A 112,009-nucleotide genomic window follows, 5' to 3' on the forward strand; every position below is an offset into this window, starting at 1 on the left:
GGGGTGGGGGGGTGGGGGCGAGATCTCTTGGCTGAAAGGGCCATCAAGTGGCCAGAAGCTGAACTGCACTTTCGGCCAGTTGCTGAGACACAGAGGCTGTGCTGAAATGAAGCAAGCAGACCGGTGAAACACTTGCTTTCCCTTGAATTGAAATGGTCATGCTTGAGCAGGCCCTTTGAAGCAGGCTCAAGGTGTCATTTTCTGCTAAATGATGCTGGAGGGGGCACGATTCCCAGTCTTTAATAAAAGAAAACATGACTGTAAGAAGAAATCTTGTATTAAATTTCTCCAGGATAGACATTCTGATGAATGTCATACTCCAAATAATGTTGAATTATACCTAACAGATTTCAAAAGCTAGTATAGTGGCTGTAAGCGACACCGCAGTCCTCTTGTTTCCCTGGGATATCCTTTACAGGCTCCTCGGTGGCTCTGCTATCCAGCTCCCTGTAATGCCACACTGCATTCCTGAGAAACTGAAGAACTCTCGGGTTGTGCAGGTGCCAGTGAACAGCGTTTGTGCTCAGGTCTGCAGGTAGAGGTCACGCAGACGTCAGGGTCATTCAGAAGGAAGGTCAGCATCATATTAGGGTAGGGTTTCTCATTGACTCCCTTTCATTACTTGACCCAAAGAATGAGCAAGACAGTGAGGTGGGTTTGAATGAATAGAGCATGAAAGTTTCAACTTGCTGACTGCTTAAGATGATTGCTTTACATAATGGTAAAATACCATTCAAAATAAAAACTTTTTTTTTTTTAATTCACTATAATGATCTGTTGTAGTGAATGTAGTTATTCTACCAGGCAGCAGAGAGACAAATGATTAGCAATTTGTTGTGGCTACACATTCAGTTATGGTTGAACATGATATAAACTGTACCACTGGGCTCCAGGCTATAAATATGTAATGTTTGTCCTACAATCCTGTAGTTGATTTTCTTTATTTTCTAGATGCTTACTTAATTCACAAACTCTGCTTTTCACTTTCAACATGCTGCTCAGCTTTGTCTGTGATGATTTAGCTGAGATTGTGCAGCATAAGTCCCCAGTGTTGTGACACAGTTAATAGAGACTGAATTTGCTTTGCTTATACAGTCTTCCCTTAAAAAGCTGCGCTTCGGGTTCTGCAATTACAGTGTAATCAGTTGCATCAAATGTGACAAAAGACTTGAGGCGGTAGCCTGAGTTGTGTAAATGTAAGTAAATGCTGCACTAACTTATTCTCTTTGTTGAGATCATGCTAATGACTAAACGTTTGTTGCGCTGAGATGAAAATCTGGATTATTCTTGTCTTTTTATGCCACATCACAAGTTGAAAATATCTTCATCAGTCAAGAGATGTTTTTGAAATTATTTTGAAATATTTTGTGATGTTAACATATTTCAAAAGCCTATTAGATTTTCATCATTTGATTTGGTAGAATTATTATGAATATATATTATTTGGTATTGTACTTCCATAAAGAGCATGTGAGAGACAGATTGAAACAACAGTGGCCACGATATTTATTTTTTGTTAAACTTGCAGAAACCAAACTGAGCTTCATCTGTAATATATCTGTGGAAGACCCCTTTAATATTTTAGGAAATCTCATTAAATCAATGTATGGATAATTAATGCTTACAACTTCAAATGGAGGTAGAATAAACAAATTACCTGAAATGTATTTGTGCTCATATTGCTGATGCATTTTAATATGTTGATTTTATGAGCATCCTGTCAGATTTCCATTTAAATCAAACGGACAAATGAATAGAATTTTTGAGGATGAACTCACATCACAGTCTTTGCAATACAACAGGAGAGTGGTTGTCCAGATGTGCAATTCTCTGTGGCTATCATAATTATGGCAAAACGTTTTGATGAGGCGTCATTTATAAAGATTTCATAAGATGTAGTTGATTATTTTATGAATGATAAATAAATCATTTAGTAATGCTTTATAGATGAGTTATGAGCCATTAAAAAGGACAACTTCTAGGTTGCCAGGTTGCGGAAAATCCTCCTCCAGCATGACTTTGCTTGTCTTTTAATCACTTTAATTCATTAGGGAGACCCCTCTTGACCAACTAGCTTCTGGAAAAGTACTGCAAACGTCACCAGTTATAAATGTTAAGAAACGATTTTTACAGAAGAAGGATGATTTCATTTTTAAACAAACTGCTTATATTTGGATTTTACTCCAGATGTCCTGCAACCTTTTTTCCCGGAAAGTGCGTGGTTAAAAATTCCAAAGGAGCTGGCTCCCTAAGAAATTAAGAACTAAATTGAACATTTTTATGGTGGAGTCGGTTTTTTTTGGCAACCCAAAAGTTGTTCTTATTTATGGCTTACAGCTGATCTAGAAATGTTTAGAAAATGATGTAACAATTAAGAAAGCTACTGATTACATCTTACAAATCCTTTATAAAATCAGACAATTATTTATATATATATTATATTTACTAATTATTGAGCAGTTGTTTCATTACCAGCCACGCGGTGGTAGTAAAGGTGCAGCCTACTCATCATGACATAGCCCACCTAGCGCGTGCTGCGTGTGCGCGCCTAAACGTGCTTTCTTGTAATCAATTTTAAGGGTTTCACCAAAAAGAAACAAAACAAAAAAAAAAAAAAAGAAAAGTTAATGTGTCGGTAAACACCTCCTTCGAAACATTTTAACGATTCAAAAGTAAAAAAATATTCCGGCTGTTAAGTTTTCTTTAACCTGTTAAAGTGGAGAAAGTTCAGCTCGCCTCTCCCACAGACTAACAGCACTTCATTCAGCAGCTGCTGCGGAGCAGTGGGAGAGTGGGAGGGTCTGTCGGTGAGCCTGCACCACTTTACGCTGTGAAGTTGTAGCAGCGGGGAGGTTATCACCATCAGTGTGGATTACTGACAGCACCCAGGTGACTGGACCGATGAGATGATACTGACACACAACAGGAGCCCTCTTCTGCTCACCGTCACCTGCATGTGCTTCTCAGGAGGTCTGCTGTGGTCCTACCAAGAGGAGGATGCCAGTGACGGGTAAATCTAAGGACATGACAGCATCTAATAACACGAGGAGCACTTGTATTAGATAAAGGGAAATGCTTACTTTGCTTCAAAATGTTTTCTTCCACAGTGGAGAGTGCTCTGAAAATAACATCTCTACAACAAAGTACCCCTGCGTGAAGTCGACTGGAGAAGTTACGACGTGTTACAGGTAGTGTGAATGTGATTCATAGAGTTGGACGCTGTTGTCAGACTGGAAGGATGAAAATAGGGTGAAATGATCAAGATGCAGTCCAGTTGGCGGTGTGTCCCTGTGAAAATGATTTCAAAATGTAGCTCTGGATTTTGTAAAACTTGACTTGTCATTTATCACTCAGCAAAAATGCTGCTCAGATGCTGCTTGTTGAAATGTTAGTGAAGTGGAAAATAGCTGAGACACTGGGCACAGCTCTGCGTTATTAAGCACTGAATGATAAATGTAAGTGAAAGTCACATAAAATCTTATTGCCTGAGGCCGCCAATGGCATTAAAATAAAAATCAATAGGCTGTTAAACATCCTTATTTTTATTTTGTTCTGTTAAACTTTTTTTTTTTTTTTTTATCATGCATGTGACTTCATATTTTCAATGAATCAGCTGTTGGTCAGATGTTTAAATGAGTTGTAAAATGTCAAGCTGTTTTAAGTTAGTTGTATCTAATATATTGAAATTAAGGGATCTATATCTAAATATCCACAAGTGCCAAGATTGGCCCGTTCTGCTCTGACACTGGCTTTAATTATGACAGTTCCCAGACACTGTGGTCACAGCGTTGCCTCTCAGCAAAAACTCCTGTCAGAGGCTACGGATTAAGTTGTTACAACCTAATCTGTCTTCATTGCAAGGGGCCGCCTCATAGGCTTAATAGAAAAAGATATGTAACTACACTTTTAAGAGCTAGTTTTGTCAAAAATTTTTTAATAAAATCACTCAAATATAAACTAATTTTGATTGATTTACACATCAGAAAGTTGTGACAACGGATGCAAGTAAGTCTAACAGAAATTTGTATCATTTCATTAAAAAAGAGCTGCTTTTACTATACACTATTGGGAATCAGTTGAACAGCTGTTAAATGTTCAAACACCACTATTGGGGAATGCAGTTCTCTTTTTTCCAGGCTCACTGTGACTGATGAGATGTGCAGTAGATTTGGAAATAAAAATCATGCAACTTATTCAGGGAACTCATTTCAAACATTTTGTCAATGATCTTGATTTACAGCAAATCTATTTCTGTGTGCGCTTTGCTGGGAAAAAAGCATTGAGAACGAAAGAAATGCCAGACTTGAATATCTCTTGTGAGAAATCTTCCAAATGTCGACTTTGTGAGGTTTCATCTCTGCATCACTTGACAAACTGCTGGTTATGGTTCAAGCACACAGTGACATCCCGTTTGATCTTCAAATCTCAACACGCTCTTAACATAATTATGTTGTTTTATGGTTATTGGCTGCGGCCACAGTTGTTTCCCACAATGTTTATTTAAAGAAGAAAAACGGTTTCAGCCAAGACCCATATAATGTGCCCTGGGTGCATTTCAGTTCACCTGCACAGTGTGAGCTGGTGACTGCACATCAGCCCTGTAATTGTTTGTAGAGAAGTTTTATTGTGGTGCCAGAAATTCAGATTAATGATCTGAATTTGATAAGATGAATATGGCATTTGCATTCTACAATTTTTTCTCCCCAAAACGCAGGCACATACCAGCGCAATTACACCTTGGCATGACTGAGATGGAGTTCAAAGGGAACCAAGTGCGATTTAAGTTGGCAAGATTCAGTTGCCAAGGGAAAGTATAGGCTTATGGCATTCATTAGGCACTCTGTGGAGTATCATTGTGCCTGCACATCTCAGAACATTTCATTGCTGTAATAAATTTTTCTTTTTTAAAACACTGTCAGAAAAACTGTTTGCGTAAAACTTGCTGCCTGTACAGACAGGTGTGCTCTACTTTGATGCTTTGACATGGGCCCCAAATGGTCCAAGGGCCCCACATTTTTCTTTTTTTCCTTTTTTGCAATACATCGGTCTTAAATTTGGTGCTAATTAGTGAGCGTCAGAGGTGCTGGCAGTTGGATTTTGTTACCCTTTGGACAGAGCCAGGGTAGCTGACTAAACTAAGCCAACGGGCTTGTGTTTGTAGCTGTATATATTAGACACAGTGGTGTCAAGAAAGCTGGTAAGCATATTTCCCGAAATGTCAAACTAGACTTTCAAATAAGGCTTAATGGTTACTTTTAAATTTTCTTTTAACATGTTTGAGGCGTTGAAATTCAAGCCTTCCCTATCGGCCCAGTGGGACAAGAGAGGCCCTGATGATGGGATTTTGAAACAGACCCCCTCCTTTGGTCAAGGCATGCCACTGGGTGCACAGCGTAACACTCATCCTTGAAGCATTCATCATATTGTGAAACAGCACCAGTGGAGACGCCAGAGACCCGGAGAGCATATGTCACAGTACAAGAGAGGTACCAGGGCCTCAGCTGACTCTGACCATATCTGTCTCACTGTCAGTGCAGGCACATTCTTCTCTCACTGCCTCTCTGGGTTGTTTCAAGCAGAGATTGTCATATTTGGGTGAAAGGCCTAGTGTGTTGGGATGCAGCGTGTTCAGGCTTCACAACAATACGTGCTCATATTTGTGTTTCTACAGGCTGTGGAGTGAAGGATGCTTGGCTCACAATGAGGCTGTGCAGAGTTGTTTTTTCGAGGAGTCGCAGTTCAATCATGAAGGCCTGTGATTGTAGCAGAAATGCTTCACTAAAATCCAAAGTAGGGTTTGATTAAAATGATAAGGTTTGAGCTGTTTGTTTGAATTTTCTGGTTACTGCTGTTGCTTTTCTGCAATGTACCTCACAGAGATCAGTTTATAATCAGTATAACCAGCAGTATTTCTGGTCTTTGTAAGGTTGTTGTTTCTGTTGATGGCTATCCTTCTTTAGCTGCTTTGGCCATGGCGGTTATTGCTGGCCATGCTAACTCTGCTCTTTTTTCCTATAGTGTTTTTTTTTTCTAAACCACTGCTGAGAACATTAATCCATCACTTTCTTTGTCCAGAAAACCTTCTTTAATGTGGCTTCTATCACAAAGCAGGATTACTGAATAAAGCTGGACGAGTATAACCCAGGAGAGGTTTTTATTTGAGTCCATGTTGCAGATTTGAAATGCCTCCAGGTTTTTACTCAGCAGTTATCCAGCTAACTTCATAATCCTGCTTTGTGAGACAGACCCTCCCAGAAAAAAAAAATACCTGACAGCAGCTGTTAGCAAACAGCAAATCTTTGAGCTTTCATGATTTCTTTTAGGCTAAGTCGCTTTTATCAGCTGGCAATAGCAATCTCACACAGTTGTAGATGGGTTTTTTTTTCTGCCTCTGAGATGAAGTATCATATGACATCTCTGAAAATCCAAGATGAGAGCCAGATCCGATGTGTTCACCATCATAACATCGAGACACATTAATAGTCTCTGTTTATAACTTTTCTTAGGTGACGAAGGGGACATGAAGCAGTGATTACACTGGTTTGATTTATTGCATACGTGCGATGTCGGCCTTACCTTACCCTGTAAAGGGAATGCTTCTTTGGAAAAGAAGCAGAGCACAAGTGGAGCGAGAGTCTTTTCCACTCTACAGCTGTAACAGTTACGCATAATTGATGTGTGGCATGTGTAATTGTTGCTTTGTTATTTTACCAAATAATTCTGGTGGTAAGACGCAGTTTGTTGTGTTCTTCGGCCCCTTTCTCTGCCGCTCCCTCCTCCTCGGCTCTGGAGTTTACACAGTAAGGAAACTGAGGATAACATTTCTTCTCCCCTCCTTGTGAGACATGATACTGAAGCCACAATACTTCACATGCACTTGGCTGCTATAAGCAGCATTGTTTGGGTCTCGTAAACATCTCCATCACCTCATTCCAATGAAATGCATTGGAATCATTTTATAGGGTTTTCCCTTTATCTCTCATTTTCACTTACTTAGAATTACATAGATTTTCCATTGACAGCAAAACAATAATTGATTTACACTGCAATTCCCAGTTACATTTAAACTCGGGGGGGCTGAAGACTCTCTTGTTTCCTCAGTTTTGTAATCTGTTTTTCACATCATATTTGAATGTATTCTGCGCCTTGGAATAATCCTCTCAGCTGAACTTGTGCTCCTTCTCCCAATTCAAACAGCTTTCAACACGAGAAATACACTTGAGGGATCTTCGTTGCCATATTGTCGGCCCTCCAGTGATCGGCGCTCCATGAAGGATATATTGTGGCACAGCTTAAGGAGTTCAGCAGGCCTTTCTTTTGGGCTACTATGTTTCTGATACAACTGAAAATACTCTGGAACCAAAAAATAGAACAAACCTAGATTTATGGAGAACATATGAGTAGCATCTTTCAGGAGGTGGAAGATTTGTCATCCAGGAAAGCCCCCATGTCATGATATTGTGACATTAATATCAACTGACCCATGGGCACACATCCACTATTTAGAAATAGACGTTTAATTGGTTAGAGTCCTTTAATAAGATGCCAAACTTAGATTTTCCATCCGTTTTAAATACCTGTTCATACTCTGGTTCCAGGTGAAATTACACATACACTGATTCAGTATAATTAGGTGATTATTCCAGGATAAAAGAATGAAAACCGTCTGCTGGGGAACTGATGACTGCACATGAGTGAGATGGAAAACATTAGGCAAATTAAAATGATTGAAGTCTCCGGCATTCTCTATAGGTGTGTTTTTTAGTACTTACAAACCCAATGATCAGCCACCTGATGTATGCTACACGTCAGAGAACCAGCAGGCTTTAGTCTTGTCTACTTGTTTATAGACCAAAGAAAAAAAACAGCAGTATAAGTTGTTGAAAGATTCCTAGTGTTGAAGCACTATAGCAAACCATTACACCTCTGTAGCTTGTTGTGAACAATGTTGTTATAGTTTCCATTTAAGTTGGAAGCAGGCGTGGTTTTTTACTCATTAAAACCAAATTTGTATTTACTAAAAAAACATCTTTAGATTAAGTTCAAGCCACAAATTATTTTTAGGAAATAACAACATTATAAGCTGTTGCAGCTTAGTATCTGAGGAGACAAAAATGCATCATGATAAAGTAAATAAGTTGTCTGAGGAAGGATCATGGAATAAGTCCAAGCTGTTTCTCAACATCCCTTTGAGTGAAACAGGGTTTACTGGAATTAACCTCAGTAGATGCAGAATGAGATAATGCTCCTGAAAATCATGCCAATCAAAAATGCCTGAAATGATTTACTATACCTGGCATGGTTTCAAAGCGCTGTGATACTGTACACTGTAGAGTAGAAGAGAAAAAAAGCTGCTGTCCTAATGAACGCCATTACATTCCACAAGCAGCTCTATTACTAAAATGCCATAAACTTGCTTTTACAAACTGCTCAAAACATGTGCTAAATATCCGACACAACCGTGACACTTTATTTAAGATTTATCCCATAATTCATCACATCCCAAATGTCCTGTCAAGAAAAAGACATCAACATCTGTTTCCTATCGCTATTCAGAGAGAGGATATGAAGCCTGTTATCTGAAGTGGACTGCTGTATCGCAGACACTGTGCCGTGGGTTCAAGGAGTTAACATGAACATTTGGTGTTACCCTGACAGCTCCCACACAGCTGAAAGTTAAAAGGACCTAAAGGCACAGAGGGGAGGTCAGCTGCCATGTTAAGCTAATGATCCTAGTTTGTCAGATTTGAAGCCTGACAGGGATCAAGTGAGGATGTCCAGCGAAACACTTATCATAACGTGTTTATTCGATTTTTTTCTTTTTTCTTTGGTGAATTCATAAACATGTCAGGAACTTTACCCTTAGACTCGACCTGGTGCAAAGCCTTCCTGCGCACAGTGCTAACTGTCAGCGATGAAATGATTCACCCAAATGGGCAGAAAAAAATGAACTTAGAGTCAGTGGAGTTAAAGTGTTTACTGTTTCCTCTCATCTCTTAAAATAAATGCAAAAATTAAAGGACAAAATATGTTTGTAACTGCACCCCAGAAACAACTTATATAAGCGTTTTCTGATTTGGCGCCTTTATCGGCAGGACACCAGACACCAATTGTCAGTGTCTTACCTTCCAAAAAAGAATTAGACAACATGGCTAAGATTTGGAGCTTTTTCAAGCATATTATCTTCTCAGTAGGTCGGAAAACAATTTAAATCAATAAACGAAATTCAAATCTGCCGGTCCTCTAGACTTTGAGATCAGCTCTGTGTATCAGGCTGTATGAAGGCCCTATAATTGGAGGCCCATATGAGCACCAAGTTTAGTTTCATCAAATGCATCTGGAGCTTTTCAACTTGAAAATAAACAGGTTGTATTTAGTGTAATTTCTCGTAAGCAGCTTCTCAGCTGTTCAGCATCTGTGCAGCAGTAACCGTCCTCCATGTGTTTGACTGAAGAAGAGGGCAATATGCTTTTACTTCCTGTTGCACATAGACATTGACTTGTGCTTTATCTCCTCTACCACCTCGACTGTATAAATCAGAGGTTTTTCTTGTTTTCATGTGCTTATTAGAGACATTGCCACAAGACAGAACTGCACCTACTTTCCCCTACAAAGTGAATTATAACAATCAGGTTATTGTGTGCATTACGCAATTGTTTTGTTAGTTTTTCTCATTCACAATTTTGATAAATGATCTGCTTGTTTGCTCATATGCATATCCCACTTCAGTAAACAGCCTGCACAAGAGGAATTACTTACACCTGCCTGTGCAGTTCTGAGCTTACAAACCTCAATGTAAATACATAATTACTTGTTCATCATTTATTTCCTGTTTAAAACTGAGGTAACTGTTTCTGTAGTGATGGGATGCGTCAAATACAATGAAGAGATGATGAAGTTCAAGTTTGATCTGAAGATGCAAAATAAAAATATACCTTTTACCTTTGAAAATATACCAAGAAACGTATGTTTCTGTCGTGCAAAGAGAAGAGTTCAAACTGGGGAAGGCAAATATCTATAAAAAGATTTTTAAAAAAAATTAAAATTTAATAGTAAAATATAATAGTAAATCTACCTACACAACCAACTAAATCTACCTACACAACCAACTACTACGACACATTTAGATATTACAGGAAAATGAAGTCAGCAACTGGTTTCCTGCATGTCCAGGAGAAGTACAACAAGTTCTCTTTGTCTCTGAAACGCTTCATTGGTATTGACACGTCCATCTGAATTGACGTGCACACATCTGCATTTGTAGAACAAATAATAAAGTTCTCCCTGGCTCTCTGAAAAGACCTGTGATTGGCCAAAGTCTCCCATTACAGGCTAGATTTTCAGAGACAAGAGAAGGTGCAGACGTCTAGTTTGCTCTCACACAGCTTGAATTACAATATGCTGAAAGGTGTTTATGGAATTTTTGCACATTGATGCCAAAAAATGATTGCCTACCTCAGCTATTATTTTCATACATCAACTTTATTTATGATTATCACTTGCTTTTTGTCACTTTTGTCTGTTTTCATGTCCTATAGAAATATTATGTTTGTTGACGTTAATAATTCATAGCACATATGCCCCAGAGCGTGTGTCACATTAATGGTGTCGCCCTTTGCACCATATTTTGAGTAATATTGTTATAGAAGTCGAGCCAATTGGCTGTGTGCAATTTCTGCAGGTCTTGTCATTAATGCATTAGTGTGCTTTTGGAAATTCTCAGTCTGTGGCGTGAGCAGGGGGTGGGGGTCGGGGTGGGCAGGTTTTTTCAAGTTTGATTTACAGTCGTCGTTCACCTTTGCTCCCATAGAGGGTGATATTTTACAAAGCATTTTAATAGCATACGCTATCTTTATTATTTTATTTGAGATGAAATGTGAAGTAGCTGTTTATCCAGTCTCGTCAACAATTCATCTGATATGCCCTATTAGGTAATGGATGAATGCCCATCCTGTTCCATAGAAGCACCGGGGAAGACGCAGCGGAGTGTAAGTGATCATGGTGATAGCAGGGGAGGACATGTTAGTGTTAAGGAGCATTCCTTAGTGACGAATGTAGAGCACAAGCAGCAGCAAACATCCTCTCCCTCCTCTGTTATTTCTTCGGTGCATTGCACATAATTCTTTTTTTTTTTCTTTTTTATCTTTTTTTTTTTTTTTACAAATCAACAAACATGGACCTTTCTCACTCACAAATAAGAAATGAAAGACTTCCTTTTTTTCTCTTTATCTGCCATTTTTCTTTAACTTATCAATTTTTCTTTCTTTGAATAATCAGAAATTGGATTCAGACTTATAATTTGAACATTTTCAGCATTATTGGATATTGGAGTCAGATTAGACTATTGGAGTCTAACTTGATTTGGTTAAATGCATTTTACCATCTGTTTTCACTTGAAAGATGACTAATGCAAAACATGCCTTTACCGGAAAGACCATGACTTTGAGAGTTCAAATACTTTGTAATGTGTCCTAAAGCCTGGAGTTGTTGTATCTGAATGATATGACATCTGCTGTTTGGATGATTCTGACCTGTTGCCCATCGTAACACTACACAGTCGTTACCAAACAGTAAGTTTAAAGTACAGAACTGGCTGAATATCGAAATTAGAAACAGGGACTGAACGTGAAAAGAAATGGCTGTGAATCAAATATATGACTAAAGGACATCCTTAAAATCAGAGTGAAGTCAATTGTGTTAACATAGGAACAGGTATAGGAAATTGGCATCTGTGTTAACTGATAAGTGCTGCAACATTGACAAACACACTAAAAGGTGGTACATCCTACATGAAATGAATTGTAAGATTGATTTGGTGCCTGGTGATCTTTGAGACCTTGTGGGGTCTGCTTCTCATTCAACAATATTTTCAGATCGCAGGCATTTTTCCTTCTGTAAACCATGTTTCGCTGAGTTTTTTGTGACATTTTGATTTCTTAAAATCCCACTCTTGTTTCTTTTGGCTGATGCTCGTTCACCCATCTGTTTCTTTCTGTGGAGAACTGTAGTGTGGTCACGCTTTGGTCATGCTGTGGTTTTGCAATGGTTAAGAGATGTGGTGATATGTAAAGCACAGGTTGTGGTTTTTCTGCCTCCACGCCTCTGCTCTGTACATTCAAGACAGTGTTCTAGTTGTATTTAACATATAATTACATTCTACCCAGAAAAAAAGATATATTTAAATCATAATTATATAGCAGCACTTTGCAGAAAAAAATGTATTTATGCATCCGTTACTGTCAAACAGGAACTTCCTGACAAGTTAATCAGCTAATTTATAGCAACTGGGCGTTTTTTAACTCTGTGTGTATTCTTTTCTATAGCTGATTGTTATTCATCACTTGAAGCACTTGAAGCCTTCATTTATTCTCCTATTAGTGAAAAGAATAAGCTGCTAATTTATCAGTCTTGAAGGACAGCAGCTAGCCAAAGGAAATGTTCGACTGCACCAGTGAGCACACAGCCGTATACCAGTCATATTAAATTGTAAACAGCTGCAGCATTTAAAGTTAATAATACACATTGGAAAAGGGGCTTCATGTTTGGTAGCACAGATGTAGCCCCCTCCATTGAGAATTTTGCTTGTATGCTGATGAATGTCAGTATTTGTTGTCAGTTGTAATTCAGTTTAACGATATTCACCACCACCACCATCATCAGTGTGTTTGTCCAAATGTCAAGACCATTATTATACTGCAGTTGTAGAGCTACATCATGCCAGTCTGCTTAAGTTACTCATTTGTCTTCCTGCTTGCCCTCAACAAGGCCAAGTATGTTTTATATGTAAGGAAATGTGCACATTTATAAGACTGCAATCTCAGTTAGCCAATGCTGGCTAATTTTTATGTGCAGTCCCCGGACAGAATATTAAGTTTCACTACATGTAAGTATTAAAATAACATGAAAACCACAAAGCCTCAAATGGGCTAACATATGTCACATACCACACATCTCAGTTACCTTACACACGGCGTGTCAGGAGAACATGTGAAACAGGTAAAAGGAGAAATATAATACAGTAACCATATCACATCGAGTGATTATCATCTCCAGCTGTGACACAACCTCAGGACAGATATCCTGCATTTAATGCATATCTGGTCTCCTGACAGTGAACGACTAGCAAAAGATAGGCCACACTGCTTAAACCAGAACAGAACAACAGGAGGCTGTGAGGGTGTACGGTCAAGTGTGTAAGCATGCTAACAGTTACTTATTAGCACTAAACACAAGTACAGCTGAGGCTGATGGGAATGTTACATTAATTTGCAGGTATTTGATCAGAAACCAAAGTTAAATTGTCTAAAAATTAGACAAATTAAAATTTTGACCTGATGATAGCACTAGAGGAAAAGTCAGAGGATCAATAAAGTTATTAGGGTTCATCCTGAGGGGAACATGAATGTCTGTACAATATTTCATGGCAGCTGTTTAGACCAAAGTCTGGAGTCTGGACCAAAGCGGTGGACCGACTGACATTTCCATTCCTAGAGCCATATCGCAATCATGAGTAAAAACAGTGGATGTAGAAACTGGAAACCAGCACATATTTATGAGTCAAACTCACAAAAAAGTTCTACTCATCCAGTCCTCTAAACACAAAGTGCCGCCTGTCACTTCTCATAGCTTTATAACACTTCATTTAATTCTCCCAATTGTGATTGCTGAGAAGCCATTAGGAGCTCTGAAGTAAACGAAGTGTTTGGATTTCTCACTCACGTACTGGTGTTCGGTTTCATTGTCATGAAGCTTGAATTGATCGAAGACTGATTGAGGGCTCTTTTTCAATTTAAGCCACTTTTCCATTGTAGTTTTGATATTTCTTTTTAAATCATCCGGAGGCGGTAGTGACACGGCAGAACAACTCTGACTACTGGAAGGTCTTTGCTGAGAAACAAAGAACATCTGCTTTTTACATTCAAGTATTTATGGATATTGTTGGAGTCAATCTTACATTTCTGCTCTGGGATGAAAGATATTCCATTTTAAAGGCAAATAATCTGTTATAAACTACTGTTGATTTTAGTTCACCTGTCAGGAGGCCAGGTCTTTAGGGACCAGTTTTCTTTAAATCCATTTTTACATCTGATTTTTTTTTTGCATCATTTGCTTCGCAGGGCTAACCGTGTTGCAGTTTGTCTTTTTTTAGCAGATTTTTCCACACTGTTTACGTAATGAGCTGTTGAATCTGTGAATAAAAACAAAGGAATTAAATTACAAATAATCCCTTTGAGATTTTCTTTTTAGTATTTCCCGCAAGTGGAAGTTGCACGCTTTCACAGTAACTTCAGTGTTTGAAGGGGATTGGTAATATCTGGCTTATGTCCAGCAGAATGGTTTGAGTTAGAAACACATGGAAGGGCTGATGATGGCTTACTGTAACAGGCCACAGACACAGTGCTCTATATAATTTCCTGAGGTGTCAGGATCAGAAACATCACCCATACTCCTGCACTTGCCCTCTGCTTTTTAAATGAAAGTTTATATACATGAAAAATTGAGTTTCTTTACTCTCAATGTGACACAAAAGCAGATAGATTTCATTATGGATTACTTCACATCGTACAGCATGTGGTCAGAGTCAAATCCGATTTGTATGAGGCGGGTACACCACTGAGGAAAAGCAACATAGAGAGGCAGAAGCTCGGATTGCCTCTGTTACAGCCGACTAGTAGTGTTTTGGCTCCAGCTGTCCGCCAAAGCTGAGCAGAGCTCAAGTGCCTTTGCTGCAGTGGGTTTCACTGAAAAACTGACAGTTTTGTTGGATTATGTTGGAAATGGCAGCACAACAGGCTGTACATGGAGAGAGGTCCTTATTTCAAGTGACCCTTTTCAGCCATGCTATTGTTCAGTTGCCATGTATTATAACAATTATTCATTTCCTAAATGGCAGCGTATTGGTCAGACAGACAGGAATACTTCTTTTCTGTTTTTGATTTGGCCTGGTTCTGTGGGCTCACTGTTGCGAACCTCACACCCAACTCATTCTGGTCCATGAAGTCACTTTTTGAGTCTTTTTGAGCAGGAAACACAGATTCACAGATGAATATTCAGGAGAAGGTATTTGTTGTTTTAAAGGAATAGTTCTACATTTTATGAAACACATTAATTTGCTTTATTGCTGAGCATTAGATGAAAAGATCCCTCATGGATGTATGACAAATATGGTACAAAGCTGGTTAGCTTAGCTTGGCATAAGGACTGGCAACAGGGGGAAACACCTAACCAAGTGCTGTCCAAAAGTTAAAGAAGGTGCAAAAACTGAAATTTAATTTTTTTTATACTTTTGTTTTTGCACAGATTAAACAAACAATATATAAGATTAATTATTAATGAGCTTTAGAGGTATTGTTAGACAGATTTTGTTACCTTTGGACAGAGCCAGGGTACTTGTGCCCCCGTTTCCAGTATTGATGCTAAGCTAAGCTAAGTGAACATACAGACGTGACAGTGGTATCAATCTTCTAAATATATTCTCAGCAAGAAAGTAAAGAAGTGTATCCCTCAAAATTTGAAGTATCATTTAATAGACTGCAGTAACCATAATGACAGACATTTGTGTAACCAGCAAAAACAGTTCCCTTTAACTTGTGTCTGTATTGTGCTGCTACACACTGTGACAGCATATTTTCCTACCTTTTTCACATTTACCAGGCCACCCTGTTGACGTTGTGTCACTAGAGAGAAAATGAAAACAAAAGGGCAAGAATTAAAAGCTGAGTTTTGAATTAGGGACGTTAAATTGAGCGATGCATTTGCAGAGTCTTCAAACCAGACTGCTTGTTTATTTTAAATGTGGGGCCTGACCAGAGGGGGGTTTTGTATCAAAGCTGTGCGACTGTTGCGGGCGGTGAGCTCTGAGTTCAAACAGTCATTAACCAATAGGTTATGTTAATGTACCATGGTAGTGATCAAATGAGGCGCCATTATTTCTCTGGGCAGACGTATACGCACTCACCCTGGATACAGATAGAAACAGCATTGCAGATACCCGTTCATTTTAAATGGAAGAAAGACCTGCTGGGTTGTTTTATACTATACCATATTTCTGTCCATTCAGCAGCGTTTCGTTTTTAAAGTGACCTCCTTGGATGTTCAGGACGTCAGCAGAGTTGAGCCATGCGTTAAGAACAATTTGATTTGCAACAGGGCCATGGTGTGCTCAATGTGCCCTTTAAGCTCCATTAAGGTATTAATATTCAGTCAGATGACTACATGTAATGTGAAAAGGAGTTGCTTGCAGTGAAGAAACCACAGGAGGTTATCTCTTGTGCAGCTCTACTGAGCCTTTTAGCCCCATTAAGCTCACAGTTTTGGTTTTATGGATTCCAGTGGGTTGATAATATTTCTACGTGTCTGGTGGATGTGGAAGTTTACTATTGTTTTCTAACATTAGCGTTAACTGTGTGATAAGGTGATAATATGTCAGGGCTGTGTGTCTGGCAGCTTGTCTTGGAGCTCTTCTGTTCCTTATTTGCCAGTTCCTTATTAATGCAGCTGGAAAATGTCTGTTTTTTTTTCAAGTAAATCTTCTAACAGCAACAGGTGGAGACACTCAAAGTTGCTTACAAGCCATGTTGTAAGGTATATTGGTTTAAGTAGGGAACACTATGCTCTGCAATAACTGCTTTTGCACATTCTTCCTAATTCAGATATTCTATCTGATGCCATCTTAGTTCAACACCAGACACCATTAAACATTTAACATTTTATTTGTGTAGTAGAGGGATCGTGCCAGGAACAACTAGCCTGATCCATCCTTTCTTATAAAGTTCAGTGTGTACATGAAGCACTTGAACAGCTGAGTTGTTGTTGGAACATGTGATCTGTGTAATGTCCCTTTAGTCTTCACACTGCATTATACTGCTAAGTGCTTTGCGGTTATAATGCTGTAAGTGTCATTGTCTGAAATGGCCTGCCTCCAACAGACAGATATCAGCTTATGGAAAAACATATTCCTCCAACAGCATTTACCTTTTATGGCATCTCCAAACAATCAACGTTTATTACATTGTAATTAGTCACAATTACAGGACATAATATAGCATAGCTGTATTATGTCAGCAACGCATTTAAAAGAGGAATGTCAGTGAATTATGAACCATCACGACTTCCTTTTCTGAGTCTAGTATTTTTCCCATGATAAATGACCTTTACAAGAGTGTTTTGTTTTTTCAGTCTGGAGAGTTGGAAAACACAAAGGTATCCAGGCACTCTGAAAACACACTCTCTGTATTTTGTATTTTTATGTGTTCCTATAAACCCATTCTCCTGAGGGGGTTATTTCTTTTGGATACAGCACTGGCAGAAGTAACTGTCCTTCCTAATGGGCCACACTGTAGTTTTGTCTAGCTCTGGAATCCCTGATGTGTTGCTAAACTTGATCTCCTTTTCGTCATTTCGTCAGTGTGTGCTTATAGAAGTATAGGACACATTTTGACATGTTGTGCATTTTATTTCTAAATGACATAATGTGAATCTCCAGAACAAACGTCAAAACCGCGAGGAATTACAAACTGCAGTGCACCTTTGTTCAGCTGTTTATATTACACTGTGGTGACCCTGAAGCTGCAGAGGGAGGCTGTGTGCGTGTGTGTGTGTGTGTGTGTGTGTGTGTGTGTGTGTGTGTGTATGTGTGTGTGTGTTTCTAAGCATGACTGAGAGAGTTTATATGAAAATGACAGCATTTAAATAGTCTTTAATATCCTATGAATCCATGTTATTTATGGTGTGTATGTAGTACAGTAATAGAATCAGGAATCCATGAGGATTATAAAATGAGGAGACAAATCATTTTGGTTAATCTAGTTTCTGGTTTAAGTTTGACCTCCTGTTTGACTTTTTTGTTCCCTACTGATTATTTTTGCTTTGACAATATTCATCAGTCAGAAGAACATATTTAGATAGGGGTGTTTTAACTTGTCTACATTAGTTACACTGTGTTGGATACACATTGGAATACAAAACTGCAGACATACAAAGGCACAGCTAAGTACATGAAGATATTCCCAGCATTATATTATGTTATTCTAGAGCAGCCACCGACAATTATTTACATTATTTCTTATTCTGGCAACTATTGTCGGGATTATTAAAATACTCATTCAGTCCAATGACTATATTTGTAGATGGATCAAGTGTCTCCGCTTCCGTCCACTCTACAAAAATGATGCCAAACTATCGTGGATACAGGGGCTGCCATCTTGAAGCAGTGACATTATATATGGAGCGATAGTCAGTGCAGCAGTGAATGGGTGGTGGAGCCGCAGTATCCAGGTCCCACCCGTACAACCGCCCAACCCAATCACAAGTCAATCACAGCTGTCAATCAATCCTTTTTAAAGCATTAAATAACTAATTAAAAACAAAAATGAAAACTTGAACACACATCAGAACTACCTAAAACATCCGCTAACATGGAGCAGGCAGGGTTTTTGACCTATAATGCAGCCTGTCATCAGGGGGCGATCAAGATGTTTTGACTGTAACTTTGCCATGCAAATGGAGATCAGGTGTAAAAGTCATTAAAAAGCTTTTTATTTTCGCGGAAAGAGTTGAGTGAATTAAATTTTTCCTCAAAGGACCAATATTTATCCATATTCATTGAACGACCAATAACCCTTAGTCATTATTTCCCTGATTGCTAATTTACCAGTATTATTATTCTTTTCAGATGCTGCCAGCGCTCATTCTCCAAAAGAAGTACTAAACATGAGGATGTCGGATCATTACAAGTTGGACAAGAACATCAATTTAATGTAGGCCTATCTGTGACACGCTTAATAACTGAAAGTGCTAGAAAATCAGACTTTGAGTCTACAGCAGAGGACAATGAGTGATCCTGCTATGCAGCGTTGAGAGTGAGTGAAGCATTGACCCTGCTAGTCAAGAGTACAGGACGCCAAGTAGTCTGTATACATGCAGAATACAGGGAAAGATGATCAGTTGTGTTGCTGATTAAGTCAAAGGTTTTGGATTTAGCAGCTAAAAAGAGGGAGAACTGAAGGAACTGGAGGCTGGCGAGGAGGGAAGTGCTTCAGTCCAGACCATAGACTGAACCTGAGTTACTGTTGATGAGGAAACGTCTGATTTAACAGATGGTTTTGTGCAAACAGACTAAATGGTTTATGCCTTCGATGCACATTTTGGACAACATGCAGCTGAAGATCAGACTGAATTCCTGGCAGTTAAAGCAGGAGCAACCATGGTCCTGTCAACAATCACATCTTGTAGAGGGTATCATTTTTAATGGAAAAACAAACTGCAGCCTCTTCATGCTAAGTATGAGGCAGCTGGTAGATATTAATGACAATGACGCGGGATGCAACAGTGACGCAAGTGGGGAGAGAGAACGAAGAGTGAAATGTCACTGAAAAGAAGTCGTGGAATTTGATTTTAAAAAAAAAAGGCAAACAGTGGCGTTAAAGGAGAGAAGAAGAAGCGGCCAAGTCTGAGCTGTAGAGGACTCCAGAGGATGGACTAAAGAGTGTAGTTCAATAAGCAGGGAAATAATTTAGAGGCCTTTGACACTGATTAATGAATATGGAGTCAGATCTGTGGGGAGGTTGATTGTAGTCACAATAATCAGAAGCTCATTTTTCAGCTACTTTTCAGTTATATACTTTATGTCTTTCTGTTTCCCAAACACGAGGTAGAAGTGAAGAAAAAATATCACAAATCATATTATTTTATGTCTTTCCGGGGACAAAGAGTAGACATTTTTCCCCTGATGTTTTCAAACTGCAAACAGTCAACATGCTTTTCAGCTAAAAAGCCAATGATGAATGTTTATTACAAATATTTATCTACTAATATTTACTTCCCTCTCATTTCTCTTGGATGCATTTACTTGCCGATTGCCTCTTGGCAGCATTGTGACACTTCTGCAGCAAAGGTCTACAGTATGTGAACAGTCAACATTAATCAAGTCAAGTCAATGTATTTATCCTTTATCCTTTATCCAACTAACACTTTTTTCATCATTAATGAATGCATTTTTTATATTAATTGATGAGTCATTTAGTCTATAAAATATTGTAAAATGCCAATTACAACTTTCTGACACCTACAGATCGTCTGGTTTGTCCAATATTGAATTTACGATGAACAAAAATTTAGAAATTTGGTAAACTGGAACTAGATATAGTCTGACATTTAGTTTAAAGAATGGCGATCTTTATATTATGAATTATGAACTGATCAGTGTTTTTATATCACACTTAATCCGCTCCATTCAGCATGCGTGAGTGTCCTCTCCACTTTGAAAAGCATCTCTCGTGTGGAATGCAGACATGTTATTGTATATCACTGGCAGCAATGCTAGACAAATAAGCCTCCTGTGAGCAGACTGCATGTGTTGTCTCACAGCTGTGTGTTTGTGTGTGTGTATGTGTGTGCGATACCCTCAGTTTTGTAATTGTTATCCCTGTTAGAGAGGAGAGCATGCTGCGATGTGATGAAGAGGCCCCCTCATGTGCACATCTATTAATTCATCATTCTTGTGCACTTTTTATGCTGACTGAATGATTCTGTAGTTGTATATAAGTGTCTGTGTGAATTAGTGTGTTTCTTTACAAGACAAATCCAGGCCAGGCTGGTCCACCATGTTGGTTCAAGAGAGGTCCTCTGTTTATAAGGTAATGAGAGTGCTTATGGTTCACCCCGGGTAACTGAGGTCAGACTAATCTATGTCTACATTTTGGGGGGGCCGTGTAAAATGATAGGGATCACTGGCAAAATTAAATAACCTTTAGGGTGAAAAAAGGCACAGGTGGCAAAACACTAATCGCCTGTGATGTCCTGCTCTTTCTGAACAAGTGCAGGACTCACAGTGTAGTGTGTCTGTAGTCAGATGTCATTCAACAAGCTTGTATTTTGTGTGTGTGTGTGTGTGTGTGTGTGTGTGTGTGTGTGTGTGTGTGTGTGTGGACATGTGACTGTGCAAACTCTGCTCATTGATATTCTTGTAGAAGAGTGTCATGAAGGCTTCTGGGATATCTTTCCGCCTTGTTCTCTCGCTCATGAATATGAATGAAATCCACATGTGTTTTGAATTTTTTTTGCTGATTTGCATGAAGTTCATGAGCAGCTAACAAGCTTGCGCAGGAATTTATTCTTAGCTGTTGTTATGAAAGGTGCTACAACTCTGTGTGTCATCGCTCAGCATGCTCTTGTTTTGTGTTCTGAATATTATAAAGAGCTTCATCTCTAATTACCCATGCTTAATCTTTTGGATAGTAGTTAAATGCTAAAACATCAAAGAAAAATTCATGTCACGCTCTTAGACTGTCCCCTTGTGTGACGGTGTGGAGAGTGATCTAGATCTGAGCTGTTTCTGCTGTTCAAACAGTGTGAGAGGAGCTGAGGTAGACTGTTAAATAGCTTTCAGGGAATCAATGCCAGATATTGACTGAGACGGTTGTTAAAATCTAGACAAAGCTGTTTGGAAAGAATTATATCCTTTTCGATTTAAGCATTAGCAGAGGCTAGAGTTTATTACCACGCTTCATAGACACTGCATCTATTAAAAGTGTTACTTTTACCCCAAGCAACTTCAACAGTTACCTTTTTGGAAAGGTGTGTCAAAGTTTTGTTATTGCTACATAGCCAGTGTTAGCATTAACATCTGTTTACTAACCAGTCTAAAAGACACTTTGCGAGTTCATCAAACTTCATTCCTTTACTCGCCAAGAGCCGTCTCCAGTTGTGGAAAGCAAAGTCAGTGTTAACTCTTGTCTTTACACATCTTTTCTTCTACTGAAGTTAGCACGCTAACCTAACGCTAACCCTGGCTCGTCTCGTCACTTTCCAATAGCAGCTGTAGCCTCCAGCAAAGCGCTGCTCCAAGGGCGTAATATAACCCTCTGTATTGCAAACACAACGATAGCCAAAGAACTTGTCAAGCAAGAATGACCACCACCCGCTCACGGCAGGAAACCATGTTTGGCAGCAGGGAAAAGTAACAACTAGCCCAAAAACGCAGCACTATTCCAACTGGAACATAACACTTCAAAGCAGGCAGTGAAAAGCGAATGCTTCAGCACTAACCAATAGTTTTAATATGAGATTTCAACTATTAGCATCTAGGTTTATTGTAACTCCAGCTATATCACATACACATAAATCTATATCTGGTGTGTGATAAGAATGTAATGAGCCTATATGTTCACATATCTGAATTGTATCTCTGAGACCCTCCATACCAAATGCTTGACAGATTTTGTCCACCCAGAATATAAATCATGTCGTTGCTTTGAGGTTATTTCATTGCTTTAGCGCACTGACCTTCAGCCGAGTGTCTTTTCTTGACATGTTGTTTCAACTTGTAGACAGGTCATATCATTACCATCTCAGTTCTCACTGGGTCTGCCTGTTTTCATGTCCAAATGTGTCAAATATAAAAGGTTAACAAAGGGACAACATAAGAAATCAACCATTTTAAATTGAATCAATTTGTATAAATGGAAAATGCAAGATAATACTGTAATTGTGTTTTAAAGTGCTATAATCTGCAAAGTAACCAAAGATGACTTTTTAGATGTGTTTATTTAATGATATAATGAGAGAAAGAACAATAGGGTAGAATATTATGGGGCTAATAAGCATTTCCCTGAATGCTAATTTAATAAAGATGCAGTTTAGTGAAAACCTCAGAACTCAGATATGGATTCAGTTTCCATGGGACGATGTTGCCTCTTTCATGATCTTCTGGAGACGGACGTAGATGTTTGTTTTCTCACGATTGTTCAACCAACCCTGGTTATTTTGCTAAGCTGCTTATTTGCTATAAGTGCCTTCTGTCCTCATGGGGATGTTATTGTGACATGAAATATTGGGTCACACAGGAAACCGTCCTCAGACCAGCTCTCTCAGGGTGTCCAAGCTGTAGCCTCTCCCACCCACAAACACCACCACAACACACAGTGCGCTGAAATGTAATAAACTAGATCCATACTGTGGAAATAACTATCCACAGTTTGGTATGTTTTAAGGTACAGTTGGTTTTGCTTAAAATCAAAACAGTACAGTACGTCCGTGGTTAGCGGGTCCACAACTACACTACACACTACAGCTGAAGCTTGAAGTGTAGCTAATGTGTGCCTCCTAAAAATTATAATTACACCAGCTGCTATGGTTATAGATATCACGTGGAGACAGCAGGGACTATGAACTAAAATCAGAAACTTGTGACTGTTGATAGTAGAGAATGGAGATAATGTTAAATAAGGTGAAGAAAGATTCAGCAGCCTCTAGTGAGGCTAAACTGGGACACATTAAAGGGACACATTATAACTGATTAAGAAAACCATGTTTCTCCCCAATAGAAAAATGAAAAAGAAATGTGTTGGCATTTGTGATGAAAGTGTTTAATCTGTGCCAGCTCTGCTTATATTTCACTTTCTTCTTCGTTCTTGTTGATATTTTAAAGATGGATATATTGATTGTCATCCCCTCCCTTACACAATGAGCCTGTAGACACATGTACACAAACACACACTCTATGCTTGGTAGGCGTGGTATACACAGTGGTATGTACATGAATGTCTGTCAGTTATGCTAATCACACAATATCACAAATGCAGGCCTCTCTCTCTTTCTCTCTCCACACACACACACACACACACACACACAGTGTATTTAGATGCATATACACTAACACACAAACATAGCTTGCTCTCATTTCACTGAGAGCCTCCTGAGTGGTGACTGTTCCTCCTCTACAGTAACCACACCTGCAGGAGCCGCAGAGTTGAGTGTCATTAAAGATGCAAAATGAAATAGTTTCAGATTAATGTTCTGCAGTGGGAGCCTCGAGTACAGTGAAGGAGGTCCTTATTGCCCCTCTGTAGGTAGTAAATATTCAGTGAGTGAAAACACAGACGTCTGCTCTGTTTATCCTGTACCCATCAAAAATGACTTTTAAAAGAGTCGACAGCACACACGGTAGACGCATTGCATCGCAGTGGTGCTGAGTCAGTGATTTTTGTTGTTCTACCAAGATTATATCTGTGATGATGTTATTGAAAAAGCACAATCGTATTTATAGCTAGGTCACTGGATTCATAAATACAACTGGAAGTAGTAGCAAATGGAGAAACTGAAACTGAGAGATCCTTGGTTTTCAGAGAGTAACACTGCACTACACTCACTCTGATCCAAGTTACTGATGGAGCCTTTAAGAGAGGGAGAGCTCATAAATCAATCAGTCTGTCTTCAGAAAACAGGTTCTGCTTTTCTTACTTTTCCACAACATTCATTCACATTATTTCCTTGTGTTTCTTTTATCTATTTATTTTTTCCTCCTAATCTATGGTGTTTCAGAGCAGGGGTTTTTTTCCCTTCAGAATGAATCAGTAACATTAGCTATGCCTTAGCTTTTTAACCTTAATTTTGTCCAGTGTATGAGTAAATAGCTGCAAAACTAATGACATTCCCATCAGCCTCATTAACACGCTGAACCAAAATGGTGAGCATGCTAAACACTGAATTGATAAATTACATCATTTGTGTTTGAACGCTGGTGAGCAGATGAGGGAGAGCTTCCATGAGATGAAATTACCTGACAGGCCCACAGGAATCATCAGACCTGCTCCTGAATAAAAGCTGTAAAGCATTAGAGAGTCATCTTTTTTCAGTGACTCTATCAAAGCGAGTGAGACTGCGGTAACTTCATGGTGTAATTGGATTTCTTTTTTAATCACCTCCTGTTTGAAAGCGACACCTGGTAGCACTTTTCCTCAGAGCTGAGTGTAAATGAGGGATGAATAATGGTTCATGATGATGTGACTTGTGCTGATAAAATATTGCATCAATATGTTATCATGGCGATGGGATTGGAAAGACTTCACACAGATGTTGGAAGAAATGATGGAACAGATTTAAAAGGAAAGCTCATTATTTTGTTGCTTCACATTGTCTCATCAAGTTGTTTTCTCTCACCCTCAAAAACGCAAACACAAACCTTTTGGATAAAGATTAATTGTATGGCCTATTTGAAATGACAGAAAGTCTGAGCGTAGATGTGTTGATTATATTGGAAAATTTGAGTGTTGGATAGAAAAGAAACAAGTAAGCAGGAAAGAAAATGACAAGGCAGAAAAATAAAAGAGTGAAGCTAGTGCAGGTATTTCGTCGCCAATGAGGGATTCAAAAACTAAATTGGAAATTCTGGGCATTCAGCATAGTCAACCTGATGGGGGATTTTAAGTGTAATTCACAAGAGTATCGTTGGACATGAACGAACAAGTAACAACAGTGTGTGTGTGTGTGTGTGTGTGTGTGTGTGTGTGTGTGTGTGTGTGTGTGTGTGTGTGTGTGTGTGTAGTCCGGCCACATTAATCTTCATGGAGATGTTTTCCACATTAACATAATTGTAAAAACAGACCGAATCACTGGATCACAACAAATTCTGCATGAATCTTACATGTCAAACATTATAGCCTACACAGTATGCGAAAATCTGGGACCTGGTACGTGAATGTTAAAGTGTCTTGGATTTTTATTCTTACATGCGTGTCTGTTTGGTGTGTTACAGAAAGAAATGTTGCAAGGGCTTCAAGTTTGTGTTGGGCCAGTGTATTCCTGAAGGTAGGAAAAACTGTTTGGATATCTTGTGAGTAGTGTCTTGTGTGTTTCTGATTATTTTGGAATTCTCTCCCATCATGTCCCATAACATTTTTTGTCTTTTAATGTACTTGATTCAACTTTCTCTTGTTTTAACCTCACTGAATATTCAATGATCTGTGCCAGAAATGTTGCCTGAAGTTTCAAGATGGATGTGAGATTCCCTTCTCTGTGTTCTCTTGCTGCTGTTCTCATTTCTTGCTGTAGATTATGACGTATGCGCTGGTGCCCCCTGTGAGCAACAGTGTACTGATAATTTTGGTCGGGTGGTGTGCACCTGTTACCCTGGTTACCGCTATGACCGGGAGCGCCACAGAAAGCGAGAGAAGCCCTACTGTCTGGGTGAGACTTTGTACAACATCTCATCAATATAAGTCCCTTTTAAAAGAAACAAGACGATGCCTCGTGTTCTCAGATGTTTAACAGGGGAAAGTCAGTTGGAGTCAGTCAGGAGACCTGCACTCATTATGTATACTCTACTCATTTAGGAAAACAGTCATCAGTAGTGGAAGTCAAACTTCTTTAAACAGTCTCTAAACTGGCTTGGTCTGGTGATTCCCATTTCAAAACCTAACTTGGCAAAAAGCTTCACTCAACTGCAATAAACTGCAGCACAAAGTTAAATAGGATTGCCTGGTTTCTCCGTTCTAGTTCAATGCAATACATTGCTATAAATTAATCTGAGTAACTGTAGACAATTTTACATTTTTAATCCCACAATCATTCATTGTTGTTAATTTAATGTATTTTTTGACATTATCATGTTATATTTAATCAGAATAGCAACTTTGTTGTTTCTTGATGTTTTCATGTCAGGTTTCTTATGTAGTTTTTTAGCCTTTCAGAGTTATTTAGTTTCTCTGGATCAACCTACAATGCCTATATAGAGGTGGTTAAAATAATTCATATTCATTCAGTTATAGTCATATATGTGGAATATTGACTAGATGAGATGAATGCTGCAGCTGTGTAGTACACTGTTCTATCTATAATTTGTGCAAACATGGTGGTAACAGAGTGAAATTGCATGACTTTACTGTCCTTTAAAAACCACAAATTTTCAAAGCAACAACTTTTGATGATGTTTAGAATTAAGAATTTTTTCAACCCTTAAAGATACACTTAATCCTTGTGTTTATGCCACCAGATCTTGAGATGCATGGTTTCCTTTGGACAGCAGTGATAAAATACTTTGAGTTTAGTTTGCAGATGCTGTTGTGCATTTTAATGGGCTCTATGTTATCTTAACTGACATGTTGTCTTTCTTTCATTTGCTCGCCCTCTCTCCTTTGTCTCTCCCTGTCACTGCAACGTATAGACATCAACGAATGTGCGGACAAAAACACGACTGTGTGTTCTCAGATCTGCGTCAACTCTGTGGGGAGCTACAGGTGTGAGTGTGAGAAAGGCTACTTCCTGGAAGAAGATGGGAAAACATGCACCAAGGGGGAGAGAGGTGAGAGGACATTTTCTCTTTATTCAAGGGCACATCTGACTGTGATGTAGAGCTGACCACACATTGTTATTTGGTGTTTGTGTGTGCGTGGTGTGTGTGTGTAGAGAGAAAAGGGGGTACTGCAAACATAGACACCTGGTAGTCATTACACATCCCAGCTCCTTGTGCATGTCAGAACAGTTCTGTCTCCCAAACATACTGTGGCCCCCATGACTCCTGGTCTGTTCTGATTTGCTGGATGCATTTGAGGAAAACATCACAAATGGTCCAGACAATAATAAAGTCTCTTTTTTTTTTTTTGCCCCAGCTTTAGTTTCCAGTGAAGCGGTCAGAGGCTGTAGATTTGCTACTTCCTCCCATGAGTTTATCTTCCATTACCTACTAAAACATTTCAGGAGAAGCTGGAGAGTGAGAAATGATGGTTCATATAGCCATGCTCCTGCTTTATGTTCTGCCTTGTAACACAGTGGGGAAAATGGTGTCCAGACACTTTCACTCATCCATTAAATATATGCAAGCTCAGAGTAGGGTCCATTCTGCTACAGGCCACAGACAAGTCTAGCAGAGCTAGTCAGCTTTGTGCTTATCATCATGTTTTTGCTTTTTACAGGATTGTGGAAAGTATATTGCTTAAGCTTAATGTTTTAAAGTGGTGGGTGAATACAGGACGGTAGAGTGAATGCGGGTGGAGAGTCAGGGGCAGCAGGGATGTGAAGTCTCACAAATGAAAATGATACAGACATGTGACTTGCCTAAATTATGTTAAGTCTGTCAACTAATTAACAAAGTAAAGGGCCATTATGGTTTGACTTTTTCTGACCTTGGAAGATTTTTTGAAAGAAAATGTTTTCTGGTGACGTCTATGACAGAAACACTTTTTTCTCCAATTCCCAGCAGTGCATCTCTTTGAGGAATCTGACAATGTGATGAATACTGGAACTTGCTCAGCCACCTGTAACGATTTCCAACAGATCAAGATGTCTGTCATGCAGCTTAAACAGAAGGTAAAGGCCACAAAATGATAGCAAAAAGCATGTATACGCATTTCTATATTAAAATATAAGATGGAATCCATTAAATGTACCTGTAATACTGCACTATTTTTTATCTTAAATCATAATCTGCAATCCTGCAGCTTTTTCTAGTTGTTCCACGGTTGACTGCAGAAAGGCTCCAGTGAGGATAAAACACGCATTCTTGATTTAGGTGAATGTAAATATCTGCAGACCTGCCCTTGTTCTTTATTACCACCTAAAGGTCTCGCTTTATCTCCAAGGAGTTCATACCTGACGGTATTTCAGAAACAACAGCAGCCAGATTTTTTTTATTTCACAACTCTCTTGAGATGCATTATAACGCTTTATTAACTCATAAAGAAAAATGCTGAGGAAGTTTCCTTTACTGTAGGTAGTGGATTGTAAGTGTGGGCTGGTGGGCGGTTTGTGTGAAAGCAGTGGTGTAACATTTACCTCTGTGTAATCGCAGGCGTCGGAACCTATCTGAGCACGAGTCTGTCAACAGTGGCACTCAACACCTCTTGACTGTAACACATGATATATTGCTTCCAGCTGTGTGGTTTGGTGCTCCCACAGCTGTACTGTATACCCCCTTTTCTTTTTCTTAATGTCAACACATTAAGAAAACACATTGAAAATACGATATATGCTTACGAAACTTACTAACACATTATTTCAGAATAAGATTATATTCTCATTTATTCATATCACAGGAAGGTTAGAGTTTGAATTTAGGATCACACTGCAGTTCAGACACCTGTGCCCAAGGTCATGGGCCCCAGTCTTGCATAATACTTACTGAACAGCAGGTGAACCTGTGTGTGTGTGTTTGTGTGTGTGTGTGTGTGTGTGTGTGTGTGTGTGTGTGTGTGTGTGTTTGTGGGTGTGTGTGTGTCTAAGCATATGCCTGAACGTCTCTGTGCATGAATTCTGATTTGCTGGCCTTTGCAGCATAGCAAGGTCTTTTGCGTGTTTCCCTCTGGGATTGCTACATCCACATGATGTTACACAGAGATCAAAGATAACTTTTTTTCCCAAGGATGCCACTTAGCATACAGGGCAGGAGCTCTCCTGGTCATGCTGAATAATGTAGAGGGGTTTGCCTGGCCCTCCATCTGTCTGGGTTACAGCTTGTAGCATGGTGCAGATGGAAGATCAGCTTTCATCTTTGCCAGGCTACATAATTTTAACATAATTTTACTTGAAGTTGGTCCTTCAGTGTGTAATTTCCCTATCTTGTTTGACAGTGCACACCTTATGAAGCATTGTATGTAAAACCATTATAGAAATGACAATCAAAGGACTATGTTGTGCAGTTATGCATTTGGATGTTTGATATCTTTTCCAAATAAAGGGGAAAAAACCTTATCTATAGGTTTCTATGTTGGCTATTTGATATATTGTTAGTTCCATTATTTGTAGCTGCCTTCTTGTTGACATGTTCATTCAGTCGTTTTGATCTGCTTCCTTTTTTAAGATGGCCATGCTGTCAAGCAGTGCCGACGTCCCTGAGCAGATGACCAGTGAGAAAATCCTGACATCCTCCATATTTTTACCAGGGCCTCCAGGTCTCCCTGGCCCTCCAGGTAAAACACATAGAGCTAGAATTAATAAACTGGAGTCAGACTCTGAATAAAGACACTGGCCTGTGTCCAGCAGGGATAGTATAAGAGTCTATAGCCATGCTAGCAGCCCTTAGACTCTACTTAGGCACAGCTGTGCTTTAAGCTAAATGCTAAAGTCAGCTGACAATGACAATGCTAATATCTTGATGTTTAGCAGATATAATGTTCTGTGTGTTAGCATGCTAATATTTGCTAATTAGCATTAAGAATTATTACCAAGGGAAGAGTCAGGGGGTTATGACAAAATTTCATGGCAATCATAGATGTTAAGATATTTCAGTCAGGACTGACTGAAATATCACATCTGACTCACATCTCTGAGCCGTACCACTAGCATGGCTATAAAGCATTTAATCTATTCTGCAAACTCTGTGTTGTTTTGCTGTGATAACTTCAGTTATCTCATCAACTAATACCAGTCTGGATTATTTTAGGAGATCCAGGACCAGAGGGCCCTCCAGGATTTCAAGGACTATTGGGGCCCCCTGGCCCTCCTGGTCCCAGGGGCTTGATGGGGCCCATTGGACCCACACCAGATCTGTACCACATCAAACATGGCCCTCGAGGACCGGTGGTCAGTTGATATTTACAGTAATTATGTTTAAAGAGACTCCGCATTTTTTAATTTGTCATATTGCTCATATTTAACAGTGCAGGCTTCTGTATCAGTATGAATGTGTGTGTCTTCTGACTGCTCTGATTAATTTTAGGATACAGTAAACCACGCTCTTATGACCATATTTGCCTTTATTCTCTGTTGGTTCACTTCCACACTTCTGCTTTGTGTCACAAGGCAGAATTAAAAAAAGATTTTACGGAGTTCCGGGTTTAACTCACCAAAGTGATTTGGATAATTTAGTAATCCTGCATCGTGACACGAGGCCCAGGAGAGCGGTGAATGACTTATCTGTATGAAGCAACCAAGTGTCTCATGTTTCATTTGACACATTTCAAAAGCACACAAAGCACAACCTCTTATGGTTGCCCTCGTCTCTGCAAGGTGAAAAAGGATGACACATGGTAATGGTAATGGCAATATCAACAGAGAGGACTGAATCCTTCCACAGCTTTAGTTGTTTTCTTTGGCTTGCTGTGTTTTTGTGCAGCACTTAGTCTTGCCTGTGAGTGTGAACCCTGCGTGTTGCAGTGTGGGATCTTAATCAAGAATGTGCAGGATGTGGCAAATGAGCCTTTTTTCTTTTTTCTTATCTCTTGTATTATGCAATCTCGTTATTGATAAATCAAACCATCAAAACCTGCAATCAGTCATATCACAAGTTGCATGATGCCAAACCAAGACATGTGGAACAGTGTTTTTGCACTAGAAAACTATTGCTTCTATTGTGTGTTTTAATTCACAGCTCTCTGTATTCAGACTGGGTTAATACATTTAATCAGCGCACATGCTGGTGAGGTCTGACTAAGAGGGAGTTGTCCTCTCTCCACACAAAACTCTGATTAAATTCTGAGCACAGTTATGAGGTTTGGCAGCCAGGTCACATGTGTTTGACTGCATGTGAGGGTTTCAGAGACGATGAACGTATGTGACTCAGAGGCTTGATACTGATCTGAATATTGGCCCTACTCCTTATACCATGCCGTCACGCCTCTTTAATGATGATTATCCCAGGAAGGAGATCAAAGCACTCTCTACCATCGAGCTGAAGTCGCTCAGAAACGGCCTGGGGGCATGCGCACAGTTAATCTTGGATGATCTGTTCTGGTGGAGCGCGATGAAGATGTCAGTTTTGTGTTCAAAAAAAGATTTAAAGTGAATGTGTGTGTGTGGATTGAATATTAACACATTTCTGTTTGGGTGCAAGATACATCGCCATGTCGTGTATGTGTGTGTGAGCGTCACCCGGTTGACAGACAAATAGACAATCACATGCTTGTTTACATCTGTGGGCTGTTGCCAGATCCAGTCCACCTGACTTTGGAGTGTGAAATTTGATTGAAACATAAATAAAATGCTTTTTTTTTTATTTAACAGGGTCATCCAGGAGCACCAGGAAAAGATGGCCTTAAGGTGAGGTCAGGTGCTATTTTGTAATCTTATCTTGTCATAGCTGTGTATTTTTTTTTCTTTTCGATAAGAGGCAACAATTTTAGGCAAAGTCTCTTTATGAATTGCTCTCTGTAGAGCTGGGGTCCGGCGCACTACCCCTCAGGCAGAGGAGTCATAGATGTTGGCAGCAGAATTTGACTCTTGGCTGACTGAGTCCTGTCTCAGAGGAAAGAAACCAAACAAAAGTTGGTGCAGAAAGTTTGAAAGTACCAACTAGATAGATTCGGCTCAACTGCCAACACCATGTCTGTCAAAAGATATTTCTCAATAGCTGAATCACTTCTCAGCTCCTCCAGATTTGTGCAGAGTGAAAAGAACAAAGCAGGTGCCAGGACACTCACAAATCCTCAGCTGGATGCTGCTCAGGCAGAGTTAGTCCCTGCAGACGATAGGAGTATTTAACTACAAGTTGATACAAGTTGAGAGAGGAAGACTAATGTACCAGACAGTAGTTTTACTGTATGTACAATATGAACACAAGTAGAGCATAGTTAGTTGGTATATGTGTGGCCATGTACAAATAACTACCTGACTGTGGATACCTCTGGGTTATTGCGATTAATTGGAATATCATATGGATTATACAAAGAGAGGCTTTGGATTGGCTACTGGGGCGTAGTAACCGCTCTTCAACAGGGTAACTGGAATGTTTTTCTCTGCTTCTCTCCTGGGAGGCCTAAGGCAAAGTGTTAACAAAAAAGAGGCTCCATCAGATGGGAAAGCCTCAGATTAAGGAGGCACAATGCAGAGCCCATCCTGGTTACAGTGAGATTTGTGTTTGCATTTTTCACATTTTTGGCATTCAACCAGATTTTTCTCTTTCACTTTTGTGATATTCAGAGACATGGAAATCAAAGGGCAGCTGAAGTCAGGAGAATACAGTCGCATCGTCTCTGCAGATGACGCCTGTCTGTTTTGCCCTTTCAGACTTTCTGCAGTGTGCTTTGGAATCGCTGCAGCTGAGTTAGACATTGGCCGATTCCCATTTAAGATGGGAAGTAAACCAGTCCCAAATAAAGACTTTTAGCTGTTGTTTGACTAATATGAGCCTTATCTAAGTCTGAGGCAACAATGACAAAAAACAAAGGCCTATTGAAAGTGAGAATTTGAAGCTCTGTGATCCTGCAGGACGTCAGAATTTAGACTGACAGCAGACAGTTGAGGTAGCTTGGGTAGATAATATGTAGCAGACTCTGAGACATTATCAGAACTAAAAATTATCATTTATTAGACAGGAGTCTGGTTTAGATTCTGTAAAAAAAAAAAAAAATAGCTTGTAGAATAAGATTTGCAATCTGTGGCTAGTCATGGCCGACGTATTACAGCATTGCGTTCTGAAATTCAGTGGAGATTTTGTTACTTGTCATCAAGAATGGCCAGTCATCCATGCCACACTGACTAAAGAGAAGTATGAGGTCTAAAAGCTTGTCTGTTTGCTTAGCTTGCGGATCACGTATGGAACAACTTAGGTGCATCTGCCTTATTGACACAGTACCTCGCTATCCGTTCAGTACAGCTGGGATGTTTGTGTGGATAGATTGGAGGGTGATGGTAATCTGTCTCTCTGAGTTACAAATCCAAACCATCTGCCAAAACACTCACAGCCCCGGTGTGACCCTGAGCCTGGCTAACAACCACAGTAGTCAGGTCAATGTGTGCATGCTACCGTAGGTCAACAGGCTGCCATGAAACTTCATAATCACGCTACTCTTACATTACGTTAGTATTATATGATCTGCACCTTTTTTTTTTTTCTTGCACATACACACGACACAGCAAGGATTGGTTTGACATGTTGTGTTGACAACACAAGTTAGGACAGAAGACTCATACCACTTTCATGTCTCTATGTGTTAACTACTGTATAAAGCAGGAGCAGGGATTCAGTTAGCTTAGCTCAGCTTAGCATTAAGACTGGAAGCAGGGGGAAACAGTAAGTGTGGATACACCTACCACCATGACTCATTAACACATTGCATCATGTTTGTTTAATCCAAATACAAACCGAAATGGAAATGAAAAAACCACAAGTTGTGTTTTTACAGGTTGGTGTGTGGATTAAATACAGAAGATAAAACATGTTTATTAGTGAGATTCAGGTGTGAAGTTTATGTGCTTAAGGCACAGACATAACTGTCAGTAAGAAAGCAACACATTCCAAAGATGTCAAACTATTCCTTTAACTGGCAAAGTCACAATACATGTTTCTTTAAAAAAGTTCCCCAACCAGAACATTATGAATTCCTTTCATTCTTTTTTTCCACTGTAATTCATCTAAACTAAATATTTGTTTTGTCTCCCCAGGGGGACAGAGGAGCTCCTGGGCCTGTTGGACCACCAGTAAGACTGGCTATCTATACTGATGCCACACTATTGTAACTTGTTGCTACAATCCAGAACAAAAGTTAAAGTAAAGAATGACTGGAAAACAGACCACTGTGGACTCTGGACATTAAACGGCACAGTTAATGATACTGTCAAACTCAAAGTAAATAGTATCCCGTACAGAGTAAGCATTATCATGTTGGATAAACACTGATGGTGCTAATGTCAACAAATCATGAGGAAAAAGTTCATTACTCACTGGCCACTCTTTGTAATTTCATCTTTCCATAACCTTAATTTAATTCATCTAATTATATTTTTAAAAATAGATTCACTTCCTTATTTGTTTTTGTTCTACTTGACTCTCAGGGCCCTCCAGGCTCCTTTGATTTCCTGCTCCTTCTGATGGCTGACATCCGCAACGACATCGCTGACCTGCAGAGCAAGGTGTACGGTCGACCGATGCACTCCCCGGGGGAGGAGTTTGCTGCGGTCCCCGACACCTGGAGAGAAAACCAGGACAGTCTGGATACAGGCTCGGGCGAGGACTACAAGGAACCTCCACCTCGAACAGGAGGAGGGGCCAAGAGGAGTAGGAAGAGGAAACCAGCGAGAGACAGAACAGACTTTGACTGGAATATGTAAAGAGGGTGGATTTAAATACTTTATGTCAGGTGTAAATATTGAAGTGGTTTGCTTTTTTTTTATTTAACTGTTTATAAACAGAATGTACTGTATGTCTTTGGATCACAGATGTTTATTTTTGTATGATATACAAGATGATGTGTGACTATTTTTTAACAAAATGAGTAGACTGTGCAAATGCATGATTTTTTTAATTTTATATTTTCAGAAACATATGGTTCCTTCACAGCACATTAAACAAGTCTCTCATGAAAGACATTTGTTCCTCCCACTGTATTATTCTGCTTCACAGAAACTATAAGAAAGTGAGCCACCAGATACATAAATGATGAACTGACTGAATGTTGGACTAGAGCATTGAAACTGCATTGGGACTCTGCTGCTGTCTAGTGCTGCAACTAATGATTATTTTTATATTATAATATTTATATTACACTTTTTCATCACAAGCCAACGGAGCGGACAACAACCTGACTCTGTGCATTTAACTTTATTAGCCTGATCATTTTTTTTTTTTATTAATTTTGCAAATATGGAAAGGAGTGACTTGCCGGTCACAAAGCAGGCTGGTTATGCCTTATTATTTATTTAAGTCCAGGAAAGACAGTTGGTTTTTTTTTAACTCAGCTGCTGCATGAAAGTTGCTAATTCAGAGTTTCCACTGTTGGACAAGGGTCTGTTGCTTCCCATCAATGAAATGAAATGAAATCTAAAGCACATCTAAACTATGATAGACATATTTAAACTAACTATAAATTCAGTCAACAAAAACTATCCTCTGCTGCATCCAGGCAACAGTTGGGTGGCTTTGTGGATGATACTGTAGTCGTCTGAATTTCTAACATGATTTGATTCTATCCTCCACCAGAGGGAGACCTTCTCAAAGACAAAGATCCAAAGCACTGACATTTACAAAAGTCCGGGCAACTTTGTTATCAGGGTTTCTGCAGTACCGTAACAATGGGAAATAAATGAATCACTGAGGAAACCCTCACACATTACAATATGCTTAATCAGTATATAAAAAGGATAGATTCCCAGACTCCACTGACTTCTCAGAAGAAAACAGAAACATAACTATTGCAAATGATGGTACAACATCAAATTTAAAGACTGGAATAGTAATGGGCTCTGTAATGGAAAACAGTGTTGGAAACTTGAGATTAATATGTATGTACTATATGTAGGGGGGTTTTCTAAGCCTAAAGACTCAGAACATTTATAAAAGATTTAGAGACAGTAGATTTATTTGAGTTAGATGGTAACTTTCAGTCCTTCTATTAAGCTTTTATAAACAGTATACAAGCATTTCATGGTGGTTTACAACATACTACAATGCAGCTGAAAACAGGACAAGTGTTTATTAACGCACAGTATCCGTCAGCAATTATAACTTCCTCTATAAGATATACTGTATTTCATGTTATTATGTTTTGGTATTGACATTCATTCTGTGTATACACCAGCCTTCACTGGATGAATGCCCACATGAGAGGTTGATAAACACATAAATACTTAGGATTGTAGGATTTATTAAATGTTTGTATACTGATTACAAATGCTAAAGAGTGTCACATAAAGTGTTAAACCAGCATCACTAAGAAAATGCCTTTCAATACCAATAGAATTATACATTGTAACATTACACAGTTTCTTGACATTACCCAGAATAACTGGCTCTGGTCGCCTCACTAAAATACTGAGGGCTGTGAAGTCATAGCTGGAAGAGGCTGAACAGCTGCTGGGCCTCTGAACTGAGAATGAGGTTTTGGATGTCGCACAGCCTTTTCTGAAGTCATAGACTTTGTAGTTTCACTCCTCTTTGTTCACCTTTGCCTCTGTTAACTGTAACTTATATTTATCTCTCTCTGTGTTTATTTGGAAGAAGAAAAAGTTGCAGATATGATCTCGGGAGCTTGACCAAAACAAGGTGATGTCACTTTATTTTGATGAATAATGAGACCATGCAATAAAACAAAAAACAGCCCTCTCAAGAAAACTTCAGTGTCATTTATCAGCTCCCAGATTGTAACTGCTTTCCAAGTATTTCATCAGCCACAACAGAATAAACTGATTCACCACATCTGTTAAGCAAGTGTGGAAAGTTTACTTTCCTTTCATTTTACACATTGTTTTGTCTAGTAATAAAAAAACATTTAAATATGATTATTTTATAGCAGCAACAGGCCGGCATGTGTAGAAAAAACAGAAAAACATGCTGCAAGGATTATTTTAAATTAGTTTCTACACTGTTTTGCATCAGTATTGCCTAATAAAATGCATGCATTATGTGAACCCCATTTTCTTTTAATAAGACTAATTTAGTAGTTTTTCATCCCTCAGTATATTAGACAGTGACAGTCATTCAGTAACCTAAGTCCACTAGGTGGCAGTCATTTGTCAGTCATACACAGCATGCACTGATGTATGACTACACCCCTCTGAATGATGCACAGCACACTGTGTTCAATGAACTCATTAAACTTTGCAGTGTAGTTCACAGAGAAGCACATGACAATAATCAAAACACAATCATGAATAAAAGCTTTGTGGACATGTTCACTCAGCGTGGGTAATGTCTATTTTCTTATTTAAGTTCAGACTTAATGTGTGTTTTATATTATCTTATACAATATCTAACATCTTTCCTCTCAAAGATTGGCCCATCTCTGTCAAAGAAATCATTTTAACCATTTTGATTCTTTATCTTCAACTTTTTGCATATTTTTGGAATAACATTAAATAACAATCAAATAATATCCACAATCTTTTTGTCAACTAAAATTAAACTAAGCATAGAATCTGAATAATTATCAGTATTATCACCATCCCAATCATTATCATTTATGTTATTCACAACAACAACAACAACAGCAACAACAACAAAACATGCCAAGGCGTCATTTAAAGCAGTCAGAGGCCACCTTCATCAAACATCATTGTTTGCATGTTGTGTATTTGTTTCATAATGAATTAGTTTTCAGAGAATGGTACACGTCATGATTCGCATTTGATTAAAGAGAGACCGAAATTAAAGTCCTGTGCACATCTTTTTAACAAGGTTGTCCCATCCAGAAAAAGAAAAGAAAAAAGCTTGGCAATATATTTCTCCAAAATCCTTTCTGGAAGTAATTAATCACCATAATACAAGGGCCAGCCTTAAAAGATTTCAAATATTTGCTGAAGTGCCCCCTTGTTCCTAATTATATCTCCCTGCTTGTCCCCCTCATTATTTAGAACCACCCACAAAAAGATGCAACACTGAATGGGAACTGTCACACACCCAGCCCCCTTCCAAAGAAAATGTTACATAGCAAATGAATGAGTGAGTTACTGTGCCGCAATAAAGGCCTTAATGAGGTAATTTTATTAGTAGCGGCTGCCCAGAACTACTGGAAACAGATGGAGGAAACAAACAGAGAGAGGCAGCATACAGAAAATTAGTGTTACCCAATTCATTAATTAATGCATTAGTGTGGGCAGCAAATTAACTGCCCCAAAAATCCCCCATTCAGTGAAGATTATGATGAAAAAAATACATTGTTGCCCTCGAACGTAATTACAAGACAGTGCAAATTCAATTCTAATGAGGCGAAAGGCACCCCCTTAACATGCATCCCCTATTTCCCTCTCTAAAAGGGCTCGCTCTTGAATTGAGGCCTAAGTTTAAGGAAGTACTGAGAGTGAAGGAGACAATAATGAGAGATCGGCCTGGCCCTAAGTGCTTTATATGCTGCAAACAGGTAAAGAGGATTGAATGGCTCTCTTTCTGGGACTCCTGGGGGGCCTGTCTTCCCAGCACAACAACACTTGGCCCTGAGAAAAGGGTCCGCTGAGGAGCCTGGAGAGTGAATGGACCTGTGCTGCAGCGGGTCAGACTGAATGGCCACATGTTCTTCAATGATTACAAACCATGTTTTGCCGACCTGGGCTCCACACATGTACACAAACACACACACACACTCACACACACACATACACACCTATGTGCGGACACACACAGAAACACCCGTAGACGGCCCTCACCCTTCCACCTCTCCCTCTCATTGAGTTATCTTTACTCAGGCTTTGTCTCCTCTAATTGGAGCTGATGAGGGACTAATTGGTAGCTTTTTTTACAACACCCAGTACTTAAGCAATGGCAAGCTGAGGGAGGCAGCATGAGTGGAGTTAATGAGAGGCTTTGCACAAATAAAAGATTTAGTGTGGGCCTGTTTCACAGAATGGGAGAAAAGGAAAGTTGAGGATATCTTTTGTGTCCTCCACATCTTTCACTTATGTGCAGGTATCTGAAAAGAAGAGGGAGTGGCGAAGGGCACACAGTGGTTGCTGAAACGTTGAGCACTTGTGCGCATAAAGGGATCTGTTCTGTATTGTTTGGGGCCCATAGTTTAGTGTGTCTGTTAATAATGAGAAAGGGCTGCTCCTCAAATGAATGTGGCAAAGTCCTTAGTGGACAATAAGTGCCCTCTCTTCCCTGGACCACACTGGACCGTGTTGAAGCAATCTGAAATAAAGGTTTAGTCCTTCTGAATTGTTGAGGGTGAGTATGTGGCCTATGTGCGCAGAATTGAGCCAACAAATAATACAGCAGCAAAGCCAGTCTATATGTTATTGAAAGCTCCAAAATCCTTTGTAGATTATTGTTTCAAAGTATCATTAATCAAATTAAAAAGCTAGTCTTAATCATTAAAAAAAGGGCTTGCATGTCTCTTGTTGGGTGCATAACTATCATGTGTGACATCACCGATGTACTGCAGGAAAAGCAACTTCATTAGATGGCAATTTAGACTTTAAAAGCATGTTCTCTGGTCCATCAGTTAGAGATTTTCACAATGGTGGCAAACCTAAGAGCACAGCATGTTCGTTTCCTTAACATGCTGTCATCTCAGCACACATGTTATTCATGTGATAATGCTTTGCTTTGTGCTTTTCAGTTATAAATAAACACCATGAAGCAACAGGCTTCATTTAACTAAGCCACGGTGTCACACCAGGAGGTGGCAAGCCACTCTCCCTTTCCCCCTAATGTGACAAGGGTAATACAAACATCTTTAAATGCCCAATCTTCAGGGACAAGTAGCCTCCTGCACAACACACGTTATTTGTTTTATCTGATTAGGCCAATTGAGAGGCTCTACAATAAACAGATCAAGTGGAGGTGTGGTAGAAATTGTTCAGATACGAGATTCATTAGTGAAAACCAGGAAATAAGTATCCAATTACACTATAGTCATGGGTACAGACCGATGAAATAGAGCCTAAATAGATCAAAAAGGACACTATTATTTAGATGTACGTTTAAACATCAACAGTACAGGCTCCAGTAAATACACTCCACCACAAAACTCAGATCAACTCGCTGTCAATGCCAAGATACATTTCCTACAGCATCGTGTAATTCGCTGGCCAAATATTTGTGCTGACTCATGTGATAGGCTATTCACAGTCTCAGTGACCCATTAACATCCTACAGGTTCCCATTGTCCACCTCTAAATGGACCCATTAGCATTGCTATTGTTATTTAAATCCTACATTTCCTGACAAAGAGTGTGGTTTAACTTTCTGATGAGGACTTCCCCAGACAAAGGACAGAGGCCTCTATTTTCACTGCTCCCTAAATCCACTGAAAAACTGTTAGAGTTCATGAGTTTCGAAATGTCACACAAGAGTTAGCCTCTAATTTATCATTTCATGCAATCCACTCAGAATTTCCAGTGTGCTTCCAGGTGTTGTTGCTGGTTTTGGGGAAGCTTTTAGTGATTTAGTGATTTGGGGAAGACTTTTCTTTTCTGTCATTTTTTACTATCATTGTTTGCTGATGAACCATCCTAATTCCCCCACAGAGATAATATTTACTTTTCAGAGCTGCATAACCTCCTCAGACAGAGATATGTGTCTATACTCACTGAGAGCCTAACTGTACCATTTCAAACACTATATGGCACCAACTAGAAACCACATCTACTTGTGTAATTGTGACTGACTGGTTTGTAAAGTTGGAGAAATTATTCAGTGGTTAACATATATATGTAAAGCAAAAGGTCCCAGCGGCCAACAGACCAGCGCTGTTCATATATGGTGAATGACTAAAACGCAAATGTATGGTTTTGATGTGAAATTCAAATTCAAATCAGTCCCAGCCATTTGCTGATCTTTTGCTGTAATAGTCCAAATCCCCAGATTAGTGTCACCACAGTAGCCTGTTTTGTTCTGTTCTGTTTTTCTTGTTCGTTCTGAACCACTAATCACAGAAAGTGATGCTGCACCTCCATAAGTAACAGGAGGAAGCTGGTGAAAGTAAAAAGAAAGCGAGTGGCACATCATTGTGTCATTTCCCCTCACCCACTGAGGCTTTCAGACAGCAATGAAAGCTCCTGCAGCCGCCACGACTTTGTCACCTAACCTTTCACTGACCTTACACAGGCTTAGGAGCAGGTCCAGAACAACACAGGTGATACAACAACGGACATGACTGGAATCACCATGTGGATTTTGGCTTACTTGATATATTTGTTGTTTGTTACATTGTTAGAGTTTTGTTGCTACTTCAGCTAATTTGCAGATCAGATAATAAGGCTGTCTGGGGAGGTTTCCCATATGATGTCTATGGTCAATCTGTGCAGGATGTACTAATGATAAGGTGTCTAACATCACACACAATGACATTATTTACAATAAACTATCAAAGACACTTTTGAAATGTGAATAAAAGCAGCAAAATTCACAGAAGACCTGGACTGATACTGACCTCAAAAAAACAAAACTGACATTTCAACTCCCATTATTGGCCAATATTCCTTTTTCAAACATAAACACATAACATGATCAAACATTTCTAACAAGGATCCCTGAAAATGTATCTGCTTGATGAATTCTGACTATGATACATAATGACAAACGGCGGAAAAATAAACTTTTCATTACTCTCTGATGGAAAAACTACGTGATGCTGACACAGCTTCTAAATTACTGCAAACATATTTTAGGCATTTCTACACTGCAGTTTCTCTTTACTTATTGGCCAACATATACACATACTGCTTCTATAACTGTGATAACATCATAATTTAACAGTCTGGCTCCAGTTCACAAAACAGCATGCAAAAAGTTTATGAATCAGGCAAGAATTAACTATAAATATGTCAGGTATAATTAAGTACTAAAACAGCACAGCCCTAAACAATAAGCACAATGTTTAGTGGACAACTGTATTTACATTGTCTCTTAACAATAAAATCCTGTTTGTGTATTGTTTGATTGGAGAATGAAACTCGAACAAGAGGAGTGAGTAAAGTTATTTTTTCTATTGAAGACATTAGTAGCCAATAGTATTATATTATAGTATAGTATTATGACATTTGTAACAGGGTTAGCGGTATCAGGCTATTACACTAAATATCTGCATTAGTATTAAGTTAGAATTCATATTAATAGTCTATTAAACAAACAGTGACTGTTTTACAACCTTAACTGCATTTATTATTGCTACCATAATGATGAATGATGGTGAATTAATGTAGACATACCCTAGTGGTTTCAATTCATTTACTATATGAATTGTTGTTTTAAGGAATCTCCTGGAAAAAAAACACTTAATGAGACTAACACAGCTAGTTTAGAAGACAGGCAAATTTGATGCTGCTAAAGGGTAAACATATTAAACACTAATCATATGCTCTAATATTGTTTTTGATGCAAGAAATAGGTTGTAACATTATTCAGGCCTACTGCATTATAATTCTAATAATGTTAACAATTCAAAAGTGCAGATAAAAACAAACGTTCAATGCCAGTCTTGGGGGGGGGGGTCCCTGGGTACTAGTTGAATTATTGCCCTCACTACTACGCCCCTGCTCATGCTGTGTGGCTGACTGTTTTACTTGGAGGCCATTCTTATGAACCTCAGCTGGAGAGAGGAGAGGGGGGGGGGGGGGGACCAAAAAAATCGTCCAATGAGAAAGCGCCCTGTTGGCCCTACAGGCATCCCGTCATGCTCGTGGATTCAGCGCTACGTCAGCAGTGATTCCGAAACATGGCGGTGTCCGTTGCACGGCGCCCGGTTGCCAGTGCTGTTATGTTGATAATAACTTTTCTCACAACGTTAATATTTCACCACAGTGTCGCCGATATTGCCGCAGGTGCCTCGACGTCAGAAGAGGCTCCTCACCGCCGGTTTGAGTACAAATACAGCTTCAAAGGACCGCACCTGGCTCAGACCGACGGCAGTATCCCCTTCTGGATCCACACTGGAAGTAAGTGTGTGTCCAGCTGTCAGCATCACAGAGCTGTTGTTTTTACGGTAACACTAATAAAGCGACACAGCCTGAGGACAGCTGAGATGGTTCATGTTTGTACCTTATAATGGACGCGTTTCCGCTCCGTTGTTAAGGTGACAACGGTTTGCGTTGTTCATTCAAAACTGCATTAGGAAATTCATAGATTTTAGAATCCTAGCTTTATTTCATGGTCCCGGTGACATATAAACGGGCGTTGGGCTGACTTAAAACCAGTAAGTTAAAGGTACTGGCTGCTGCAAAAGACTGTGCAGAGTCAGACACATGCAAGTGAAGTGTTGAACTTTCCTCTTTGCTAAAAATGGGCCTTTGGATTGTTGCATCACAGTGAGTTGATCAGCTGCTGATATGAAGTGTTGGGATGAGATTATACTTCCATCCATCTGAATCAGCGTTTATGTAGGATTGTAACTAAAGATGATTTTATTTATTAATTAATCTCTAGATTGTTTTCTAAATTAATAATTTTGTCAAAAATACTTTTTTTAAAAGGGGGAAAGGAGGGGGGTTGTAACAGGAGATACCTCTATATTGTCCACTGTTAATAGTATTAGTTTATAGTGTCCACGGTCAAAATAGGGGGGGGGGGGGGTGCATAAAAAGTCTGGGGCTGGACTCAAACCTGGGACACTGTGATTACATGGTTAGAAGCTTAAGGTCACCATGACACATAAATACACAAAGTAATTCAGTTTACTGTCGTATAAGGCAAAGACAAATGAATAACTGGAACTAGGTAATGTTTGCTTGAAAAATAATCAAATAATCAATTAATGACTTAGCAGTTTATCAACTGAACTTTACATGGATCTATACACACCACATTGGATTAGGTAATTGTATGTGTACAGCGCAGGGTTTCTCTGATCGACCAACTGTTGTTCAGTGTATAAAATATCTCCAAAAGTTATTCAAGTTAAAATGATATGAAACAGAGAAAATCAGCAAGTAGTAAGTAATGACATCAACAATCAATCGATTATCAGAAATATTGGTGAGAAATTTTCTTTCCAGCAGGAGTAAGCAAATCTTTATGACGCTGAGTAAGGCTAGAGTGTACAAACAAATCATTAGAGACAATCATTTACTGAGGCAGTACAGAGATTAGAGAGCAGACACACCCTGATAATGCTGGCCTGTAATAACAATACTACACGTTAGCTGGCATGGAAGATGGAGCCACATCGAAAAGCTCTGTCACTACACATTACTTTAGTATTAATGTTTTCTTATAAAACACCACATGCGCTGTTGAAGTTGTAGACAAATTCATCATGGCACTCGATGGGATATTATTTTCATAGAGAACATGGAACTTAATATGTCACTGCTGAAATTCTGCTCTCTCTCTCTCCCTCTTTTCCATCCAGATGCTATTCCTAGCGCAGACCAAGTGCGTATTACACCCTCCCTCAGAAGCCAGAAGGGCTCTGTATGGACAAAAAACAGAGTCAGCTTTGATCATTGGGAGGCCGAGGTGGCCTTCAGAGTATCTGGAAGAGGCAGAATGGGAGCAGACGGCTTGGTAAGGAGGGGTGACACTGCAGGGGAGAGAGCCAGGTTTCCTTTTTAGGGAATAACATATAGTATACAATTCATCAGTGCACAATACACCGATACCCACTTTTGATCACAGTTAAAGTTTAGTTTAAGGTTTAGTATAAGTCCTATTATCCAAGAACTGTCTGCTCTGACCCGCAGCACAGTTACTCTGACACAACACTGAACTGGCATAATAACTGTATCTATGAGTGAGTAGTAGACCTCAATACTTCGAGTATTGACTGAAATGTGTCTGTGGCGCTGCACATCAAGAATATGAAGTTGGTTTTTAAATGCTTGGTCACATTCTTGATTACTTGTGCAGATATTTCATAATTTAAATCAGTAAACCTTTCTTACATTAGAGTTATTTGTTTCTTTTATGTAGGCAAAGAAAAGGCAAATGTTTTTGTATCATTACAGAAACTTAGGCATCATGTTGGCTCTGATATAAAAAAAATTGTGAAATAATATCCAGCCCATTTCTTCACTACTCTCCAATTTACTCTTAATCCACAGCCTTTCACCTAATAATTTCCAACCTCATTCTTGAGAAACTAAACCTTACTATATGTTGACTTTGTTGATGTGAAAAGTATAAAAATATAAATTGCCTATAATGAGAGTTGAGAATAATATACACTGTATAACACTGAGCATAGGACACCTATCAAATATGGAAAAACTTGGAACGGACAGAAAGTTGCACATCCAGTTTCAGGAGGTGTGTTAAGCCCACAGGGTGAAATGACAAGCATTTCCCAACCTGACAAAACAACAACAACAGCAACAAAAAACCAGTAGAGAGCTGCGTAAAAAATTTAAGATAGCTTGTGCTGTAACTGTCCATCTGTCCAAATATTTGTACCACTTTTTCTTTGTCTGGCAGGCTGTGTGGTTCACAGCTACACAGGGCCTTGACGGCCCAGTGTACGGAGCCGCCGACCAGTGGAATGGAGTTGGAATCTTCTTTGACTCCTTTGACAATGATGGAAAGGTTGGTGTCAACTTCACATTTCCAAGAATTGTTTAGCCTTAACCATTAATGACTGTATATTTGCAAGCATGTTCCTGAAAGATTTTCATGGGGAGCTTTGTGAAGTGCATGTGTTGAGTGGGAGCTGGTCATAGAGACTCACATCTAAAGCCATTTTCAGTCTTTTGTTTCTTTCTGTTATTGTTCGGTGTTCAAAGATCTTCTGGTACAGAGATAGCTCACACCCACACAAAGATGGCTTCTGTTTGGTTGTTATCAACTGGTGTAGTCATATAGGAAGTGTGTTGAAAATAAAAATATATTTGCAAGATGATCCATCCATCTATTTATCTATCACTGTCATGCAAAACAAGCCTTTCATAGGTAATTTACCATCACATTTGAATATTACTTATCTGTGCACAGGTATAGGATTGATATTTTGGCATAAGATTACCTAAAGTCAAAGCCACTTGATGAAAAAAGGATTAACATGCCTCCTTGTTTTCTCATCTTCATTCCAGAAAAATAACCCAGCGATAATTGTTATGGGAAACAATGGCAACCTTGTTTATGACCACCAAAAGTAAGTAAACATTTCTTTGACGTCATCACCAACTCAAATTTTAACAACTTAAAGAAGATTAGGAAATATGATTATATTTGCTTGGAAAGTAAATAATCCTCTATCTTTCCTAATCTCCCCGAGCCAGTGAAAGCTTTAAATCACTTTTTCAATGCCATTCCAGTTTGTCTTAGAATTCACAGTGTTTTCCATATCACTAAATGAGTGTTTACAAAAACATACATGGGCATTGATGTTTTTCACATGAACATTAATGTTATCCACAATGACCTTTGATCATACTGTATTTTTCCCCACGTGTGTTCAATGTCTACGTGCTGTATATGAATGTAAGTTACAGTTTGTCTGGAAAATGTTGTTTTCATCCAGTGATGGCACCACACAAGCCCTGGGTACATGTTTACGAGACTTCCGCAACAAGCCATATCCTGTCAGAGCCAAAATAACATACTACAAGAAGACACTGACGGTAGGAAACAACACAAAGGCACAGAAGCAAGCACACACTCACATGCTGAGAATGAATTATAAGGGCACTTCTGGTGATCAGCAGGGTTATCAGTATTTTTTATCTGCAGCACTGTTCTTTCCTTCTCCTCAGGTGATGATCAACAATGGTTTCACTCCAGACAGAGAGGACTATGAGTTCTGCACAAAGGTGGACAACATGATCATTCCCACTGAGGGCTTCTTTGGCATTTCAGCCGCAACCGGTGGTTTAGCAGGTACTACTCTATTCTCCGTGTTAAAAAAAACAACTCTTCAAGTCTGTATTTACTTAAAAGAAATGCATTTCCTGTAGTTGTATTAATTTAACTACACAGTCTACTAAGTCAATCAGAAATCTGACAGAAATGTAAAGTTTCTCAGCTAAAATCTTCTGGGGTTGGAGCTGATTTTTCGTTATTCTACAAAAACTACTGTCGGTCTTTATCAGTCAGGGCTATATGGTTTAAAGAAAGATTTATAATGATTAGAAAAGTGTTCAGTGTTATTGTCTGGTAAGTACTACTGATGATTTCTTGGACTTTTTCTTGCATTGTGAAAAGAACATTACTAATAACTAGTAACATTAATTCATTATCATGAGATTTTTATGTATCTTTTTCATCAGGATATTTTTCCCGCCTTAACATTGGTCCAATTTTTGTTGTTGAAAATAATTTTACAGATACTTCCCCATTATTATAGTTTTCTTTTAACCTGAAAACCTAATTATTGTGAGATGTTGAGTCTTTTGTAACGATAACAATAACTATTATTACTATGTTATTACTGACATTTTCTGCCCTATTGTGAGATTACGCTCATGTTCCTATTGCAGAAACTAAACACTAACATTACCAAGATATTCTCATTATTAACAAGACATTACCAGCTTGTTACTCTGTATTTACCATCTTGTTGCCAAGATATTTCTCCCTTATTACCATAAGCTTGAGTATGTTTTTCTGTTGTCATTTTCTAATTCAGAATTTCTTTCCTCCATCAGATGACCACGACGTGTTGTCCTTCTTGCTATTCAGACTCACAGAACCAGGCCAGCAACCGGTAACTACATTTTCCTAGAGCTGCTAATACTCTCCCAGTGCTGTGTGTGCAACTTACTTTTCTGTAGCTGTGTGTCTCAGTGTGCGCGTGCACGCATGTGCACAATATAGCCTAAGCACGGCCTCTATTGAGTTCAGAGTGGGGTTTTTTTTTTTCTTTCCCATTGAAGCCCCCACCTGAATCTGAGATTCCTAAAGAAGAGAAGGACAAGTACCAGGAGGAATTTCAGAACTTCCAGCAAGAGCTCGACAAAAAGAAAGAGGAGTTTCAGAAAGAGCACCCGGACGTCCAAGGAGAGCCAAGTTAGTGTTCTGAAACCAAATGGCCCAATTGTTTATGTAAAAAGCATTGCAAAAAATGAATCATAAAGAGTAAAATTGTTCTTATTTTTTTTTTTACTTACTATCTATTTTATATTATTGATGTAAGCTAAATGAAAATGTTTGACAAGTGCAACTCATCATCTCAACTCATACTGAAAGAGACATGAGCATGTCCAAACTTTACAGTTTGTAGATTTCTTTAAATTGGTTTGAATATCTTTTTTTGTTAATTTTTTCTTTTCCTCTTCAGTTGAGGACTTGTATGAGACTGTGAATGACCGGGAGATCCGTCAGGTGTTTGAAGGACAGAACCGGATCCATTTGGAAATCAAACAGCTCCACCGGCAGCTCGCTATGATCCTGGACGAGCAGCGCAGATACGTCTCTGTTATCACTGATGAGATCGCCAAGAAGGGGACGAACGCCGAGTCAGGACAGGTGGGCATGTCATTGCCAAAATTATTTTATGCCAGATGCATACAGTGACAATAGGTACAGGCAAATAACAATCATTTCATAGCATCTAGAATTCCCCTTTTCACACAAACCCAAGTGATATTGAGAGGTTTTGGTTCTGCAAGCCCGAGATTAATTTCTAGTCGGTTTATTAATCTAAAAGTCTTGTAAAAACACAGCTGGAAACCTGCTCAAATAATGTGACAACACAAGAAAGTAAGTCGACACTTAACATTCACTTGAGTGTCATTTCTGTGTTCTCCTGCTGAGGTCAACTGCTTTTATGACAGGTTATCCAAACCTATAAACCTTTTTATGACATCTTTATCTAATGTCAACACTAAAGTGTTTAATCTTCAGACCATTGTGCTGTATTTCTCTTAAAGGTGGATTCTGCCAGTCCACAGTTGAGTTCTGTCTTAACCACCCAGCAGGAGGTTCTCAGGAACCTGAACGAGTTAAGGTGAGTAACAACAACATCATTTGCTTATGACTTGTGGTCACTCTTACAAAACGAGATGTTGTTTTTGCAACAACAAAAGAAAAGATAAAGAGAGAGAGATCTGTGATACTCCAGAAAAACAAGGGAAATCCTGCCAGTTAATTCCCTCAAATCATATTTAATCTCAGGATGCTGTGGCTGCAACATCACAGGTGTCTGCCAGCCTGATAATCCAGCTGCAGTAACAGCTTCCTCCACAGTCTGTCTGCTACTTAGTGACTCCTTGTCACCCCGCTCTGCCCTGATCCTGGCTCTGAACTGTTTTACTCATTTGTTGTCTCTGCCTGTGATATTGACAGGATAAAAATAAAAAGACTGATAACATTTTAAGAATTTAGCAGCTGCATAATTCAGAACTGATGAAGAAACAGGACTTTCTTGCAGAAGTCATTTTATCAGCTGCCTAATGATTTTGGCCATGAAGGAAACCCAACAGGTATCTGTTCTTATCTATAAGTCATTTATTTAAAATATATTATTTCTTAGAATTAGAATTCTGTCATTGCTGAGACATACCATAGTTATCGTATGATAACTGGTATAGTAATACCTAGCTGTAATCTTCTTTTTAACTGTAAAAATGGTCTTCTTATCACTCTCAGATGACAAAATGTACAGTTTTTAATGCCAAGATAATACAGCTTAAGAGATTTCATGATGGTGTGCTTTCCATGGCCAAGTCTTAAATGACTGTTTGATTTTGGTACTTACAGTGAGTAAGCCTGATTAGGTGTAGAGAATGTAATTTTTTGATGTTTAGAGCTTTTATTTTGTCAATAACCCATTTGTGCTTTTGTACTGCTTGCCTGAGATGCTTGTGGGCTTAGTCATTGTGAGCACACAAGAGATTAAAAAAAAAATGCCGTCTTCAAAACCCTTCTTGTAGATTAGTGAGTGGATTTTAAATTACTCTTTTCCTCAGTTTCTTAAATAATTAAGTTATAAATTATCCAGCCGGTCTGCTTAATCATAGCTTGTCAACCTTTGGCTCAGTTAGTAATGTTGAGAAAATTAAAGTCTTCAGTTCTTTAATTTACTTCGGCACATTGCGCCTTTTCAAAAATCCACTGTACGAACAAAATAACAAAAAACATAGCATTTAATTATTCAATAATGGCATATTTGTCCTGCCGCTGCTGTTTGATTGTGTCTTAATTTTAACACACCATCTGCATAAAGAATTAATCAGAATCACAAGATATTAAAGATTTTATTTTATGTAACATTAATCTCTTAGTCTCATGTATCATAAAAGAACCAAGCTGTTTATATGCCCTAAATCCAACAGAACATTCATCCTCAAATGATTTTGCATACATGATTTTCTTCATTAAATGTCTGACCCATAACTCACATGAACTCTCACTTGCCTCATATTGTTCATTCCACACAAATGTCTGTGTAAGTGATTTATATCCAATAGATGGCAGGGAAAGACAGAGTTTCTGCAATGATTCAGTTTGAAGATAGCATAATATCAGAATGGTAATTTGAAGATGAGGTGGTGCATGGGAGTAAGCTGATTGACACAGTAAATAAGTTCAGACCCTGGCAAAACACTGCAGCTGCTCCCTCTAATGTGCTAATGTGAGCGACTGATCTGTATTACTTTGTAGATTAAGCGCTCAGTTTATCCTGACCAGTCTTTTTAAACACCAAGTTTATGATAGGACTTCATCTCAAGAAGGGCTTTCTGCTCATAAATGGGTCACTTGTAGTAAATGAAGATTAGACATAGGGTTTAATAAATGCTCACTTACTTTCTCAAGGGAGATTTTTTTTTCCCCCTTCTCTGTGAAACAAATTAGATTTTGTTTATATGTCATCCCTGGACATCCTTTCAGACTGCAGCCATGTGGCCAAGCAAGAAAAGGCCACATCTTAGCACCATTTTGTCCTTATCAGATTAGTAGTCTTTAAATACATCTGTCATACACAGGCAAAACATGGTTTCCCTCCAATTGATTTCTTGTCACAATCCCCCCCTCAGGGCCTTCCTACTAATGCTACTGGAATTCCTTTCATTTGTCAAGTCACTTTTTTCTTATTAATCGTCTTAGATGTGTTTAAGATGATAAGGGACACTTATTGCTTCCTCCATGTAAGTAATCAACTTTAAGAAATTACATTTTGTTGAGAAATATGATCCAGGCTTAGACATCTTCATTCTCTTCTGTGAATGCTTTACACTGTATTTCAACCTCATTTTCTGATGAAACGGAAAGTGAAAATACAGATTTACAGATTTCACATTTAGTAGCTGGTAGTTGCCATGACAGTAACAGTTATAGATTGTACATTTTGATGTCTGTTTGAGAGACAGATGTATGGACATAACTCAAAGAGAGACAATCGGACACATAAACCAGACCTAGATAGATGTAGTGACACAAAATAAATGCAAAATATGATCTTATGGGACTTTTTGGCCCCGCTCCTGACGTCTAACAGTGCACTGTTGTCGTAGAATGAAAGAATAAACACTGATTTCTATTTTAACAAATATACTATAGAAAAATAAGAGGATTTATATATACCATGGGCAGATATTGGCTATGACTTTTAACCCTATCAACCGACACCTTCTCCTCTTCTCAATCTCAAAGATACTTAAAGGAATAGTCCCACATTTTGGGGAAGTCTCCGCTGGATGCTTGACAACCTCACATTTAGATTTATTGTATATTTTAGAGATATTGTGTGTTGATTAGTGAGATTCAAAGGTGCTGGTAGGCAGAATTTTGTAGGTTTAGACAGAGCTAGGCTAGCAGTTTCCCCTTACTACCAGTCTTTATGCTAAGCTAACTGGCTGCTGGGTATAGGTTCATATTTAATGGACAGAGTGCTATCGATCTCACCCAACTCTCAGCAGGAAAACAAATGTCAACATAAACCTTTAAACTTGTAGAAAGTGAATTCTTTACAGTGAGGTTGCATTTGAATTATGCCAGTATGTTCAATCACCAGTGTAAATGTAATTAGACAAGAAAATAATATACATTATTTATTTTAGAGAGTCAGTCAGATAGTACAGGTCACTGAATTTTCTGAAGCTCCCATTTATTTGTCCCTTATTCATTTGTCTTGACATGGTGGGAAAAACCAAGAAGTATTTTCCCCATTGTGGACAGATAGCTCCTAACTAACTAACCAACCAACCAGTAATGGTGAGAAAACAGGCCAAATGTTGAAAGTACATCCATATTAAGCTGGGGTTTTTCTCCCTTGAGTCGACCATCTCCTTCCTCTTTATTTATTAAAAACATTTTCTCTCCCTCTCTGTTTGGAGAGACATAAGCTTCTTAATCTATGCGCTCAAAGATACAATACAGTGATCAAATTTATTTGTTTCCACTTATATGCTTTTTTTCAATCACTGTTTTTAGTTTGTATTTAGCATCACAACGACACTATGGATTGCATATTCCAGATAGTGTTCTTCTGTTGTCTGTTTCTTAACCTACTGCACTTGTAATCTGTTGTAAGAACATGTTTTTATAAGGGATTAATTTAGCAATCATGACCTCTTTTATCAGATGGTAATTTTCTGTTTTTCAAACTTTGAGAATATGTAGCCTCTTGTGAATAGGGATTAAAAGATTAGTTTTAGACTATTTGTATTATGGTGAATAAATGATACCACACAACATATTACTGTACATCATGGTGGAGCCTCTCCTGTAAACTGTCACTCAGTGCATCGTCTCTTTGTCTCTGCAGAAACTCCTTTTATGAGTCACTGAAACAGATCGGCTCAGCCCAACACCAGGGACAGGCAACTGGAATGGGAACATATGAGACCATTCAGCACTTCAACGACATCAAGGAACATCTGCACACGGTCAAAAGGGACGTGGAGCACCTGGTGCAGCGTAATGCTCAGGTACGGCTCAGAGAGTTGAATCTCACTTAGAGCAGTTAACAAACTAGGTCAGGATTCAGTTGACTGAACGTTGCTTTTTTTCTGTGTCTTTTCACCTGCAGAATCCTGCTGAAAAGGTTGTCAAGTGCCCTGAGGTGCCTCCTATGCCTTCGTGCTTATCCACTGTTCATTTTACAATCTTCATTGTCATCCAGTCAGTCCTGTTCTTCTGCTACATCATGTACAAGTAAGACGTCATTGTTATTTTTATTTGGCTTTGTGTAAGTGTGCTTGTAGATCTAAAGGATTCTCTAATACTTTGTGTCTCTTCTTTTCTCTTGTAGAAGTCAACAAGAAGCCGCAGCAAAGAAGTTCTTTTGATGAAATGTATTACTGATATGAAAGTTTGTAAATGAGGGAATGTCCATTTTGGTAATTTTTTTTTGGTCTGATTATTTTCAGGTTGTAAGTTATTGTACTTGAAAAATTTGGTTTTGTTGAAGACAAGTTTGTTTTAATGCAGATTTTTAATTTGATTGGTAAATCGTTGTGTATGAATGCTAGTGTGAGACTTAATTGGTCTGGATTTCCAACATGATGTTATATGTTCCTTACAGTATTTTTGGTTGGTCAGATCCCTAGATTATGTTTTACAAAGCTGATATCTGCCACAGCCCCATTCCACAAAACTGAACTGGCAACAAAAAAACCTGTGTTTTGAAATGTGCAATTTTGTATAAAATAATGCTGAACTATTGGTGATGAAAACTCAGAACAGATGGCTGCTTCTGTTTATATGCTTTGACTAAGTCAAACGTGTCAGAATCTGACATATCCTCTACCTGAACAATTTACATAAACAGAGAACACAAACTACTCTGTGGTGCCTGCTCTTTGCTTCATCAAGTGAGGTACACTTCACACAAGATGCATCTACATTGAAAAATGTGTCTTCTGTTCATCTGTCATTATAACAGCAGTTTATTCCAGTTAGCAACTACAGTACTTACTTACAGTACTACATGTTTGAGCACCACAGAAGAACAGCAGCAAGTGATGTTAATACAAAATATCTACAGCCATATTAGCAGCTCTGTGAGGCTGACTTAGCACAGCAGTGCTTTGAGCTAAATGCTCACATCAGGAGCCATCTATTAGCACAAAGTACAGCTGAGGCTGATAAGAATATCATTAGTTATTAGTTAGTTAGGTATTTGGTCATGAAAAAAAGTATTGGACAGGATAAAATGTTGACCTGATGAAGGTGCTTGATGAAAAGTTCACCAAACTTATTACAAAACATTATGATGTCCAGTGTCCACATTTCATGACAATCCATTCAATAGTGGTTGAGACATTTCACTTAAAACCAGAAGCGCCAAGCTCTTAGTAGCACTAGATGAAAAGTCAAGGGATCACTAAGTCATCAGAATTCATTTTCTGGGAACCATGAATGTCTTTACAAATTTTCATGGCAATTCATCAACTATTTGTTGAGATGTTTCAGTCTGCACCAAAGTCATGGAGCAACATGTACTAATAGTCAGCTCAGTGGGAAATAACATAATTGTGACTGTTTGTGAAGCGCTGCTGCTGTCGTGGCAACATCAAAAATACTGGATTACATTTCCAGCCAAAGGAAACCTGAAATCGTATCAGGGATTATATACACACGGAAGCAGCTTCATCTTTCTTTCCACGAGTAACACAGAACATAAATTATATATAATACATTCTATAGCATGTATTACAGGTTCTTTCATATGAATGTGTAGATGTAGCAAGAGTTAATAGAGCACATGGTTATGGAGACCAGAGCTTCCTTCAATTTCTCACATGCTTTAAACCTATTTATCAATGCTGCAGCCCTGCAGACAGCAACAATAGGTGGAATTTTTTTTTAAATCATGCCTATCAGTGCCAAAGAGGCAAAACATATACATCCTTGCTCCTCCATGTGTTGTATTAGGTGATCGCAAAGTAAAAAAAATGATTTATATTTAGAATAACTTTAGATATTATTAAAAATATTCAATTGCAGATGAGCAATTGACAGCTCAAATATATGGAGATAATCTAGAAATCCTCCAATCTTGCAGATCTGATGGAGTGATATGGTATCTCCTCCCCACCTCACACCCTCCTGTCAATCTTCCTTCCACAGAACAATAGCACGGCATGAAGGACAGCGCCAGTGGAGATAAACAAGACTATAATCCCGCTCCTCTCTCTCTACTCTGCTTGGTCTCAGCAGTATAAGCTGCACACGGGCCAGCCCGTACTTTACTAATATGATTAAGCAACAGTGGGTGGAAGCAGCATATGTGTATAGTCACAAACCAAGGTCGCCCATCTTCCGGGACTATTTTTTCTTGTGAATAGTGCACATAGCTCTGTCAAAGAATGCACTATGTATCAAAATTAAGAAGGTAAAAACATTCACAAAGGTCTGCACGATTTAAAAATAGAGAGAAAACAGGCCATCTGCCTCTTAGTATAGTGGAGCAGGGAGGATTAAATCCAGATTATGGACGAGGCAAAACGCTGTGTGTGTAAGTGTGTGTGTACGTGTCTGTTGCCTGTCATCAGTGTGTCCTTGGCTCCATAGACAAGCAGCAGGTTAGCAAGAGAGCTACCACTGGATTTGACAGCTATAGGAAGCCAAAGCGGAGGGCACCATAAGGGGAGCAACATTATTTTCATCTCGAAAGAAGAGTAAACAGTCACATAACTCAAGATGGCTTTCTTGATCAAGAGCATGATTGGGAACCCCCTGTCAGGAATTGGTCTTGGTGGTGGAGGTGACAAAGAAGAGGAGGCCACCCCCTCAGATCCAGCCAAAGCAGCAGGGATGACACGAGAGGAGTATGAAGAGTACCAAAAACAGGTGGTGGAGGAGAAGTAAGTAGTGACACGGACATTATGAATTCATGCCATTGGTCCACGGAAAACAGTATGGCTGCAGAGTGTACAATCTGACCTTGACAAGCTGCTATCTACTTCATCTCTGTTTAATTTTCCCTGTTTGCAACCACATTTAACCATAATATTCACATCTGACCCTGACTAAATGTAAATGCCAATGAATTTATACTTTTCATATACATACAATGAGTTTTTGAAAGATGCGGTTGTTGCTGAAGGTCAAAGCATGGTGCCTCCAAAGAGGACCTTTGCTTCTTTTTCCAGAATTTTCTACATAATAATCCATTGAGGCTAAAGGTCGTGCATGGACCTGGATCAATAATCTCTCATAATCGTTCATCTGTTTTCTGCATCAAGAACAGTTATGGGTAACATTTTGAGGGACTTTATAGTTTAAAATACAATCTAATGTGCAGTTTTATTACATGGACGTTAGAGCAGTAAATGTTGCAGCATTTGGTTAAGGACGGTCTGTGGTGGTGCAGCAAAGGCAAACGATAAAAAGTCTGCACAATTATATTTATTTATTCACTTTATAAGCATCACTATTTCTTGGTGCACATCAACAGACAACTTCTCCTCACCTCTGAAACACATCTGTTTTTGAAAAGCGTTTTAATATCACTTTAATTTACTTACGGAATATCTATTGTATTTATTGTAACAGACTGGTATGAGCAGCAGGTAGCTTGGATTTATTCACCACCATGTTGTTGCCCACCGATGCTATGGTCAGTTTGTCTGATCCAGTTCTTTTGACTAAAGCAGATATTTCAGTAATAAAATGTGCGACAATCTGATTAATGCATCCTGAATTGCATTTGAAGAGATAGTGTAAACTGTGTATATTTGACAAATATAAAGGTGGACTTCAGTGAAAGTAGATTTTGCTGCATCAGATCCAGTCAGTCTGTATTACATAACAAGATTAATCCACCCTCTCTACTCTCGTGTTTTGGGAATTAATTCATTGTTTAAAAAATGACAACATTCTCCATAACTGTAGATTTCTCACAGTGTATTCAAATAACTCTTGATGCAGACAACTTGATGGAAAGACCATGAAATACTATTAAACTTGGAAAATATCTGTAAAACCTGTCTGGCAAGAAAAGCGTAGTTTGTTGATGGTTTGTTAGAAACTGTCCACTGTGTTTACATTTCAAGTTGCAGCATCTTGGCTTGATTTCAAATCTGCTTGACTCAGTCTGGCCTAATAATCCCCATCTTTAATTGGCTGAGGGAAAGCACATGAATCTCGCCTTGAAAATACATGAATACACGGAGTGCAGGGTGTCTACAACAAATGGTCTAAAGCATAATTCAAAGATACAAACACTTATTTAATAATGAAATAATCAAGAAACATGTTAAAATAATGTTTTCTGATGGTTTTAAATGTTGCAAACTTTTTATCTTTTATGAGAGGATCACCAACAGCGGCATACCTGAAATTAAACATCACTGAGGCCAAAACATTCAATGACATACACTACACTACAGATTGCATGTCTGAGGAATACAAAACTGCAAAGTAACCCAGTGAAAAATCTAATTGAAAAAAGTGTTGGTAAATATTTTACTGCATTAAGACGATATCAACTATTTAATGCCGTTTACATAAGAATCTCTTGAAACCAACTATAACAAGAAAACTATTAAACTATTAAACTTCAGCATGGACGCTCAAAATACAGTTTTAATGTAAATAATAGTTGATGGATTAAAGCCACTGCAATATACTACACTAATGGTAACAAAACTTTATTGAGAACATATTGAGACCATAGATTTGATTAACTGCTTTAATGACGTTCAGGTGAACTGAACCAAAGTTGGGGATATCGTGATGATCTGAACTAGCTCTCTGTTGTTTATCTGATCAGGCTGATGTCTGTTCACATCAGGCTGGGTGAAGATACAGTAAAAGCTTTTTGTTATATGAAAATCATGATGCTGAAAATGTCATTCTGAACCAATGATGCACTGATGACAAACAAAGGTCAAGGTTGTAAAATCCCACCTTTCTTGCAGCTTTTCCCTTTGTATGCTCCAGAGAAGAGATTAACAGAGTTTTTACTTTAACCGGTACAGGATGTTTTTGTGACCAACAATAACAGTCACTTTACTAATAAAATTTTTATGTCTATCTCAGGATGGAGAGAGATGCAGATTTCTTACACAAGAAGGCAGAGAGGGCGACACTCAGGGTCTGCCTCAGAGATAAATACAGACTGCCAAAGGTAAGCACCTGAGGGTTTATAGCCCTACAGCTGTGGTGAAACTCATATTTCAAAATCTGATTTAATACTATACTTAAATACATTCCCCTCACAAGCAACACAAACGCAAAATGGTTGACGACAAGCAAGCAGTCTATAAAAAAATATATGAATGCTTTATAACACATTATAATGTAATTGTAAACAGATATTAGGATATCTATTACTATTTATTAATGTACAGTTTAACAGTGGTTCACTATATTGTCCTGTACTGGATGTTTATAGACCAGCCTCCACTTAGAGTTGTTGATAAATACATAAATAAACACTTATATCTGCTTACAGCTACATTTTAGTGTCCTCTACACCCTTATTACACATTTATATACTGCTTATAAATACTAAATAGGCAGTGTTAAAGTTAACCATTTCCCACTGGAGCAATTTTCATATTTTTCATTACATTACATTCACCTTTTCTTAGTATTTTAATGCGGACTGGTAAAAAATAACAGACCTTTCTTATTAAATGGCTTTAAGTCAAATAGCTGTTTCATGGTTAGTTGAAGTTGCCTTTATCTAACAGCACCACTTGGCAGCTGCTGCCTGGACAACAGGAGGTGGAAGCCATGCCAGTAGATTAGTGACAAAGACGTTCGACCAACGTCCTGGAGACGTTAGCCTATGAGTCCCATATTGCATCTTGAGTCTTACAAAGCCAAATGCCACTGAGCAGGTCCCCCAGGCTCATTAGGGAGCAACAGGCAGTGTGAACTGGCTTTAAGGAAGAACAACATCTACTTTAGTGGATGTAAACTGAGAGAAAAGGGACTCTTCAAGAAAAAAAAGCTGTAATGGAAGGAGCACAAAAGGTATGTTGGGATTTTATTTAAGACTTTTAAATACCGGTATAGAGCCTTCTAATCCTTATACATTAACTTAGTGCTGAAGCCTTGCTTTTAATGAACTGTGTGTTTTTATGGCAAAAGATCAAAATCAATCTAAAACATGTTTTCGAATACCAATATTTTTGCAACCACACCATGATTTTATGATTTTTATTCATCTGAATGCAGTGATGACCTTGGCTGCTGGAGGCATTTCTAATAGTCTCCCACGATATATCTTCTATTGTTCATTTTCTGTTTTAAACAATGGCTACATTTCTTTTCGATGATTGTCTTTTAAATTGAAACCACACATATATGCTGAAGACAATGGCAGGTGGCTACATGTATAAATCTAATTATTCTCCTTAAATGATGTTTACATTGCAAGTCAGTGTGAAAAGACCAAATGACAAAAGCCAAAGTGTCTTCATTAGAGCTGAAATATGCATTTTAAATGGATTTTCACCATCACAACAATAAGACACCTAAAGGCATCCTGTTCTGTTGATTCTTTTCACGGGTGGGGGTTGGGAACACACATAAAATGCTATCAAGTGTATATATATATATATATTTCATGGCACAAGTGAACAGTATAACTGGAAACAGGGAGTTGGTGCCGTTTGTCTAATGGAATTAGGGTCTCGTGCGACAATATAGTAGTTATCTTTAGACTATCGTTGGGATTCAAAGAGGAAAGGCTAAGGCAGGTCCGAGATAATCCCACAGATTGAAGTTTAAAGTAGTCACAGTGCAGTGCCTATTGCATGACTATTCCAGATATTAAGTGATTAGATTTAGTTTGTTGAAAGGCTTTAAATTTAGCATTTCTGTGATGCAACACCACATAAGTGCAGAGATAATAAAGTCAAAGGAGGCTCAAGTCTGCTTCACAAAAATGTAGAAAACACAGACAGCAGAATATCCTCGAGTGCAGTCACTTGAGTTTGGATTAAGACGGATCCTAGAGTTCATCTATTTGTTTTTTTGGCTTACTTGCCTCATTGCTTGTTTAAATTTGAATTAGAACGCAGACCATTTTAAAGTTTTGAGCGTGATATGTCCTGTGATAAACCAAGGCCGATATGTGCAGTGTTTGTCAGATATGAGTGTGGCAGTGGAACCAGGAATGTTTTGGAAACCAGGCAGCCATGGCAGAAAGTTAATCCTGTAAAAAGCCTTTAAGTCAGCCTGCAGGCGGTTGTTTACTTCTGCAAATAATAATTCAATACGATAAATATATAGGCCATATAGCCTAGTTTTTGTTACCACCAGGGAAAACAATCATCTCTGGTCCTTTACCAGTTCCAGTACAACACCAGAGGAAGCAGAAAACATTAAAAGTCCTACATGGTTCGCTAAAAGAGAGATTTCACGTATTTCTAAAATATAAAAAGATAAAACTAATTAAGAAAAAGATTGTTTCATATTGCATTTGCATTTATGTTTCTGTGTTTGGTGTGATGAAGAAGAGTTGTTGTGGTACTGCATAGGTATAGCAACAGATGCTTCCTGACCTTGTTTTCTGCCTGATGTTGTCGTCTGCAGAGCGAGCAGGATGAGAACATGATTGAGATGGCCGGGGACGACGTGGACGTGCCCGAGGAGCTGCTCAAGATGGTAGACGAGGACGCCACGGAGGAGGAGGGCAAAGACTCCCTCATGGGCCAGATTCAAAACTTGCAGAACATGGACATGGACCAGCTGAAGGAGAAGGCCTCGGCCACTGTCACTGAGCTGAAGAGCAAAGCAGAGGAGAAATGCTCCGTCATGTGAAGAAGGCATGTGATGAGGAAGAAAAAAGGGAGAAGAGAGTAAGACAAGAAAAATGAATTTCAACACTTTCTGGGAATCTACAGACCAAGCTGTGTTAAAAAGTCTGGGATTCAGTCACACTGTAAAACGCCTACAAAGCATTCACATCTATTATAAGCACTAAAAAAGGCTAATCACCTTCCTGAAATAAAAAAAAATATGCCTGGCCACACCATGGTGTTGTACTGTTACTGTTACCAATCTGCATCGATTTTAAAAGATTTTAAATCAAGTCCAAGGCGCCCCATCCCTACCCCATTATTGTTTTAGATAAATAATGTAGAAAATATATTTTCCCTGAACATTCCCAGCAAAGTATTTCTTTTCAAATCTTTTTCGTATCTTCACAGGCCACACTACATTTCAAAAATGCTGATTATTGGTGGTATAATGATCACTTTTTCCGTTTGCTGTAAGATTAGACAGTTCAGTCACTGTTTTTCAGTCAAATAAATAACAATATACCCAGACTTGCTTATAAAAAAGAAAACCTTATTTACGTCCAAATCCAATCCTGAGTATTTCAACGTTCCTTTTGGTTTGTTGGTTATTCTAGATTTTTTTTTGTATGTGGTGTTTGAATTAATTATGATATTTAGATTTTTTTTCTTTCAGTGTTATTACGAGTCTTGACATGTCGATTTACTGTTACTTCTCCACATACACAGTTAAGCAGTTCAGTAAGCCTGAAACATTTGCAGAGACATTTGCAGATTTGCACAAATCATCATTTTAAAATACTGAATGATTTATTCCATACAAATGAAAACAATGTACATAAACACAGATGAAATATATGGAGGTACTTCAAACTGAGAAAACAAATGTATTGTTCAAATAAAGATGTATATTGAATACATGAAATATGTCTGTTCATGCTGTGATGCTGGAAAGCCTCTTCCTACACAAATAATTTATTAACGTGTCAGCCTAAGTGTTCAAACTTCATGTCTTTACTGTCTTTATGTATGAATCAGGTACTATTAGTTGAATGATCAATAATTTTGGAAAAGACAACTTGTTATGCTTATTAACTGTGATGTTGCTGCATGGGGATTGATGGATTTCTCACTTGAATTGCTGGATGTTTTTCTTTTAAATGGTCAGCCATCGAGAAATTCTACTGCCCAGCCATTAAAAATAAATGCTTAACCAACTATGATTAATCCCATCTACCTGAATCACAGCTAATGCAGTGACTAAAGAAATGGTTCTTAATTTAATTGGGCATTATCCAAACACTTGTTAGGGATGATTAGGCAGAATGAGGGGGAGGAAGGAACGAACCCTCAACATTTAGAGTTTCACATGAACCCAAGTTAAAACGGCTGTGGATTTGTAAAGTCTGGAGATTACCATCTAATAGGATCAACATAGCCAAGGTTGTCAGCCTGTGCCCTCTCTCTCTCTCTCTCTCTCTCTCTCTCTCTCTCTCTCTCTCTCTCTCTCTCTCTCTCTCTCTGAAAGAGGATATCAGAGGACACGTTGAAATATTTAGCTAAAACTAATTAGCCACATATAATGCGTCAAAATAGAAAATTAGCTAAAAATATAGTGAATCAATAACCGAAATTATTGACAGTTGAAATATCAATGTTGTTGATATACTAATTATCAGCAGTGTTACAGACACACCTGTCCACATACTTCTGGTCAGGTTATAAACTTACACTTTATAAAGAGTTAAGTCTATGATAAATCATACAGGCTGACCAAATGTTTTGTATAATGTTTTGTAGTGCAGTAAACCGTACCATATTTGCCTCTCAGTAGTAGTAGTATAAAACTGCATATAATGGAAATACTCAAGTAAAGTACAAGGACAAAATTGTACTTAAATACTTGACTGAATGGACTCAGTTCCTCTCTGACACTGGCTTCTTATCATATTTTAGATAATATGGCCGAGCTTTCAACATTATGGCAACAGTTTTCTGGAAAATCTCTTCCTGTTTCTTCATGATAAAGTGGTGTGGACAGAGCCACGACCTCAGCATGCAACACCTTTGGGATGAACTGGAATGATGACTGCGAGCCAGGCCCTATCGCTTAACGTCAGTGCCCAACATCATTGATGCTCTTGTGTTGGAACCCGGCCCTGAATAATGAAGGCTGCTGTGGTTGGCAATAATTGCATATATGGGTGTCCTGTCTTTGGGTATAGGATTTGGGGTTTGGCCACATTGTGTAAGTAACTTTAAAAAAAAAAAAAATAGAGAGACCTTTTGGGAAATATACATTTTTGCTTTCTTTGCAAAGCATTTAGATGAAATGATCCATACCACTCTCATATCTGTGTGCTGAATATGAAAGCAGAAACAGCTCTTTGTTGGTAAGAAAATTCACTTACCAGGACTAATTAACATGTTTGTTTGTTAACTTGTTTGTTGTAGGCCTATCTGTACAAAAGCCATCCTGTGTCCAGACGAGACGTAATCCAGCATGTAACTGCTCAGAAGAGTAACAGATTGGCATTTTACACTTCGGTTTATGAAGTGACTAAACAAATGAGATATAATGTTTTAAAATGATGAGTTGGAGAGGTGGATTTTTGTACCATTGGACTGGGCCAAGTTAAGATAAGTGGCTATAGGAGTGCTATCAATCTTCTCATCTAACACTCAGCAAGGCAGCAAAAAAGCATAATTCCCATAATGCTGATGATTCGGTTCAGTTTCAGTCTCAAATTTCAAATAATCTGAACATTTTAGTTTCAACTTTTTTTGGTGTTAATTGGATTAAAGACAATTTGTTGACAGGTTGGAGGATCAGATGATTCCCACTGAGGGAAATAGACGAGCTTTCATCTGGATTTGGAAATACATTTGCAAGGTTTTTAGGACTGAGAGAGAATTCTTTTCAAATGGGGTATGATTTGCATTATTTTACCACACACACTTTTTCTCTCCTCACTGTCTCGTCATTATTGGGGTCGTGAACACTGGAGGTTATTATACTGATGCAGAAGCTTTGTTCAGCCTGTGCACATGCAACTTTGAGGCTAACTGGCAGCTGAGCGTTGAGATAATGAAACTGAATGTTCAGCTATTTAAACAGGGCAAAAAATGTTTTAACAATGGAATTGAATCAATTCAATTAAACTTTTCCAACACTATACACATCTTAAAAACCTATTATCATGCTCTGTATGTGTGCCATAAACATCATCACAGCCGGCACCCAAAAACACAAGGGAGAATCTTTAAAAAGTTTTGTTGTATGAATAAACCTTTACATATACTTGCGCCACAACTTTTTGCTGTTAATTAAAACAGAGCTCAGTTAGCATCTCTCAGGGTGCCCCTCCTCTCTCTGGCAAACAAAGGATAAGGTCACCTTCGGTGATTAGGAAAAGCTAAATAGTTTTAAGGGTTTTAACTCTTTTGAGTAAAATAATGTAATCCCCTTAAGAAGGATTACCACACTGCTGTCAATCTTTGTTTGCTGTTAAGTGGTTATAGTTATTGTTTGAGCTTTGTTGCCCTATTTGACTCAACACCTGTAGGAACTGGTTAAAGAAACTCTGCTCAGAGTTTAAGTCTTACGAATCATTAGCACACACTTTAAATGAATCTAATTAGCCTATTAAAGTATTTCAGTTACTTTTATTCAACATGTGTCAAGAGGTGCAATATTTTGCCTTTAGGTCAATAAAACAAATAATTCTTCAACTAAATCAAATGTCTATTCATTTTGGCGACAATATCTTGACGCTTTGATTAAATACTAAGCTCTCATCTTGCAATCCATGTCCTGACCAGAAATCTTGTAATTATGATTTTGTTGTACCTTAATCTGTTTGCCTAATCTTCCTCTCTTTTTTCCAGACTGACATGAACATGACATCTGGAGGAGTGGAAAGATGGTTTTAAGATTTATGTAAGAAGGTTTAGAGCCAGCACTGACTGATGCACTTGAGATGGGGAGGAGTTAGGGAGGGTGTGGAGGCTGGTGGTGGTAGTGCCTGCCCGGGCGCACAGTTACCCCTAAATCCAGCAGGGCCAAATCCAACAGGACGTCCTCTCTCTGACGTGCAGCGGGGATGCCGTATGAGCAGAGGGAGGGTGGGGGGTCGTACAGCAGGCACTACTTTAAAAGCCCCCTCTGAAGATGCTCTCAAACCACTGAGCAAGCGGTCTTACTGCTGGCGTGTATCTTGTGCGCATGGTTACCATCATCCCTCATAGTTTGAATTTTACAACTTTTCCAAACACAGGAGACGCGATAAATTTGGGAAGAAGTCGGACTGCGTGTAATTTTGACCATCTTTTGGACTGGACCGACCAATGTGGCTTCTTGGATCACCCTCCCAAGTCATGATGATGGATGAGCGCATGTCTCCCTCCGCACGCTCCGTCCAGAGCCCCGGGAACAACCCGTCCACAGTCCACAGCATAGAGGCGATCCTGGGTTTTAAAGAGGACACCATCTTCCATAAATCAGCCTCCTACAGCATGACGGAAAAAGTTCTGGTCAAAGATGCTGAGCGCAACGGGAATGTAATTGTGACTCCAATGAAGAAAAGTCATTACTCTGAAAGTTTTGACAGTAAGTGGATTCAGTTTTCTCCAAGTGTCAGGGTCAAGTGAGGTTATTTTAAGTTTTTAAAGTTTTTAAACTTTATATGATCAAACACTTTTACCTACTATTTCTCAAGAAAATCGTTTTCTGGAGTCAGATGTTGCGGCCATGAAACTATCTTAGAATTAAGAAATAAATAAGTAACAGTGAAAAAAGTAGAGCTGGTTTAACTAAAACCAGCAGAACTTGATTTAAGTCAGGGTTAATTTAAACTTGGACAACTCTCAAGCATTTCCGGATTTCTGCCTCGGTCCTCACACTGTCCTTCCTCCGCAGGTGTGTGTTGCGCCAGCAGCACCGCTGAAGCTTCGGTGTGCCCGGACTCCCCGGACAGAGACGGCAAACTGTCCGACGACGAAAACCCAAAGAAGAAACACCGTCGGAACCGAACCACGTTCACCACCTTCCAGCTCCACGAACTGGAACGAGCTTTCGAGAAGTCCCATTACCCGGACGTGTACAGCAGGGAGGAGCTGGCGCTGAAAGTCAACCTGCCGGAGGTCCGAGTGCAGGTATGTCCCACACACTAGACCACTTCTTTTTTTTTCTTCATTGTGCAGACGCCTTTATTCGGCCTGTAGGCCTGCAGACATCAACGATGGCTGCTGACCAATAATAATGATTTTGTGGCCAAAACACAAAAAAACATCTGTAACAGTTTCAATAAATACAAAAACAGATGTTCTCAAAAAAATTATTTCCAATGAGAAATTGAGAAACGTTTTGTAACATATTAATTTGATCAGCTCATATTAATTTGATTTGTCAAAAATATTAAAAATATTAAATAATTTTCTTTCTTATGGGCCATTATTTACATTTTGTATTTCCCCTGTGACTTTTATATCAGTAAAACTATAACTGTTGGGGGAATTGGTGCAGGAGGGGAAAATACCATTTCATTTCTTATTTGTTCGAATTTGAACACGGAAAAAGATTTGAAATGTAGTTACAAAATGTTTACTTTGCTTAAGCAAAAGAGAAATTTGGCTTTTATCTCAGGTTCATCATTGAAAGAAATTTGAAACTAAATGAGAAGTTCAATCAATTTCTTAAAATAGCCTATGTTTGTAACAATCTCTCATTGGTGATTATAGCATTACAATGTGATGCAAAGTGCTTATTTTAATATCTGAAATCTTCACTCTCATTCTAGACATTTCTAAATGTTTAAATACTTCAACACACTATTATATTTTACGTGATACATTTAGAAAGTCTGCAGGTTTTATACTTTATATATGTTTGCTCTCTGTTCCTCTGTCTATTGAGTGTGAATGTTGACATGGGTGGCGAGCTGCAGCATGCAGCTGCCCTCACGGGGATAAATAAAGTTGCACTGAGTTGAAGTGAATTGAAAATTAAGATCCTCCTTTTTCTTTTCAGGTGTGGTTTCAAAACCGACGGGCCAAGTGGCGTCGGCAGGAGAAGCTGGAGGTGAGTTCCATCAAGCTCCAGGACACCTCTTCTCTGCTCTCCTTCAGCCGCTCTCCCACCAGCTCTCTGCAGCTGGACCCCTGGCTCTCCACTCCGATCACCACCTCCACCTCCCTGCAGTCCCTCCCGGGCTTCATCGGTGGCTCGCAGGGCCTCCCGGGCACTTACACCCCTTCTCCTCCCCCGTCCATGCCTTCTTCCTTGCCGGCGTCCTTCCTCAACTCCCCAGCCCTGGGACACAGCCCTCATCTACCCCACATCGGCTCCATGTGCCCCCCACCTCCGGCATACCAGTGCTCTGCAGATCCAAGGAACTCCAGTATTGCCTCACTGAGGATGAAGGCTAAGGAACACATTCAGTCTATTGGGAAGACGTGGTGATCTCTGAGTTGAGGTCAAACAGACATCAAGAACCAGAATGCATCTGTTGCATCTTTTTGAAAAACTGACATCATCCTCTTGAGGATGGGATTGCATTATTTTGGAAGTTTTAAAAAAGGTGACAAGTGCAGGTGACATCCAGGACTAGAGATGTCCTCATCACTTGGACATGACCTTATGAAAAGCATTGACACTAACTGTGAAACTACTGTAAAATACAGAACTACTGATGAGTCATAGTTTTCTTGTGTTTTTCCTCTTCTTTTAATCTTCTCTGCAAACTTTGACTGTAAAGATTTATGTTCATTCAGACCAGTGTTATGTTGCCAATATAACAAAGACAGACCCAATTTCTACCCATCAGTATGTATTTATTCCACTGTTGTAAATGGAGTACTCCTCATTTTGATTTTGGACCCAAGTTCTTGGTTTTCACTATAAAAGATTTATCGAATGTGAATATTTTCTCTATACAATAAACTTTATATGTAAAATCAACAAAGAAAATAATGACTAATCAAGTTTCCCAGAATATGTGCCACTTTTGAGACATGCAGATTGGTCAATTGTCTGGAATGGCTGATAAACAAGGAAATATACAGTAGATTAGCATTTATGAGCTGGAGCTGTTCTACCAATCACATTTATGTAAAAAAAAAGTACAGCAACATTATCACATTGTAGACAGAAGGTACAGTAGATGGAAATTCAGCAGACTTAAATGTGGAGAATTCTGAATATAGCACCCCTTAGTGGTGGATGACTATCAGGCTGGGGAAAAGTATTCATAAAGACAAATAAAACAAATTCCACATTAAATGCAAAGCACGTGATGCAAAGAAGCCTGTCGAAGTTTTCAGTTTTGAAAGAGATATTTTTTGCATTTTTTGTCTAAAGCCCTGCTGCAGATTTTTATGTATCGCGTTTTCATGACTGACTGAGGTGTTATGGGCTCAAACAGGTCCATCCAGCCAACTGTAAATCGGACTGCGGATTAAAAAAAAAAAAAAAAAAAATCAGAATCTTTACAGTACAAAATTGCATACCAACTTACCGTTTACCATTTAATTTAAAGCAGCGTTAACAAACATAGAGGATGTGTCCCAGAACTCGCTCTCTCTGTTTTAGGGAATGAGTTTGTCAACCCACTTATTCATCCTCATTAACTCCTGTAAACTTTATCCCATTCGCTCCTGGGATTAGACTCATAATGATGGGGTGAAAGTGGCTTGTACCTCTATTGTTTGCCAATCATCCGTGACAAATGAGGGAAGAGAAAGCTGTCCTTTGGCTTTAAGGGAAAGATGTGTGTTACCAAACTGTTTCAATTAGCATTTCCTATTGTCTACAACCCCTGAGGGCTAATAATAGCCCCCATCATCATCTATCCTACTGTCCTAAATACACACTGGAGTTTGTGTATCTGGGATGTGTGTGTCGTAGTGTGTGTGTTTCTTCCCTCTGAAGAGAAAAAGCAGCATCAGAGCTAATTGAATTGACCATAGACTTATTTTCGTGATCTGTAATTATGATCATGTTAACCCTTCCTATGATGCTCAAAATGTTACACGGAAACTAGATGCTCTTAAAACGAACATTTTGCGCCATCTGGTGGTGTAAACAAGAGCATGACATACATTCAGACAACAACCGTGACTGTGACCTGTGATACCTATAACAGACCACTTAACAAAATGGTGTGCAAAGCAGGCTCAGACATCAAAATGCAGTTATCACAAATTTTATTAAATTTAAATTAAATTTATTCAGATTTTCAGCTTATGTAACATAAAGTGCATGACATACATATTAGAAATTTGAAATTACTGATAAAATAAACTTCTATTGGTTTTCCAGTGTTTTCTTACAGCAGAAAAACTTTTCATTTTGGCTATGTGATTACAGGGCACATGTTTAGTAGATAATGATGACTGTTTTTGAAACAGAATCCTTCAGGTGGAGTCATTGCCTTGCAGTTTCAAAGCCAGAAGAAGAAGCTCTGACATCTATAACGCAGTGAAGAAATGGAGAAATACACGTAACCATAACATATTATTTCCAAAACACTTGAAGGATCACTAATAGACACATAGATAAGGCGGTAAAATCCACAGACTGACCTCTCTGAGATATTTGTCTCTGTCCTCTTCTCTCCAGCCGCCGCGCACTCGAAGCAGCCTGTCTACAGTTTGTGCCTTCATCTGTTTTAGGTTGTTTTGTTGCACCAGAGCCTCCATCAGTCGCTCGTATCGGTCCAGCCCTGTGACCCCAGCTGTTTCTGGGGGTGTGAGGTAGTCACTGTCAGGGTTTGTCTCCTGCAGTGCAGGCAGGCTCTCGATGCTCTTCTTTCCCATCAAATGACCTGGGAAGTTGGACAGAGATGCATGAAGATTGATCTGTATGTGGTCAATCACACTGATTAACTACGTTTCGGTTAACCAACATTATCACGGCCATTATCTGAAATTATACTGTAATTATAGTTCTCATTTACACCACATTTCAAGGCTGGATGGTTGGAAAACTGTCTAATGCAGTTTACTCAGTAGCCTATATGCTTCCCATCAAAGAGCTTTCATGTCTAAAAGAGGTCACATTTGCTTAATTTAATTTAACTCAATATTCAGTAATTTAATTATTTTTCTTTCAATGACCAGTCCGGCATAAGCTGAGAAAAAAAATACATGTCTATTAGATAAACAGGGGTTATGAGAACTAACACACAGGGCATGAAGATCAATACATTATTTTTATTGTCATTATTATTCATTTTAAATACATTTATAATGCACAAAATTATTAGTGTGCAAATATTTACTCAAAAGAGCAACAGTCTTGTAAAGCCTACAGAATTTGCCTTTTAGTGTTGAGGCTAAAATATTTCTGATCCACTTTTGATGCAAAATATGAAATGATTTGCTTTAAATATTATCACTTATCATGGTGCATATTTCTAATTAAATCAGATCAACGAAGTATAATTTTAAGTAAATCAATGTATCTCATTATCTTATGTGAAATGTTTCTCTTACCTACTGCCCAGTGGTTGCCGCGTGGGTACATTTTTCCAACAGCTGCTGCCGGACTCTCTGAGCAGTGCATCATACAGGGTATTGTAGCCAGAATAATAAAAACTGGCCACACTGGTCTGCAAGTCCATGAATAGCACAAGCACACTCCGCCCATGTTATCAGAGAAAATGTCTGATCTAAACAACGTTATATTAACCCTTACTTGCAGTCGATCAGCTTCACTTAACTTTAGAAAATCTCCACCATAGTCGACTTTTTTCTTTTATTTGTGTGAACCGGCACCGCAGAGGGCGAGAAAAACGAAGGCGTCCAGCTGAGGACTTGTTGAAGTTACACTCCCGATGACGCCTCTGATAGAAACGGCTAATGAGGAAAGTTAAGTGCCCCTCCTGATACAGTTGTACGTCAGCGGGTGTTTTTAAAAGTACCACGGTGCCGGTATCAGGATGAGAAAGTGATGATGACAAATGATCATCTATAGCCTATAATTATTAATGCGCGCTATTGTTTGTCAAGAGATTGTAGGGTGACTGCAGGAGGTGCCAACGTCATTTCACCATGATGGACGGGACTCGTGAGTAATTGCTTCCGCCTCAACGAGCATAATGGGGAAACGCAGTGGTGGAAGAAGTATTCCGATAATTTACTCAAGAGAAATTAGTCCCACTACATGTATTTCCTGTGGAATGTAGAAAAGTACTAAAAGGTATTGATCATCTAAAATGGCACCTTTCAGTGTTATTGTATACAGCCACCTGTTATTTCTAAGGCATTAACATTTTAGCAGCACACTAATGTTGAAGCCGGTTGAAGTGGACATTTTAACAATTTATAAACCGAAGAAATTGATGTAACTAAAGCTGTAAGATAAATGTAGGAAAGTAAAAAAGTTAAATATTTCATTCTGTGGAGAGGTAAGTGCATAAAATGTTGTACCTAAAAAAATACTTAGACTCCAAATCGATACTGCAGAGCCAGATTCTACACTTTGTTCCTTGTCCAAACCAAAACCTGCCGCCTACATTACCCACAATAGAACCATTGCCCACCAGCAGTTGTGTCTGAGATTCAGGTGTGTTATCCTAGTAGAAGCTAATGTGTAGCCTCAAGCCTCTAACCTCAAGTAGAGATGAGCAGCGGGCTACACAGGCTACATAACCCATACCACCAGATATTTTTCACTTTCAGGTTTGTAGTCTTCAAACCCAACTGATGCCGACTCTAGTGACATCACTTGAGCAATTTATCAGATTTCACAGCGCTTCCTCTGGAGCCACAAAAAACTTGGTACAAGTTTTTTTTTTTTTTTTTTTTCACATATGCCATAGTACTTCCAAAGACCTGTAAACATTCTTAGAGTTGTGTAAACTCGACTAATCTGTAAACGACAAAGGTCAGTTTACTAGTTCTGGTCAGTAGGCTATGAAAACACTTGGATGATGTCTTCTGTGCCCTGGTGGAGCTTTGTTAAGGCTGTCAAGGTTAGCTCACACAACTGTGTTACAAACTATACATTTACTAAGCAAGCTCATATATTTAAGCTGCTTTTTTAATTTATATATATTTCAGCTGCTTTTCATTTCCATTTACTCATTTGGTAGATGCTTTTATTTAAAGCGATATACAGATGAGGCACAAAGGCTTCAGTGCAGTAGGAGACCTGTAAGTACTAAGGGCTACATTTATTCAATACTTTTCAACGTTTCACCTTTTTTTTTTTTTTTTTATAAATATGTCTCTTGTAAGCCGTTTCAGTTCATTCTAAATTTTACAGAAATACATATATCATCTCCAAATAAAGTACAAAATGTAAAAGAGCTCATTATGCACAATGGCCCCTTTCAGAGTGTTAGATTGACATTTTGTATATCATATCATGGGATTATATTTCTGATCAATTCACATGTGGCCAACACTTTAATGTGTTTTGTATGTAATATTTTAAACTTAGCTGTCAGATAATAGTGTAATACATTCAATATTTGCCTCTGTACAGTGTCAATGTGAATAAAAGTACCTCACACATTAGACAGTCCTAGAATAAATGTACTTAGTTGTTTTCTACGGTGGAAATGGCACTCTCCTAGATTTAAACAATGAGTGTTTCATCCAAATGCTGAGGAGAAACCTGCAGATAAGAACCTAATAAATCAGAATAGTATATCACTTAACAGCAGAATAGAATAATGTAATGCATTTTCTTTTAGCTGAGCTGTACACAACTCCAGTTTCTTTTGTCTATTTTTGCAAATAAAATGCATTCACTTGCTTTCTAAATATCATCTTGTTTTCAGAGCAGAGGACATGACGCAGAATTATAAAAAAAAAAAAAAAGTACACCAATTGCGAAGGAACACAAGTCAAACAAGATGCCAGGAATCACAACGCTGAAAATAGTCTTGCTGCAGACAACACCTGTGCTGTGCTCACTTACAAGAATTTGACAATGCGGCATATGTCAGCTTGTTGTGTATAGTCTACATCTTTTATCAGTACAGTTTATTACAGTGTACTGAACCCTCTGGAAAGGTCAACAGTGTGAATGAAGCAGTCCTCATACACAGTGAGGTGCCCACGCATGTGTCTGTGTAAAATTCTCATACTTGACTGATCCCTTTCATGGCAGTATTGACGTACAGATTTCTGGAGGAAGAGAATAGATGAGGACAGATAAGGAGTCCATGCGCTCATCTGTGTGCGTTTGCAGGTGGGTAACATCTTGTGTTGAAAAGGTTGGAGGTTTCCTCTGGGTATTGTCAGGTCAAAACCCAACACACATCCCTGCAGGATATTAGAGAGTATCTCTGGCTCATAACGTATCAGATCCTCATCCAAGGCTGACCTTAACAAAACAGGATGAGTCACCTATGGTCAAAGGGCAGCAACAGGTAGGACACACAGGGCAGTGCCATCTAAAATATTTGTTGGTTTATGTTTATGTGAGACAACAAGATCCTGTGCATGATTGTGTACAAAGGAAATGTCTTAAGAAACTGCTAAATACAAAGTTATCACTGAAATACAAGATTCTGTGTGGGTTCATTTTTAAAAAATCATACATGAAACTATTAATAAAGAGGTTAATTTTATGTTTTAAACGTGTAATATCCTAATCCAATTTCTGGGTTACTTTGGTAGGTATTATTGAAATGGACTCTCTATATTATAACATTAACTTAAAAACCCTTCAAGAATCTCAACCATACTACACAAGGATGGTATGAACTGGATAATCACACGCTGGGTGGCCAAGGAGTTTTTACTCTTTCACTCACTTGTAACAGCCACTCTTGACTGATTGCCTGACTTTCATCACCACTGCAATCACTTCAGGCCATGTAATTAAACCAAATGTAATTGGTTTGAAAGTCTGACTAAGCGTGGTCAGCTGCGTAATTCAGCATTTTGAACATAGAGGCTGGTAATTATAACTTTTGATTGTATGAAGTGAGCTTTAAACATTTTATGACTTTATTAAAGTGGGAAAATCGTTGTTCTTCATACATTGGTATCCCCTGATGTGTATAACTTCAAAAATCAATTAAAAGTAATGTTTTTAAAAAATAATACCTTGGTCCAACTGTAAAATTCAGTTTTTCTCTTTATGTTGTTTGTTGAGTCTAGGGACACCAGGTGGCACTGTGGGGTGACACTGTGAGGCACAACTCAGTCAATGATTTTTATGAGTCTTTTGCTGGGAGTAAAAAGTTGCACTAATAACCTTAGTGTTAAGAATTATATTACATTTGGATCTATATTATTACATGATGTGAGCGTACTTACAAGCATGAAACCATATCGATTTTACTTACATTTATAGATTATGTTTAGTTTAGATTTTGTGCAATAATAAGTGCAATATTATTATTATTATTATTATCTATTTTTAAACAATCATTAGTCATAATCATTAGCACATAATATAAATATTGTATTGTTAAAAGTTTTTGACACTCATTTTACTTTTCATGTACAACACAGTGAACAATAAGTGATGTCATGCTGAAATCTCTATTTTTGAGCTGTGAAAATATTGCCCTTTCCGTTTTCTATTCACACAATTCATTCTTTTCAAATGTCATATGATACATTAAGTGCTCTGACTGTGGTGTCATGACTGTAATAATATTGGCTTTATGAAAAGTAAAAAAGAGCCATTTAAGGGAGGCCTTTCAGCAAGAAAGTGTCAATTAAAATGGACAGTTTGCCATTATGAGATCTGTGTTGTTCATCACAGTTTTGACTAAATCACCTGGCAGCTGTCCATTCAGGGACCTTGAAGGTGGCGCTGGGATTTAAAGAAACATATTGCTTTACTTGCTTTCATATTGTTACACAAGAGACAGAGAAGGAGTGTGTGTTTATATAAATGATTAATCCTTGTGTTATGAACAGGTTTTGGTTTTTAGTCAACTCAGTCCAAATTCCTCATTTAAAAGACAAATTTAACCCCTGAAAATTCAGCTTTCCCCTTTCAAAGTCAGGAAAATCCTCTTATTCGTCACTATCTGACAGTATCACATATGTATTGTGCAGCAGCTTGTTCCAGCTCTTCACAGAAGCTACATGAATGAAATATTCAAACCAAAGACTCCATGTTTCTATTTCTGCAAATACTGTGTGTGTTGGGCATAATTTTACATACATTTTCCCAAATGTGTACTTAGGGTTCTCCGTTAAGATTTAAAATTAGATTTGAAAAATGTTTGGCTGCACAGCATTAGGTTAGACTAACTGACCCACCTCTAAAGAGGCGATATAAATGGTTTCCAGCCTGGGGGTCTGGACCTTCCCTAAAGCTGATAAGATAATTAAAGGTATCAGAAATTAATTCTGGTTTCTGTTACAGAAAACTGTAAGGGTAGAGGAAATTATGAAGGTAATATTAGGATTTTTATAGGGCTACAAAATACTAAACATTTTAGATCTGGACAAAAAATACTACTAATACTATACATATTCCATCATCACATGATATAACTAACTGGAAAAATCCCTATTCAGGAAAATGAGATGAGAAGCTTATAGCAGCTCCCCTTTGCAGCTTATAGCTGACATGAATGGAGGCAGAGTGACGTCATGTGACTGTGTGTCTGTTAGGGGTGGGCAGCACGGCAACCTCAGCCTCCTCTATGAATCTGTCACACTGTAGAGAGGCAGGAGGCACTATTAGGGCCTTTAATGATATATATGCACATCTCCCACTGCCTTGCAGTGTATATAAATGCATTTGTGTTGTCTGATGAATAAATCTGGCATGGTTCTTTGCATAATGAAGGCTAATTAGTTTATGCTGCAGCATTCATGGCAGCCTTTGATAGGTCTGCCAGATGTATCAAGGACTGGTAGCAGGCCAAAGAGAGACAGCCTTATTCTGCTGAAAGCCTCTCTCTGCAGTCTCGCAGGTAGGTTATGAAATACTTGATTTGATCGTGTATTGTTTACCAAATTATCTATCACATGTACTGTAATGAGAAGTTACCTTTCTACTGTTTGATTATGTTGTTATTGATGTGCCATTTTTCTGTGTCTCTACTGTGCTGTGTGTGCTATGAATATTCAGATCACGACAATTTTACTCATGCAATATATCTTTAAAAGGTTAGAAATGAATGCCATGACAGTATGTGTTATGTAATAAGCTTTCATTTGCATTGCTTCCCCATACTATATATGTGTGGGTGTTAACAAGTTTACAAGACTTAATCTTAACAAAACTGCAGACACAAGACTCTTGACCTTGGCATATGCAGCATGCAGACGGGCAGTTGGGCCTAAATAGAGGCCTCAGCTATTTATATATCATGTTATTAAAATTTTTAAAAAGGTATCCGTTCAGAAAAAGGTGTAGGATCCAGACTAGTTTATAAGCACAATCCCAGGCAAACATTTTCACCAATGATATAGTTATGTGATAGCACAGACCTAAGATATGAGCATAGTGTACATATTCAAGCCTTTATAATATTCTTCTCCCACTCATTTCCTTTTCTTCCTCTCCATCTCCCCCACCTCCCTCTGTCTCCGTCTCCCTCTCTCTCTTCTTTCTCTGCACCAGCTGCTGCTGCTGCTGCTCCAGAGCCAGAGTGGAGAGTCCCCTCACCCCCCCTGCACAGACAGAGACAAAAGGCCTGATTCGCCTGCTGAACACTGCCCCCTTTCTCCAGCCGTCCCTTCATGCACGGCCATGGTGGTGGCGGGGGCTTCAGGAAAAAAACGAGGCCTGGACTGGGACTAAAATCTAGGACTGACCCAGTGAAGGAGAGTGGGAAGAGGGGGGAGGGGAGGAGGAGGAGGAGGATGGGGGCTGGAATGGTTGGGGTTGACTAAAGGCAGGTGCTGAGGCCTCTACAGGAAGACTTTTTTTTCCTGAATATCTCTGAGAGTGGAAAAAAATCTGACAAGGGTATGCCACATTTACCTCTATATATGCATGAACGTGCATGATTTTGTTTATGTGTGTCTCTGTGGCAGCATATATGTGGGGTAGGGGTGGCATGTGTTTGATGGAAATCTTGGGAGGGAGGTGCATGAATGGCCTGTGTCTGCTCATGTCAGATTGTCTGTGTTGAGTTTTTACATTCCTTGTCTTTATATCACAGTGCTGGGTGTAATGCTGCTGGGGGTTGCATGAAAGTTTTTAGTTTTCAGAAAGACAACCAGCATCTCTGAGGTGAAAGCATTGGGGGATCTGGTTGAGAAACAGGCCAAGGTACCGGATTGAGATACAACTACCATCATGGTTACCCAAACTTTCTTCCTCTTTTCAATGTATTAAGTTGCTGTTATCATTAGTGATCATTTTGCACATCTTTTTAACCTTTTTTCCTTTCAAATCTTACATCATGTGATATATTTTTTGTTTACATGGTGTCATTTTTATCATTTTACTTACTGCCCTGTTTTTTTTAAGTGTTTGAAAGTAACTGTGCCCACCCAAACACCATCTTTTTGTACATTGTTGTATGTATTTTTTATCTAATCTTATAGCAGTGCAAGCAACTACACTAGGGAATCTCTTTACACCACACTTATAAAATATTATGTGTTCTTGTTTCACTAAATCTATATGACAATATACATGTAGTTTAGTGAAAAATGCTGCAGTGTTTCTTGGGAGGTGGGTACAGTGCTTCTGCCTGTGTGTTTCTGAGGCCGTATTGCAGCACAGGGCTTTATGTTGGGTGACCGGAACCAGCTGAAACCGGTTTGAGGCAGACGGAGGTCTGACAGGAACAATGCCGTCTCTGTGCTCCACTGAGGGATAGAGGTAGCCCAGGCTACTCCATGGCAGCCCTTCACAGCTCAGCCACTGGCTACCATGGCACAGGCAGAGACCCTGCTGCTGCTCACTGCTGGCTGGATGTCGGTGTGCTACGCAGCTGCTCCCCTGCTCACAGCGAAGGGAGCAGGGAGATTTGGGAAGGGACGAGGGCAGGGGGACGTGGCCGGCTGGGAGTCTGTGAATCTGAAGCCTAGAGCCTGCCTCTCACACGCACACACTAACACACACACACACACACACACACACACAGGAGCATGATCTATCTGTCTGTTTGCATGTCTGTGTGCTGCTAGTGGTGCAGAGAATGACTAAGGAGGATCCTTACCAGGACCACCACCACTCACCAGATCCATGGATGTAACCTGACCCTGTATTCTGGGCCTTTGCCTGGTTGGGAAGAAACAGGACTTTTTTTCCAGGCAGGGTGGGGTGGATGGCTTTTTGTGGGTTAGTAGTGTTGTGACTGTGTTTGTTGCAGGATGGAAGGAAGGAAGTAAAGAAGGTTTGGCTAGTGGCTGGAGAGGGACGGAGGCAAGAGGGTGAGGAGTGGCTGATTCACTTGCATGTTTCCACTATTGTTATTTTCCATTCACTTTACTGATATTGTAGTAGTCTTTCACACAGAGTGTGGATTTCAGTGCATGTGCATTAAAACTGCTGTTGCTGAGAGGGGGTTCTGTGTTGTGTATTTTTCATATTTGTCTGTCTTTAACCTTCATTTACTTCCTACGTCAGGCTGCTCTGGCTGTCATGGCTGTGACTAGCTCTTCTTTCCACCAGGCCTTTCTCTCTCTGCTGCAGCTTCACACAGCTCAGCAGCCATTTTTCCCACCTCACTGCATTTCTCGTCTGCCCTCCCTCTAACGTTTCTCCCTCTCTCCATCACATTTTTATGCTTACTTCATCACTTTACCGCTCCTATCATCTGGATTGAGAATGGTCACATTTTGAAACCTAAGTTGAGGCTATAGGATTTGGTTCTGTGTATGTGCAGATGTGGTTGCCATGCATTTGGATCAAAGAGCAGCGATTATTTAACTGCACATACAAGCAGTACAGCTCCATGGCTGTCTTTTGTCCCCAACACCATTAATAGATACAGACATTTCAGTCCCATCATATATTATTTGCAGTGCTCACTATTAGAAAAATAAAGACTGGTTTGTTTTTGCAGAATTATAGCCCACTGAAAGCAAAGTAAGACATTTCCTTAAAGCAGTGACAAACCAGAACATGTTCTATAAACATTGGTTGCTTCTGATAAATAAACATACGTTACTTGAAAGTGATCATCTTTAGATCTTTTCAATATCACCTTATCAAAAGCCTTGTCTTCTGCCATCATATTCATATTTACACTTCATAATGCCTTCAGCTAAAGTATTTTTCACATGTTGTATTCAGCCCCAAACCAACAGACAGTGTCAGTCAACTAGTGGGAAAATTACTCAAATTGAAAGGACACTCATCTCCTTTGCTGTATTGAGCCCATCATTCTCCTGATATATTATATTAGAAAATATATACTCAAGAGGAGGAACTCTTCAGTACAAATGTATTTCATTAGTACACTGGTATACTACTGTTTTATTATACTAATAATATTGAAAATTATTTGCAGATTACCCACATTTAATGTCATCAAAATATCACATACACCCCCACGAGGGCCAGCATGTGGTTCTCTCTCAAGACAATCAATAAAGTCACCTGCTTTTAGGACAAATGCGGGAGAAATAGTTGTAATTGTACATACTTGTATACACATAATGTATGTCTGCTGGACTCATTTCTTCAGGAGAGCTTTGCATCCATGTGATCCAGTTTGCTTTGAAAAGGGAAAGGGGGGCAAGCACTCAGCTCAGTCTGCCAATGAAACAACAAGCACCAGAAAGCAATGACTAAGTCATGGTAAACATGGTGTTTCACAGGCTGTACTGTGGTGACAATTCAACTAAAGCTTGACTGAATGATGTTCATGTGCTAAGACCCAAGTCCACAAATTCACAGAATATAGGGAAAATATAGGTGGTTTCTTCTCAAACACCAATAAATGAAAGAAAATGTGCAAATATCCCTTTGCTGCAGCCAACCTTTTTTTAGAGTCAAGTAAGTTGATCTTTGTGCACATTTATTTGCTGAAAGGGAAATAATAACGACTGAAAATTAGGCTGAAAATGAAATTGCCCACCTCCTTTTAGCATGTCACAATATTATAATACAGCTAGAAGCATTTCCGTTAACGATAAACAAAAGGCTACTTTTATGAACTCCTTGCTTTCATCTGTAATACAACATCCATATTATTTTGTGACATTTTTGAACTATAAAATTAATGCACTTAATCAGAATAGAAAAATATGATTTATCACATCATCATTACTATTATTACTTTCCCCTATTTTCCTGTCGTTGCATATATTGCACTGCATATAGAGCCATAAATTAGTGCATTGTACAAATCGACAATTGGATGTGTGAAAATCTTTTAGTCGTCATTACTGTTCGGAACAAAATCTTGTATTTTGGCTATAATCTAATAAGTATTGCCTGTAATAACACATCAATTACACAGACAATTCATCTATTGCTCTGTGGCCAAGCTTAGCAACACTGACAACAGTATTTGAGTGCATGTATTGCATTGTGCTGGTTACAGAATAAAATAGTAGGCTACAGCAATTATTCTTTTATGAATAGCCTCATGGAAGAAATGTGTTTAGCAGCTGTTTCTATTACAGTCAACAGTGTGCAGTCTAGTAAATATGAATGCTACAATTAATAATTTATACTGACTGGAATATACAGTACAGCCCCACCCCCCATATCAAATCATCCCAGAAATTCAGTAATTTAACATTTAGAGAATCATTTTATGTGTTTTATGTTCTTTAATATAATAATTTATTGTTATTTATAGTTTTATCATCCACAATTTGTGATTTTCCCAAGGATTACAGATGTCTTCTTTGCTGACAACATATTCCCATGTCACAATCCGACGTTATCATAACTCAAAAGTCAAAATAACCATGAACCGGATTATATTACAATGGCCTTAGTTTTTATTGTGCACATCTTGATGGATTCAATGTTGATGTGCTTCCAAGTTTGGAGAGCATTACATAGAAAATGAAGAAAAATGTCACAGATTTCTTCTCTCAACATGAATTGAAGAATAAAAATCATCATTTGAAACCAAAATGGCCTCAGGACGATGATCGTCACCATGGCTATCTGTCTATTGGCTGACAGGTCAAAAAGTTTCTAAGATCTGCAGTGAAGATTGCCATCACATTTATTGAGCATATTCATGTGTACAACAGTATGAGGCTCTCCTCCATGGAAACTATGAATAATATAATCCAAAAATATTAGACATTTCAGAGTCGATTAAGCACATTGCAATGAAACTGACTATGCATGGTCAGCCCCAATACACAAGGGATCAGCTGTATTAGTACACTGTGTCAATTTGTGACCTGTTGTGCTGAACGGAAATTCATAATACCGATTTCTGTCTCTTCTGTTATTATCCCATAAAGCACAATATGTTGCAGCAGCAATAATACAAACATGATAACATTAAATTATCTTTTTCCTCACATAATTATGCTGTATTGTAATTTATTTAAAATCATCACATACATTAACTATTAGATAAAGACAGTATGAAGAGTTTCACTTCAAAATGTACCACCTTGACCAGCCTGTTATATTTTATATTGCGTTATTAATTACCCTTCAATCTGTGCTCCCCAGGTGATCTCCTCATCAGAACAGGAGCAGGACCATGGGAGATATGAAGACGCCAGACTTCGATGACCTGCTGGCGGCCTTTGATATCCCCGACATGGTGGATCCTAAAGCTGCTATTGAATCTGGTCACCATGACGACCACAATGGACAGCTCAAGCAACCCAGTGCTGGGTTGACTACCAATGAAGATGTGGCCCACAACACCTCAACAGGACACGATGTTGGCGTTAGTGTCATTGTCAAGAACATCCGAAACACAGACACAACTGAGCATGGTGGAACCATATCAGACAGGGATGGACATTTCCACTCCCATCCTCAACATCATTCTGTAAGCACTTGCAATGGACTTCAAAATGGCTTCTTGCCTGGCTTACCACATGGTTCTTACACCAAGAATGGATCGAAGGGTCCCAGGGAGGACGGACAGCCAGTTAACAACCAATCATCTACTTTCAATCAGTTCAGCCCCATATCCAGCGCTGAGGAGTTTGATGATGATGATAAAATTGAGGTAGATGACCCCATGGACAAGCAGGTTGGTCAGGCATTCTTTAGGTCCACTACTAAGAGAGAGGACCAGAATCCCAAATCTCCAGTATCAGTGGACAATGCATCCAAGCTCAGAGTAAACAGAGACCGAAAACACGATCAAAACAACAACAATAATAATGGCACACTAGGAGGTTCCAAGTCGAACAATTCCCCTCCGTCAAGTTTACCCAAGGAGGAACTCAAGGAAATTCTCTTTAAGTCTCAAGGTCAGGAGCGCAAGGAGGCTGAAGAGTCATCAGGGCTTGTTAATGTGTCCAGTATCCCCCAGGTCAAAGCCAAGTCCTCTGCAAAACTTTCTTCTTGTATTGCAGCCATAGCAGCCCTCAGTGCAAAAAAGGCTAATACTACAGACTTGACTGTTTTGGATTTTCCAACAACACAGAAAGTATCCATCAAAGCCAATGAAAATCCCAGAGCTCCAGAGAAGCCACAGGAGCACGAGTCAGCCCTAGAGTTTGCAAAGAGGCTCCTAACGAGACCAGAAGACAGCCCCTCTAGTGTCACCAGTGAGGGCAGTAGCAAAGGTTCCCCTGCCTCAAGTACAGAGACAACCCCAGTCATCCCAAAGGTCAGGATCAAAACAATCAAGACCTCATCCGGACAGATCAAGCGTACTGTCACCCGAGTTCTCCCAGAGTTTGATCCTGAGGGTCTGAAAAGAGGAGAGAATAGCCCATCTCTCATGGCAACCACCAGTACAATTTTCTCATCTCCCACGAGACCCTCTTTGCCAACCACAGTAGTAGCCACCACTGGAGGGCCTTCAATTGAAATAACCAAGCAAATGACTATTAAACCTTTAGCGACAGCTTTCCTGCCAGTCTCCGCAGTCAAGACAGCTGGATCGCAAGTCATCAACCTTAAGCTGGCTAACAACACCACAGTCAAAGCAACATTAATCCCTGCTGCATCAGTGCAAAGTGCCAGCAGTGCCATCTTGAAAGCTGCTAATGCCATCCAGCAACAGACTGTCATGGTACCTGCCTCCAGTCTGGCCAATGCCAAACTTGTGCCAAAGACAGTCCATCTTAGTAACCTCAACCTTCTGCCTCAGACTGTATCCTCTGCTGCATGTGATCTCCAACAGGCCCTATCATCCTCCAAACAGAGCCAGCAACAATCACAAGTCAAACAGCAAACAATTCTTACTGGCCAGGCTTCAAAAAAAATCTCTAGGGTTCAAGTGTTCACAAGCTCTCAAAGCTCTGTAGTGGATGCCTTCAATAAAGTCCTGAGTAGCATAAATCCTGTCCCTGTGTACGTCCCAAACCTCTCTCCGCCAACCTCAGCCTGTATCTCTCTACCCTCACGCGGCTACAAGTGCCTGGAGTGTGGAGATTCATTTGCTCTTGAGAAGAGCCTGACACAGCACTATGAACGTCGCAGTGTGCGGATCGAGGTCACCTGCAATCACTGTGCCAAAAGTCTAGTGTTCTACAACAAATGCAGCCTCTTGTCTCATGCCAGGGGCCACAAGGACAAAGGGGTTGTCATGCAGTGCTCACATCTAATCCTAAAACCCATCCCTGCAGACCAGATGATAAACACATCATCATCAGGCCCAGCAAACATCACCGGTGCCACCTCCATTTCCCAATCCCATGCACCCACAAGTCAAATCCAAGGGAAAGGTGCTCTCAGTGGGTCCCATACTGCAGTGATTTCAGCTCCATGCAGTGCTCCTCTTGTGGCAGCCATGCCCTTAGAGGATGATGCATCAAAACTCTGCAGGCACAGCCTAAAATGCTTGGAATGTAATGAAGTGTTCCAGGACGACAACTCGTTAGCCATGCACTATCAACAGGCACCAGAGTCCAGTGGGCAGGTGTGTGTATGTATGTGTGGTGTGAACTGTGACACAATACGGTTCAATTTAGTTACAGTCAGTTATCTGTTACACGATGTGATTTAACTAAACTTAAACCTGACGAAACTGATTTCATTTTTGGCCACTTGGGGGCATTAACATAACCTTATTAAGTTATTATTGAGAGTGTTGGCAATTGTCTCTTTACACATTACAGCAGTTATATAAAACATTATTCCAAATGAATGCAAATGTTGTTAACTCCTGGCAAATTTAAGTCCTTTTTAGCTCTGTTTTTGGTCCTCACAAACTCCTGAGGGAAACATTGCGCTTTTTAGTAGCTGAATGATCCACTACACTCACCAGCTCGTCGCTAACTGTGTCTGTCTGCTGTTTGGTGCTAAGGAGGTAGTATACAGAGGGTTTTTTGAGCGTTTTCACTGAAAATAGGTGCCTGCTGCAGAACAGAACTGTACTATGACAGCAGTGAGAGCCAACCAAAACAGTAAAGTCATGGGATATACATTGTTATTATTATATATTGAAACTATTGATTATAGCCACTTTAAGTTAAAGGGTCCATTCACTCAAATCACATGATGCATCACTTACTTCTTGTGTTACTAGTTTTATTTGCCAAGGTTTCTATACTTCTCTGACATAGTACATAGCCTAGTTTTTATTTGGACTGTTCAATAATACAAAGTAAGTAAAGAAAACCATTCATAATGAGGACTGTGCATTATCCCAAGTATCTTCTTTCTGTAAATACATGTTGATGTCTTTTGAGTTTGTCAAATATAATTTTTCACATCTTTGGCAAATACATTGACAAAGGTTTCACAAAGGTAGGCATCACAAGTGAGAACCATTTACTCTGTATTGAGAAATGGATAATACTACCCTTCATGTAAAATAGGTTAACACTTGAGGATACAATTATTTCAGTGCCATAATAAAACACACCTGATAATATCTTTTATCTTCTCTTTCCTGTGCCCATAGAAAACATGCGCTATTTGCCAAATGCTTCTCCCAAATCAGTGCAGTTTTCTGTCACATCAGCGAATCCACCAGCACAAGTCTCCTTATATCTGCCCCGAGTGTGGTGCCAGCTGCCGATCTGTCCACTTCCAGTCACATGTCACCAAGAACTGCCTGCATTACACCCGGAGAGTCGGCTACCGGTCAGTCTACCTTAACTAAAATCATAAAATTATTAATAGGCATTTTAGCCCTCTATTGTACTGTGAGATATAGTTTTCAAAGTTTACATTCAACTTTAATTTACAAAGTATTTCTTCTGTTAAGACTTTGATTTCTTTTGGAAAGTAAAATCAGAAAAACAAATGCACAGTGTTTACTATTGAGAAGTGTTCTTCTTTGGAAAGTGGTCATACCCTGACTTAAATGGCTCTTGCTTTTCTTTCAAAGCGCCATTTACAATGTCATTTCTAATTACACTTATTAGTACATTATCTTTGCCTCAGCTTGACAATGCCATATCACTTGACGTGACGTTATTCACAAAGAAACTTATGAGGAAAAATGGACAGTCACAATTTACAAGCCATTAAAAGCTGAACACTCAGTAACTGACCAATTATGGTTCAATTATGAGTCTTGTATTTCAAAATACTATGAATTGGAGACTGTCTGCATATCAATAACGACTCAACAAAGTCACAAATGTAACTTTGCACGCACACATACTTGCGTACCTTTTTCTGATGAATGAGTTACGCCGACTTGTACTAATTTAAAATCTCATTTAAGTCTGACTGTCTAACTCTTACTTCTTCTCCCTCTGTCCTCTGTGTCCATTCCTTCTCCCTCCAGCTGTATACACTGTAGTGTGATCTTCGCTGATGTTGCAACTCTAAAGTCCCACATCCAGAGTACTCACTGTGAGGTCTTCTATAAATGTCCTCTCTGCCCGATGGCCTTCAAGTCTGCGCCTGGCACACACTCCCATGCATATACACAGCATCCAGGAATGAAGGCAGGAGAGCCCAAGTAGGTCTTTACATGAAAACTGTGATGTATATAAAATGTTGTTCGAAAGCAAATCTGTTTTGGTTTTATGTAACATTAAAGAAAGCATTCAGCAAAGTCTATCACAATTATTGTTTTAAGTATACACTTTCAAGTACTCAAAACTGAATTCAATGCTAAATTAAAATCTATAAATATTTAAATTAAAATAATAGTACCGCATAATACACAAACATTTCCTCAAAAAGATTCCAACCTCACATTTATACTTCCACACACTTCCTTTCACACAGGCACACACCATTGTAACCCAATACCCATGTCTAATTAATTTTTCTTAGGAAGATCATCCTTGCTGCCTCATCAGTAGCAGGATTTGTGGGTGTTAGACATGGTGGCTTAACTTGGTTTTGTTTTTTCCACATGGCAACCTCTCACTGACTTGCATACTGTCCATCATCAGCACTACTGACGATTCAGGTGTTTAGGAACAGGTGTTCTTGGGTTTGGCCCTGGTTGTGCCCAAAGCCTAAAGCTGAATTCATATGATGTCAAACTCAAGTGAATCATGTATTTTAATATGTTTAATTATTTGTTCATATCCTGATCTAAAACTATCCAAAAGTTTGTTTCCAGATAGACATTAGGTGCAAGAAAACAACTGCAGCTGAACAACTTTACATGAAACCTATAACATAGCAGCTCTGATTCTCTAAACACTTATTTCTCTTATTACACATCGAGTCTCTTACCTCTTGCCGTAAACTTTTTAAGGACTGTTTTTTTTCCTGTCTTTCAGGGTGATCTATAAGTGCTCCATGTGTGATACCGTGTTCACTCTGCAGTCCCTGCTCTACACACACTTCGACCAGCATGTTGTCAATCATAAAGTTTCAGTGTTCAAATGCCCCGACTGCTCCATGCACTACGCACAGAAACAGCTCATGTTGGACCATATCAAAGTAGGCATAAAAAGCTGTTATTTTAAGCATGCTTGATCATCATCCACTTTTTATGCATCCCAACTTAGTTTATTAATGAATGTGTTTTTAACATTATCATTAACCCCATTCCTGTGACTTAATAAATATATATGTACACAGCAATACTATTTTGTATTTCAAATTTCAAAGCTAATCCTGTGAGTTATACTTATACTAATAAGTTCAGCCTAGAAATGTTTCTCATATCAGTGCTTTATAAATTATAATTCATTCTGTATGTGTGGATCCTTTCCAGGCCATCCATGGAACCTTAAAGACCATCGAGGGTCCACCAAACTTGGGCATCAACCTTCCTCTCAGCACCAAGCCCACTAATTCTAGCAATACCAACAGCAACAGCCCCAGTAATAACAACAAAAAGGATGGAGGAAATGTCAATAGTCAGGACAAGGGAGAAAAGAAGTCTCCACCCTCACCACTGAAGAAAACAAACACTAACTGCTCAGCTGACCTCAAGAACCCTCCCAGCTCAGGATATACATGTGGAGACTGCAATACCCTCTTCAGTTCAAAAGAGGTCTTTGTGGCTCATATGAGGCGCGAACATGGAAAGGTGAATATTTGACTCTCACTACTCATTCTTATAAGGAAGTTTTCAATTTGTCACATTGTCTTTTTTGAGATTCTGCTTGAGGTTGTCAGGGAACGGGTTTGAAACAGAGACAAAAACAAACTTACTATATACATAAATAAACTGTCACACGAATGTATCCAAGCCACCTTGGTGCACGTTCACGCATGTGCATCCTAGAGAAGCGTAATTTGAGCTGTTGTTGAAGCATGTGTTTCTGTATTTTATGCATTGTCCCACTTATATTACAGATCTTGAAGAAGCACCCATGTCGACAGTGCGACAAGTCCTTCAGCTCTTCCCACAGTCTTTGCCGACACAACCGTCTCAAACACAAGGGATTGAGGAAGGTCTACACCTGCCCGTGAGTATACACTCTGATCTGTAAGGGCTCAGCATGGTCCCAAAGCACATCTGCACGGTGTGCGAACAATTAATGTGTAGCCTGTGACTGTGCGAGTCGCACTCTTGTCTGTGCAGGAGTTACCAATGTAATTGATGGAAGCAGGAAACTTGCCCCCCATTCTTGTCTTTAAAAATACATTGGCTGCCAAGGAGGCGGAAGAAGAAGTGTTTGGCTTAGGTGTACCATAAATTAATGCGCCAATCTTCACAGTTGGCGCGGCCTCAGACCACAGTGTTTCAAATTCTAAAAGGCATAACTGGGTTCGTGCACCAGCCGTAATTACACAGTGGGTGTAGAAGAGCAGCAGCAGAAGTTTTGGTTCTCCATCTGTGTCTACACAGGAGGCATTTAGGCACAGTATTTATTGTAGGTCACCAACAGCAAAATGCAGCTGAAACATGTGGTGTGTAAACTGTTACACTTTACCTAGCTAACATACTTCCATGGATTACAATTCAAAGCAAAATAATAAACAACAGTCTTTGATAAAAATGAAAAATGCAGGCAAATTGTATGTATGCAAATAACAGAACACAAAATCAGCTTGTAAGGGGTTAAAATTGTTGTTGTTGTGATTTTACTGTACTTTGATAGGCATTGTCCAGCTCTCAGTCAGCCATTCACTAAAAGAGTGCTGCTGGATCAGCACATTCAGCTGATGCATGGAGTCAAAGACCCAGAGGGGAAGACTGTCAACTCTGAGGCTTTACTTGACAAGGACACGGTACTGTGGCACAAATTTGCAGACATACAGTCATTTAACAGAAGGAAGTGCTTCTTTTGAATCATTTTACCTAATAAGTGAATTTCATGATGCTCCTGTCACACCTAATCTAACGTCTCAATGCCCTCTACAGACCCCCAGCCCCAAAAGAAAGCCAGAAGAGGATGAGGGGTCTCCAGGTTTGAACTCCAGGGGCTCAGACTCACAGCCTTTGAAGAGGCTCAAGGTGAACATTCCCAAAGTTCATAAGTGTGCTGTTTGCAGTTTCACCACTGAGGACATCGCTGCTTTCCACAAACACATTCCCCAGCACAAGTCAGATGGCTCGTCCTACCAGTGTCAGGAGTGCGGCCTGTGCTACACCTCCCACCGCTCGCTGGCCCGACACCTCTTTATCGTCCATCGGCTGAAGGAGCCACAGGGTCTCGCCCGATACAACGGACGGGGAAAGGATGATGATGAGAGTCAAAGGGAGAATCAGCTGGAAGTTACGGACGAGAACAATGATGGGACACCAAATACCAAATGCAAAGTGTGTGGGAAGATGTTTGAAACTGAGGGAAACCTGAATACTCACATGAGGACACATGGAATGGCATTCATAAAGTCAAAGAGACTGAGCGTGGCCGAGAAGTGAGAAGAACTCACTTTTTAACCTTTCAATCTAAAACAGCACTGTTGTTTTAAACTTATATAGTTTGTTAAATTGTTGCAGACAACGTACAGTATCTCTCTCAGCTGTGGTTATGCTGTATATACATAATGTACATGTAGCGTACTACAACATGTATAAAATATACATACAAAAATATGTAATATGTCAAATTCACTGTCTTAAAGTAAATGGAACAAGATACTTTTTTGTACACACATAGATGTTTCTATAGGCCTTGAATAGACCTTTTTTATAGAAGAGCTTTTTATTTTAAACAGTTTCCATTGTCTTCTCACTAGGATTAGATGACGTATGGATATATTAGTGTAATGGGATTAACCCTCAGATAGTCAGCAGTGTTCTGAATTCTCAATGCTGCTAATGTCCAATGAATGTTTGGTAGGAAAATATTGAAAACTTTGGGAGATCCAGGTTTCCCCAGTATATGTCACACCTAACTGAGGTCTTCAATTTCAACTTAAAAGTTGAGTGGAAGTGGCACTGAACGTTCTTCATGTTTTATTTTTTAATTTCATGGACATGTAATAGCTCTCTTAGAGCATTTTTCTTGGCTTCAACAATAAAACCCTGGTCTCCTCCTAACCCACCCTGAAACAACTAATCCTAAAACTAAATCTCTGCATTAATTTTGAGCTACAATTACATGGAATATCAGAAGGTTTCAGGACAATCACTCAAAGATAAAGCCTATCTTTGTCTATCTGCATTTCCCTACCACCTTGTCAAGTCAATATAATTTGAATATCAGATACATACATATAGTTAATACAACAAAACCTCTGAAAATGGATGGAGTTTAATGCTCAGTTTTGTGGAAGAATATGTTGAACATTAAATATCAGAAACAGGTGTCTTTTAAAGACCAAAACATGGGCCAAATTTGAATTTGCTTTTAATAATGTATTTTGTAAAAGGCTGTGAAACTTTGTATGGTGATGTTTCATTCCTGTCTTAATGTACTGTAAATGGCAGCTCTTTTAGATTACAACTTATTTACCTAAATATTTAAAATATAAAATACAAAGCACTTGTCTCTTTTAAGCGCAGTCTTCTTTATATCATAGTTCCTCTGTCATTATTGCGCAATAAAAATACAATTCTAACGATCCTGTATTTCAACGAATATCAACATTATCAGTTTCTGTCTTTTTGTTTCCTTCCTACGGTTCTTCAGTTTGTGGTTCTTTGATTTATTTTGAAATCATAATGAATGTTATTTGACAGTATCATGTTGATAAAAATATAAAAACTGAAGAAAAACCTCTTCGAATGTAAACTTGGCTGTGAGACTAAATTTTTTATACAAGACAACCTGTTCATGTAAATGAACATAACTTTGGCAGTTGTGACAATACAGAGTGCTTTACATTGCTTTCTTTGTTCCAAGCATTTCCAAAAATCATCATCATTCACTTTTGACCAGTAGTTTTTTCTACTCCGACAATAAGACTAATTGTCTCGCGCTGTAAAACTGCATGTGAGAATCAGTCTGTGAATTGTTTGTTGATTAGAATGTGTCTTGCCGCTGCTGCTGCTGCTGTTTTTAGACATTTCTGATGCTTGTGTACAAAGCTGTTCTTTATGTCAATAAATGATGAAACCTGCCAGGGACGAGATCTGATGTCGACTGCACATAAGACATCAGCTCTTCTCTATGGAAATATATCAGAAATCCTCTTGTGATCATTCATTTTTGTCATCATTATTACTATTAAGTCCAAATGCTGGATTTTGCTAGCGGGTGTATTGACATGCAATTGTCCTGCAATGTACTGAATATTAAGTATTAGTTTCATATGAACAAATAGACTTTCACAAAGCCCTCGCTTCAAATCTTGAATGGTATTAAATGTCACACAAGTTCGACCAAACACTAAATGCCTTAGATGCAACAGAAAATATATTTGAAAGAAACATAATACCTCCCAAATTAAATTTCTTCACAGCAAGGAAGTGTTTTTCATGAATGCATCAGAAAATTTGCAAAACGACAATGTATTTCATGTGTTTTTCCCACGGTATCCATTTGTGGCAGCTAAAGCATGAGTGATGTTGTTTTGTTTTGGCAACTTGAAGCATCTAGTTGAGCTTAAAAAAAACATATTGGCTTTCTAAATACTGAAATGGTCAATATTTGAATTGAAGCGTGGAACAGGAAATGTTTCCTTTTTTAAATATTTAACCAAAAGCACAGTTCTTCCCTATTCTTAAAGCTGTACTATAAATAATTTATAGTAACGATGGCTATATGTAACGTGATCAGGGATACTCATGGTGAAGAACCGACAGAAAATTATCATCCAACTCTTGGAGCATTTTTTGTCTTTCAGCTCATTATTTTGGTTTTACTGCCCACAGCTTTATTGTTTTGCTTCACTCTCACCGACATGAGAAAGCTTTGATAAAACTCCTCTATGCTACCTGCCCAGCACCAAACAGCAGACCGATCTGAGCACACAGACATGATACATAATAGTTTTAGACTGAGTGCAACTCACACTTTCCAAGGACATTGTTATCTCTGATGCCCATTGTGAATAAATGTAATCTATAAATCGATAAACCTGCTTGGAAGGCATAGAAAAAAAGACCTGTCTACTAACTTCAGTTGTATCAAAGTAATCCATTGACAGCTTTCTGTGCATCTATGGGTAACCTGCAAACCGGAACTGCTAACAGCTAATTCGGCGCAGGTATAATGTTGCCTGCCTGCCAAAATGCAAACAATGACACAATTTGGTCTGTGGGTGTAATAGAAAGCTTAAGGAAAAAGAATAGTCAACTAACATTTTTCAGATCACCTGAAACACTCAAATTAATAATAATACTGCTCTGTGTATCCAGGATTACTAAGCAGGCAACTGTTTTGCTATAAGAACCATTTAACCTTTATAACATTATAATATGTAAATGGAATTTGTAGAGACAGCTATTTGTTCAGTGTGTGTTACCAACAGGACCTCGGCAGTTAGAGTTCCGATTGTTGTTTTCAACAACAGGCAAAAAAACAATGATAAAACTTTTACCTCTTTACTTTATTTCTGATATGATGCTACCCTTTATGAGGCAAACTTTACAAAATGTTACGCTCACACTGTGGAGTAAAATGGCTCATGTACAGTACATCTAATGTTTTAAAACTTATCTCCTCTTTCTAGCATGAGCTCAAAAATTATAATTGATTTGACCATAACTACATCACACTAAATTTGAATTAAACTAAATTTTTAAAGATTGTTTCCCCCAGCCTGTAGCCTGGTAAAGCCATGGCACTCTGTGTAGATTTTTAGGACAAGCTCTCCCTCTAGTGGTCAGATTTGGTTTATTTAATTTCATATTGGACTTTTTGTGTTCCTTTTTAGATAATTGGCTCTAATAACAAATTCAGTAGATGGGTTTTTTTTTTTTTTTTTTTTTTTTTTTTTTTTTTTTTTTATAGATGAGTCATTTATTCCTGTCCAAAACAAATTACCAGCAATTGGCTGGTTGATCACACCAAACCAGAGTAGAGCAGTCTCTGTGGTTATTTAAGGCTATTCAAAATGGCTATACAAGTTCTATATACCATAAAGTCGTTAAAAAGAAAACCAGGCTATGGTAAAACATCTGTTGTCCCTACTACAACCCTACACGCGCTTCTATTTTAAGTGTAGCCATCATTATTAGACGTACACTCCAATTAAGTTGATTTTGCATTGTGACATAATCACAAAGCCTGGATCTTTTTGTTAGCCTCCTCATGTAACCCAATCCTGTTCACACCTGATGTAGAAAACCAGGTGAGGACGATGCACAGTTGCAAAAGCGGTTTTTCAATTTAGCCTGTGAAAGATGATTTCATGCTGGCTTATTAATGATGACAAGTCCCCTCCTGTGTTATTTAAACACTTCTCTACAAAAATACGCAGTCAGTCCTGAAATGGCCCTGGGTTGTGTGATTTTCTGTCTGTTTGCAGGGTTTAGTTTAGCACTGGAAAATAAGCAAGTCTTGACTGTGCCTCAAAGATGTGAGGAGGATACCAACACTTTTCTCTGGGAAATTAACCAGGAGGCACCAAAGGAATATGCTGTTCTCAGTAAGTGTTGCTGCCTTTTTCTTATGTACATTTGCAGTCAGCTTGGAGCACTGAGACAAGACAAAGAGGTCATTTAAAGAAATAAATTATTAATAAAAAGCACAAGGTGAGGACAATACTTACAATGATTTGAAAGTTTATGCGCACACCAAAAGTATTAATGCAAGTATCCAATACATGGCTTGGATGCTATTAATGTTTGGTGTATGCCTACAAAAAAAAAAAAAAACTCCAGTATTGTAGTTACCTGACAATGCTAATTGTACCAAGGATATTTAAAGAATTGCAATCATTTACTTTTTTACTATATTGTTCTATATTTTAGTCCTTTTTAAAAACATACTTTAATATTTAAATGTTCTGTCTGAAGTTTTAAAATAGATATGTTACTATCAGTAGTATTAGCATTAGTAGCCTAGTAGTATTAGTATGAGTAAGCAGCATATCTTTAACAGAAATTAAACAAGTTCTCCCAAGAAACTATGAGAACTTCTGCACAGTTTCACAAATCTCACACACACAATCAATAGGTGACTGACCCACGTGAAAATGCAAATCTGGAGAAATTGTGAGTCACTCAAAGCCCCTGTAGGCTTTGTCCCTGCAGTGTGACGCTATCCCAACAGCTTCAATGTCCAGGTAAATAAGGGTACGGTACATAATATGACCTCCATTACATCAACCGCACAGCAATAAATTACAGACATTCATGTAAACATTGAACCATCATGGGGTAAACTCAGAGAAAGAGACAGAGAGGGACGGGTGTATCTGACTCACCTTATTTGATGTTTTCTTGTACTCATAGTGAAACAGTCCCTGTTGAAGGTTCATGTCCCACTGCACTTTTTGCTGAGATGTTTCATTTGAGTTTTTGCTTGCAGAACGCCTTCACCTGTGCTCGCTGCTAGCTAGACAAACACGGTAGAAACACTGAAAAACTAGCTTACTTTTGTTTGGCTTCAAAATTAAAACTATATTGCTTGTTCCGAGGCCAGAGTATGACTAACTTCAAAATTTCCTTCAGAGTTTCTTTCCCATTCACAGCTTTACGGTGACATCCAGATAACCGCATCGGACTGTTTAATACTTTGTAATCAAAGTTTGCTAACTTCACCTGTCTTCCCTTCCGTACGGGTGCCGATTTGGACCATTAAGGTTGACATTGACCAACCGTTACAACCCAGGAGTGCGCTGTTACTCCGCTTTTAGCAACTCCCAAAATGGAAATTGGCCACATCAACTAGTCTTTTTTGTGACAAAGAAACTCCTTTTTATATTTCTATATAGCGAGGCAGTTCTGGCTTGCTTTGGATTTTTTTTTTTTTTTTTTTAATTTTCGTTATCAAAAACTTGTGCAATTAATTTCATGTTTTGATTATTTTATGTTTACACACATGTGGCACAACTGTTTTTGCGATATGCCCATATTGGATACTCTTAGGCTTATGTATTATTAATGATACAAACTTTAAACTCAGACTCAATTTTCAATCTGTAAGAACTTGTGAGAATTGAATTACAGGGAAATACAACACACTTATTGTGTAATTAGATAGTATGCCACGTTCTTATTTTAGAAATTCAGGCTCTTTTTTATCCAAAGGCACTGCATGGGGTGTTTGATTCAAAGATTGTTTTGTTCTTCGTACTAAATTGCCTTTACATGTGTGTTTGTGTGTATTATCAGTGTATGATGCATTTGGAAAGATGGGTAGCAATGTTGAAGGAGGTAACGTCAACCAGCCTGGCTCGCTGCAGCAGTGTCACTCTGCCCACAGCCCCACCTTCTCTGGACAGTACTGCCAGGTGTTCCTTCGGCAGGTAACAACAAAACACTGTAATTGTAGAACATGAAATTACCTCCTGACAGCTGGTTACAAGGTGAAAATATTTGATTTTGAACAAAGTATTTTAACTACCATAGGAATCAGTCCAGTACTTTGTGGGTATTTGTGTTCCTGACTCCTGCAGGGAAGAGGATGTGGAAACGCTGGTGCTGTACGGTCAGTGATTTTAAAATCTTATTACTCTTGAGTCTTTCAGTACAATATTTTTGTTATAGTGGTGACTAGTTTCGCCTTTTTAACAGGGAGACTTCAATTTGGTCAAACTTCCCTCATTCCTCCTTTACCTTCCATCCTGGTCAATCAATCCACGCAGGAGATGATCATGACCCACTGTTTGTCCAGAGCCATTGCCCCAGATGCATCAGATGTCATCTGTCTGTCAGTATATGATTTTATCTGTAAACTCAACTGGAGATGTGTCTCTTTAACATCTGCTGAACTTCATCTCAGGACCATTGTTAACCTTTAAAAGGTTAACAATGGTCACTCTTCCACTAACACTGATACCTTTTCTCCTGCAGGTTTGTGTGTTGCTTAATGATAGCAATTCCTCTTGCGGCTACCTTGTTCACCACCATAATAAGGTGGCATAGGAACAGGGAGGTCGGTCCATCTGTGGAGTCTTCCTGTTTAAACACTGGCCTCAATCTTTATGGAACCCTGAAGACCAACGGCTCCTCTAGCAGCGAAATGAAAAGTAGCACCAGCGAGGAAACTGGTAAGTACAATGCACATTATGAGTTTTTGTGCGAGTGCAATTTCTCCCAGATTGTCTGAAAAATTTACCAGATGACACATCACATGCGGTAAGCTCTTCTGTGATTGAAAGATCAGTTGCCAAACCTTTTTTTTATAGATTGTGTTTATATTGAGACATTGCTTTTTTGAATGTTGTCTTTGGTAGATAGCACCAGCCACACACCGCTGTGTTTTCCTCGAAGCTGTGTGAATCGGTGCCTGCAGGCATTTTCTCTACATAATACAAGCCAAGGTGTCTTGACCACCTTCTCAGGAGGAGGTTACTCCTCCCTGAATGGCATCCGCTCTCTCAGCCTGTTATGGATCATATGTGGCCACTCTACACAGTTCTCTGTAATAAATAACTTGGGTATGACAAGACTTTCTGGTATTTTTTCATTCAGTCTGCAAGTCACTGCCATTATTTGTATATTATTTTGCTTATACTGCATTATCTCTACTGTAGATAACTACAAAGACTGGAAGAAAACAGTAGAAAGAAGCCCTCTTTATGTGTTTGCCATCAGTGGACCTGTTTTTCTGGCCGTAGACACCTTTTTACTGCTAGGGTGAGACTGAAACAGCATCAAATTTAAGGTGGTGGTGGATGTAACTGGTAAGGTTAGAGTTGCTAGTTTTAGCAGTTTTAATAGCAGCTTCTGTGTTTCAGGGGACTGCTCAGTGCCAAGACTCTGATGAGCTCCATCACCAGGGCTGAGGACAAACTGAGCGCCTGTTTGGTGGCCAGCTATATCTTCAAGAGGATTAAAAGGTACAGTATTCATCAGTTCACCTTGTCATTTTTTTTTTCTTGGGAATAAAACTGAATTTAGAAGCCCTTCATTTTAAGTGTGATATCAAAACTAGTGACAATATAAATTATAATTTTCTCTTTCCTTTATTTCAGGGTTCAGCCACTGCATCTGTTCATAATGTGTCTAACCATTGGCCTCATCTCTTTGATCAAGTGGGGACCCTACTGGTTCCCACTTATAGAGACAATGATGGATTGTAAGACGTACTGGTGGGCTAACATACTACTGATTAATAATCTCCTCCCAGTCCATGAGATAGTAAGTTTAAATGGTAGTATAGCAGCTCTGAGTCTATTTTTCACAAGTTGTATTTCTATGTATATTGACCTACTGTATTTCTTCACATCTTATTTCCCATTTTCTCTACAGTGCATTCCTTGGACATGGTACTTGTCTCTTGACTTCCAGTGTTATGCCACCACTCCTCTGTTGCTCTATTTTTACAGATTGTATGTCCACTGTTCTTTCATATTATTCTAAAATATTATTAAATTGCTGTATTGTAAACACAGGTAATCTTCCATTCTATTTTATGTTTATCAGGAACAGAGGTGTGTTTGCAGCGGTGGCAGGAGGCCTGCTGCTGATGACTACTGTCGCTGGTGTTGTTATAACTGCACTCATGCAGCTGCCAGTCTTTGAGCCATCTACAATGTAAGACTCAGTGATGGTGGGCCAGTGCTAATGCAAACAGCTTAGGAACCATTTCTTTAAAATTGAAAAAGGTTTTATTTATTTATTCATTTATTTTGCAGGACATCTTATAATTATGTTTTACAGTACTATCTGAAACCTTATACAAGATATGGGCCATTTTTAATTGGGATCTTGACTGGAATACACTTGATGACAAAGAAAGATCAGCTCTTAAAGCGAAAGGTAAAAACGTCTGGTTAGGTAAGAACACCTGGTTACATTAACAGGCATTTCTGCCACAACATCACTACACACATCTTATTCTTTTCAGAGATTTGAAAACATAATTTTTGTGATAGCTAACCAGACCGAGTACACATACAAGCAAATTAGCTGCCATCACACTTATGTGCTTATTGATGTTATTCTCACTGTTGCTCCAGTGGCAGGCAGCACTTGGTTGGTTGTGCTGTCTTTTACTCATGGCTGTGTTGGTTGGATTGGCCTACGTCCTCAGGGAGACTCCATCCTATCCATCTGTGCCACATGCCCTCTATCAAGGACTGCACAGACCACTCTGGGCTCTATCTGTGACCTGGATCATACTCGCCTGTGAGGAGGGTTACGGAGGTAAACACACACCAGATAGAGATGATCCAAAGTCCAAAAACCATGTTCAGAACAAACAAAATGCAATAAAAAATATTAAAAGAAAGAAAAGGAACAAACATTCAAGTATTTGTTTTTGTGGCATTCAAAACTCTTGACCATGTTGATCAGTGATTAACTACACACTATAAAACAAACTGAATGTAAATGGGTACAAATACAGTAGTAGCATGTGAGTAATCTTATACATGAAAGCAAAATTATATATTTTAAAAAAACGTTTCTCTCTGTTCTTCTGATTCTCTAGGTTTTATTAAGAGCTTCCTGTCATGGGGTCTCTGGGTTCCACTCTCCAAGATTAGTTTTGCATGCTATCTGTCACATCCTGTCTTCATCATCCTCTACATTGGCTTGCAAGAGACCCCAATCCACTACACAGACTTAAACTTCGTAAGTGCTTTAAGCAGTAAACATTTCATTCGGTGTCATCAAGCATACTCCATTTCAGATTTTACCATGATTTGGCTCTGTGCTCTTTTAACTTAATATACTGTTTGTCTCCTCTCGTCTTCAGATGTACCTTTTCCTTGGCCACCTGGTACTGACGCTGGTGGTGAGCTACGTGCTGACTGTGCTGGTTGAGAAGCCCTACCTCCTTCTAAAATGCGGCCGTACATAGATGGAAGTCAGAACACAACAGAAAACCTACCATCTCTATATTGTTTGTTTGTGCCTTGTAAGCTCTGCCAGTGTCATTATTTAAATCTGCTTTTACAGACAATAAACCTATTTGTTTCTTTAAAAGATGTTCAGCAGTTCACAGATGTTTGATATAGAAAAAACGTCAACTTTCATCAACCTACAGTTATAATGGTTAAAATATACTGAAAATATATTTGAATTTTCAATCAAACAAATCCAGAACAAATAACACTAACCAATTAGGAATGAAAAGTCGTAGGGAAAAAGGTCCATATTTGGTGAAACTGAATCTGTTTCAGATTAGTGGTTTCGAAGATATAGCAATTTGTCATCTGCATATAAAGATATTGTGTGTTGTCTTAGATATACTAGGCCCTCACCACTGAATTACTGCTGATGGAGAAACTGGTTTGTTTTATATGTTCCACATACAGTACTGTATAAAATCTGGTAGCACTGCTGTTATGAGAAAAGCTTTGAATGTACCTGAAGTATGTGGATTCATCACTATCAACAACCCCTTAAATAAACGTGAGCTAATGGTAAAAATTCAACGTTGTCACATTATTAAGGAGAAGTTCCCTAATTCCTTTTATTTTATTCATTTTCATTTATCAAATATGAATTAATTCCTATTCAGAATGAACTGAGGTTTCCTACTGTATAAGCATGATATAATTTATTGTCTCTTCACATCATTTCATTTTGATTTAGAAGCTATGAAAACAGGAAAGGACTAAGATCACAGCAAAATGTTTAAAGCATTGCTCTTGAGGAGTACAGGATGAGCGTGACTGGCTTCCTAGCGACACAAAGTTCATCTTATTCCCCTGCCATCCTTCCACTCCTTTTAACAGCTCTAGTATAGGACAACACTATATTTTCACTGCACTTTCCATGGCAGTGAGTCAGGATTTACATGCAGCACTGATTCAGCTGATGAGATCATGACAAAGGTTTGCAGTTTTCCTTATGACGCAAAGACACGCAGCTACGTTTCCATCCTAGGGACTTGAGTCATGCAGGGCACGTGCTCTGTTTTTCATAGTACTAAGTTGAGTAATGCTAGTTAAATAGCCTCGAAGAAATACTTTGATCCCTCTGCTGCTCTTCATCACTGCCACTTACACAGAAACACACTCCCTAGGTGGTGATTTTTCAATTTATTTTATCCTTGAATATTTACCCACAATTTCAATGTGTGTATTTGAAGCATGGTTTATTTTATAGTTTAGGATAAACTAGGCTACCATGTGCTAAGTGTTATACGATAAATGCCAAATATGGTTTGCTATTTCTTTCATAAGACTTTGGCATAGTGAAGACATATCCCATAGCTTTCATTTGCCTGCTATGCCATTCCTGCCTTAATTGGGTCTGGAAAAGCATCCTTTAAATGACTCTTTCGCACGCCCACATTAAACAAAACGTGGCTATGACGCACACTTCTTCCATGTGTAGCACCATTCTCCACCTGGTCCTGTCTAGGTTGGAGGGTGGTGGTGGGGGGCTTTAAGGAAGGAGGGCAGACGCCAGGCCGAGGCACACTGTGCAACAACATGGTGTAAAAATATATCTTGCTTTGGTAAGATGATACTTCTCTCTCCATGACTACAAGAGTCCACGGGGGCCACATCCAATCCAAAACATCACAACAACATGCTCAAGATGGTGTAACACGTCTGGGAGCATTTTCAAATGTTTAACTGAAAATTATTCAGCTGCTGTTTGAGAAAGATGAAATGCAGCATTCTTACAGTTAAAGAAATACTGAAATTGTTTAGTAAACTGCCAGGTGTGCTTTATATGGTTTAATTCCATATTTCTACCTGTATTTAAAAGATACAACAAATATGACTGTACCCCACCTCTGAATACAGCAGTTGGTTATTTTTCAATTTGATGCAATGAATCTCTTTACACATTACTTGTTGCCTAACAGTCCCCCAACCAACATCAGCTGTTCTGTGCAGAGACATTAAATGTGCTGCTTCTGAGAAGCCACAGAACTATTCACACGCACACACATGCACACACACGCACACACACACACACACACACACACACACACACACACACTCATACACGCACACACAAGGACACAACACAATCTTTGAAAGAATGTCCCATCCAACTGCTTCTTGGTCAATCAGTTGACATGTGACACACAAGACACATATTTTAGTTACATTGCTCCCCTTTATTTATTTATATAAAGTAGTTTCAATAGAATAAACCTGCCCTGAAATATGTTTGTTCAAAATAAAATAAAACATATTAAGATCTCCTATCTCAGCACAAATGAAAATATAGCAACTCCCACACACATGCAATAGTCCAATAATATTCCCCCTGTTGCTTAGTAGATTTACAAGGCACCAGAAGAACAGGTATGTGGATGTTAAGTGTTACATAATGGCTTAAAAAGAGTAAAAGTACATGACATCATTTTAATCGTTTGTGGCCTCATCTTCTTCTGTTTATTGTACTTGTAATGACAAATTAAACCCTTTATAGTGTGTGTGTGTGTGTGTGTTAGTGTACATGTCGGGGGTTTCATTCATTTCTCACACACAAACACACACACACACACACACACACACACAAGGACACAAACACTAACAATGACTAACACTGACTTCACATGTCGCTTTGCCAAAGCAGTTGTAAGGGTATCAGTGTTTAGTAGCTAAAAATAGTCATAAACAGTCTATTTTATTCATTTATTTTTAAAAGGTCAGACTTGGGGCATTACTGTTTTATTGGAGGGTCTCTGTTGTTAAACCACTATTTACAATGTGCTGATTTTAAAGCAGGGAAAGAATCTGTTCCTCTCACCTGTCACAGGAACAATGATGTAACAGCCATAAATTACTTGGTTATAAAACCGTCCTTCACTATCGTTATGAAAGAATGGTTTGTAAGCAGTTTACCGATTGCAGTTTACTGAAAGATATAAAGGGAATTCACCTACAATATGGTTAGTACATAGAAAATAAGTATGGAGCAGTGTTAGATCCAACCAAAAGGAAATGTTGTCTCATAAAGGTGACACTGCACAACGTTGAGGACTTGGAAAGGCCTGGAGATGGTGAAAGCCTGGTCTTGGGAAAACATGAGATCAGCAAACACAAAAGAAGGCCTGCTGCAAGAGAAGAAAGATTTTGTAGGGCGCGAAGTTAGAGACAGTGATGCACAGGAGCATTGTAACAGGAATGAGGCACTCAAGCAGCAGGATAATTAGAGCGTAGCCTCAAGGAGAGCACGAATGAAGTAATTAGGGGAGAGAGAAGGAGATGGCCATGGCTGGTCCTGAGAAAGTCCCTCAATGAATTAAACTTCCCGAGACTTCCCAAGAAGAATGATCATCGTGCAAATGTGTAATTATGTGTAACTGGAACGAGTTGTGTTTAATAAAGGAGATAAGAGGAACAGATGATAGGGTTACCTCAGGGGAAAGCCACTGTTTACCCAACTCTATCAGCCTATTGCCTTTTTCAAGGTTTGCAGGTTGTTGAACAATTAAAGGGATTTTTTTTGACATTTTGGAAAATACACTTATTTGCTTCCTTATTACTCTCATATCTGTCTGTTATTAATATAACTCGAACCAGCAGCTGGTTAGCTTAGTTTAGCAGAAAGACTGGGAGCAAACAGCTAACATGGGTAAAAGACGTGAGATATAATGTGTTAATAGTGAGCTTTAAAGGTCCTGTTATGTAGATTTAGGTAGGCTAGCTGTTCTCCCCTGTCTCAAGTCTTTATACTAAGCTTAGCTAACTGTCTCCTGTAGTTTTATATTTAGCAGACAGATGTGAAAGTGGTATCCGTCTTCTAATATACCTAAGCTAAGCTAATAAGCCTTTCCCAAAATGGCAAGCTATTTCTTCTAAATCAAGTGTTACACCTTTTCTAATAAATAACGTATCTATGGACACTTGAAGCTTGGCAAATAAAAGGATCATTGTTTTCTGCTTTAAAATAACAGAAATCCAGGCCATCGTGACTATCATTATCTTTCCGACTAAATTATAATCACTGTTCAAATTATTGGAAACTGGTCTGCCATCAGGGATTAGCTTGTGTTCACTACTTATTAAATGATTAATTTGGCTAAATGAGAGGCAAAGTCACATTTAATCACTGTCACACCAGACTGAGCTAATTGTCTACTAATCATTTCCATAAAAGCAAGGAAAGGTCTGGCCTCATTAGGTTGTTTTGGCCTTTGACAACAGTCCATTGTTGCTCCGCCAGGGTAGTTAGAGGGGTATAAATGTTGCCAGAAATGTGACCCACAGTGTCACGGGTGACCTGTAAACACACGTATTCATACATTGTATTGATTTAAAAGAATGTTTTTAAAATTAATTTTTTTTCCAACTCTAATCTTATTTTTCAACTCCAAACAGCAATATTGAAGTACATTATACATACACACATTATATTACATGTTATATTTGATCAAATGGTTCACTTTCGAAAGTTAGTTCTGTGAGCCAAATGTTTAAAACTTAAAATGATTTATTTAATGATTAATATTCAGAAGTGGTCTGAATACTATCAAGACAATTGGAATAGATTATTCATTTGGAAATAAATCTGTGCCAAAAAAGAACAAACACTGTTAAATACAGTATGGGCCGCTCCTTCTCTCACACTCTTTGTTTAATTGTGGAAAAATTACTGTTGAAATTTTAGCTATTTTCCCAATGTGTTCTTGGCGAAAGTTTCTGATAATTGTTCCCAAAAATCAAACAAGCCACTTCCATCTATAAAGTTTCTATAACAACCAAGAAAGTCAGTCTGTAAAGTAGGCCATCACTGAAACAGCCTGTAAATATAGATATCGAGTGTTAAATGTTCAAGATCGGCACATGCCCGCAATATCAGGTAACTGACTTTGTACTTGCGGGGGACAACAGTTAAATATAGACTCACACCCCGAGACCGCCAGCTCTGCCTGAGCTCATACTGAGGTCCTACATCATAGGTCCATATCCTCAACTACACGGCTATGAAAAGGGTACGTACTACTTGCATGGCTGGAAATCCCCTTCACAAGCTACACAACTGTTTTAATGTGTCCAGTAATAATAATAGTTTTATTATGTATGATTCCACTGTGAGGTAACTTTTGTTTGTGGTTTTCTCTGGGAACGTGCTGACAGGCTGACACACACAGACACACACACACACACACACATACACACACACACATACACACACCGCTGTACTGCATGACACTGTATGCATTATATGCATTATATACTCAAGCATCAGAATTAATTCCTTAAAGTCAGACAAATTTTGCATTTTGATTAATATTTGTTTATGTAGTTTTCACCTCCATGCTTATTTGTAATTTGTCATTGTCAAGAAAGTTTTACATTTGAGGTAGCTTGTGGTATTACTTTCAAAATGGTGTTCAGATATACATAGAGGGTCCTTTAAATCATGTTTTTCAAGCAAGTCATTCACATACAGAAGCTTTAAAGATGCACCAGGCTCTTGGGGGGTTGTGTGACCGAGGATGGATCTATTTTGGCACAGACAGTCGAGATGAAATCGAATTACACTTTCTTGCTCTCAGTCACAAAGGTGCTGACAGCTTTATTCTTTTATAATGTCAGTACAGATGAATCTGTCTATCCACATTTCTAATGCACTAATCAACAAGATTGGTTTCAATTCAATTTAAAACTTCCACTTGTGTCTAAAAGTAGGCTACAACACATATGGACAATCTGCATGCAATAGTCAAATCTAAATATGGACTCTGTGCCCTTTAAAACAGATTGGATTCATTTAAGGAAAACATAAATTTATCTTGGGCAGTGTTAAGATAATTTAATTCAGGATGTTATTGATAGATATACAAGAAGATAATTTGATTGTATAATACTTGGAACAATTATTTTCAGCCTAAAAATGATGTCAACTTTATCAATATTTGATGTGTTTGTCAATAGACTCACTGTTGTTAGGATCTGTGCTCCATAGTAAACATTTCAGGCTGGACGGCTCAGCTAGGTGTCCTTCAGTGCAGCAGGAATGTGACAAATGCAGGTCATGGGTGAAGAGGTACTGGTATTTTTCCAGTGTCTGTGCCACTAGCTCCTCTCCTCCAATCTTGTATATCAGGGAGCATGTTTTGAAGCGTCCCCCTTCAACACTTCATTTCAGGCCTCTGCACGCACAGTATGTCAGGTTGTCTGTAGTGGGCAACAAACACAGGTAATGTCATTTAAGATAGGTGCTTTGAAGACGCAGCTACGCTATGATGGCCACCCTAAATAAATGCAGCTAAAATCTAAAAGAAAAATAATATAAAACACAAGTGAAAGATTAAACATCTCTGGTAGTACTCATCAGGTGTATCATCAAATAGTTTGAGATGGTAACTGCCCCAATTATATAATTCCTTGAGAACTAGGTAAAACTTCTGTGCGTTTTACCTAACTATGAAGGTTTTCAAGTTTGTATCAGTGTTAATTGCTTATAGGTGACTCAGAGGAGCCTAAAATACAAAATAAAGTTTTGTTTGTTCCAGTTGAATTATAGGTTTGTTTACATAATCTTTATAACGTCGTATTTTTATTTACAACGAAAGGCTCAACAAAAACTGAAAAAAACAACATCCATAGTTTTGTACCCAAAAAAATGCTAAAAATGGACAGTTAGAAAACACTGTTTGATTTATATGTTTATTATCATATCATGTACTGCAGTGGACTCCCTTGAACTCATGAGTAACACCTGATATGTTTAACATTTCTCTCAGTATGTAACTACCTACAGCTCTAAGAGCTTGTATATTTTTGTGACTGGAAAGGATTGTGTATAAGATCAATAACACTTCTACATGATATTACACATTGTCTAATTCACAATCCCACATACTAGTGTATATTACAGCAGCTGTGCAAGGCAATAGAAACCTCAGACTGTAGTCTGGAGCCTATTAAAAGCACAACCACACACACCAGACGTTTTTATCAGCTACAAAGTAACAACAACAGGAAGGTTTCCTGTTGATATGGTATGTTAAGTGGCCTTTAAAAGCTTCGAAAATACATTGCAACATGCTGTTTAACAGGGGCATCTCCTGCAACTCAGATAACCATGTCACACAAAGTGACAGCTAGAGGGAGATAGTGAGCCTTATTTCAAATACTTCAGATTAGGTAAATATACACATGAGCCTCAGATGAGACGCCATTTGACTGTCTGACTTTACTAGTTTTGCAATTTTATTGTGAAATGTTTTTATTTTCTGGTTATGTCATACTTCACTTTGCAGGTAGTAAAAACGCAAGGATACAATTGCACCCTGGGGAAGAGATGACACCAGAAGAGCCAGGCACAACCAATCTGTCACTGTGCACAGAAGTTTGTCCCAAACTTCGGCCCAAAGCTGCTGTTTGACAGTTTGAGTCCTGCTGCTGACAGTCTCCTCGAGCAGCACAACTAGAAGCCCTGATGGATCTGTCACTCCTTTGCACGGATGACCAAACACGGTCACCAGCATCTCTCACAGACAGTCAGACGGGGGGTTTAGACTCTCTTTCTCTTCTACACAGTCCTACAGAAAACATGCTGTCTGCATATGAGACAACAACAGAGACTGCAGCAGATCTCTTGGACCCCACTGACAAATCCACTGAGGCTTCATCAAACGTTTCCAAATGCCTCTCTCAGGAGAAACGCACTGACTCAGACTGTTTAAAGCGTCCATCATCCAGCTATAATATGTCAGAGTGTTTGTCACTTTGCTCAGAGCCTACACCAAAGGAAAATAACTGCAGGGTTCACCCTTATTTTGGCTTATCTGAACCTATATTACCTCTTTTACCTCACCTCTCTCATGAACTTATTTCACCCCCATCTGAAACTTTCTCAGAGTTTTACATTAAGCAAGAGTCATCCCTCCCCTTTTCTCTCATTCAAGACAATACTGGACCCAAACCTTTTGGGGCCATGTCATCTATTTCTGAGGGCTCTTATCTACTAAGGCCGTTATCACCTGACTCAGATAGTTCAGAGGGTGATACAGCCACAGCACCTGTGTCAGACCTTTATATCTTTGAGAGTGAGACACAGGACTTCATCCTGAGCCGTAATGCGGATCTCCATGAGATTAAATGTCCTGAATGCCAGCCATTATCACAAACAGAGGAAAAAAAGACACACCATGACAGTGATAGGCATATCATGATGTGTGATTCAGCAGACGTGCCGACAAAATGTCATCACAGCTCTACTGAGAAGCGAGGTATGGTGGACTATGAGTCAGACACGGGCCAACATACAGGGCTGAGACCACCTGCTGTGGATGCCTGTGGGGCGAGCTTGATGTCAGTGAATGATGCGGGACTAGATAAAGCAGAGGTCACTGGTCTAACACCACAGGCACGACGAAGTGACAGCCCAGTTGAGCTGTGGCTTGACGCATACCAGTACCTAGCAGGTGAGGATATAGAAGATAGTGGTGTTTTGGGCAACACAAGTCATTCTATGATGCAAGGAGCCACCAGTGATTTATCTTTTCTCCCAGGAGAGACACCAGTGTCAGGTTACAACCATATAGGTAGCGAGGGGATTGGCTGGGCCAGTGAGGACACCATAGGCTGGGGGCAACCGGTTGAGAGGTGGTCATCAGTGGATAGCTGGGCCAGTGCACTCTCAGACTGGACCGCGATCATCAACGCTCCACCAAAGGACATCACAGCTGCCTTCACAGAGATAGGGGCTGAGATAGATGCTTTGACACAGGCACTAGCAGAGGTAAACACTGACACAGACGCAGAGACATCTAAAGAAGGACAGAGTCAGGAGTCAGCAGTGCCGGCGCAACCGCAGCCACCCATGGGTGTCCAGGATCAGCCTCTAGTGGCACAGAACATCCCAGAGAGCTCAGTCCTCTGTGGGCAGAGCTGTCTCTCTTTGTGCCTCGAATCTCCACGACCTGAGCTCCAAGACCAGAGCACTGAAGCTTTGTGTGATTCAACACCTACCACACAAGGAGAGAAGGAGCCAGAGGAAATCCAGAGCAGCCAGGCTGAGTCCTTTATATGCCCCATTCTCCCACACTCATCCGTGGGTTCCTCCAGTGCTACGGTGGCCGCTCCTGGAGAGTATGGTGTAGATGTGACTGCAGTCACTCTGAACCCTGGATCTACTTCCTCTGCTGATTTGGATCTCTCTCAGTTTGGTGGATATGTTGAGTCCTTAGAGACAGACATTTTCTCAGCGATGACGATCCAATCATACTGAATATAAAAGAGGATACAGATTTGGAGGGACCAAATGCACCTGCAGAGCTGACAATTGGAGAGGTAAGAGGGCTTATTATATAGATTTATACTGGTTATTATCTTTTGTATTTTATAAATAAGTGTATATCTAAATGTGAGTATAAGTGTTTGACAGGTGAAAGTTTGTGCTCTGCTTGATGTGAAAAGCATGAAATATGAGTGGATATTTCACATCTAAACTTGGGGGCCACATGTTTTTTGACATGACACACACACATATGCCTGCCCACAAATGCTCAAACACACATCACTTTCTCCCAAGTGTGTGGCAGAGAGAGAGAAAGAAAGAGGGAGCAGTGGAAAGATTCACCCTTCAGTTAGGGAGAATAACAGCGATCACCTTCACATCAGTCGTGCTGGACAAATAGATAAATCAGTCATGAGCTTTGGAAACAATTCAAGAACTTTAAGAGACATTCCCGCTCCTCTCCTGCCCTTGTCAGTGTTGTCATACCTACAGTATTGACAGCAAGTCAGGAGGAACGTACGTGGAGTACTTCTGTGAGTGAAGTCTACGTATGTCACCACACATGAGACTCCTGAGTATTGTCACCTTGCTTTGGTGCAGAGCCATTCAGTTTGCATCTAAAGACTTTCACCCTGGCTTCATTCTGTATTATTGGATAAGTCCATTGGCTCCCATCTCAAAGACTGGCAGCTGTGTGAGCTAAAGGAAACGAGAGTGCCTGAGAGGAAAACTTCAGATGGACAGAAATGGCATCTAATAATAGCTGAGAGTTCAATGATAATAGCACGCATCCATGGCGTGTCAGGGTGGAGGGGTGAGAGGAGAGCACAGCTGAGGACTGAAACACGACCCTCCATTGCTCTATAGCTCTCTCTCTTTTTGTACACACCCTTTAACACACCCATTCCCACCGCATCTCCTTTAAAAAACCGAGGGTCAAGGCGCAGACAGGTCCGCAGACCTGGCAGACAGCTTTTGATTGGCTTAGGTGTACAAGGCATAGCCAGAGCTCCTGTCCATGACAGTGGCACTGTACGGTTTATTTGCATGCAGACATATGGACTGTGGGACTGGATATAGAAGCATGCTGTTTCATAAACTTCTGCTTTGTGGCTCTATAGAAAGGTATGTGTTGAACAGAAAAATTGAAAAGATCTAAAATTGCATGGTAATATAACCGTCTGTTGAATCTTCCTTTAAAATAAATACCCATTCAGTGATATTTATGTAGGTGCTATAAATACAGTACAATTGCATATATATACTGTGACTATACAGTCTCAGTTTAGTCTGACAGTCTTTTATTCAAGCGTATGACATGCTTGTCAATAAAATGTCTCAGAAATATACAATTTCTTAAAATGAACTAACATTTTTATTATTATCTGCCCATTTTCATTACCAGCCCTCTGGAGATGAACTGTGTGAAGTGACAGATGAGCACAGTATCGCCCAGCCAGGCTTGGTGGCTGAGCAGGAAGCTAAAAGGAGCGGTGAGCCAGCCGAGGTTGATAGTGAAGGAACCAAATCTTCAGCAGATCCTCATTTCCTCACCACACACACTCTGACACACTCACACGTGCCATGTGTGAACACAAAACCTGGCCTACATGTTAATGTTAACACACACGTGTCGCCTGACACTTTACTAGAACTTGACGGAGCACGTCAGGTGGAGCCACAGTGGGGGAGTCCTAAGTTTATTATGCCCTTAGCTCCCCTCAATCCCCTCATCTGTTGGACAAGCGGCAGTTTGGAAGGAGATCAAATTTGTGCCAAAAGGTCTCTCAATGACAACAGAGACCTATGTTGTGATCACGTACAACCCTGCGTTCTGCAGCCTACTTCAGATAGGATTACTGACAAACCATCCCTGAAAGGTGATGAGGAGGCGATTCATAAAAAAGAAAATGCAATAAGCTGTGCTGAGAAATCTTCACCAGAGGGACAACTGGACTTGCTCACTGGCAAAACTTCTGAGTGTTTCCTGACAGAGAGAAAAACAGTAATCGAGGATATTCATGAACTCAGCAGAGAACTATCAAACTTGGCTGTTATACCTGCAGATCATTTCATCATCTCTGAGACGAACCGTGTCGCATTCATCACTTTGGACTTAAATGACCCATTTGTCTCCAGGGCTGCAAAACCTATCGCCACACCTGTACCATCTGAGAGGGCTGAGCTGAATCAGAAAACAGCCGAAAAGATGCCTCACAAAACTCACAAGAGCTACTCAGAGGGCAAAACACGCTCCAAAAAGGACAAATCAGCTGCTCATTATCATGGTGCACAGGCTTCCAAGAAGCAGGAGAATTTATCTCATCACGTTTCAAGCCATCAGATATGCAAACAGCAAGAAATCCATCCTCTTACTGGAGAAAATCATACCAGTGAGAACACTCCAGTTGGACTTGAGGACAATCAGGCTAAATTGGGGATTGAGACCTGTGTGGCACCCGAGAAGGCTCCAAGCAAACCACATGGCAAAAAGAAAAAGAAACACAGTCAGAGTGCAACAGCACCGAAGAGCGTAGTGGAGCCACTGGCTGAAGTAGAGAATGGAGCAAAACCAAAGACTGCAAGAGGAAGGATTGATATGTTCGAGGCCAAGCTGGGTGCCAAAGCTGAGAAAGCTCAAAAAGACAGTGATCAGTCATCAGGATGTGAGAAAAAGTCCCAGCAACTGGAAGCTAAAGCTTCCCGGGGAGAACGATCTGTGCATCATGCAGAGCATAAAGACCACCAGCCAAAAAAATTGACCAGTCCTCTGAAAGATGATGTTATTAAAAGAAGACGCCTGTCAGAGGATAAGTTTGGGAAGATTGTTAGTGCTTTGGAGTCTAAACTACCAAAGCCAGATGTTTCTATAAAGGCAAAGGCAGAGGAGCCCAAGACTGATGCTGAAGCAACTCGTAAAAAGGCGTACAGTGAAGTGGTCAAACAGACAATCCCACCTAAGGGAGGTAGGGAATTTGCATTAAACAATTTCTTTTCTAAGCATGTTTATATGACACACTGGCAACACAAGAGCAGCTTTTCAACATGCTCCATCCTGATGATATGTAAACACACATTCTACACCTCAAAATAAAAGCATATGATGTCTTCAGACCCCAAGGTGGTGCAGCCCATCCAGGCAGTGTCAGTGAGCGGGGACCCCCAGAGTCTGTGCCTGTGGTGTCAGTTTGCGGCTGTCTTCTCCAACTACACTGTCACCTGGAGCAGAGAGGGTGCTGTCCTCGCTGAGATTAAGAGAAGGTATTCAGTTATCTTTATTCTTACACAATACTTTAATTCACCATTTTTCCAACTCAAGCTTTTGAGAGTGAAGCACCAACCAATCACCTAAACCTCCCACTGTCTTACCACATAACCACATTATCTTTGGTAACCAGTACGATCCTTTAGTGAAGCTATAACAGCAGTGGTTCTGTCATGTACCCCCACAGGCCCTTACAAATGAACTTAAGTATACCTTCCTCATCCCCACCTATAATTTTAACAATTGTGTTCATCTAAATGGATTTTAATGCTATTAATTTTGTAAAGTGTGTATTAAAGCATGTACAACTGAACTGCGGTTTGGTCGAGTTCGTCTACTACTACCACTTGGAGTGGAAGAAGCTGGACAACCATTTAGCCATTAATGTTCGCTATTTTTACCTATTCTAATTGTTTATCCATTACTTTTAGCTATCTATTTCGACTCTTTCATCTACTACTTTTGGCTAACTGTTTCAACAGTTTATTCAATGCTTTAGTAAACTATTTTACCCGTGTATATTCACAACTTTTCGCTAACAGTTTCAAATGTTTATCCATTGCTTTTGGCTAATTATGTCAACTGTTTCCACCACTTTTAGCTACCAATTTCAACTGTTTATCCATTACTTTTGGCTAACTATTTTAACCCTATCTATTCACAACTTTAAGCTAACAATTTCAACTGTTCATCCATTAGGTTTGGCTAATTATGTCAACTGTTTCTACTACTTTTAGCTAACTGCTTCAACTGGTTATTCACTACTTTTAGCTAACCATTTTGACCATTTAACCCTATCTACTCAAAATTTAAACTTCATCCATTACTTTTTTCTAATTAGGTCAACTGTTTTCATTACTTTTAACAAACTATTTCAACTTTCTGCTGGCTGATAATTAGTTTTCACACACCAACATTCAGGTCTTGAGGCTAACTCCATGTACGGATATATTTCTTTCAAAATAAATTGCAAGCTAACTTACTCCAGCCGTTTTTCCACACACCCACTAGCAACTGCAGAAGTACATCCTGGGATACTGCTGCTGTTTGGGAATCACTGACCTTACGCATGTTAGCAAGATTTAACATTATATGTGATAGAAAGTAGAGG

The 112,009-nt window shown here is 39.1% G+C and overlaps 8 protein-coding genes across 9 annotated transcripts in view; 7 read left to right on the forward strand and 1 right to left on the reverse strand.

The window, feature by feature from the left end:
• Positions 1-2,753: 2,753 nt before the first annotated feature.
• On the forward strand, positions 2,754-35,016 carry ccbe1 (collagen and calcium binding EGF domains 1). Of its 2 annotated transcripts, none has more exons than XM_023419476.2 (11): positions 2,754-3,010; positions 3,108-3,188; positions 25,535-25,587; positions 25,831-25,965; positions 26,942-27,079; positions 27,977-28,083; positions 29,573-29,681; positions 30,155-30,294; positions 31,714-31,749; positions 34,093-34,128; positions 34,483-35,016. In XM_023419476.2, exons 1-11 carry the CDS (start codon positions 2,907-2,909, stop codon positions 34,756-34,758), a joined length of 1,215 nt encoding a protein of 404 aa, XP_023275244.1. In that variant the 5' UTR covers positions 2,754-2,906; the 3' UTR covers positions 34,759-35,016. The 2 variants fall into 2 exon arrangements, with proteins under 2 accessions (XP_023275244.1, XP_023275243.1); XM_023419475.2 differs by having other exon boundaries at positions 2,757-3,010; positions 27,974-28,083.
• A 7,736-nt stretch (positions 35,017-42,752) lies between these two features.
• Positions 42,753-53,730, forward strand: lman1 (lectin, mannose-binding, 1). The gene is made up of 13 exons (XM_023419679.2): positions 42,753-43,014; positions 44,427-44,581; positions 45,488-45,595; positions 46,099-46,160; positions 46,530-46,629; positions 46,762-46,885; positions 47,653-47,711; positions 47,881-48,013; positions 48,285-48,472; positions 48,877-48,953; positions 52,713-52,875; positions 52,977-53,101; positions 53,199-53,730. Exons 1-13 carry the CDS (start codon positions 42,795-42,797, stop codon positions 53,233-53,235), a joined length of 1,551 nt encoding a protein of 516 aa, XP_023275447.1. The 5' UTR covers positions 42,753-42,794; the 3' UTR covers positions 53,236-53,730.
• A 1,695-nt stretch (positions 53,731-55,425) lies between these two features.
• cplx4a (complexin 4a) lies at positions 55,426-61,573 on the forward strand. Its single transcript, XM_023419685.2, has 3 exons — positions 55,426-55,755; positions 57,935-58,022; positions 60,443-61,573. The coding sequence occupies exons 1-3, from the start codon at positions 55,592-55,594 to the stop codon at positions 60,668-60,670; spliced, it is 480 nt and encodes a 159-aa protein (XP_023275453.1). The 5' UTR covers positions 55,426-55,591; the 3' UTR covers positions 60,671-61,573.
• A 3,329-nt stretch (positions 61,574-64,902) lies between these two features.
• Positions 64,903-67,345, forward strand: rax (retina and anterior neural fold homeobox). Its single transcript, XM_023419684.2, has 3 exons — positions 64,903-65,257; positions 65,567-65,802; positions 66,677-67,345. Exons 1-3 carry the CDS (start codon positions 64,996-64,998, stop codon positions 67,106-67,108), a joined length of 930 nt encoding a protein of 309 aa, XP_023275452.1. The 5' UTR covers positions 64,903-64,995; the 3' UTR covers positions 67,109-67,345.
• Positions 67,346-68,833: 1,488 nt separating this feature from the next.
• On the reverse strand, positions 68,834-70,875 carry grp (gastrin-releasing peptide). Its single transcript, XM_023419452.2, has 3 exons — positions 70,141-70,875; positions 69,229-69,470; positions 68,834-69,114 (listed from the first exon to the last, which is right to left on the reverse strand). The coding sequence occupies exons 1-3, from the start codon at positions 70,292-70,294 to the stop codon at positions 69,061-69,063; spliced, it is 450 nt and encodes a 149-aa protein (XP_023275220.1). The 5' UTR covers positions 70,295-70,875; the 3' UTR covers positions 68,834-69,060.
• Positions 70,876-77,198: 6,323 nt separating this feature from the next.
• On the forward strand, positions 77,199-90,594 carry znf532 (zinc finger protein 532). The gene is made up of 9 exons (XM_023419633.2): positions 77,199-77,964; positions 81,188-83,564; positions 84,552-84,733; positions 85,386-85,562; positions 86,341-86,503; positions 86,781-87,098; positions 87,368-87,480; positions 88,117-88,246; positions 88,380-90,594. The coding sequence occupies exons 2-9, from the start codon at positions 81,219-81,221 to the stop codon at positions 88,881-88,883; spliced, it is 3,933 nt and encodes a 1,310-aa protein (XP_023275401.1). The 5' UTR covers positions 77,199-77,964; positions 81,188-81,218; the 3' UTR covers positions 88,884-90,594.
• Positions 90,595-92,841: 2,247 nt separating this feature from the next.
• On the forward strand, positions 92,842-98,349 carry oacyl (O-acyltransferase like). Its single transcript, XM_087177423.1, has 14 exons — positions 92,842-92,998; positions 94,689-94,822; positions 94,926-95,004; positions 95,091-95,226; positions 95,370-95,566; positions 95,753-96,155; positions 96,257-96,358; positions 96,494-96,659; positions 96,771-96,850; positions 96,945-97,055; positions 97,157-97,280; positions 97,481-97,667; positions 97,954-98,096; positions 98,221-98,349. Exons 1-14 carry the CDS (start codon positions 92,842-92,844, stop codon positions 98,323-98,325), a joined length of 2,124 nt encoding a protein of 707 aa, XP_087033549.1. The 3' UTR covers positions 98,326-98,349.
• Positions 98,350-98,464: 115 nt separating this feature from the next.
• The window catches only part of alpk2 (alpha-kinase 2), a 17,773-nt gene continuing 4,228 nt past the window's right edge, over positions 98,465-112,009 (forward strand). Inside the window, 5 exon segments of the mRNA XM_023419599.2 lie at positions 98,465-103,374; positions 105,652-107,592; positions 107,595-107,686; positions 109,039-110,599; positions 110,747-110,894. Of these exon segments, the coding sequence (XP_023275367.2) occupies positions 105,831-107,592; positions 107,595-107,686; positions 109,039-110,599; positions 110,747-110,894 (3,563 nt within the window). The 5' untranslated portion in view covers positions 98,465-103,374; positions 105,652-105,830.

Source organism: Seriola lalandi, unplaced genomic scaffold, assembly GCF_002814215.2.
Source record: "Seriola lalandi dorsalis isolate HSWRI2012SDOR001 ecotype SW California unplaced genomic scaffold, Sedor1 jcf7180002054606, whole genome shotgun sequence".
Classification (NCBI taxonomy): Eukaryota; Metazoa; Chordata; class Actinopteri; order Carangiformes; family Carangidae; genus Seriola; species Seriola lalandi.

Bases quoted from the DNA above. Each gene is read 5' to 3' on its own strand.
- rax (XM_023419684.2), top strand. From the start codon at position 64,996: ATGTGGCTTCTTGGATCACCCTCCCAAGTCATGATGATGGATGAGCGC. The intron at 65,258-65,566 runs GTAAGTGGATTC...CTTCCTCCGCAG, and splicing joins TTACTCTGAAAGTTTTGACA to GTGTGTGTTGCGCCAGCAGC. The intron at 65,803-66,676 runs GTATGTCCCACA...TTTTCTTTTCAG, and splicing joins TGCCGGAGGTCCGAGTGCAG to GTGTGGTTTCAAAACCGACG.
- cplx4a (XM_023419685.2), top strand. From the start codon at position 55,592: ATGGCTTTCTTGATCAAGAGCATGATTGGGAACCCCCTGTCAGGAATT. The intron at 55,756-57,934 runs GTAAGTAGTGAC...TGTCTATCTCAG, and splicing joins AAACAGGTGGTGGAGGAGAA to GATGGAGAGAGATGCAGATT. The intron at 58,023-60,442 runs GTAAGCACCTGA...TGTCGTCTGCAG, and splicing joins ATAAATACAGACTGCCAAAG to AGCGAGCAGGATGAGAACAT.
- znf532 (XM_023419633.2), top strand. From the start codon at position 81,219: ATGGGAGATATGAAGACGCCAGACTTCGATGACCTGCTGGCGGCCTTT. The intron at 85,563-86,340 runs GTAGGTCTTTAC...CCTGTCTTTCAG, and splicing joins ATGAAGGCAGGAGAGCCCAA to GGTGATCTATAAGTGCTCCA. The intron at 87,099-87,367 runs GTGAATATTTGA...CTTATATTACAG, and splicing joins TGAGGCGCGAACATGGAAAG to ATCTTGAAGAAGCACCCATG.
- grp (XM_023419452.2), bottom strand. From the start codon at position 70,294: ATGGGCGGAGTGTGCTTGTGCTATTCATGGACTTGCAGACCAGTGTGG. The intron at 69,471-70,140 runs GTAAGAGAAACA...CCAACTTCCCAG, and splicing joins CGGCAACCACTGGGCAGTAG to GTCATTTGATGGGAAAGAAG. The intron at 69,115-69,228 runs GTCAGTCTGTGG...ACTGCGTTATAG, and splicing joins GAGACAAATATCTCAGAGAG to ATGTCAGAGCTTCTTCTTCT.
- oacyl (XM_087177423.1), top strand. From the start codon at position 92,842: ATGGCCCTGGGTTGTGTGATTTTCTGTCTGTTTGCAGGGTTTAGTTTA. The intron at 96,359-96,493 runs GTACAGTATTCA...CCTTTATTTCAG, and splicing joins ATCTTCAAGAGGATTAAAAG to GGTTCAGCCACTGCATCTGT. The intron at 97,281-97,480 runs GTAAAAACGTCT...CTGTTGCTCCAG, and splicing joins ATCAGCTCTTAAAGCGAAAG to TGGCAGGCAGCACTTGGTTG.
- ccbe1 (XM_023419475.2), top strand. From the start codon at position 2,907: ATGATACTGACACACAACAGGAGCCCTCTTCTGCTCACCGTCACCTGC. The intron at 3,011-3,107 runs GTAAATCTAAGG...TTTCTTCCACAG, and splicing joins GAGGAGGATGCCAGTGACGG to TGGAGAGTGCTCTGAAAATA. The intron at 31,750-34,092 runs GTGAGGTCAGGT...TTGTCTCCCCAG, and splicing joins CAGGAAAAGATGGCCTTAAG to GGGGACAGAGGAGCTCCTGG.
- lman1 (XM_023419679.2), top strand. From the start codon at position 42,795: ATGGCGGTGTCCGTTGCACGGCGCCCGGTTGCCAGTGCTGTTATGTTG. The intron at 45,596-46,098 runs GTTGGTGTCAAC...TCTTCATTCCAG, and splicing joins CCTTTGACAATGATGGAAAG to AAAAATAACCCAGCGATAAT. The intron at 48,014-48,284 runs GTTAGTGTTCTG...TTTCCTCTTCAG, and splicing joins GGACGTCCAAGGAGAGCCAA to TTGAGGACTTGTATGAGACT.